We start from the raw sequence: 144,179 nt of genomic DNA on the forward strand, positions 1-144,179 counted from the left end.
ATAACCTCTTTTGAAAAAGGACATCAAGTAGATCATTATGCACCATTATATCATATTTTGCTTATTCTTCTATGACCTACCTTGGGCATCTTCCATTTCTCTCTCTTTTTTTTAATTAATTTTTTCTTCTCTCTTTCTTTTTTTTCTTTTCTTCTCTTTTTTTACTTTTCTATTTTCAACCTTTTTATATTTTTCTTGGTTTTACTTTCTTATTTTACTCTTGCATACATCTTATTCTCCTCTTTTTTTTCTTTTTTATGATGATGTAATTTTTATCTTTTTTCCATTTCTTTGTTTGGTAACACATTCATTAAATTTCCCAAAACTTTAGTTAATTAAAACAAACTCAAAGGAATTTGGATCATCCTCATCATTTATTCAAACGATAGTCAGCCCATTTGAGCCTTTCATCTAAACCCTTCTTTGACAAAACCCACAAGTTTCCAAAGATACTTGAATCAAAAGAAAAATCAAGGGGCAAAAAAAAGAGAAGACAAAAAAAAGAAAGAAAAAGCATGAAAAAAATGGCAAAAAGAACTAGGGACAAATTCACTAAAGGACCCCAACTTTGTCAAAGAGTAATACTTTTCCCTTGAACGATCAATTGGGAACAAGCTTAACATGTATTTCATTTCATAAGTCATGCATACAATCAAGAGACGAAGATAGGCCATCTATCAATCATTTCACTTTGTCTTTGATCCACTAACCAATCCTCAAAACTACTTCTTTGACTAAACCCCATGTTTCAAGAGACAAATGTCAAATGTTCGAATGCCCTTACAATAAGTCAAAAAGAGAATAAAGTCAAAAATCAGTTGGGACAGTTAAGCTAAACATCTATTTCCAATTTCATCTTAACCCCACCTCATTCTCCACCCTAATGAAAAGTCCTCTTGGATCAAGAAATATGTATGGCTCATGGCATCGAAAGACATGAAAACAATTTCTCATCCAAAGGGAATAAAAAAAAAAGGGAAAAGAAGAAGAGCCAAAAAAATGTGTTAAAGGCCCCATTTGTCAATTCAAGCATCTAAAACCTATGTCAAAAGAATATTTGAGCCTCCTATCTTTCGATTCTCAACCATGTCCTAAACCACATTTCATCTCATCTAATAAGACCTCCTCGATCTTTGAGAGATTAGCAAACTGACCTTGGGCACACCTTTTTTCGCTGACAATGACAGAATTAAGTGTAGCCCCCCAAGTGAAAAAAGAAGAGAAAAAAAAAAGAAGGTGGACCTGGAAGCACTAAACCAGGGGAAAAAGGGCGAAAAAAATAAAAAAAAAAAAGAGAGAAAAAATAAAAAGAAAAAATACATTCCAAACTTGGGGCAAGAATATCAAAGCACAAAAGTTTGATTCAACAAAGTTGTGAAGATTCAGTCTCTGCTCGAAGGGGCAACGACCTTTTGCTCAAACATTTTCCCAAAGTGAATTGCCAATTGGCATTTGACATTTCTAAGACACACATCTCTGAAACCAACAATGTTGTTGTCATCAAATCTCACACCACATTAAAGGTAAACAGGCTCTTTTGAGTGTCATTGTTTTGTCAGAAGTAACTGTCACCTTTCACCTAATCCGTTTCAACCACTTGTCATCATCTTCCCAGCTGGCATCATATGCACCCCAAATATTTCAAAATGGCCAATTATCACAGGAAAAGAATAAAAGGGTCCTCACCTGTTTACCTTGCTTTTTAAAATCATCAAGCTTGCAGATGGGAATATCATTTCCTACACTATGCCATAAAAATCATTGTTTCATCATCAAATCAGTTTTAAAGTCTCTAGTGGCATTAAAGTCCCCTGTGGCACCAAAGTCCTTCGTGGCACCAAAGTCCCTCGTAGCATCAAAGTCACTTGTGGCACCAAAGTCCCTCGTGGCATCAAAAATCCCTCGTGGCACCAAAGTCCCTCATGGCACCAAAGTCCCTCGAGGCATTAAAGTCCCTCGTGGCACCAAAGTCCCTTGTGGCATCAAAGTGCCTCATGGCATCAAAGTCCCACGTGGCAAAAAAAAATCTTGCATCATCGCATGGTGAAAAGCTCAATAGCATCATTTTTCTTTCATCTAAAGCATCCAAACATTTGTTTTCAAATCATCTAAATGTTTTCTAGAAAATTCAAAAATCATTCATTCTAATCATCCAAAAATTTTCATACAAATCTCCTTCATCATCTTCATACCTTTTGTGCAAGTTTCTTTCATCTAAATCCAAAAGTCATTAATCATCCAAATTTCTTTCATTTAAATCATCCAAATCCATCCGCCTTCGGGTATAATTGAATACCCATAAAATATCATTGAAATCTCTCGCTTTATGCGATTCACCTTTGGGCATAATCGAATATCATCGAAATCTCTCGCTATGGCATAAAAATCATTATTTGATCATCAAATCTGTTTTAAAGTCTCTAGTGGCATTAAAGTCCCTCATGGCACCAAAGTCCCTCATAGCATCAAAGTCTTTCGTAGCACCAAAGTCCCCCGTGGCACCAAAGTCCCCTGTGGCATCAAAAGTCCCTCGTGGCATCAGAAGTCCCTCGTGGCACTAAAGTCCCTCATGGCATCAAAGTCCCTCGTGGCACCAAAGTCCCTCGAGGCACTAAAGTCCTTCGTCACACCAAAGTCCCACGTGGCATCAAAAGTCCCTCGTGGCATCAAAGTCTCTTGTGGAAAAAAAAATCTTGCATCATCGCATGGTGAAAAGCTTAATAGCATCATTTTTCTTGCATCTAAAACATCCAAAAATTTGTTTTCAAATCATCCAAATGTTTTCCAGAAAATTCAAAAATCTTTCATCCCAATCATCAAAAAATTTTCGTACAAATCTCCTTCATCATCCAAAAATCTTTCATCATCTTCATAATCCTTTTGTGCAAGTTGCTTTCATCTAAATCCAAAAGTCATTAATCATCCAACTTTCTTTCATTTAAATCATCCAAATCCATCTACCTTCGGGCATAATCAAATACCCATCAAATACCATCAAAATCTCTCGCTTTATGCGATCTGCTTCTGGGCATAATCAAATACCGATCCAATATCATCGAAATCTTTTGCATTGTGTAATCCGCCTTCGGGCATAATTGAATATCATCGAAATTTCTCGCTTTGTGCAATCTGCCTTCGGGCATAATTGAATACCATCAAATATCATCAAAATCAAATACCCATAAATATCATCAAAATCTCTCGCTTTGTGCGATCAACCTTCGAACATAATCGAATACCATCAAATATCATCGAAATCTCTCGCTTTGTGTGATCTGCCTTCGGGCATAATCAAATATCCATCAAATATCATTGAAATCTCTCACTTTGTGTGGTCTTCCTGTGGGCATAATCGAATACAATCAAATATCATCAAAATCGATTACCCATCAAATATCATTGAAATTTCTCACTTTATGTAATCCGCCTTCGGGCATAATTGAACACCCATTGAATATCATCGAAATTTCTCACTTTCTGTAATCCGCCTTCGAGCATAATTGAATACCCATTGAATATCATCAAAATTTATTGCTTTGTGCGATCCGCCTTCAGGCATAATCGAATATCCATCGAATATCACCAAAATTTCTCGCTTTGTGCGATCCACCTTCGAGCATAATCGAATACCCATAAAAAATCATCAAAGTTTCTCACTTTGTTCATTTCGCCTTCAAGGATAATCAAATACCCATCCAAATTCATCAAAATCTCTCTAGCATAATCTCTTACCTATCGAAATCTATCACCTTGTGTGGCTTGCCTACGTGCAAAATCTTGGAGTTAATCAAAAGCATTCACTTGGCATAATCCAAAAAAAAAATCTCGTGTGAGATACCTTCGAGCAAATCACTCAAAGAAAAAAAAAAGAAAAAACTTTCAGTTCGATCATTCCTAAAACAATTGAAGAGTTCAGGATCTTTTGCCCCCAATGCATGGCAGTATGTCCAGAAGCATAGAGAGCTTGATAAGTTGTGACCAAACCACCTTATCCTCAAACCATCTTTTTATGAAATCTAGACCGTTACTGGGGGCATTGGGCTTACTTTAACATTGTACACTTTGCACCACATAGTTTTCGTCACCTAAATTATCGATGTTTTAATGTGCAAGTAAATCCTCTATGAAGGGATCTTATTACCTCTCAAAATGACAACCCGTGTTATAGCAATCACAGGACCTTTGTTAAGTGATTTCAGTAGCAAACATCAAAAATCAAAACCCATAAAAAAAAAAGTCAAAATCCATATTAAAATTTATTCAAATATTTTCAAAAATCAAAACCCATAAACTTCCGTCAAACATTTTAAATAACTAAATTCAAAAATCAAAACCCATAAAAACTCAAATAAAAAAATCAAAATCCAGATTAAGTTCGTAAACTTTCATTAAACATTTTAAATCCATAAGTCAAACAACTAATTCAAATCAAGAGTCAAAATCCATCAAATATTCAAATTAAATCTTAAAAATCAAAACCCATTAAAATCCAAATCAAAGGTAAAAAAACATCTAATATACAAATCAAAAGCCAAAATCCGTCAAAGGTCAAAAACAATCAAATATTCAAATCAAATAACCAATCAAAAGCCAAAATCCATCAAACATTCAAATCAAATTCAAAAATCAAAACCCATAAAAATTCAAATCAAAAGTCAAAAACCATAAAATATTTAAATCAAGTAGCTAATCAAAAGCCAAAGACCATCAAATATTTTCAAAAATCAAAACCCATAAAAATTCAAAAAAAACTATCAAATATTCAAATCAAATAGCCAATTTCAAAAATCAAACCATAAAAAAAAAATTAATCAAAAGCCAAAGTCCATAAAATATTTAAATCAAATAAAACCCGCAAAAAAATCAAATATTTTCAAAAATCAATACCCGTGAAAATTCAAAATCATTACTTGTAAAAATTTTAAATCAAAAAACCAAAATCCATATTCTATCAAACATTTGAATCAAATAGCAAATTCAAGCTTCAGCATTAATTAACAAAAACCTAAATCCATAAAGAACTTAATAATCTTTCAAATCGAAATTTATAGGCTCCCATCAAATCATCAATTCAAATGTCACAACATAAAAAGGTTAAACCCATATAAACTTACGTGGAAAGCTTTTATCAAATAACAAGTTTGAACTTCATAACAACAACTATCAGAAAACCTAAATCCTAAAAAAAAGGAGCAATCTTTCAAATCAAATGCATTCATCAAATCACAAAGTTGAACTTCAAAAAGCAAACCCATCAGATCAACGATCAAAATCAAAATACATAAATAATAAAAAAAAACTTAGCAATCACCACTACATAAATCAAAAATCAAACATCAACTAATGCTATCTATTTTTGGGATGGCACCACTATGTTTTTCTCGTGTTTGTTTGATAGTTGCAATTGCCTTTCAAGGCTTGAGATGGTACAATACCTTCCAAGCAAAGGTTTTGCACTACATTAACTTCAACCTTGATTGAAGTTCCAGCAGTGAAATCCCCTCCTCCAAACTCTTGGCCCTCACAAAAATCTCCGTGTGCTTCTTTTTCTTTGTTGTTCAGTAGCTTACTACCTCCAACAAAGAGGAGCAGCTGTTAGCACCCAATTTTTGCTCGGTCCCTTCACCCTACCTCTTTGGTACTCCCCTTTTGCACTCCAAAAACTTAAAACACAACCAAATCAACTTCAGACTTTTCAAACCCGAAAAAAAACCTCTACTTTGACACAATCCCTAGGACAAATAAGAACCTTGATCGGACATCATCCCCTAACTTAAAAAACTATAACTTAGTTACACATCAATTTTTATGACTAAACTCTAAAGATCCACCGTTCATCACAACAACTTCCTTTCTAATGGCCCCGATCTATGCGATATCCAAATTCCAACTCCTCCAAAATCAAATCCAACACATCAAGATCACTAGGAAACAATCAACTAGTAAATCCCACCACAAATCTACAATGATCAACCGCAAAAACTTCAAGATCCTATTCCGATGGCTCTAAAGGATTATCAAGATCAACCATATATTTCTTAGATCAGAAGCATCCACACAAATCTCATTAATTAGAGCCTACCATCCATCATCCCAACTTCACATGACAAATCAGACCTTGCCACTTTGTTTGGAGACCCAAAAAACCCTAGCATGTTAAATCTCACGACGAAACACCTCTGTTTGACCGTTGAAAAAGTAAGATTCCATTTTGAACCCTCTTGTTGATTGAAAAACCATATGCTAAGACCATGATCTGAACTAAATCAATTCATCTATACCTCTGATCAACGATCCATCACTTCCATTATATTCAAGATGATCAAAAGTGCCAACCCACCAAATTTCATCCCAAAATTCTCCCGTTTGACCATTCATCAAATAAAGATTTTGTTTCAGCAAATCCCATTAATCCGAACTTGTCAACCATAGATCTCAATCATCCTGACCCCATTTGTCCGATCAGACCTCACCACTGCGTTCAGAGACCCAAAAAACCACAAGACGCCAAATTTCACATCCTAATTCATTTGTTTGACCGTTAAACTAGAAAGATGTCATGTTGATACACCAGATTAAATTGCCAAATCATCTAAACCAACCTGAAGCCTTAAAAGGGTGATGGCTGATGTCAGACCCATTCTTGACCCATTAAAACACCCGTACCAATCAAACAGAGCCTAATAGGCTTAAAAAGCTTAAAATGCCAAACAGACCCCACTTAAGGCTAAGAAAAGACAAAACCACATTTAAAAGCTCTTCAAATTTACATTTTCTGCCACTAACAACCCCAAATACGAGACTGCAACATCTGTCACGCCCCAATCTCCCATTGGACTCACAAAACCCATGAAAACCACCCCCAAATAGAAGAAAATGTTTCACCAAACAGGAAATTTAACTGGGCACCTATTTCTTTGAAGAATCTTTGCTTATTTCAATGAAAGAACTCTGCTCAGTTACAAACACTGTAGCAAAGCGAATTTCAAACCCATCTCCCTCCATTTTCTCTATAAATAGAGGCCCAACTCGAGCTTGAGAGGGGGGCAGGAAAGAGAGGGAGGAAAGGAAACCTAAAAGAGGCCCTAGAAAAGAGAAGAAGAGGGGAAGAGGGCAGTTTTCTAACTTCTGTAACCCACCTGTTCTACTTGAAATCCCGAAGTCCCTAAAGCCAAGCTAAAGCCTCATCTCCTGTCTTCCAAACTTAACACCAAAAAGCTCAACTTAGTTCTGTGCCTTACTCAAGTTTCATTTGAAGTCCTTTTAGCTGTTGGAAATCTTTCGAAAAGGTATATACAAAAAGGTTAGTCTCTTTTTTAGTTTTTTTGGGTTGCTTGAGGTTCTGAAATGTTGGAGAAACTTGGCTTGCAATTCCTTCTTGATTGAGAACAGAGGTAGAGAGGCGAGGGTCTTAAGGAAATCAGTACCTAAGACCCGATAACATCACCTCAAAATCAGTCCTATGAGAAGTTGAAAGCATGTTCCTCCGGATTTAAGAAATTCTTGCAACCATTTCTATTTTTTCCTGAAAGAAGCCGAGTCTGAATAACTCTCATATCAGGCTGCTACAGCAGCTTGGAGAGAGGAGTGCCTAATACCTAAACTCAAAATCTCTTGGTTGTGTGCCTTTCCCATGGAAAACGGAGTCACTATCAAAGACTTAAATCGATTTTTCATAGTTGAAAAATGAGGGCCCATTTCCTCTAAAAAATGGGTGGCGACTCTAAATCTTTTGAGCAGGCCATGAGCTTCCCAGAGTTCACAGACAGTCTTCAAGCAAAGGCAAAAGAGATCCTTATATTGAAATCATAAAAGATACCAAAGCTTAAATCAAAAGGCATAAACTAACTACAAACTAAGAATAAAAAAACAAAGCTATTAATCAACACTACTACTCAAAAAAAGGATTTGCAAGTTATAGGGGAAAGTATCCATTTTTTGGGTACTGGCAACAAGAACGAAGGGAACGATGAATAGTTAGGGGGATCAAAGGGGTGTAATAGAGAGAGAGAGAGAGGGTGGGTGGTCGGAGTAGAGATTAGAAGGAAGAAAAACTTCCACCTCCCCTATTTGGTCGTGTATGGGCCTGATTTGAGTTCAGAAGGTTAGAGGAAAGAAGCAGGAGAATTCGCATGGATTTGGGTGATCTGGGAGAATTAGAGAGAATAGATAGGGGTTATCGTCGCCATATTGAGTGTTAAAAGGTAAGGGGCAGTGAACAGTGTAAATTATCTTGAATTGAAAACCTTAGGTTATATTTAAATGTTAGGTTGGGGAGATTTTAGTAATTTTAGGAAAGTTTAGGGGTAGTTTGGTAATTTTAGGAAATTTGGTGGTAGTTTGGTAATTTTAGGTTTAAATGGGTCAAATTGAAATTCTGGTTTAATGGTGGGGATTTGGGTTAAAAGAATTAAGGGTGGAGATGGATCTCAAATTACAAAGTGGTTTTGTGTATATGGACTAATGAGATTAGCCAAAAATGGAATCTTTTTAGATGAGTAGGCAATCATGGGTATTTTTGGCTATTTATAGAATGGAGTTTTTGAACGTTTAAAGTTGATTAGTGGGGTCAGATTAGCCCAACTGAGCCCATATTAGGCATATCTGAATGGGTTGATTCAACTAGTGTAGGATGTTGTTAGCACCCGATTTTTGCTTAGTCCATCACCTGAACCTCCAATTCACCCCCAAACACCTAATCAAACCCTTCCAACCTCTTTGAAACATCCAAAACCCCAAAAACCCAACTTTTAGCCCCAAAGCCTTTAAATCCACTGTTAAACCCACCCGATACCTATTTGATGGCCCTGATCAACCTCCATTTACACCTCAACCATTAGATCAGACATAACCATCAAACCTAGGACCTCCCAAAATACCTACCCATGAAATTTTAGATCAAGATTCCTTAATTTACCCTTTCATCAAGCAAAGATTCCATTTTGGTCGATCTCGTTAACCTAAACACTCAGAAGCCAAATTTCCTTGATCTTGATACATTTGAGCCGATCAAAACACACCATTAAAGGTTTGACAAATCAAAACACCTGCCCATAAAGTTTTAACCCTAGATTCCCCCATTTGTCCATCCATCAAACAAAGATTTTGTTATGAAATATCTTATTGACCTATATTTCTCCGATCTTGACCCCCTTCAACCAATTAGACATAATCATCAGATCCTGGACACCCCAAATACTCACCTGTGAAATCTCAGCCCAAAATACCTCTGTTCACCTTTTAATTACACCAAGATTCTATTTCAATATCATAGATTGACCAGATTCCATGTCCTTCCGATCCTTGCCCATTTGACTCAATCAAACCTTACCAATCACCTCAAACTACCCAGAAATCCTACCTTGTGAAATTTCATCCAAAATAGACCTTATTTGCCCCTCAATCACATAAAGATTTTGTTTCGAGGCCCTAGATTAACTAAATCAAACCCTTTCCAAATCTGCCCAATTCGGGACCCGTTAGGCCAATCTGATCCCATCAATCAACCCAGAATGCTTAAAAACCCTACCTTGCCAAATTTTAGCAAAAAATGCCCTCATTTATCCTTCCATCTGAAAAGATTCCGTTTTAGTCAATATTGTTAACCCATAGATACAAACCCCCCTCTGATGTCAGACACAAACCACCAATTGCCATTGTTTGTCGCTAAGACAACTTGACCAGACCACCATTTCCAACAACGAATTCAAACCCCTCCACCTCTGGTGGTGGAACTCATCTCCAATATCCTGAAATCGACCAAAATCTCCTCTATGTTCATTATTAATCTCATGATCAAGCTCTATGAAGTATGAAGAAGAATGGTGCGCACCCGTAGCAAATCTGTATTCTCGTTCCCCTGCTCCATCAATTCATTCTAAGGCCAAAATCCCAACCCAGGTAAGCTCATCACTGAGATTTGTTAGTTTGTTTAATAGTTTCGTTATGTCTGTGATATGAGAGGGAGAAGGAAAACTGACGGAGCTGGTTTTCTCAAATCAACTCCTGTAAGTTACCGGGTACCGACCTGGATCTACTATAATTGTTCTTTTTGTTTGACAATACCATGATGATGCCGAGATGGTCGTATTTTGATAATACCATGAAAATGCTAACATTTGCTAATTTGCTCTTCTGCTCTGTTGCTAAGGTAATACCTTGGTAATGCTTAGATTTGGTTGATTTGGTCTCTTGTGTTTTAAATCTAGTTAGATGACATGTTTTATAGAATTTGAATCTTGATGGTTGTCTGTCATGTTTGCCTTGTTCAAGAGTCAAGACTGAGATAATATTGTTGTTTTATTTGGCTGTTGAGAGATGTAATTTGGATGAATGAACCCAACGGCTACTAGTTTTGGATTCCATGGATTGGAACGAAGGCAAAGTAATCAAAATGATAATAGATAAATAAATAAGTAGTGTTTGATTGTCTTATGTTAGTTCATTCTTGTTTTGTCTCACTTGCTAGTGTATTTGTAGTTAATTAAAGTAGTATTTGTGCATGCTCACACTTGAATGGAATTCCCATGTTCCCCAGTTATTGGACCCGGGAGAGGGGCGCCTAACCCCTTCCCTCTCCCATCCGAGTCTTACTTGGACTGGTTTAACCGGTGCCTCAGGTTGATGGAGTCATTGTTGAACTAACATATCTTTGAAAACCATTCTCGGAGGTCCCATCACCTCAATTTTTGTAACTGATGGGTGGCGACTCCATTTCCAGCCCAAGTGGCTACTGAGCCATTTTCCTGATGCTCACAGGTGTCAAAATAGAATATTTGTGTGAAGGAGGGGAAATCAAGGGGTATTTTTGGGTGAAATTTTGTAATTATGGTCTTTAGGGTACTCAAGATTGGATGATAATGTCTGATTGGCTTGGGGGGATCAAGATCATGGAAAGTTGTGTTAATAAGAGAATTCAGAATGGAATCTTAGCTTGATTGAGGGCTAAATGGGAGAGTTTTGGATTGAAACTTTATAAGTAAATGTTTTGGTATGGGTTCAATCGTATGGCCTAATTGGTTTAGAGGTGTTCGAATGAAGGAGGAATCCTGGGTTGATGGTGTGTATGGCCTAATTTCATGTGTAGGTGCTTTAGTATATTTGGGGTTTGATGGTGGTGTTTGATCTAAGGTTCAAAGTGTAAATGGGGGTAAATTGAGGTTACCCGATTAGGATCGGGCAGGTTTAATAGTGGATTTAAGGGCTTTTGGGTTAAAATTTGAGTTCTTTTGGTTTTTTATTATTTCGGGAAGATCAAAAATATTTGATTAGGCATTTAGGGTGAATTGGGGATTCAAGCGGCGAACTAAACAAAAATTGGGTGCTAACAATTGTTTAGTTGTAATATTAGATCTTAAGATAAAATTATAAGGTGTAAATGTAATACTTAATTCATATAATTAAAATATGCAAATAGATATAGGTAGACAAAAAGAAAAAAATAAAAAAAAGTTTAATATGTATAATTTATATGAATTTAAAATTAAAAAAAAGGTTGAGTGCCACTTCCTAAACATAGTAGTAGTGGTACCATATTAGGTAGAGCTAAGCTGTGGTCCATAGGGGCATTGTTCGTCATCTTCCTTTACTTCAAGTTCATCTTTTAGTGAACTTAATTTTTATTTGCAAAATAATATTATAAATTTTCAAACATATGCAGAAATAGAAAAATTAGATATTTTAGCTTGGTGGAAAAGCATAGGAAAATAATTATCATATGTTAACTGCTATGACACATAATCTTCTAATCCCACTAGTGTCCATAATAACATTAGAATCTTGTTTTAGTGGAGGAAATAGAGTGCTAGATAAGAGGAGTTGGATGCCAAATGAAACATTGGAGATGTGTATTTGTTCAAAAGATTGTTTGAATGTATCATCATAAGAAGAGGAAAGTGAGACTCGAAGAACATTTCTTAGATTATTGTAAATTTTGAGATTTTCAATTTTCAATTTTATTTGCATCTTGTAAGTTATTAATTTGTAATTTTTTTTTTCAATTCCATTGTAATTTTTTTTTCAAATTTATTATCACATTTTTCAATTTTATTTTATTTTTTAATTCATTTTATCATTTTATATTTTTATTGAATGAATCAATTATTCATATGGAATAAAATTTTGAGATGATTTTTCCTTCAAAATTTTATTATTTTTTATAATTTTTGAGTTTTTGATTTTTTTTTTTTGTTATAAATGAGAACAAAAAAGAAGAGAGAAAATCTGAAAATGAAATAATACAGGCCGGCCCGGCCAAGGCCTGTTGACTACTGGCCCAGGCCAGCATGGGCCGTGCCAGCACGGCCTGCTACAGTGCGGGCGGTACGAAAATGCGTGGACGTGCCGGCCCACATTTCACCGGCGTTTTGACATTTACACACCAACACACACCCCTCACCTCAAGGGATTCTCTCTTTGACTTGCTGTGTCTCTTATCTGTTTTTGCTTTGACAGTATTTCTGTAATTTACTAATGTATTTTGGTCGGTTGCTGGGTTTTGATGCGATCAATGAAGTTGACCCTTTTAGTGGAGAACCAAACTGTGTTTTGGACCTCACTGATACTGGGCAATGGAGGACAGAACAGAGAGGAAACTGATTTTTTCTGTTAATGGTGAGAGATTTGAGCTCTCCTCCATTGATCCTTCTACCACTTTGCTTGAATTCTTGCGTTGTCGGACTCGTTATAAAAGTGTTAAGCTTGGTTGTGGAGAAGGTCAGTTGTTTTTCTATTTTCTTTTCTCTTACTGACCTTAAATTTTTCTTGCTTCTAGTTTTATGATGCTTCGGTTGGTTTTTGAAGTTTTGATTAGTTTGGACGGTGAACACATGTTTTTCATGCTTTATTTGTTTAGAGGATAGGTGTTTGCAGAATAGGTCCAGTTTCTCTGGTTTCTGTACCCATAAATGAGATGGGGAGGCCCTATTTTGCGTTACGCTGTATGACTTTACCTTCCCTCTTCTAATCTTACTCTTGTCTCCTCCGCCGGCCTCCGCAATTTCTTCCACCGAACAACGAAACATTCAATTCCGCTCTGTGTTGAGGCCATTTGATGGAACCTTGGTCCTAAAGTCAGGGTTTAGTGAGTGTTCTTTTGCTTGTGGCATCCAGTTGGCGCTTCTGTAGTGCAAATCATATATGCCGTGATAGGTTGCAGATGAGTGCAGTTGTAAGTGTCCGCTACATCGAGCAAAAGTTGCGTCTCACTATAGTTTCAGTGAAGTTCTTCTGAATTGTTGAAAAAGGTGCGCTTAGGCTTTGAGTAGAAAGGTAAAATGTATGGGAGAGCGGGTTTCCATGGATTTAGGAAAGCTCAATCAAAAGAAGCATGGATACACATTTTTAAATTATTGTCTTGTTCTAAATCTCTAAACAAACCTAAGAAACTAAGGTTATAAACAAAAGCATATGTTTGAAATGCCCCATAAACCTTAAGATTTAGAGCTCCATGATAGAATGAGTTAAAGAAAAATTTAAACTCATAGAAAATGTAAAGAAGCATAGACACCTTTTAAATTATTATGCTGCCTCTAAACAAAGCTAAGAAACTAAGGTTATAGACAAAAGAATATGTCCTTAAATTGTCCCATTTACCTTAAGATTTAGAGCTTCATGATAGAATGAGTTAAAGCAAAATTTAAACTCATAGAAAATGTAAATAATCTGCAAATTTAGTTACTATTTTTTTTTACTTTGTTTATGAAAGATATGCAATCCAAAACTGGATGTGTTAGGGAACAGGGGAGCCAACAAAAGGAAATAAATGTATATTCTAGAAGAGAAAGGAAGAGGCCATGTCAGCAACAACCTAACTAATTGAGCAACTAAATCAAGTTGCCAAGTTGACAGAGGCAGTCAGCAATCTATTAATTGGTTGAAGAAATTAGTCACATGTAATAAGAATCAGTACAAAAAGAGAATATGTACAGAACTGAGAATATGAGAAGAAGTCTGGATTTCTTTTTATTCTCTCTCTCTCTCTCTCATTCTTGATGGAGGTAGCTTCACCTTGAAGATGATCTTGTAACTCATTCAACTTTGAGTTTTGGGTTCAATCCCTTGTTTCCATAAAAAAGAGAATGGCAAAAAGGAAATGTGGGAAATCTTTGGTGATACTGTTCTAATGTGGTCCTTAGTTATTACACTTTTGATTGAAATTAAATATGCATGTAGTAATGCCTTTGGCTTAAAAAAGGTTTTATTTTTTTTCCTTTTTTCTGTTTTATTTTATTTTTTACTTTTTTTTGGTTCAGTTGGATGGATTTCCACCCCACCTTATGGACATGAATTATTTGAATCCAATTTTCTTTTATAGAAAATGGGTTTATATTTTAACATTTCTCTTCCTTTATGTTATATTTCATTTGGATATCTATAGTATCTACTGTAATACAGTGGCCTTTAACATTGATTGCTTCCACTGGTCTTGGGCTCTTCTCATTCCTTTTCTTTCTATTGACAAATTTATCCTCATAGTAGTTATTTGTTTAAAATTTCCATATGACAATTCCCTATTCTGTTGATCTTTTGTTCTTTGGTCTGCTAGTTTTGAATTTCATGAATGAAATTTGGAATTTCACTTCTCTTTTCAATTGGAAGATCTATTTGTTCTATTGAATGCAACTTATTGTTCATTACTTCTATGATACTAGTATCTGATTAATTTGTTATGTTTCTTGTTTCTTTTTTCAACCTTTTCTTTTGTTATTGAAGACATGGGCATATAATTTCTCAAATTCTTTTGAGATCAATTGGAGGAAACATATTGCACTATAAATTTCAGTCTGGTATTTTGCTTGCAGGTGGTTGTGGTGCTTGTGTTGTCTTGTTATCAAAGTATGATCCTGTTCTTGATCAAGTTGTGGACTTCACAGTGAGTTCATGTCTAACTCTTCTTTGCAGTTTACATGGATGCTCTATTACAACTTCAGAAGGCCTTGGAAACAGCAAGGATGGGTTCCACACAATTCATCAAAGGTTTGCTGGTTTCCATGCTTCACAATGTGGATTCTGTACTCCTGGAATGTGCATGTCCCTTTTCTCAGCTCTCCACAATTCTAAGAAGTCCCCAAGGCCAGATCCCTCTCCTGGGTTCTCTAAGCTTACAGTGTCAGAAGCGGAGAAGGCCATCGTCGGCAACCTTTGCCGGTGCACAGGTTATCGATCAATTGCTGATGCTTGCAAAAGCTTTGCAGCTGATGTTGATCTGGAGGATCTGGGTCTCAATTGCTTTTGGAGAAAAGAGGAGAACATGGATGCTAATGCTAAATTAAGTAAATTGCCCCTCTATACTCATAGTGATCAGATATGTTCCTTTCCCAAGTTTTTGAAACAGGAAATCAAATCCAAAACCCTTATTTATTCCAATGGATATTCTTGGTATAGTCCTGTTAGTGTTCAAGAACTTCAGAGTCTATTGGAAACAGATGAAGCTGAGAATGGAACCAAGGTGAAATTAGTTGTTGGAAACACAGGTGTAAGCTACTACAAAGAACCAGAGAAGTACAATATGTACGTAGATTTAACACATATCCCTGAGCTCTCTATGATAAGAAAGGACAGCAAAGGAATTGAAATTGGAGCAGCTGTTACAATCTCTAAGGTTATTCAAGTTTTGAAGGAAGAGAGAGAAGGTGGGCTTCATTCAAACAGAGAAATGATATTTAAAAAAGTTGCTGATCATATGGATAAGGTTGCATCAGAGTACATCAGAAACACAGCAAGTTTGGGTGGAAATTTGGTAATGGCACAAAAGAACCACTTTCCTTCAGATATTGCTACAATACTTCTTGCTATGGATTCAACAATAGTTATGCAGACTGGTTCAAAAAGACTAGAAATTACACTTGAGGAATTCTTGCAGGGTCCACTGTTCAATTCTAAAACTGTGCTTCTAAGTGTTAGAATCCCAAGTTGGGAATCAGAAAGAAGAGTTTCATCTGAAATAAAAACCAAGATGCTATTTGAAACCTTTCGAGCTGCGCCACGCCCACTTGGGAATGCTTTGCCATACCTCAATGCTGCTTTTCTGGCACAAGTTTCAACCTGTGAAAATTCTCATCATATTATTCTTGAAAACATTCATTTGGCTTTCGGTGCTTACGGGAGTAAACTTGCAACAAGGGTAAGGAAGGTTGAGGAATTTTTGGCTGGAAAATTGCTTAGCTACAATATTCTATTTGAGGCTATTAGCTTACTTAAAGCAACTGTGGTGCCTGAAAAGGGCACTTCCTATCCTGCTTATAGAACAAGTTTGGCTGTTGGTTTTCTATTTGATTTTCTTCATCAACTAGTAGAAGCTGATGCTGACATTCCCAGTGGTGGCCTGAATGGGTTTGTTTATGCTTTGCCTAATAAGTTCTCTGGACCTGAAAGTAGTAACTTTCATATTCGAAGACCAGCTCTGCTCTCATCTGCAAAGCAGGTGGTGGAGGTTAACAGGGAGTATCATCCTATTGGTGACCCAACTAAGAAAGCTGGGGCAGAAATCCAAGCTTCTGGTTTGTTGCACCTAATTAAGTATCTTATTTCATCACTATAATTGATTCTTTGCTTTCTTTTATTTTTCCAATCTAAATTCTTTTAGTTGAGATTATTGTGTCATATGACCAATTCTATTCACAAGCAGTAATAATGTCAAGGACTGTTGAATCACAGGAAAATGTGATCAGTGGAGTTTTGTGCAAATTCATAGGTATAATTTGGTTTTAAGCATTGTTCTACTTGATTGTCATAGAATAAAAAGAAATCTGAAATTTGTAATAGAGTTAAAGAATGGAAGAAAAGATGATCAAGATTATAGGAGAAGAATAAAAGAGAGAAAGGAGAGAAAAACACTGCAAATCCATAGGTATAATGACTTGTTAAGCTTACATACTCTACCCCTTGACACATCACTGTAAAATCTGAGTGGCAGGACCATGTAAACTTCATGTTGCAGATCACCATTTAAGAATGTTTTCTTCACATTAAGCTAATAAAATGACCAAGAGTAATGGGAAGCAAGTGACAATTACACTATATTCTTCACATGAAGCTCTTGATGTTCTCAATCACGAACAAGATCAATTACGACTCCCAGAATTAAGGTTGGGGAGATGGAATCCCCTTGTTGGGGCTTTGAGAAATATGGGGCCTTCAAGTTTCGTATGGATAAATGTTTTTGGTATTCCTTTGCATGCTTGGAGCTTTCAAACATTCAGGGCTGTTGGAGATGCATGTGGTAGTTTCAGGTTCGTTGATCCAAGAAACATTGCGTGGAAGGGTCTTTCTTCTGCACATATCTTAATTGAGGTGGAGGAAATACATCTTGTCCCAGCTTCATTGCTGCTTCATTTTGGTGGAGAACCTTTTGACTTAAGAGTTGTGGTGGAAGGGACTTACCCTGGTGGGTGGCTAGAATTTTTAGCTTTGTGGAAGGAAGAGTGGAGTGCCTTTTCTTCATCGGCTGGGATGAAGATGTCGATGGGCAGGAGGAAGTGTTTGAAGGGGAAGACTAGGGTTTTGTTTTCGCTTGGCTTTATAAGCTTTCAATGCAGGAGGGCATTGTGGAGCTGATTGAGGGTCTAGTCCTAGAGGTGCTTTTGTTTTTCCTTAGACGGCTGTAGTTTGTCTTGTCATGTATTAGGCTTTGTCTCAGTTATATTTCCTTTCTCTCGGGTGATATTTTATCGCCTTCCTCTTGTATTCTCTTTTTGTTTTTTCTAATGGAATTTTATTTTTACTTTTCAAAAGAAAAAGAGGATCCTAGTTGAGGTTAAGGACATTGTCAATGTTCTAGATAGAATGGTTCTGGAATTTGCAGGAGAACCTTATGAATTGAGAATAATAATTGAGGGGTTGATGGATCATTTAGGAAGGAGAAGGAGGAGGCTTCATTGGACAGAAGAATAGTTGCAGAAGAGGGGGCGAAAGGAGGAGTGCTGGGAGATGGAGGGTTGCCAGGCTGTAGGATAGGGGAGAAGGCAGAGAAGGAAGGGGAGTCAAGAAGTCGCTTGGAAGAAAGAGGAGGTGATGAGTTGGCATCACCTATCAGTAGGGGGGTACAGGTGGATAAAGATGGATTGAATGGCTCAAGTGAGGAAAGACAGGTGTCGGGTAGGGAGAGTGAGTTAAAGGGAGATCAAGAGTCAAGAGAGGGGATAGATAAGGGAGGAGTTGGAGAACAGGTGGTAACTGGTAATGCTAATGCTACACAAAAGTAAGGGGGGGGGTGGGGATTGAAGAAAACTGAAGAGAGGAGAGCTGAAAGTTCGGCAATGAGGGTCTGAGAATGAAAGTTTCGAACCTACACTCTCTCAACACCCTAACACTATTTTATTAAGATATATTTGAATAATTACAAGGAGGCCCTTAGTTGGGCAAGAATTTACAAAGAACTTAATATAGACAGGATGGGCCCAGAATAAGGCCCATTACAGAAAAACATAAATAACAAGAAAGAATAAACAACCTATGGGCCATTCGGCCCATCTTCTCTACACTCCCCCTCAAGCTGAGCATAGATGTCAATCATGCCAAGCTTGCTGGTATCATGCTGAAGTTTTGCCTTGGGAATGCCTTTGGTGAGAAAATCTGCCAACTGTCCTTCAGATGTGATGAAAGGAAGACACATTTCACCCGAAGAGACCCTTTCCCTAATGAAGTGTCGATCAACTTCAATATGCTTGGTTCTATCATGTTGCACTGGGTTGTGACCAATGTTGATGACAGCCTGATTATCACAGTACAACATCATTGGCTTGTCATATTCAACTCCAAGTTCTTCCATCAAAGATTTTAGCCATAGTAATTCAGAAACTCCATGTGCCATGGCCCTGTATTCTGCTTTAGCAGAAGACCAAGCAGCAACCGATTGTTTCTTGCTTCTCCAAGAAACAACATTACCAGCCACCAAGCTGCAATACCCAGAAGTAGATCTTCTGTCATCAATGTTTCCGGCCCAGTCAGCATCGGTGTAGGCTTCAAGTTTCATATGACCATGCTTGGCAAACAGAATATCCTTTCTTGGGGAGCCCTTCAAATAACATAGGATTCTCTCTGCTGCTGCCATATGAGTGTCTCGGGGAGCATGCATGAATTGGCTAATGCAACTGATTGCATATGCAATATCTGGCCGAGTCATGCATAGGTACAAAAGTTTCCCAAGAAGTCTCTGAAAGATTCCTTTGTCTTCTAACAATGTCCCTTTTGAGGCTGAGAGTTTATGACTCATATCAATAGGAGTAGCAACTGGTCTAGCACCCATCTTTCCAGTTTCAGAGAGCAAGTCAAGAACATACTTCCTTTGGGAGATAAGAATCCCATCCTTGGATCGAGCCACTTCTATGCCAAGAAAGTATCTCAATTCCCCCAAATCTTTAATCTCAAACTCTGTATGGAGAAAAGATTTTAGATCATGAATTCCTGAAACATCATTACCAGTCACTACAAAATCATCTACATACACAATGAGATATACTGCCAGAGGTCCACTCTTCTTCACAAAAAGAGTATGATCGGACTGTGTCTGCACATAACCAAAGTTAACAAGTGCTGTTCTAAATCTCTCAAACCATGCTCTAGGGGACTGTTTTAGTCCATAAAGAGATTTCTTCAGCCTGCATACCTTCCCTTTCATATCAGTTCCATACATCCCTGGAGGAAGAGACATATAAACCTCCTCATGTAATTCACCATTCAGAAATGCATTTTTCACATCCAATTGATAAAGGGGCTAGTCAAAGTGAGTAGCTAAAGATAGAAGAACCCTCACAGATGTCTTCTTGGCAATAGGTGCAAAGGTCTCTAAATAATCAATCCCATATGTCTGTGTATAGCCTTTTGCAACCAGCCTGGCCTTGTACCTTTCAATGGTGCCATCAGCTCGGTATTTGATAGTAAAGACCCACTTGCAACCAACTGGATCCTTCCCTTCAGGCAAATCCACCACTTCCCATGTGTCATTCTTGTGTAGGGCATCGATTTCAGATTATTGGTTAAACGCCATCAAGGGAAAGTTAAAAATCTGGGGTATGGAGAATAAAATGAAGTTGGGTTCTGAAAAGAAGGCCTTATTGAGCACCATTGTTGAGACTATCAGAGCTGAAGAGGTGGGTCCCTTGACTGAAGAGTTGAGATTAAAAAGGTCTATTGCAAAAATCAGATTTGACAAGATGGCTGTAGAGGAAGAGATGAAGTGGAGACAAAGAGCCAAAACTATTTGGCTAAAGGAGGGTGATAAAAATACGAAGTTCTTTCATAAAATGGCAAATGCTCGTGCAAGGATCTCTTCAATTAGCAAGCTAGTGTGGGAGGATAGGAGTGGTGAGTCTAGCTCTGAGGTTAAATCAGTAGCAACCTCTTTCTATAAAAACCTTTATAAAGAGAGGTGGGTCCATAGACCATTTCCCTCCGAGCTTCCTTTCAAGCAATTGAATGAAGAGCAGAAACTCTGGATTGAGAGACCTTTTACAGAAGAGGAAATAAAGGAAGCAGTCAAGAAGCTTGAAAGTGATAAGTCGCAGGGTCCGGATGGGCTTTCAAACCTCTTTTATTTAAAATGTTGGGATATTGTGAAGAAAGACCTGATGCAGGTGTTCTAGGCATTTCACACAAATGCATCACTTCAAAGAAGTCTGAATGCTACTTTTATCACTCTCATTCCAAAAATTGAGGGGGCTGTTAATATAAAGGATTTTAGACCTATCAGTCTCTTGCATAGTTTTTACAAAATCCTGGCTAAAGTCCTGGCAGAAAGAATGAAAGGTGTGTTAGGAAGTGTTATTTCTTGCAACCAAAGTGCTTTTGTTCCGGGTAGACAGGTGGTAGATTCAATTCTCATCGCCAATGAATTGCTGGACTCTAGAAGAAGAGAGGGGACCTTGGGTGTCGTTTGTAAACTTGATATTGAAAAAGCTTATGACCATGTTAATTGGCAATGTTTGGACCTGGTGTTGGAGAAAATGAATTTTGGGCAGTGTAGAGAACACTGATGTGGGCCCCACAGCTATGGTCCCACTGTGTTCGTAGGGTAGAATGTGTTCTAGTCATCCTAGGGTTAGCTGGTGGTCAGTTGGTTATTTTAGTTATTTATTTCAGTTTTATTTTGTTCTATTTGTTATGTAAATACTAAGGGCAGATCTGTCCTTTCCATGTAATGAGCATAACCTATAAATACTAAATAAAAGTGGCGGCGGCAGAACATTAAGATTCTATCCCTCCTTTCAACCCTTGTGTTCTATTGCTCTCTCTTCTCTTTCTCCTCTCTTCTCTATACTTTCTCTTCTATTTTCGAACCTGAAATCTATTAGGGTTCAAGGCTGATAGCAGTCTTGAACGTCTACTTGGTATCAGAGCTAGGGTTTCTCATGTGAGTCTAGTCCAGCCGACCACATGAGAACCATCTAGGGCTGGAAGCTGAGAAAGTAGAGTTCGTTGACTGATTCTTGGAAATCGCCAGAGGGTTTAGCAGCTGTTGAAGATTTGCCACGGTTGCAGAGTGTTGGTGATCAGGAAGAATCAGAGAAGGCTAGGGTTCGGGTAACCTTGGAAGGCAGCGAACAGCGTTCTCTTGTAAGTTTTTTATTTTCTGAGAGAAGTACTATTAGAGAAAGTAGAAGATCAAGACTGTAATCAGTTTTGAATCCTAATAGGTTTTAGGTTTACAAAGAAGAAAAGTGAGAGAAAGGAGAGAGAATAGAAGAGAAACAGGAGAACACAAGTGGTTGAAAGGAGGGACAGATTCTAACAGATCTGCCGCCGCCAGTTTCTTATTATTTATAGGTTATGTTTAGTACATAATGTAAAGGACACATCTGCCCTTAGTACTTACATAATAAATAAAGTAAATAAAAGCTGAAATAAATAACAACTGAATTAACAAACTGACTCAAACTAACACTACTATAACTGAAACAAATAACTACACATGCTGTCCTATGAACACAGTGGAGACCACTGCAGTGGGGCCCACATCAGTGTTCTCTACACTCCCCCTCAAGTTGGGAGTAGATATCTATCATTCCCAACTTGGATAGGTTTGTCTCTAACTTCTTCCTTGGTACAGCCTTGGTGAGGATATCCGCGAGCTGCATATTAGATGTGATGTACGGAAGACACACTTCTTGTGATGTGACCCTTTCTCGCACAAAATGTCGATCAACTTCGATATGTTTAGTTCTGTCATACTGCACTGAGTTGTGGGCTATATTAATAGCTGCCTGATTATCACAATATAGCATTAAGGGCTTTTCATAGTCAATACCCAACTCTTCAAGTAGTGACCTCAGCCATAAGATTTCAGCCACTCCATTAGCCATTGACCTGTATTCCGCTTCAGCACTGGAGCGGGAAACAACACTCTGCTTCTTACTCCTCCAAGAGACAAGGTTACCTCCCACAAGGGCACAATATCCAGAGGTAGACCTTCTGTCATCAACACTCCCAGCCCAATTGACATCTGTATAGACTTCCACCCTCATGTGATTATTGTTCTTGAGCAGTATACCCCTACCCGGGCATCTCTTCAAGTATTGCTAATATTCTCTCTACCGCAAGAAGATGAGAAGTTCTAGAGGAGTGCATGTACTGCCTAACAACACTAACTGCATAGCTGATATCCGGCCGAGTGAGGCAGAGATATAGGAGCTTTCCAACCAACCGTTGGAACATAACTTTGTCTTCAAGAGGCTCCCCGCCCTCTGCACTAATCTTGTGATTTTGTTCGATGGGTGTATCAGCCGGCTTAACACCCAACTTTCCAGTTTCTGCCAACAAATCTAGAACATATTTTCTCTGAGAGATAAAAATCCCCTGCTTGGATCTAGCAACCTCAATACCCAAAAAGTACCGTAGTGCACCAAGATCTTTCACCTCAAACTCTTGATGAAGGAGCTGTTTGAGGGACTCAATCTCATGACTGTCATTTCCTGTCACCACAATATCATCAACATATACTGCAAGTAGTGTCAGAGAGGACTCCACCCTCTTGATGAATAGTGTATGATCTGACTGGGCCTGTACATAACCAAACTTTCCAAGGGCTAATCTGAACCTATCAAACCAGGCTCTAGGTGACTGCTTCAAACCATACAATGCCTTGTTCAGTCGGCAAACCTTCTTACCTGTCTCTGTATCATAGAATCCAGGAGGCAACTGCATGTAAACCTCTTTCTGTAAGTCTCCATTCAGAAAGGCATTTTTAACATCCATCTGAAACAGGGGCCAAGAATGATTTGCTGCAAGGGATAACAGAACTCGGATGGTGGTCATCTTGGCTACTGGGGCAAAGGTCTCCAAGTAGTCTATACCATAAGTCTGAGTAAACCCCTTTGCAACCAGTCGGACTTTGTACCTTTCAATAGAGCCATCAGCATTATGCTTCACAGTGAACACCCACCGGTTTCTTTCCTTTTGGTGGGTCAACCAGTGCCCAAGTATTATTTTTCAACAGGGCATCCATTTCGACTTGCATTGCATCTTTCCATTCTGGAACTGATAAGACTTCTTGCACTGTTCTTGGAATAGGGACATCGGCAATGGAAGTGAGATAGGACCGGTAAGATGGAGACAGACGATCATAGGATAAGAACTGTGAGATGCTGTGAGCTGTAGAAGTGGTGCAATGTCGTTTCCCTTTGCGAATGGCAATAGGGAGATCAAGGTCATCCACAAGAGGGGAAGTGGCAACAGTGAGAGGTATCTCAATAGGCTCTGGATCTGGAGCCACAGAAGGAACTGGAGCTGGCCGGGACTGCCGATGACTAGGATCAACCTGCCTGCATCGCCTGTGATAGACTCTCAACTCCGGCTCCCTCTCACCACCCTTACCACTACAGCCTTCATTATCCAGTGGAATAGGTAAAGGAACAGCCCCACTCAAAACAGCCCCACTTCTACCAGCCCCACTTCCACTCTCACTGCTCTCCCCCTAAGGAAAGAAACTCAAAACAACCCCACTCTCACTGCTCTCCCCCTGAGGAGAAACCCTAGGATAATAGGATGTCTCCTCAAAGAAGGTGACATCCATGGAAACAAACCGTTTCCTGGAAACCGGATCATAGCAGCAATAACCCTTTTGAGTTTGTGCATAACCAAGGAAAATGCATTTAGAGGCCTTAGGTTCAAACTTGGAATGATGAGGCCCGAGAAGCTGAACAAAACAGGTACAACCAAAGGTTTTAAGGGGAACAATGAATAACTCCTCGTCTGGGTATAGAAGGGAAAAGGGGGTTCTCATATCAAGAACCCGGGAAGGAATTCGATTAATGAGATAAACTGCTGTGAGGATAGCATCACCCCAAAAGCGAATAAGTACATTGGAGGTAAACATAATGCTTCTAGCCACCTCCAAGATATGCCTATTCTTCCTTTCGGCAACGCCGTTCTGCTGTGGTGTATAAGGTCAAGTGCTCTGGTGAATAACTTCATGGCTAAGAAGGTAGGAGATCAATGGCTGAGCAAAGTATTACTTTGCATTATCAGATCTAAGGACTTTGATTTTGGTCCCAAACTGAGTGAGAACCATCTGATGGAAGTTTTGGGTCAGAGCAGGAACCTTATCCCGAGAACGCATAAGATAGACCCAAGAAAAACGGGTATGGTCATCAACAAACAGTAGAAAATATCTGAACCCTAACCTTCGCTGCTTCTTCCTGATTACCAACTCTCTGCAAGCCGCGACAAGTCTTCAACTGTTGCGAACCTCTCCTGGTAATCTCCAAGATTCAGCCACCGAATACTTCTTCAAAGCTTCCAGCCCTAGCTAGTCCTCATGTGGTCGGCTGGACTAGACACACATGAGAAGCCCTAGATAGGCTCTGATACCAAGTAGAAGATCAAGACTGTAATCAGTCTTGAATCCTAATAGGTTTTAGGTTTACAAAACAGAAGAAAAGTGAGAGAAAGGAGAGAGAATAGAAGAGAAACAGGAGAACACAAGTGGTTGAAAGGAGGGACAGATTCTAACAGATCTGCCACCGCCACTTTCTTATTATTTATAGGTTATGTTTAGTACATAATGGAAAGGACACATCTGCCCTTAGTACTTACATAATAAATAAAGTAAATAAAAGCTGAAATAAATAACAATTGAATTAACAAACTGACTCAAACTGACACTACTATAACTGAAACAAATAACTACACATGCTGTCCTACGAACACAGTGGGGACCACTGCAGTGGGGCCCACATCAGTGTTCTCTACAGAGAAGATAGGTTAGACCTATCTAGAAGGGCGGCCGAACCACTCTAGGGTTTTCTTCCTTCTATTATCTAGGGTTTTGTCTTAACCCTGCGACAAACCCTAATGCTGGGCCGAGCCTTGTGATCTACTTGTGAATCTCTTCTTAAGTTTTCTCCTCAACATTGATTAGTTTTAGGGTTTCATATTAACCCTACTACAAGTCTTATCTGTACGGTACTGCCTGGAATGTGCGGCTGAGAATTTTCTTTTAAGGACTGATTAAAACCCTAATTCTGCTTCAGCATATCAGATTATTCTCCAAGCTGTTGTGTTTGCTAATTGGTTTCAGATCAGACTTATACCTGTTTCATGCACATATACCATCTTTCTCCCTTGTTTTTCGGTAGCTCTAGAGGCTGTTATTTATTTTTTGTTTTAGGACTGCCGCAATCCCTATTACAAGTATTAGGAAGGTGCGGCAACCCTAGGATATCAGCCTAATACTGCTGTCACCATGTGTGACAGCCCTAGTCTTGTGGTGGTGCTTGTGGTGTTTACCCTCTACTGAACAATTTCAAGAGGGTTTGTGTGTGGTTGCTCGAGTTGTTGCATTGCTGTCATGGTGACTACTATTTCTGGGTTGTTAGTAGTGGTGTGAACATAATTTTTTTTTGTGTGGTTGCTTGAGTGTTGTGTTGTTGTAATGGTGCCTAATATTTCTGGGATGTCAGTAGTGGTGTGAACAGAAAAAAATTTGTGCTAAAAGAAGTGGCCGAATACCTCAGCCTAGTAGCTTTCATCAATGTTCTAATCTGGATGGTAGCCGAATCTGGTCAAAACATCCAGTTCTTAACCTTAATGTTAGTCTACATCAAGTTGTTGATTGTGACTAGTTGTGAGATTGTTACCAGTGTGCTTTAGTGTTGCCTTGACAACAGTATTTGGTTGGTGATTGAGAGTTCAGCCATTAGAGATAGCAGTGGAGGACATAATGGCAGCAATGGGAGATGGTTCTAGTGATCAGAAACCGAGTGTAATGATCCCCTCTGACTATTTGGGTGTGCAGATGACCTCCATTAAACTTAATGGTGAGAATTATGTGCCATGGGCCAAGTCAGTGGAAGTTTTCCTCAAGGCAAAGAGGAAAGTGAAACACCTAGAGGAAGATAAACCATGGTTTGATGACTGGGAACAAGAAGATACCCAAATCATGACATGGTTATGGAATAGTATGGAACCCAAAATAAATGCCAACTTTATGTTCTTAGATACAACTAAGGACATATGGGAACATGCCAAGAAGCTTTATTCTGGGCAGGATAATACTACAAGGGTATATCAGCTCGATTAGGAGTATTTCGATTTGCAACAAGGGAATAAAACCCTAGAAGAGTATTATGCCAGTATGAAGAACCTTAGAAATGAACTCAATGTCTATCATCCCCTCACTCTAGATGTTAAGGTTCAGCAACAACAGAGGGAACAACTAGATGTCACTAGGTTCTTAGTGGGGTCGTATGTTGAGTCCTTTTGCTTTGGTTCATTCAGATGTTTGGGGTTTGATTAAAATAGAGTCTTATAATGGTTACAAGTATGTTGTCACTTTTATTGATGATTGTTGAAGGATGACATGGATTTATTTAATGAAAGAAAGGAGTGAATTATTTTCCATTTTTCAAAAATTCCATGCTGAAATACGTACACAATTTGGTGTTCCAATCAAAGTTTTTCGTTTAGATAACGGTCGTGAATACTTCTTACTTCCTTTCAACAGTATTTAGAACAGCATGGCATCATTCATCAAACTTCATGTGCATCCACTCCTCAACAAAATGGGGTGGCCGAATGAAAGAACCATCATCTCCTTGAAACTGCTCGGTCTATTTTTCATCATATGAGTGTTCCTAAACGATTTTGGAGTGATGCTGTACTTACTGCGTGTTTCCTTATTAATCGGATGCCCTCCTTCATTCTTCATGGTCGGTCTCCCTTTTCTATTTTGTTCCCCACCTTGTCTCCCTTTCCATTAACACCCCGCATCTTTGGCTGTGTGTGCTTTGTTCACAATCTGAGTCCTGGGATAGACAAGCTGGATGCATGCTCTATTAAGTGTGTATTTCTTGGCTACTTTCGGACTCAAAAAGGGCACAAGTGTTATAATCCCATTACTCGGAAGTGCTATGTCTGTCCTGATGTCACCTTTTTTGAGTCTGTCCCCTTCTTCTCGGGACCTGAAGCATCGGTGTCTCCACCTTTTCTTCCTCTTCCTCTTCCAGTCAGTGATCCCGTTCTGGGTGTTCCAGTTGGGGTTGACCCTTCACCTCCTTCAGTGCAGATCCCTACTGAACGAACACCGATCCGACACGTGTATACTCATCGACAGACACCGGCTCCTCCTCCAGCTTCTACCTTGTCTGCAGATCCTGTTGTTGCTCTTGTCCCAGAACCTTCAGGACTTGATCTTCCCATTGCTTTACGGAAAGGTAAACGTAGTTGTACCCTTCATCCCATTTCCAATTTTGTTTCAGTCTCTCGCCTTTCCGCTTCACATCGCCAATTTGTTTCACTGGTGTCATCTATTTCTATACCTAAGAATGTCCAAGAGGTTCTTAGCTCACCTGGGTGGCGGTAGGCAATGGAGGAGGAACTCTCTGCCCTTCACCATACTCAAACGTGGGAGCTCACTACTCTTCCTCCTGGTAAGCATGTTGTGGGTTGTAAATGGGTGTATACTGTTAAATACTTGTCAGATGGTAGTGTGGAGCGTCTGAAGGCCAGACTTGTTGCTAAAGGTTATTCACAGTTGTATGGGGTGGACTATATGGAGACCTTCTCTCCAGTGGCTAAGATTGGCTCTGTCCGTGTCTTAATTTCCCTGGCAGTTATGTATGATTGGCCCTTGTTTCAACTTGACATTAAAAATGCCTTCCTTCATGGTGACCTTATGGAGGAGGTATATATGGGGCAACCACTTGGGTTTGTTTCTCAGGGGGAGGATGGTAAGGTGTGCAGATTGAAAAAGGCAATTTATGGGTTGAAACAATCGCCTCATGCTTGGTTTGGGAAGTTTAGTGAAGTGGTGAAGAATTTTGGAATGAAACAATGCCAAGTTGACCACTCGATGTTCAACTATGATTCAGAAGCCAAAAAGATTTTATTAGTGCTCTATGTGGATGATATTGTCATAACTGGTAGTGACAAATTGGGGATCGATAAACTAAAGGTACTTTCTGCAAAATCATTTTCAAACAAAAGACCTTGGGACATTGAAGTATTTTTTGGGTATAGAAATTGCTAGATCAAAACAAGGTGTAAACCTGTGCCAAAGAAAATATGTTCTTGATCTGCTGGATGAAACAGGACTGTTAGGTGCAAAACCGGCTGAAACTCCCATGGAGCCAAATGCTAAGTTGAGTAGTGATACAGGGGAAATATTTGATGATCTTGGAAGGTATAGACGGTTAGTGGGGAAGCTGAACTATTTGACTATCATGAGACCAGACATCTCCTTTGCAGTCAGTGTGGTGAGCCAATTTATGCAAAACCCTCGGATACCTCACTGGGATGCAGTTCTTAGAATTGTAAGGTACCTGAAGGGAGCTCCAGGCCGTGGGTTATTGTACAAACCAGGAGGAAGACTTGAGGTAATTGGGTATACAAATGCAGATTGGGCAAGCTCTGTGTTTGATAGAAGATCTACTACAGGTTACTGCACATTTCTTGGAGGAAATCTTGTGACATGGAAGAGTAAGAAGCAGACGGTTGTGGCAAGGAGCAGTGCTGAAGCCGAATACAGAGCCATGGCACACACTACATGTGAATTAGTATGGCTGAGGAATCTCCTACAAGAAATCGGATTCTCCATGGACAAACCTATGAAATTGTACTGTGACAATCAAGCTGCACTGCACATCTCATCTAACCCTGTTTTTCATGAGAGAACAAAGCACATAGAGATTGATTGCCACTTTGTGAGGGAGAAGGTCCTTACTGGAGAGATAAGCACAGAACATGTGGGCTTAGGTGATCAATGGGCAGATTTGTTTACAAAAGGCTTAAGCTCAGGGAGAGTGAACTATATATGTAACAAGCTGGGATTATATGATATATATTCTCCAGCTTGAAGGGGAGTGCTAGAACTAGCTGAATAAGGGTAGATTAGTCATTTTATTTAGTTAAATTATGTGCTTATGTGGCAGTTCTAATAGAGACTTCCTGTCCCATACTTAAGTGGGGGCAGTTTAGTCTTTGTACAACTAATAAGAGACTAATCTACATTATGGTCGACTGATAGGGTTTAGTTATCAGATTCGACTGTTCTTCTTCTTCCTTCTTCTTCTTCTTCTTTCTCCCTTACTCTCTACTGGTTCGAACTACTTAAACACAACTGTCAAAACACAACTTTTATTTAGTTCCATGTGGCTACACAAAGGGGGTAGTCCATCCCCTAAACCCATGACACCCCTCAACTTTGGTGAAAACAGAATTTGATCTCAAGTCTCCACTACAACCAGCTAGAGACCTTACTAACCGAACCAGTTGGTAGCTTCAAATAAAATTTCAATAATTTCAAACAGAACAACTTTGCATCTTCAAATATAATTTCAATCTCAAACAAAACAATTTTGCACATTTATTATAACAGAGTATGACATTGAACATAACAGAATTCATGTAGCTGACCCCATTTAGTTGGCTTAAGGCATAAATGATGATTATAACAACAAAATATGTTTTGGTTCAGGAAGCAAAAATATGATAACAAAGTAGTTTTTGCCATTTCAGTTATGTATATTGGGTGGAAGATTATACATACATGATGACTTTAGTTTTAAACAAGGAGGGCAAAAAAGATAAAATCTTGAAGTTATAATTGACCTTTCAAGTTGATAATTCACTATAAGTACCTTATAAAAGTAAGAGATATTGGAGCCAAGCATCTGACAGAAATGAAAAGGAAAAATCATGATAGCACCAATTATTTTTTACCTCTCTATAGAGCTTCATCAAGCTCTTGTTTGTCATCAGGAGTAATGTCTTTGGCATTCAACTGGGTTAAGCAATTCCTTATCCTAAGACCAAAAGGAAGCTATAGATAAATAGAAAGAAAACATAGTAGAACCAACATAGAAAAAAGACCTTGTGATATCCAAACCCAAGGACTATAATACAAAAGAACACACACATACACCATATGACCTTTTTCTTTTCTTCAATTGTAAAGTCAAAAGTCAAAAGTATTTAGGAGGGGGAAAACCTTCCATGCTTCTGGAGCAAAGATCTACGAATTGATTGAGTAGGATGTGCAGTAAAGACCAAATCCACCATCTGATTATTCAGTGCATCAAAAGCTTCTTTTGGGGACTTCTTTAGCTGCACAAAAAGTCTTTTCAGAGTTTCCTCAATGTCTGATTCAGTTGTTGCCGAGTTTTCATCATGAAAATCTCCCTTTTTAAGTTTGGTCCGCCGATGGTGAGCAATCTGAACCTCCTCAGCCAAATTGGCCAAGTTAAGCATGTGGGAGAATGATTTGGCAACAATAATAGAGTCCCCTGGATCTAGACTTGTTAAGACATTTTCAAGCTCTTCCAGCTTTTGAAAGTCATGCTTCCCTTCACACTTAGCAGCAAGCTCATATACCTCTTGAACCTGTAAAGTATATAATACAACTACCGTCAAACTAAATGGTTTTCTGCATGTAAAAGCACAGCAAGCTCAATGTAGCTGGTTGCATGGTGTTCACCTCAATCCTGATATCGTCCCTTAATCCCCCTATAAAACATCCCACTAGAGCGGCCTCCGGCCAGCCATGAACTCTAGTGGCCAACCGTTCAAACTCGTTCTGGTACTCCCTCACGGTCCCGGTTTGTTTCACTCTTGAGAGAGACTCATTGAAGTTATCATAGCTTGAGGGTCCGAACCTCACTTGTAAAGCTCCGGTTAGATCTAACCAAGTGGTCTGTGGGTGGGTCTTATGGTACCACTGATACCACATAATGGCTTCACCGTCCATGTGAATGGCGGCAATGGAAACCTTCTGGTCTGCTGGGGTCTCATGAAATTCAAAATAATGCTCGGCTTGGTATATCCAAGGGACAGGGTCATCACCTGAGTAGAGTGGGAAGTCTATCTTGGTGGCTTTGACAGGAAAGACTCCTCGCCTGCTCCCTCTGCCGCTGCTGGATCCTTCGACTTCTGAAGCTCTAGGTGCCGATGACAATTGTTCGAACTGCCCAACCAATGCTGAGAGTGTCTCTTTGATATCTCTCAACTCATTGGTGGTCTGCCGCACCTCCCCTTCAATCCGATCAATCCTTTCTTCTGCTGCCGTGGATCTGGTGGTTGGCATCGTCGCTAGACTCTGATACCAATTGATGAGCTTGCTTTCCTGGGCAGCTGAGAATGGGTAGAGCTGGTTCGAGGGAGCTCACCCTCCTGAAATGAACGAGAGAAAAAGAGAGAGGAACAGAGGAAGAGAGAAGAGGGAAAGAAGATGCTATTAGGTTTAATCTTGTCGTGCTCTACAAGAACTCATTACAGATATTTATAGCAAGAAATCACGTCTTCTAACAGACTAACGAACTCTGATCACTTCTCCTGACATGGACGGTGCGTGTAAACGAACCTCAGAGGAGGTGTGGTGCGCGTGATTCGTGGGGTGCACTGGATTGGGCTTCGAGTGCCATGGGCCTGGACCTCCTTTTTCGGGCTTGCTTCTACACGGGTCTTAACAGAATGTGTGAGATTCAAGGTGGGTAGAGGTGGTAGGCTGAAGTTTTGGAAAGATCCCTGGTGTCTGGATAACCCTTTAGCAGAGGCCTTTCCCCTTCTTTCTCAGTGTATTGCAAATCAAGAAGTCTCAGTGGTTGATTCATATGTCTTCTTCAACAGCACAGCACAGTGGTCAGGAACCCTCAGTTCAGAAGAGACCTGTTTGACTGGAAATTGGATGGGGTTTTGGAGCTGCTGGATCTTTTACAGGGTCAGAATATTGATACTAATAATGAGGATCAATGGAGCTGGAAATGGAGTGGGGAAGGCTGCTTCTCAGTTAAGTCCCTGACATCTAAACTCAGCAGCATTGGTTCTGCTAATTTCCTTTGTAAACAAATTTGGAATACTGTTTCTCCCTCCAAGTCTAACTTCCTTGTGTGGACTATGGTGCTGAACTAGTGCCTCTCTAAAATCAGCTTGGATAGGAGGGGTCTACAGCTCTCATCTCTCTTGTGTAGGCTTTGTGGACTTTTTCTTGAATCCACGGACCACCTGAGCATCCACTGCCCTATCTCCTCTAGAGTGTGGGAACATTTTCTCAGAGCTGCTAATATGTTGGGCCATGCCAAGTTTAGTCAAAGACCTGCTCAACTGGAAGATTGCAGGCTTGAAGAAAAAGGAGAATTAATATGGAAGACAATCCCTGCGGCTGTTCTTTGGGTAATCTGGTCAGAAAGAAACAATAGTCTTTTGCAATAAGTCAAAGAGCATTGATGAGTTACTGCAACAGGCAGTCAGCAAGCTGATTTCTTGGGTCTTTGTAACTCCTGACTTTAAGCACCTGAATGTAATCCGACTTTGTTCCCTGGCTAGTCCACCTGAATTAATGAAATCTTACCTTACCTTTCAAAAAAAAAAAATTTATTTAACAAAAACTGCCTTCCTTGTAGTATGTCTAAGAGTTAATACGGGATCTATGAATCATAAATAAATTATTAATTATTTAATAACATATTAATAAAATAATTTGATTAAAACAAACCACAGATAACTTAAAATAAATAATTAATAAAAATGTTAGTCAATAAATAATTTAATGATTAATTATTTTTTCAGAAAGTATTAATAAAATAAAATAGAAACTGATAAAGATTAAAATATTAATTAATGTTAATAATTATTTAACTAATTACTATCAAATTAATAGTTAACAATAAAATACTAAATCATAAAATATTGTTAATTAATTAAGAATTAATAACAAAATATGTAATTTAATACTTAAATAATTATTTTATATTAATAATTGAATTAAAATAAATTAATAGAAATAGTTTATCAATAAAAATAATTTAATAATTTATGAGTAATTAATATTAAAATATTAAAATTATTAATTAAGTCATTGGTATTTATAAAATATAATATTATTAATAACTTATAAAATAATAAAATGTAAAATATTAATTTATTAAAATAACTAATTAACTAATCATTGATTTTAAATAATTAACATCTAATTAATAATAAATTAATAAATAATAAAAATATTAACAAAAAATAGTTAACAATTAATTAACTAAGTAATTAATGAATAAATAAATAAGGGCTTTATTATTAATCCAATTAATGTTTTAATGAAAATAATTAAATAACAAAAATGTGAAATCATTAAAAATAAAATAAATAATTAAATCATTCATAGTAAATATTAATTAAATAAAATAAAAAAATGTTAATTCTTAATTAGTAATTAATTATATAATTATCATATTAATTAATTATAAAATTATTTCATTAAAATATAAAGAATTAATGATTAATAATAATAAAAATATTACTAATTAATCAATTAATAATTGTTACTAGGGTTGATTTTCCAACTATTTTCCCTTTTGCAACCAAACAATGGATCATGAAAAATTTCCACCCATTTTCCCTTTCCCATCCCATCCCATCCCATACTTATCCATCCTACCAAAATTATTTCATTAAAATATAAATAATTAATGATTAATTCTTAGTTGCATTTATTCATTTAATTTTTTTATTATGTTCACTCGAAAAGGGAAAAAATATTTAATTGATTGAGGCAGCACCATGCGTGTCTCTTACTTTTGAACTATGCAGGTGAGGCTGTCTATGTGGATGACATTACTTCTCCAAAAGATTGTCTTTATGGATCATTCATTTATAGCACAAGGGCTTTGGCACGTGTAAAGGATATTAAACTAAAATCAACCCCAGTACCATATGGAATTGTTGGTATTATTTCCTATAAAGATATCCCAGAGGGAGGAGAGAACATAGGAACTAGGACTATTTTTAATAGTGAACCTCTATTTGCTGATGATATTACTCAGTATGCAGGCCAACCACTTGCTCTTGTTGTAAGTAATCTGATTTTTTATTGGTGTTTGTCATGAATGTTCAATTTGATGAATTTCCTTTGTCAGCTTGTTTAACTGACGCATTTATTGAAATGCTTTTTGTAGGTTGCAGATACACAGAAGCATGCTGACATGGCAGCCAATTCTGCTGTCATTGATTATGACACAGAGGATCTAGGATCACCTATTCTATCTGTAGAAGAGGCAGTTGAAAGGTCCAGCTTTTTTGAGGTCCCTCCTTTCATTAACCCAAAACAGATAGGTGATTTCTCAAAAGGAATGATGGAAGCTGATCACAAGATTCTCTCAGCTCAGGTGTGTCTCAAACCTATCCCCCAAGTGTGAACATTTAGGCATACACATGACTAACGATGATACCTGGATATCTGTACATGGGTGTATTGTCATGTTGGATGGTTCAACTTCTAGTGTCAATATTTTGTTTGACACTTTGCTGAACCACATCCTAGCTGTATGTAGTTAACATAGACTTCTAGAAGCTAGAAAGACAAGTTCAAACTAATGAGTACTCAAACCTGAGTTAGAGGATCATAGTTTAGTGAAGCAGTAAGGGATTTCCTTTCATGTTGTGAGTTGTGAAACACACCTGCAACAATCTGAACAATCTGAATAAAGAAAAGAAAAACGGAAGAGAAGAAGAAGATTGAAGAAGATGGGAGAGAGAAAAGTAAAGGAGGAAGAAGATGGAAGAAAGGGAAGAAGGGAGAGAGAGAGAGTTCTAAACCTCTCTTCAGCCTCCAATGGTTTCTTTCTGTTCTTGTATTGTAAAAAATAAAGACAATTACATGAGTGTCCTCAGTATGGCATCCATCACCAAAGATAACAATAAAAAACAATAAAAAAAAAGAAAAAACAGACCCATAACTAAGGCCCACTACCTACTAACACGAGTTATAAATATAACTTAAAGAAAAATAAAGAAACTAAGGCCCATTCGGCCCATTCTCACCACACTCCCCCTCAAGCTAAGCATAGATGTCAAATCACTCAGTTAGAAAATCTACTAGCTGCTCTTCTAATGCAATGAAAGGAAGGCACACCTCTCTTGAAGCCACTCTTTCTCGTATAAAGTGTCTGTCTACCTCAATGTGCTTAATTCTATCATGCTGAACCGGGTTGTAAGCAATGTTAATAGCAGCTTGGTTATCACAATATAACATTAGTGGCTTGTCACATGAGACGCCCATCTCCTCAAGGAGAGATCTAAGCTATAACAACTTAGAAACCCCATGGGCTATAGCCCTATATTCTGCTTCAGCTAAAGATCTAGCAACCACTAATTGCTTTTTCCTCATCTAGGAAACAATATTCCCAACCACTATAGCACAATAGGCTGATGTGGACCTCCTATCATTAACATTACCTGCCCAATCAACATCTGTATATGCCTCTACCTTCATATGACTATGTTTAGCAAACAGTATGCCCTTTCTAGGAGTTCTCTTAAGATATCATAGTACTCTTTCTGTTGCAGCCATGTCTCTGGGAGCATACATGAACTGGCTTATTACACTTACAACATATGATATGTCCGGATGAGTCATACAAAGAGAAGTTTCCTCAACAATCTTTGAAACACTCCCTTGTTTAATAAAAGCTCTCCATCACCAGCTAAGAGTTTATGATTCACATCGATGGGGATGGAGGTAGGTTTAGCACCAAGTCTCCCAGTCCTAGTAAGAAGATCGAACACATATTTCTACTGAGAAATGAAGACACCTTTGGATCTAGCAACCTCAACGCCTAGAAAATACCGCAACTCCCCTAAGTCTTTGATCTCAAATTCAGAATTAAGGAACTTCTTAAGATTTATGTATCACTTCCAGTAAATAACAATGTCATCTACATAAACAACAATAAATGTGACCAAAGTATTTCTCCTCTCAAACCAAGCACGTGGAGATTGCTTCAAACCATAAAGTGACTTCTTCAATTTGCACACCTTGCCTTGCATCTCCTTACCATACATACTAGGGGGATGTTAGATAGTTATGCCCTTAGCTCCAATTAGATTGATGTACCTTTTGACATTTATTGTAAATGAATAAATAGATAATTGATTCATGCCATTGTTGTGTGTTTCTGTGTAATACCCTTAAACTGGACACTTATGAGACTCGTGTTAGTTTACAATCTTCACAGCCGTTGGATAGATCTGGGGAGATTTATCCTGCCAAGGCTGACACTGATGTACCGCCAAGTTGGTTGGGGTGGCTTGTCTCAGCTGCCAGGGTGAGACCTGAGGTACATTGTTATGGGCCCACGGAATAGGATCTCATCACGGGTCGGTCCACGGGGAAAACCTCTTGTTTTCCCTTGTTCCTCCCTTTTCTTGAGGAACCTATCTTGACGCCTTAATGGTGATTTGTTCAAGAGATCACCAAACTCTCCTCTGCTCTCTTTCTTGACTGAAATTTTCGATGATCTTATTCAATATTCTCAGCTCCTTAAATAGGAGATTACAAGAGATAAGAGTCCTACTTTTAGGAAGACTCCTTGCTAATTAGGAAGACTCCCTACTAATCTATCCTACTGAATTGATAAGATAAGATAAGATAAGACTCCCTTAATCCATCCTACCGAACTGATAAGATAAGACTCCCTACTAATCCATACTACTGAACTGATAAGATAAGAACACTGAATAGATAAGACTCTTACTAATCCCTACTACTGAAAGCAGATAAGGCAAGAATACTGAATAGATAAGATAGGATGAGAACACTAAATTGCTGTTGCTGAGAACACTAAATTACTGCTGCTGTTGCACTAAATTATTGCTGCTGTTGCCGGCGTCCACATCATACATGCAGTGTGGGTTTTCTTGAAACCTTGAACCGGACCAAAATTCCAGTATTGCCCTGGGCCTTGGAGATAGATGGGCAAAATTGGAATGTTACACCTGACCCCTAGACTCGATTATGGTACTACACTATGTATCGGATCGGGCTGTCTTTGATATGCCAATCAGTGAGATCCTTAGAGGGGGTCAAAACCTGGGTATGTTGGAACAATCCAAGAATTCATCTGAGTGGGTGATCATAGTGACAGGATCAACCCCTTTGTCGGAGAAAGTGAATGATCGGGGATGCACTCTCTCTGGTGGAAACCTAAACTGCTGGTAGTTTATTTCAACCGTTGAAATTTGTTTTTGCAAAATATATTTATATAGAGATATACATATATATATATATTATGGCTTCAAAATGTTTTGCAAAAGGTTTTAATTCCCGGGATCCATGTGAGTAGAGAGTGCAACACTGTTCCTTGCTACTGAGGGAGAGGTCCTCTCTTGTCGGGCAGTGTTTGATCATTATGGGTTGAGGGGTTAAGTGTAAGACCATTGAGGGTAATACTTGATGGGCTAATCTTGCATCTGCCCACAGTCCTTGGGTTTTCATAAGGTGGTTGGACCCAAGGACCATTTAGTGTAAATGTTGGGCCCATTAAGAGTCCATAGTGATAGACTCAGGGGTTCACTGTCTCCTACAGTGAATTCGGCCAAACCTTATAACAAAGGCTGAGCTGAACCCATGTGGCTGATGTGTAGATCAATGTTTGGGTTCCACGCCATACAAAGAGAGCCAACTGGGCAGCAGGTTAAGAGGTTAAGTGAGCACATAAACTTAATGGTCCTAAAGCCTAATTTCGAACTGGGTTAATTAGATTAATTAAATAGGGGCAGATTTGGGTTTGGATCAGTAGATAAGGATAAGAGGATAAGTCTTATCCACTTAAAGAGTCCAAACCCAAATAAAGATTTGGATCAGGAGACTCCTAATTTGATTAGGATTAAGCTGATCTTGAATTGCATAAGGATCCAAATAAAGATTTAGATCAGGAAACTCCTAATCAGATTAAGAGGTTGTCTCTTTAAGGCTATAAATAAGAGAGTAGGGCGAACATGAAAGACACCAGATACACCACAACAAACTGCAGAGTTATTCTCTGTTCTTGCCGCCTTTACCCAGTTCGATCTCCACTTGTGAGAGTGATCAAGAATTGTTCTTGATATTGCTTCTTGGTAGAAGAAGCAATATGAAGTCGTGCTCACCAGCCCTCTACTCCATTCTTGCTGAAGAATTCGGTTCTTGCTGAAAAGTCGTCCTGCTGATCCTGCTTCACCTCACACTGTGTCATCTTCAGTGGAAGCAGGTTTTGGTTTTCTCCTTGGGCGGAACACCTTCATTGGGAATTACTGCTACTTCGTATCAGGTATATCCCTCTCCTCCCTTTTGGTTTCAGACATGGTTCGGTTTGGTTCAAAATTGATCATTGAAATGCAGTTTTCTAAAATAGGGAATGCGATTCCTAGATGGGAGAGAGAAATTTTTGAAATTTCGCCCAACCTTCCTACAGGATTCGGCCATCCATATGATGGATCTCTCATCCCTTCAGTGGTATCAGAGCCAGGTTCAAATCTTGAACCGAATTAAACCAGATCTGGATCTGCGCAAATGGGCAGAAGGCGTTTTACTCGAATTTCTCAGTTAACGTTTTTTTTTTTTTTTTTTTTTTTTTTTTTTTTTTTCTGGGAAATCGGTTCCCAATTTTGGGCGAATGATCTGAAGTTAAATCTTTATTAATCTGATTTATATTTAGAATTGTTCTATATATTTTTCTTGGATTTTGAGCTATTCGTATAGTGGAGATCGAATTCTTTTATTGGTGCAAGAAATCTGCGCACCTGCTGATTTATTCTATTCATTCTTGGTCTGTAATTAATTTTAATTTTTTTCAATTTTAGACGGAATGTATAGGAATTCGAATCTGATGTAATATTAATAGAATAATTTGGTTTTCTATTTTTATTTCATTCGAAAACGAAACTGAAAGTGCAAAGGAGAGAATTTCGTAGATTCGGGTTTAGCGATCTGCGATTTGCAGTTTTGAAAACTGCATACTGTGAACTGATCTTTGTTTTGCAGGGTAGCAGCCTTGCGAACAACCCCCTTTTTGTTTGATTACTGATTCTTGAATGTCATCTATCAGTTGTTTAATTTCAGATCATCTTCTTGAATTGAATCTTGAATTAAACATCAAACCCTAGATCCATTCGAACCAGATTGGACCAAACTGGTTGGACTGAATCTATGGTTCGATGGGGGCTGTTCTCAGCCCTAAAATTTCCTATATGGGCCGAGGGATTGATGGTTAATTGCAAGATGCAATTCGACCCACATCTGTAAAACCCAGTTTTAATCTGTTAAAACTACTTTAGTCTAATTCAGCATAAATGCTATATGGGCTGAACTGCTCTTTGCAGTTCAACCCATATACCTACATAATATTAATTTGTAATATTATGGAATTAAATGGGCTTTATTTATGGGTTTTACAGTTATTTAATTGATTGGATCAATTATGGATTTCATACATGTGATGTGTGGATGTTTGATGTGCTACGTTTATGGGCCATAAGCACTTGGACCATGCTGATTCAATAGTGGCTCTTTCGCACACCATGGCTGAATGCACATCATTGCCATGGTGTCCATAGGATCATTGGTTGATCTCCCCGTTTGATGGGCCCCACATCATCTTCCTCCCCAAGAGGAACCGTGTGGAACCCTAGCCGTTTTAGGCCCACTTTGAATCTGGCTTTATGAAAGCCAGTGGGAGCCACTTTGGTTTGACCTAAATCAGATATAGGGGGTTTCGTTCCTTTTATTAAATATAAGTGCATGTGATAGGGAATTTCATATGATGAATTATCTAAAGGCCTTCCATCATTAGTATGAAGGTTGGTTGTATTGGTGGGTGGGGATGCACCATAAAATTGTGCTATCCAGCTAATGCAGTTGGCTGGATTGTTTCATGAGATGATAGGGGCGTCATAGACCGATGTGGGAGGGGCCTATCCTAAAATGGAACTCTCTCACGATACCTTGGCGTTCACGAACATGATGGGTGAGCACTTACTGGACAGAAAGGTTTAACCTAAAATGTCTATGAACCTTGTCTGACAGAGGCCAAAGGGAAAGCTCATAAGATGAGTGGATGATATCCTTCATAGAAGGTGGTGGGGTTTTGCAACTGAAACAATTGGCTCCATGCACCCCATGTGGTTTCCCACATTTCCAGAGATACATCTGTCTCCGTCACTGAGATTGGAGAGAATCTCAGAGATGCCTAAAATGGAAATGAAACATAGATTAAAAGCCCTTTCTATGTGATGACATGAATAAATTAGGTTGTGGATTTACAAATCTGCCTTGCCTTTACCAAAAATGGTAAACGGAAACTTCACCAAATTGTTGGATGATAACAAACTTAAGGGCCTTAATTATGTTGACTAGTTCTGAAACCTTATGCTGGTTCCGACGTCCGAAAAATTGGACAAAATTGCTAAGAACCCTGCTTCGGATCGTTCGGGTGACAAGGCTTCTAAGGCCCGAAGAAGAGAGTATCAAGAATGGGAAGAGAAAAACTCTCTTGCCCGATGTTATATTATAGCCTCTTTAGACAATCCGATACAGCGATAATTCGATAAGATCGAAGTGTCGAAAGATATATTGGATAGTCTGAAGACTATGTATGAAGAGCAGAACTGTTCTACTCGACAAACGTCTTAAAATTGTTTATGACCGCACAGATGACCGAGAACCAACAGGTTTATGACCATTGTGTAAAGATGATGGGTTATATTAATGAACTGGAGGCTCTCGGGTCGGGGCTAGATCATGATACCAAAATTGATGCTGTCATCAATTCCTTACCTCCGTCCTTCAATCAGTTTATCATGAATTACAACATGAATAAGCTAAACGTTAGCCTTCAGGAACTCAGCAATATGTTGCAAAGGGCTGAAAAACTGATTAAGAAGGTTAAGCCGATAGCCATGCTTGTTGAAGGTGGCAAATCGGGCAAGAAAAAGAGGAAGGCTAAAAGGAAGGCTTAGAAGAAGGGTAGCAAAACTAAAAAGCAGAAGAAAGATAAGGCATCGAATGCCTATCAGTTCTGCAAATAGACTGGCCACTGGAAGAGGAATTGTCCTCAATATCTGGAGACTAAGAAACAAGGTAATTTCGGATCTTTTATCATAAGAGACTAATTTGTTGGTCACTTCTGCTTCCTGGTGTATTGACTCCGGGGCTTCAACTTATGCGTGTAACTCACTGCAGGGATAAGCAGAAGTTTGAGTGACGGAGAAGTGACGCTCTACTTGGGGACTTCTGCAACAGTTGTAGTTACAGCCATAGGAACTGTAGAACTAGTTTTCAGAGAAGGAACAATTGTACTTAATAATTGTCTTTTCGTACCTAATTAAGAAGAAATTTGATTTCTGTCTCAAAATTGTGCATGGATGGTTATTCTATCTTATTTAGTAATGTGATTACTATTAAACGGAATAACAAATTCCTTGCATATGGAGAACTTGAGAACGGTCTCTATGTTCTCCATCCTTTTCTGGAAACAAACATTACCGAAACTACGTCGGAAATAATCCCCAAGAAGTGGACTCGTGATACAGTTAGTCCCACGTGCATGTGGCATTACCGACTTTGCCACATTAACATAGATCGTATCACAAGGTTGGTAAATGATGGTCCTTTGAATTTTTTAACCGTAAAAGATCTTCCAACCTGTGAACATTGCCTTTAGGGTAAGATGACGAAACGACCATTTACGGGAAAGCTTAAAAGATCTACAAGCACACTTGACTTTATACATACTGGTTATGTTAGGACACGTAACCAACACGTTTATTTTATAACCTTTACTGATGATTACTCATGGTATGGTTACGTGACATAAGTCTGAATCATTTGAAAAGTTCAAAGAGTTTAGACAAGAAGTCGAGAAACAGTTAGGGCGAGAAATTAAGACCCTTCGATCAGATCGAGGCGGCGGGTATCTCTTTGACGAATTCAGTGACTACTTAAAGGACAATGGGATAGTATCACAATTAGCTCCTCCTGCTACACCACAATCAAACGATGTGTCAGAAAGGAGAAATCGAACTCTATTAGGTATGGTTCGATCACTTCTCGTCCACTCAGATTTACCCACATCCTTTTGGGATTTCGCATTAGAGACTGCGATTTACGTGATGAACCGGGTTCCAACCAAATCCGTTCCAAGAACTCCATATGAGCTATAGACCGGTAAGAAACCAAGTGTGAGACACTTGAAAATTTGGGGTTGTCTAACACATGTTAAAAGAACTAATGCTGACAAATTGAAATCCAAGACCAGTCGTTGCCTATTTATAGGTTACCCCAAAGGCTCTGTAGGTTACTTGTTCTATGATCCAAAAGAGCAAAAGGTGTTTCGCAATCGAAATGCCCACTTCCTAGAGGAAGATTACATCTTGGATAATCATTATCAGGAAGTTGTTCTTGATGAGGAGAGCCCAGGAATAGTGGGAGATGTCCCACCAGCTCCAGAAAATATCCAACCTAGAAGATCTACTAGGGTTTCCAGGCCTCCAGTCCATTACGGCTATGACCAAGAAAGTTACTTGGTGGAAGCTATGACCAGTGAGGAGGATCCCATGACTTATTCTGAAGCTATGTTGGACATAGATTCCTTGAAGTGGGTAGATGCCATGAGAGATGAGATGGACTCAATTGAGACCAACGGAGTCTGGACTCTAGTAGATCCGCCCTGTGGGGTAAAGGCAATTGGTTGCAAATGGATCTATAAGATCAAGAAGGGCTCCGATGGTAAAGTTGAGACCTACAAGGCTCATCTTGTGACGAAAGGGTACACTCAGAAAGAGGGAATCGGTTATGAGGAAACCTTTTTGCCTATGGCCATGCTTAAATCCATTAGGATCCTGCTAGCTGTAACAGCGTGCCATGACTACGAGATTTGGCAAATGGATGTCAAAACCGCGTTCCTGAATGGAGATCTTACTGAAGATATCTATATGCAGCAACTGCAAGGTTTTATAGCTGCAGGTCAGGAACACACGGTATGTAAACTCAACCGATCCATATATGGACTTAAGCAAGTTTCTAGGATTTGGAGCAAACGGTTTGTCTCTACCGTCAAACAGTTTGACTTTGAGCGAAATCCGGATTAACCCTGTGTTTACAGGAAGACTAGTGGGGATAATGTTACGTTCTTGGTTCTGTATGTAGATGACATTCTACTTATTGGGAATGATGTAGGAAAGTTAGCTACGGTGAAAGTGTGGCTTTCACAACAATTCTCCATGAAAGATCTTGGAGAAGCCTCCTACATATTGGGTTTTCGACTTTATAGAGATAGATCGAAGAGGATAATAGGCTTGTTCCAGTCTGCTTACATTGACAAGATTGTCAAAAGATATAGTATGGAGAACTCCAAGAAAGGAAATGTTTCTTTCAGACACGGGGTCATTCTCTCCAAGGGTATGTCTCCTAAGACTCCCGAAGAGATTGAGGGCATGAAAGAGATTCCTTATGCCTCAGTCGTAGGGAGCATCATGTATGCCATGCTGTACACTCGTCTTGACATTTCTCAGGCAGTGAGTGTGGTAAGTAGATACCAATCTAACCCAAGGCAGGAGCATTGGATCGCTGTGAAAAACATATTAAAATACCTTCGAAGGACAAAAGAGTTTTGTCTGGTATTCGATGGTAGTTCACTACAGATCCAGGGGTATACTGATGCCGATTTCCAGTTAGATCCAGATGATAGAAAGTCTACATTTGGTTATATCTTCACGATAGGATCGTGTGTTGTTAGCTGGAAAACAGCAAACAGGGGTCCACTACAGATTCCACAACCAAGACCGAAAACATTGCCGCAAGTGAAGCTGCCAAGGAAGCCGTTTGTATGAAGAAGTTCATTCAGGAATTAGGAGTAGTTCCATCCAACACATCACCCATTCCATTGTTGTGTGACAACACTGGAGCCATTGCTCAGGCTAAGGAGCCACAAGCCCACTTGAAGTCGAAGCACATCGAGAGGAAGTACCATGTACTGCTGGAGATAGTTGGAAGAGGGGACGTCCTGATTCAGAAGGTAGCATCAGCATAAAATGTAGCAGACCCATTAACTAAGCCACTAACACAGAAAGTTTTTGAGAAACACGCGGAAAGCATGGGACTCCAGCTTATACCAGATTGCCCTAAGTGCAAGTGGGAGCTGTTAGACAGTTATGTGATGTGGACGCGTTTATTGGGAGGAAATACCACCGCCGGTAGCACCAGTGATCTGGTGTTCTCATCCTATCCAGTTCGACAACAACAGTATTCTTATCTCATCTTATCAGTCCAGTCTTATCTTATCTAATTACAGTTCTTATCTTATCTTATCAGTTCAGTAGGATAGATTAAGGAAGTCTTATCTTATCTTATTAGTTCAGTCTTATCTTATCAGTTTAATAGGATAGAGTAGTAGATTAGCAAGGAGTCTTCCTAAAAGTAGGATTCTACCTCTTATAATCTTCTATTTAAGGAGCTGATATTATTCAATAAAGGTATCGAAAATTTCAGTAAAGAAAGAGAGCAAAGGAGAGTTGGTGATCTCTTGAACAAATCACCTTCAGGGCGGCAAGATAGGTTCGTCAAGAAAAGGGAGGAACAAGGGAAAATAGGAGGTTTTCCCCGTGGACCGACCCGTGATGAGATCCTATTCTCGGGCCCTTAACAACTTGGTATCAGAGCAAGGCGTCATGGGTGATCTGGAGCAGTTGCCGTCCAGGGTCCATGAAATAGAGCACCGGCTCGAGGAGACCAACGCGGAGGTGCGCGAAATCAAGGACGATGTCCGGGAGTTACGACGCCTGATGGAGTTATTTCTTTCTAACAAGGAGAGGAACCCAGGAGGGGCGACAACCACTAACGGCCGCCGATCAGCCACGACAGAGTCATCCGGCGAACAGCAGATCGTCACCCAGGGAGCCGCGGTCATTCCCAAATACAGCAGGTTGGAATTCCCTTCGTACAACGGCACCGGGGATCCCTTGGGGTGGTTGTACCGATGTGAGCAGTTCTTCCGCAACCAACGGACAGACGACCGAGACAAGGTAAGCCTAGCCGCCTTTCACCTGACAGAGGAGGCGCAACTCTGGTTCTATCGATTGGAACAGGAGGAACCCGGTCTCAGTTGGACCCAGTTCAAATCCTACTGCCTTCTCAGATTTGGGCCCCCATTGACAAGCAACCCCTTAGGCGAACTGATCAACCTTAAACAAACGGGAACGGTGGCTGAATATTAGCGCCAGTTTCAGACCCTCCTTGCCAGAGCATCATCAGTACGTCCCGACCAGCAGGTAGACATGTTCACCGTAGGGTTAGCAGAATCCCTGAGGGTGGATGTGGAGATGCAGAATCCCCCCAACCTGGCTACGGCCATGAATCTAGTCCGCGCGTTTGAACGCAAGCTGCAACTTAGCCGCGGGACCTTCAGTATTGGACGGCCACCGACATCATGGGTACCCCCGAAAACACCCGGACTAACCCCGTCCTCTGCAGCCAGCCGAGAACAAAAGTCTCACACGAGCAGCGTTTCCAGATCGGCATCAAGTGTAGGAAGCAGTGTAGTGGCTCCCCCCATTAAGCGCTTGTCCAGGGCCGAGATGGCGGGCGAGGGGATAGTGTTTCAACTGCGACGATCTCTATTCGGCGGGACACAGGTGCAAGAGACTTTTCTGCCTCCTGGTGGATGAGCAAGAGGAAGACGAGGAGGAACCCTCAGCGTTCGAGCCCGAGATTTCTCTCCACGCAATCATCGGGATAAAAACCTCTCAGACCATGCAGTTGCAGGCACGGGTAGCAGGAAGACCGGTACGGATACTTGTTGACTCAGGAAGCACACACAACTTCGTAAGTGAGCAAGCTGCCCTTCAGTTGGAACTGCCAATGGAATTCAGGCCACAACTGCAGGTAGCCGTCGCAAACGGCGAAAGGGTTCACAACCCGGGAATCTGTAAGGACGTCATAATACAGGTCGAATCTGAATCATTCTCTGCTGATTTATTTGTGCTATCTTTGGATGGATTTGATATTGTTCTTGGGGTTAAATGGTTGATCACCCTAGGCCCAATTTTATGGGATTTCAGCGCCCTAACAATGACATCCCGCTTGAATGGAAAGCAAGTCTCTTGGCAGGGTAACAGGGTAAAGGCAAGAAAACCACAGGTTCATGCGCTTCAGGAAGAAACTATGCATACGGCGACTATGGAAGGGCTCCTCGCCGATTTTTCAGATGTGTTCCAAGACCCCAAGGGACTTCCTTCTACCCGAGCGTGCGATCATTGAATCCCTCTGGTCGCGGGTTCAAAACCAGTCGTCATCCGACCTTATCGCTACCCTCATCTGCAGAAGGACGAGATAGAAAAGCAATGTGCTGAAATGATGAAACAGGGTATCATACGCCCTAGCCGTTCTCCCTTCTCCTCGCTGGTACTGTTGGTAGCAAAACGGGATGGAACTTGGAGGTTTTGTGTTGACTACATAGAGCTCAATAATCGGACGGTCAAAGATAAATTTCCCATTCCCATCGTGGACGAGCTGTTGGACAAACTTCATGGTGCCCAGTATTTCTCAAAATTAGACCTCAGGTCCGAGTACTTCCAGGTCCGAATGGCTCCCCAAGACGTCGAGAAAACTGCCTTCAGAACTCACCACGACCACTTTGAGTTTTTAGTTATGCCATTCAGTCTCACAAATGCCCCATCCACATTCCAGTCCCTAATGAATGAGGTATTCCAATCCCATCTACGCAAATTTGTTTTAGTGTTCTTTGACGACATTCTAGTTTACAGTAAATCATGGGTAGAACATGTGCATCATCTGCGGACCGTTTTTGAGCTCCTGCACCAACACTAGCTCTTCCTTAAACGGTCCAAGTGCTCTTTTGGGGAGCGTTAGGTTCTTTACTTGGGACACGTCATCAACGGGCAAGGTGTAACGGTGGACAGTTCCAAAATTCAAGCTATCAAGGAATGGCCCAAGCCCCCATCCGCCAAGGCTCTACGCGGGTTCCTGGGCCTGACAGGTTACTACTGCAAATTTGTGCAGAATTATGGCCTGTTGGCTGCCCCGTTAACCAACCTACTAAAGAGGAATGCTTTTCGTTGGGACGACGCAGCCAATGCAACTTTTGCAAATCTAAGAGATGCCCTCTCCTCCACCCTAGTTCTGCAATTACCGAACTTCGATCTCGAGTTTACAGTCGAGTGCGATGCATCCGGAATAGGGATTGGGGCTGTATTACAACAACAAGGGCATCCGATTGCCTTCTTCAGCCGTAAACTGGCCGACCGACACTTAAAACTACCAGCCTATGAGCGCGAACTGATTGGGCTAGCCAGAGCCGTCCAACACTGGAGACCGTACTTGTGGGGGAGGTCATTCGTCGTCAAAACCGATCACTACAGCCTCAAGTACTTGTTGGAGTAGCGACTTACCAGTTCTCCTCAACAACATTGGATTAGCAAACTACTTGGTTTTGATTTCCGGGTAGACTACAAGGCGGGATCCTTGAATCGGGTCGCTGATGCGTTATCTAGGCGTGATGAGGACACTATGCTTCTGTGTGGAATTCCCAGCCTCGCATCACCCTGTTAGACATCAAGAAGGTGATGCCGCAATCACCAGAATGGACGACCCTTGTTCAGAAAATTCAGTCCGGAGCCACCGACTCCAATTGGTCCCTTCATGACGGGTTGGTACTGTATAAAGGTCGAGTACATCTTCCACCGGATTCCTCTTTAATCCCTTCCATCATCTCCAGTATTCATAACTCCACCCTCGAAGGCATTCAGAAGACGCTGCATTGCGTCCAAGCTGATTTCCATTGGCAAGGTATGAAGGCTTCTATTAGGGACTTTATCCAAAATTGCTCCACGTGTCAACAGCACAAATGGGAAAACCTGCACTCGGCTGGCCTCCTTCAGCCCCTATCGATTCCAACACAAATCTGGGCTGATATCTCCATGGATTTCATCGAGGGACTACCCAAGGTAGGCGGGAAAGCAGTTCTGTACGTGGTGGTGGATCGCTTCTCGAAATATGCCCATTTCATCCCTCTGTCACACCCGTACAACGCCACTTCAGTCATCCACGTTTTCTTTACGCATGTTTTCCGTTTACATGGGCTACCGGAATCTATTGTCAGCGACAGGGACCCAGTTTTCACTAGTGCCTTCTGGAAGGAACTGTTTCGACTACATTGCACCACCTTAGCTTTTTCCTCCGCGTATCATCCTCCGTCCAACGGACAAACGGAGGTAGTGAACCGCACGATCGAGATGTATCTTCGTTGTTTTGTTGGAGATCAACCGCGACGGTGGGTGGATTGGCTTCCTTGGGCCGAATACTGTTACAACACTGCCTATCATTCTCCCTCGGCATGACTCCATTTCGCGTCGTCTAAGGCTGGGACCCTCCTCGCTTGTTATCCTATGTACCCGGTTCTACTCGTTTGGAGGAGATTGATCGATCTCTACAAGAGCGCGATGCCCTTCTAGTTGACGTATCTCTTCGCTTACAACAGGCACAGCTCCGCATGAAGCAGACCTATGACCAACACCATTGAGAATTGTCATTCGAACCGGGACAGTTTGTTTGGTTGAAGCTTCAGCCCTACCGGCAACGCTCCTTGAGTCGCAGGGCTGCCCCTAAATTAGCCCCTAAATTTTATGGGCCCTTCAAAGTTTTGCGACGGATTGGTACGGTTGCATACCAGCTGGAACTGCCAGAGCACAATCGGATCCATGATGTTTTCCACATCTCCTTGCTCAAACCATTTAAGGGTGTTCCTCAGGACAAAGTTCCCCCCTTGCCACCCTTGAAAGAAGGCAAACTCGTTCCCCAACCTCGGGCCCTTGTTCGCTCCAGAATCAATCGAGGTATTCGGGAAGTTCTGGTGGAATGGGACAGCCTACCGTCAGCCGAAGCCACCTGGATCCCCTTGACTGAGTTCCAAGACACATATCCCGAGTTCGAGCTTGAGGACAAGCTCGTAGTCTAGGAGGGGAGTAATGATGTGGACGCGTTTATTGGGAGGAAAGACCACCGCCGGCAGCAGCAGCAGTGATATGGTGTTCTCATCCTATCCAGTTCGGCAGCAACAGTATTCTTATCTCATCTTATCAGTCCAGTCTTATCTTATCTAATTACAGTTCTTATCTTATCTTATCAGTTCAGTAGGATAGATTAAGGAAGTCTTATCTTATCTTATTAGTTCAGTCTTATCTTATCAGTTTAATAGGATAGAGTAGTAGATTAGCAAGGAGTCTTCGTAAAAGTAGGATTCTACCTCTTGTAATCTTCTATTTAAGGAGCTGATATTATTCAATAAAGGTATCGAAAATTTCAGTAAAGAAAGAGAGCAAAGGAGAGTTGGTGATGTCTTGAACAAATCACCTTCAGGGCGGCAAGATAGGTTCGTCAAGAAAAGGGAGGTCCTATTCTCGGGCCCTTAACATTATGCCCTTAGCTCCAATCAGATTGATGTACCTTTTGAAATTTATTGTAAATGAATAAAGTACATAATTGATTAATGTCATTGTGGTGTGTTTCTGTGTAATACCCTTAAACTGGACACTTGTGAGACTCGTGTTAGTTTAGAATCTTTACAGCCGTTGGATAGATCTGGGGAGATTTATGCTGCTAAGGCTGACATTGATGTACCGCCAAATTGGTTGGGGTGGCTTGTCTCAGCTGCCAGGGTGAGACTTGAGGTACATACAGTGTGGGTTTTCTTGAAACCCTGAACCGGACCAAATATTCAGTATTGCCCTGGACCTTGGAGATAGATGGGCAAAACTGGAATGTTACACCTGACCCCTAGACTTGATTAGCAGATAAGGATAAGAGGATAAGTCTTAACCAGTTAAAGAGTCCAGATCCAAATAACTCCTAATTTGATTAGGATTAAGCTGATCTTGAACTGCAGATAAGATAAGGGATTATCCTTATCACTTAAAGAGTCCAGATCCAAATAAAGATTTAGATCAAGAAACTCCTAATCAGATTAGGTGGTTGTTTGTTTAAGGCTATAAATAAGAGAGTAGGGCGGACATGAAAGACACCAGATACACCACAACAAACTGTAGAGTTTTTCCCTGTTCTTGCCACCCCTACCCAGTTCGACCTCCACTTGTGAGAGTGATCAAGAATTGTTCTTGATATTGCTTCTTGGTAGAAGAAGCAATTTGAAGTCGTGCTCACTAGCCCTCTACTCCATTCTTGCTAAAGAATTCTGTTCTTGCTGAAGAGTCGTCCTGCTGATCTTGCTTCACCTCACACTATGTCATCTTCAGTGGAAGCAGGTTTTGGTTTTCTATTTGGGTGTGAACACCTTCATTGGGAGTTACTGCTATTTCGTATCAAGTATATCCCTCTCTTCCCTTTTGGTTTCAGATTTGGTCCGGTTTGATTCAAAATTGATCATTGAAAATGCAGTTTTCTAAAATAGGGAATGCGATTCCTAGATGGGAGAGAGAGAAATTTTTGAAATTTCGCCCAACCTTCCTACAGGGTTCGGCCATCCATATGATGGATCTCTCATACCTTCAGGAGGGACAAATATACTTCTTCATTGAGGTCACCATCTGGGAATGCAATCTCAACATCAAATTGATAAAGGGGCCCATCATTGCTTATTGCCAAAGATAAAAGAACCCTTATAGATGTGTCTTATATCTCTCAATCTATCTCATACACCTAGGTTTATTCCTTGGCAACTAGACGTGTCTTATATCTCTCATTCGACCCATCAACATGATACTTGATAGGGTAAGTGCATTTACACCCAACAGGTTCATTCCCAACTGCCAAATCAACAATTTCCCGGGTATTCTTTTTATAAATTGCTTTTATTTCATTCCTCATAGCATCCTTCCATTCTGGTTTGGCTAGGGCTTCGGTCACTGACTTAGGAATGGGTTGAGAGGAAATAGAAGCTAGAAAGGAATAGTAGGATGGAGATAACAGGTTGTAAGAAAGATGTTTGGAAATACAATGAGTTGTACATTTCCGCTTACCTTTTCTCACAACAATGGGAAGGTCATGATTTGGAAGCGGGGGTGTTGGTGGTAGAGATGTTGGACCTGTCCTCTCTTTAGTGGTTAGAAGCGCTTGAGGCTCAACTAGAGATGTAGTCATGTAGGAACAACTTGTGTCTACCTTAGTCTTTGCTGTTGGTACAACCTCTGGAGAATAGGATGAGTGGTTAAATAGTAGGTCTAGTAGTAGGAGGAGGAGGAACAAGAGGAGATCTAGAAGGAGAGGAATCCTCTACGGGAGTGGGAGTAACTGTGGAAGGCTCAACATAGGACTTAATCAGAGCCGACAAAGGAAGGGACGAAGAAAACTATTCAGGAGGACTCTCCACATTAGAAGGATGATTATAAAAGGGAACTGATTCTACAAAGGTGACATCCATGGAAACAAACCGGGAGCCATTAATGGGATTAAAACAATAGTACCCTTTCTGTGTGGAGGCATAACCAAGAAAGATACACTTCCGAGCCTTGGGTTCAAACTTATGTCTCTTGGAGCTGGGAATGTGGACATAAGAGATGCAACCAAAGACACACAGAGGAATGGAGAAGACCTCAACACCGGGAAATAGGACACCAAAAGGAGACTTTAACCCAAGACTCAGGAAGGCATATGGTTAATAAGATAAGTGGCTGCTAAAACTGCATCCCCCCAAAATTTCATAGGAACATGGGTAGAAAAAAGAATACTCCTTGCAATTTCCACAATATGTCTATTTTTCCTCTCCACTACATTTTATTGTGGAGTACATGCACAAGAACTTTGATGAACAACCCCAAATTTTTCAAGATAAGAAGTAAGGTCCTTCTCAAAATATTCCTTAGCATTGTTTGATCAGAATATTTTGATGCGAGTATCAAACTGAGTGAGGATATATTCGTGAAATTGTTGCACAAATTTAGGCACTTCAGCATGAGAGCGCATAATGTAGATCCAGGTATATCGTGAAAAATCATCAATAAACAAGATGAAATATTTATAGCCACCCATACAAGGTAAATGGCAAGGCCCCCACACATCAGAGTGATTAATATTACAAGGAATAGTCGATCTTTGACTGCTTTCAGGATAAGTGTTCTTACAATGCTTTGAAAACTCAAAACTCACAATGTAGACTCGACAAACTTATTCCTTTAAAGAATTCTGGAAACAACTGATTCAATGAAGAAAAAGATAATTAACCCAAATGATAATGACATAACATAAAACGGCTTGTGGAAACTATAACAAAAGCAGTTCTTCGAGGTTGTACTTGGCTTTGCTCAGGCATGTCTAACAGATATATCCCATTCACCTTATGGCCACTCGCAATCACCTTTTGAGATTTCATGTCCTGAAAAACACAATACAAAGGATAAAAGGTCACACCGCAATTCGGGGATTTAGTTAAATTACTAACTGAAAGCAAAATGGTATCATAATTTTCAAGGCGCCAAGGTGAGACTCAGCAATAGGGGGACGCCTTGTCGCCTAGTTGCCTAGGTGATGGTTTTTTTAAGCAAAAACTACATATCCTAGAGTAGTTTCCTAGGTTCCATAACCATCTTTGATTAATAACTATCCATAATTTTCATAACAAAATTATAAACTTCATGTTTAAGTCTAGAAAATCAACATATTTATGAGAAGAAAAAGAAGAAAGAAAAGAAGAAGAAATGCATTGATTAGACAAAATTTTAAGTTCCTCCCTTACGTATTGGTTCATATTTTGAAGTTTTTGTGGTTTCAATATAGAAGTTAGCAATGTTTGTGTTGATTAAACCCTCACAAATAAGAAAATAATAAAAAGAAATTAGTTTATTAACACAAAAAATGAATATTTTTGTTTAATAATGTCTATTTTATAATTATAATCTCAAAAAAAAAACAATATAAAAGTATTTTATAAGACAATATACAAACTACTTGGTGACTGGGCGAGGCAAGCCTCTAACGGCGCCTTGTTGCCTAGGCATTGCCTTGACAACTATGATTGGTATTAAGTTTAGGCACATGGAGAACAAATGATAAGGTTAGGGCATGTGATGTTTTGATGTTTCCCTTTCCTGTGATAGGGGCAAGAGAGCCATCAACAAAGGATTTTTTTTCTCGGTCAGAAAGGAGCTAGTAATAGGTGAACAAGTGTGAAACAATAGTCATGTGGTCAGAGGCACCAGAATCAATTATTCAATGGATTTTATGAGCACTTGAGATAAGAGCATGATTTATAGTGGCACGAATACCTGGGTGCGCATATGCAAAGGAATGAACTGTCTTTGATGAAGTAGATGTTGTAAACTCCAAATGACTGATTATTCAGCCATACTTCTCATATTCAGCCCTGACAGTTGCAAGTTGCTCTCCCATTAACTTCTCACCATTCTGCCCCTGTTCACTCTATGAGGAGGTGGCTACATTTGCATTTCCACCTTTTCCACTCTCAATCATTTTTCTATTATTTTCTTTCTTGAGTTTAGCAGGTATAAGCTCTAGGTGCAACTTCCAATAGGTGTCTTTAGTATGTTTTTCTTTCAGTACTCATAGATAACATCTTTCTTTCCAGTGTTGACCTTCAACTTCATCCCGACATTAGCATAGCGATCAACCTGTGGCTCTACAAATTGAACCTGTCTTCTTCTCTTCTCACTGCTCACCATAGAATAAGCCAAAACATTCTGCCTCAAAATATCATACTCCAGATTGAGTATAGTGAGGAACTGAAAGACCCGATTTCTCTCTGCCAACTTCCTGTGTGTTTTTGCGTCCTTTATACAACCCTAAACAACAATCTCCATCAAATCAATCTCCTACTGAAGAGATATCAGCATGGAAAGTAGACGACTAAGGGAATCCTCCCTGTCTTAGAATATTTACATAATTCTTTAATTTGTAGGCCCGGGCAACATTCAGCTTTTGGGAATATCTCCATGACACTATCCCACACTTCGTTTGCAGTTTCCATCCGCAAGTGATTTAAAAGGCGCACCTCAAGCACGCCTAGGCGCACCTCAAGCACGCCTAGGCGCACAAGCGAGGTGCATTTTAGGGTAGGCGCCTCGCCCAGGTCCTAAGCGTAGCCCTTTCAAAAGCCGCACGCCTGGTGCTTCAGCCCAGGCTTGCACCTTTTCAAAATTTGACGCTTTTTTTTTTCTTTTTTTGAACCTAGCGGCTGGGTCGGGGGCTCCACCCCTGACTTCCGTGCCACGCCTCCCGAGGCAAGCCCAAACAAGTCCATGTTAGGGTCTTAAATTCTTAGTTCTCACACAAAAAATAATGATTTTATAATTTTAATTAATGTTGTTCATTCATTCATCCTAATAAAATATCTTCTTAGAAAGGAATTAAAATTATAAAATCATTATTTTTTGTGTGAAAACTAAGAATTTAAGACCCTAACATGGACTTGTTTGGGCTTGCCTCGAGGGGCATGACACAAAGGCGGATCGTAGAATCAGGAATGTAATATGTTTTACATCACATTAGCTACTTGAAGTAATGCAATTGAGGAAAAAAAGAGATTGTGGGTTTTACATGTTTGAAAATGTTTTATATGTTTGATTTTATTTTTAAATTCTCATATGAATATGCTTTACATGTTATGTTTATGTATTTTAATTTTGGATAATAGGTTTTTAAAATTATTTATTTTAAAATTTAAGTTTATATTTTTTATTAATATTATGTTTAATATTTTTTTTTGATTTTTTGGCATTTTTTTATTTTTCTGACATTTAGTTTATTTTTTATGATTTTTTTATTTTTTATTTTTGCACCTTGCTTCAAAAAGGTGTGTGCCTCACCTTGTGCTTTTTTGCGCCTTGCGCTTTTAAAATACCTAGTACTGACTGTTATGTGGCTGTATAGAGTTCACTAACCAACCCAATACTGTGTAGTTTTCTTGCATCCACCTTTCATAGGTAGGGTCGTCCTCCTCCAGTTTCTTATTGTCCTGGTAATGTACCTCCATTTCCCTCTACTACACATCTATTTTAATTGACTGATACCAGGTTAAATAATTGGTTCCATCCAACTTCATAGTGGTCACTATCCCTAACGGAGTCTCCACAAGCCCCCCATATCTAAGCCTAGAATTTGTGGCATATTTGGCTTCTCCTCTAGTTTGATCCATCGAGTGAACGAATGCAAACGAAAATCAAATTAAGGTTTTACTAGGCTAGATTTGCTATTTCAAGCAAAGAACTGCTCTTTAATCACCCAAAACTAGGGTTTCATAAGACCCGACAGGATGTGAGGAGAGAAAGTTCAACTGCTCCTACCAGAGGTTTCAAAACTCTGTCCAACACAAACCACCTTAATAGAAATCAAAGAGCTCCCCTTTGATCCCTAAGTGCTAGCTTCAAAGTGTCTCTAGGACCTGTAACAAGATTTCTCTAGTTATCTAGGGTTTTTGGGAAAAAGCTCCAAGAACCTGCCTTGGGCTTCAACTAAGGATGAAAGTCTCCACAAAACCTCTCCAAAAACCCTCCTAACTGGGCTAGATAAGCTATTAATTGATCAGCCAACCAGTTCTCATTGTGTATGGGCTAAGAAAGGAGAAAGATATTGAAGGTGAGAACCCGTTCTGATACCAAGTTGTGAAACACACTTGCAACAATCTGAATAAAGAAAAACCAAACAAAAGAGAAGAAGAAGATTGGAGATAGAAAAGTAAAGGAGGAAGAAGATGGAAGAAAGGGAAGAACAAGAGAGAGAGTTTTAGACCTCTTCCCAATGATCTCTTTTATTCTTTTGTTGTAAAAAATAAAGACAATTACATGAGTGCCCTTAGTAGGGCGTCCATCACTAAAGACAACAATAAAAAGCAATAAAAAAAAAAAAAAATAGGCCCATAACTAAGGCCCACCACCTACTAAAACAAGTTATATGAAAGAATGGTAGGATCCATCGTATGGACGCCAAAAAGGTTGCGGAATGGGTGGGCGAATTTCAAAAATTTCCTACCTTCCAACTGGGAATCGTATTCCCTGATTTTAGAATCAAGATTCAAGGATCCTACTTGAACCAAACCAGACCAGATCTGAACCAAGAACAAAGGGAAGGGTTATACCTGATACAGAGAATCAAGATCTCCCAACGTCGGTGTTCACGCCCAAAGAAAGATCCAAGATCAGCTCTCGCTGAAGATGACACAACGATGGTGGGGCAGAACCAACAGTGTACGTCCCACGTACCGAACTCTTCACAAGAATCTGTTGGAGGCTTAGAGCACCGAACCAAACCAGTCTTTCAGCAAAGACTGATATCAAGAACAAGCTTCTTGATCCTCCCTTCAAAGGAGTTCGAACCAAGCAGTAAGGTGGCGGCGTCTGGAGGAGTTCCTAAGGCTAAAAGTGGCGTGGATGCAGATTTGAGCTTAGGGAAAGTGAGATCCTTTCTCAGATTGCAGAAGATGTAACTGCAAAACCCTAGGTCGAATTCTTGTAATTCTAGATTAGGGTTTCCTCCTTTCTTAGTGATTAAGAAACCTCCTAATCCCATTAGGAGTTATCCCAATCCAAATCTGTATTTGGATAGGGGATAATCTTAATCCTATCTGTAGATTAGATCAGCCCACTCCTGATCTTATCAGGAGGTTAATCTTAATCCTATCTACAGATTCGCCCCCTTAAGTGAGTGATCATATCAACCTAGGTCGAAATGGGCTTTTAGGCCCAATAAGAAAACAATGCTCAATAAGTTTCCAAACTGCTGCCCAGTTGGGCTTCTTTGTATGGCGTGGGACCCAAGCATTGATCTACACATCAGCCACATAGGTTCGGCCCAGCCTTTATTACAAGGCCTAGCCGAATTCACTAGCCGAATTCACTGGAAAGCCCAGTGAACCCCTTGAGCCCATCACATGGACTCTATGGGCCCAACACTTACACTAAGTGGTCCCTGGGCCAAGCCATCTTATAAAACCCAGGGACTGTGGGCAGATGCAAGATTAGCCCATCAAGTATTACCCTAAATGGCCTTACACTTAACCTCTCAGCCCATAATGATCAAGCACTGCCCAACAAGAGAGGGCCTCTCCCTCGGCTGCAAGGAACAGTGCTGCACTCTCTACTCACATGGATCCCGGGAATTAAAACCATTTGCAAACATTTTGAAACCGTATATAAGTATATATCATATATATATATATAAATTTGCAAAAATAAATTCCAACGATTGAAATCAATTGCCGGCAGTTTGGTTTCCATCAGAGAGAGTGCATCCCCGATCATTACCTTTGTCTGACAAGGGGCTGATCCTGTCACTATGATCACGCACTCAGATGAATTCTCAGACTGTCCCAGCATACCCAGGTTTTGACCCCCGCTAAGGATCTCACTGATTGGCATATCAAAGACAGACCAATCCGACACCTAGTGTAGTATCATAATCGAGTCTAGGGGTCAGGTGTAACTTTTCAGTTTTGCCCATCAATCTCCAAGGTGCAGGGCAATACTGTAAATCTGGTCCGGTTCAAGGATTCAATTAATCCTACACTGCGTGTGCCTTGGGTCTTACCTTGGCGGCTGAGGCAAGCCATCCCAACATTTGGCAGCACACCAGTGTCAGCCTTGGCAGGATAAATCTCCCCAGACTTATCCAACGGCTGTGAACATTTAAAACTAACACGAGCCTCATTAAGTGTCCAGTTTTAGGGTCTTACACAGAAGCATACCACACAACATGAATCAAACATGTACTTTATTTATTTACACTAAATATCAAAAGTACATCAAAACTGATTGGAGCTAAGGGCATACAAAACTGTCTAACATTATAAACATAACTTAAAGAAAAATAAAGAAATTAAGACCCATTCGGCCCATTCTCACTACATTGTGAAAGCAAATTCACTAGGTTATTTTCTTTTTCATTGGGTCTTCTTGATTTAGTGGATTTCTTTGTGTTTTTCTCCCAATTTAACCCCTTAAATCAAGAATCAAATGGTTTATTTGATGCAATGACTTTCTTGAGTAATAGAGCAACCCTTTCTACACCTTGTTTGGCAATTTTATAAGATGTGTTCATCAGATTCTTTGTAATTGTGACTTCCAGATCAAACTTGGGTCTCAATACTATTTCTACATGGAGACACAAACTGCACTTGCTGTACCAGATGAAGATAATTGCATGGTGGTTTATAGTTCAACTCAGTGTCCTGAGAATGCCCAGATTGTAATTGCAAGATGTCTTGGTGTTCCTAACCATAATATCCAAGTGATTACAAGAAGGGTTGGAGGAGGTTTTGGTGGAAAGGCCATAAGGGCAATACCTGTGAGTATTTTTTTTAAATTTTAAAACTGAAATTTTTTTAAAGAAATACTTATTTCTTCTTGTGTTTTGTTCATACTTTTAATTTCCTTATTAAAATTGTACTTTTAATTATAAAAGTAACTAAATTGAAATGATATAGAACTTCCCCAAGTGATCCACTAATAAACCAAAATGTCTGGTTAATGTGATCACCTGTTTCACTGAGCCATAATTTCTGCTAAATGGTTTTTTAACCAATCTTCATAGCTTGGAATTGATAGGATATGCTTAAAAAAACGAAAAAGAAAAAAGGAAAAGAAAAAAGATATTGTCATGTGGATACTCTAGTTAAATACATGTGCCTGTCACTTGTACCTATGCTATTAAGAGAGTCTTGATTTATTGTTCCTCTGGTTTACTAGTAGGCCCTTTAATCAATATGTTCTATATATAAGTAAGGATGAATTCCACATCAGATTTCCTACTCTCCCTATCCCCTCAAAATGTCCTCCTTTTTCTGAGCTTTCAGATAAATAAAATAATGTAAAGTCACTTTGATTGTCCATTGTCTTCTCTCATAATGAAACACAACTTCTACTTGTCTGGTACAGAAACAATATTTCAAAAAACAAATCAGAAATTAATGATTGAAGAGAAAGTAACTTCTTTTCATGCAAACATATCTGCATGATGTTATCCAAGATGGAAGGGAGATGGAAGGAGCTTCATACTGGCAACAAAATGGAGGGAGGTTACAAAAGAGAAGAAAAGATTGCTGTTCGAAGAATCTGGTGGAGGTTCAGCTTTGATGATCAGGGGCTTGGCGAATAGGTGAGGTGAGCCTCCAAGAGCGCCTTGTTGCCTAGGCGTCACCTTGACAACCATGCATCCTAATTCAAGAATCCAAGGTTCTGAGGAGTTCTAGGTTGTCTTAGGCTGCATTGTCTGCTATGCTTTGTTAGGATGACCATTTATCCATTGGCTTCACTTAGTTCCTTCAACATTTCATTAGTGTGTCAAGGGTGTGCACAAGGGGAAATAGGTGCAAATCCTAGGAACTAAGGCCCCTTTTGTGTCCTCAGGTTCACACTTGCACAATGTAGTCTATTCAGTGATTTAAAAGGCGCATCTTAGGTGCACCCAGGCATATAGGTGAGGCACATTTTAGGATATGCGCCTTGCCTAGGTCCTAGGTGCAGCACTTTCAAAAGGCGTGTGCCTGGTGCGCCTTGCACTTTAGCCCAAGTTTGTGCCTTTTGAAAATCTGTGCGTTTTTCTCTTTTTTTTTTGTGTTTAGCAGCCCCCAGACCCCTGGCCAAGCCCCTCGAGGCAAGCCCAAACAAGTCCAGACCAGGGTCTTTAATTCTTAATCTCTGTAAAAAAAGGTTTTATAACTTTGTCTTTTAAAAACATCTTTTATTAGGATGAATGAATGAGCAACATTAGCAAATATGGGGTTGCTGAGTGCAAGAATAGACACTTATAGGGAATGGGGTTGCTAAATGCAAAAATAGACACTTATTAGAGATAGCTCGAGCTCTACTATTTCAGCACAAGATGCCCAAGAACTATTGGTCTCAAGCAAACCTTATAGCCTCATATATGATAAATCGGGTGCTATCTAGGGTGTTGGGCATGAAAACACATTTTTTGTGCTTTGTCCTACTCTTGATGATTTCCCCTTCCTCTGAGAGTCTTTGGTTGCGTATGTTTCATCCATGTCAAGGATCCCATGATTTTATTGTTACTTTGTTTTATTTTTTTGTCACACTATACATGGATGCACACGGCCATCACAATGACTCCTATGTAATCTGATTTTTTCTTGTCTTTCCCTTCTAAACAATTCACACAGAATAGTGTAAATCATTACAGTTACATTGATGGTAAATGTGCTTTGAGTCATGGAGGAAAGACTTGCTGTGAGGATTGTTGTTGTTTGGTCTATAAATATTTTTTTGGGTATTCAGGATATGCATATATTGGTCTCTGGAATGAATAGTTGTTGTCAATTCAGCCACTTTTTGATTTTTTTTGTATAATTCTCGTGGTTATTATTTATTGGTGTTATTACACCTACATTTATACCCTATATTCTGGAATGTTGTTGGTATAGGTGTAAAATGGGCTGGACCGCCCATGGGTCAGCCTGGCTTGGCACAACATGGGCCTATATATATTGATAGAATTCAGGTATAGTGTTCTTATAACTCCAAATAATAATAAGAAGAAGAACCTATAGAAATAGTAGGGAGAAGAGAAGAAAAGAGAAGAGAAGAGAAGAAGAGAAAACTGTTCTGGTCGAACTAGAGAAGAAAGAATCAACTCTCTAGTCGGTTATTTATACCTTTCCAAACAAACCAGAATTACTCTTATGCCCTCACTTAAGTGAGTGACACATCATCTTGAAGGGATGAGAGATCCATCATATGGATGGCCGAACCCTGTAGGAAGGTTGGGCGAAATTTCAAAAATTTCTCTCTCCTATGTGGGAATCGCATTCTCTATTTTAGAAAACTGCATTTTCAAGGATCAATCTTGCACCTAAACCAGACCAGATCTGAAACCAAAAGGGAGTGGAGGGATATATCTAATACGAAGTAGTAATAACCTCCAATGAAGGTGTTCACGCCCAAGTTAAGATCCAAAGACTGATTCCACCAAAGATGACACGGTGCAGGATGAAGCAGAATCAGCAAGAATCTGATGGAGGGCTAGTGAGCACGATTTCAGATTACCTTTTCTGCCAAAAGGTAATATCAAGAACCCTTTTTGATCGCTCCCACAGGTGGAGATCGAACTGGTATGGCGGCAAGAGCAGGAGAGAAGGAGACAGTGCAGTCAAATTGTGTTATCTCTCTCTGGAATTCAGCAGTCAGTCAGATGATTTCTGTTGTGTCCTGAGGGTTCGCCTTGCTCTCCTATTTATAGCCTTAAAGAGAGGTTCTCCTAATCCCATTAGGAGTTTCCTAATCCAAATCTTGTATTTGGATCTGGACTCTCTTTAAGAGATAAGGGTAATCCCTTATCTTATTTGTAGATAAATATCAGCCCTCCTAATCTAATTAGGAGTTTCCTGATCCAAATCTTTATTTGGATCTGGACTCTCTGAGTGGATAGGGATAATCCCTTATCCTATCTGCTGATTTAAATCCCAGAACCGCCAATTTGAATTGGGCTTTAGGCCCATTAAGTTTATCTGCTCACTTACCCTCCAAACTGCTGCCCAGTTGGATATCCTTGTATGGTGTGGGACCCAAACATTGATCTACACATCAGCCACATGGGTTCAGCCTAGCCTCTATTACAAGGCCTGGACGAATTCACTGTAGGGGATAGTGAACCCCTGAGTCCATCACCATGGGCTCTTAATGGGCCCAACATTTACACTAAATGGTCATTGGGTCAAGCCACCTTATAAAAACCTAAGGACTATGGGCAGATGCAAGATTAGCCCATCAGGTATTACCTTCAATGGTCTTACACTTAACCTCTCAGCACATAATGATCAAATACTACCCAACAAGAGAGGACCTCTCCCTCGGCTACAAGGTACAATGCTATACTCTCTACTCACATGGATCCCGAGAATTAAAACCTTTTGCAAACATTTCGAAACCATAATATATATATATATATATATTTATATATCTATATAAATATATTTTGCAAAACAAATTTCAACGGTTGAAATCGACTGTCGGCAGTTTTGGTTTCCATCAGAGAGAGTGCATCCCCGATCATTCACTTTGTTCGACAAATGGGCTGATCCTGTCACTATAATCACCCACTCAGATGAATTCTCGGACTGTCCCAACATACCCAGGTTTTGACCCCCTCTAAGGATCTCACTGATTGGCATATCAAAGACAGCCCAATCCGACACCTAGTGTAGTATCATAATCGAGTCTAGGGGTCAGGTGTAACATTTCAGTTTTGCCCATCTATCTCCAAGGTTCAGGGCAATACTGGAGTTTTGGTCTGGTTTAGGGTTTCATGAAAACCTACACTGCATGTACCTCAGGTCTCACCCTGGTAGCTAAGGCAGGCCACCCTAACCCACTTGGCGGCACATCAGTGTCAGCCTTGGCAGGATAAATCTCTCCAGATCTATCCAACGGCTGTGAAGATTCTAAACTAACACGAGTCTCATATGTGTCCTGTTTAAGGGTATTACACTGAAACACACCATAATAACATGAATCAAATATGTACTTTAGTCATTTACATTAAATGTCATAATGTACATCATTCTGATTGGAGCTAAGGGCATACACTGTCTAACACATCTAACTTAAGATCTACTTGTAATTACATTTAACATATAACTTAATGTAAATTGCCTATACTACCCCTCTATAACCGACTTTTAACACTCCCCCTCAAGTTGGTGAGTATGTGTCATATAGTCCCAGCTTGTTACATATGTTGTCCACTCTTCCCCGACTCAACCCTTTGGTAAACAAATCTGCCATTGATTTCCTATGTTCACATATGTTGTACTTCTCCATTAAGCACCTTCTCACGTGCAAAGTGGCAATCAACTTCTATATGCTTTGTTCTTTCATGAAACACTGGATTAGAGGAGATATGAACTGTAGCTTGATTATCACAATATACCAATATACCTTCTAGGATCTTCAAACTCCTCACCTGCATCACTACTCAACTTGACATTTGGTTCCATGGGTGTTTCAGCTGGTCTGGCACCTAACAACCCTATCTCCTATAGCAGATCAAGAACATATTTCCTCTGGCACAGATTAATACCATTCTTGGACCTCACTACTTCTATCCCTAAGTATCTTAATTTGCCAAGATCCTTTGTTTGGAAGTGATCATGCAAGTAAGTCTTCAACCTGTCAATCCCTGATCTATCACTGCCAATGATAACAATATCATCTACATATACCACCAATAAGATCTTCCCAGCACTGGTGGACTCATAGCTGAATACAGAATGGTCAACCTAACATTGTTTCATGCCAAATTTCTTCACCACTTCATTGAATCTGCCAAACCATGCATGGGGGGATTGTTTAAGCCCATAAATAGCCTTCTTAAGTCTACATACCTTATCACCCTCCCCCTAGGCAACAAACCCTGGTGGTTGCTCCATGTACACTTCCTCAAGGAGATCACCATGTAAAAAGGTGTTCTTGATGTCAAGCTGAAACAAGGGCCAATCATACATAGCAGCAAGGGAGATCAGAACACGAACGGAGCCAATTTTGGCAACATGGGAGGTTTGTGTAATCGATACCATACAATTGTGAATAACCTTTGGCAACTAACTAAGCTTTCAACTGCTCAACATTCCCATTAGGCAAATATTTAACAGTGTACACCCACTTACAGCCTACAACATGCTTACCAAGCGGAAGAGTGGTGAGGTCCCACGTATGAGTACGAGTCAGGGCTGGGAGTTCTTCCTCCATTGCTTGGTGCCACCCTAGAGAAGTGAGAGCTTCCTAGACATCCTTGGGAACAAAGACAGAGGATAACATAGAAACAAACTGGCGATGGGAAGCCGAAAGGTGAGATACAGAAACATAATTGGAAATGGAGTGAGAGTGCAATTGAGTTTACCTTTCCGCAAAGCAATAGGAAGATCAAGGTCAGAAACAGGGGGTGGGGTTGGAGTGGGAACAACTGCCGGATCTGTCGACGGTGACAAAGCTGGGGGAGGAACTGGTACCTGACTATGTGTATACACTTGCCGGATGGGTGGTCGTTCAGCAGGAAGTTGCACTGGAGGCAAAGACTTGGTCACAATTGGAACAAGAGGAACGGGGTCCTCAACAGGAACTAGAAGAGGAGGTGATGGACGAGAAGAAACATCTAACCCGGAGAAAAAAGGAAGACTCAAAGAACGTAACATCAGGACACACAAAAAAACGCCGGGAACTTGGGTTATAACACTTATACCCTTTTTGAGTCCTGGAATAGCCAAGGAAGATACACTTAGCGGATCGAGCATCTAACTTGTCAATTTCAGGCCCAAGATTATGAACAAAACACACACACCCAAATACCCTAGGAGTAAGAGGAAAAGGAGACAAAGTAGGAAACAAAACGGAGAATGGAGAATGACCTTCAAGGATAGACATTGGCATGCAATTAATAAGGAAGCAAGATTGAAGCACAACATCACTCCAAAAGTGTTTGGGAACATTCATATGATGCAAGAGGAAGCGAGCAGTTTCCAAAAGGTGACGGTTCTTTCTCTCAGCCACCCCATTTTGTTGAGGGGTGTAGGTACACGAGGTTTGATGGATAATGCCATGTTGTTCCAAATATTCTTGAAATAGTGTGTAAAAATACTCGTGGCCATTATCAGAACGACGAAATTTAATGTGTACACCAAATTGATTGCGAATCTCAACATAAAATTTTTGGAAGATAGAAAACAATTCACTCATTTCTTTCATAAGGTAAAGCCATGTCATCCTTGAATAATCATTAACAAAAATTACAAAGTACTTGTAACCATTATAAGACTACTCTGTTTGGACCTCAGATGTCCGAATGGACTAAAGAAAAAGGACTCGACATACGACTATCAACTCTAGGATTAAAGGGAACACGATGATGTTTCCCAAATTGACACGACTCACAATTCAAAGTAGAGAGACGACTCAACGTGGGAACAGGTAACTGGAGAGCTTTAAGAGATGGATGACTAAGTTTGCAGTGCCACTGAAGAGGAGAAAGAGATGTCTGAAGGGCTGTTGTCGAACCACCTCCATCAAGATAATACAGTCCACCAGCTTCATGCCCTCCACCAATCTTCATTCCCGTCTTGAGATTTTGAAACACACAAGAAGGGTAAAAAGTGATAGAGCAATTAACATACTTGGTCAATTTACTAACAGACATCAGGTTAAAGGGAAACTTGGGAACATATAAAACTGAGGATAGGGATAATGAGTCTGTGTCAACATTACCAACACCACATATGGAAGATGTAGAACGATTGACAAGAGTAACAGATTGTGATGTAGAGGATGGAGAAAGGGATGAAAACACACCTGGAGTCCCAGTCATATGAACGGAAGCTCCAGAATCTATAATCCAATGGGAGGGTTTGGATGCCAGACAAGCCATACCTGAGTGTGCAAGGTAGCCGTATTCTGCTAAGACATACCCTAAATGAACCGCTCATACTCATCCCGTGAAACACTCATCATCTCCTTTCTGGAGGCATCTGTAGATGTAAAAGGTATCTGATCAGTTTACTGAGATTCCTATCTCGAACCACCACCAGTTACGGCTGCATGATTTTCCCAGGTCAAAGGTGGGCCATGTAGATCGTAACAGAAGTTGATAGTATGTCCCTCCATACCACAATGTGTACCCCTCCTCTAACCATTACTACGTCCTCTACCACGGGTTCCTCCTGAGTCTTGACCTCCAACACGACCACCACCATGACTTTACATGCCACCACCACCACGACCATACATGGGTCCACCACCACTACCACGACCAGTCTGACCTTCCAGAGCTCCTCCTCTAACTCCACGGTCTCTCCCTCTCGTTACTACAAATGCAGACCTATCTGATATAGTGGAGTTCTTTGTGGGTCCAATTGAGATCCTCCGGAGACGAGCAAACACTTCCTCAAGAAAGGGAAGAGTAGACCCACCTAGTATCTGTGCTCTTACCGGTTCATTTTCAGATTTCAACCCTACTAAAAATCTGGTCACATCCAACTGCTCTCTCTGTTGTTGCTAAATTTTGATTTCAGGTGTAAGAGGATGATGCACAATCAACTCATTTCGCAGATTTCTCATACTAGCATAATAGTCCTCAAGACTCTGATTCCCTTGTTACAAATTGAAATACTTTTGGTACAGTTGGTAAACCCTAGTAGTGTTGTGTTATCCAGAATAAAGCTTCTTTGCCTGATCCCAAACCTCCTTGGCTGTATCTAAAAACATGAAGTTCACGCTGATTGTGGGTTCCATACTATTCCATAGCCATATCATAATTTGCGCATCCTCTTGCTCCCACTCATCATATCCTTGAGAATCAGTTGAGGGTTTATCTTCCCTCACATGCTTCATGTGGTAAAATAAAGAGGAAGAGAAGAAGAAATAAAGAGGGAGAGAAGAAGAAAAACTTCTGTATTGATAATGTGTTGATAAAACATGTTGAGCATTCAACTTAAATAAGAAAAGATAGGAGAGACAAACTCCTAGAATCTCTCTCAATTAGGGATTGATCAAATCTTTCCCTTAGTCCTAGGATATGACTTTCCTAATTTTATTCAAATCTAATCTTTCCTAAATTTATTCAAATTTGTAATCAATCAAATTAAATCTTTCTAAATTTGCAGCAAATCATATCTTTCTTAATTTGCCGCAAATCCTATCTTGCCGACACTTCACTTTCTTCTTAGCTTTCAGAAAAACTTCAACAGATTTAGCCCAAGGCACATAATTCTCACCATTCAGTTTGATAGATGTCATTTGCAGATTCAGATAATCAGAAGGGACCATCACCCTAGACTTGCATTCACTGCTGTCTCCCATGACTGCACAAGGAAAAAGGAAAGAAATTCTACCACTAGTTTGTCACTCCACTTCACTAATTAGTCACCACACTACACATCGACTAATTATTACTAGGGTACCTACTACCATAGGTTTCAGCAACAACACTCACTGTTGTTCACCACTTTCAGCAACAACACCACTGCTGTCTTCCACTTTCAGCACCATAAACCATCACAATACACCTCATGAACAGGGAATTTGTCACTCCACTTCACTAATTAGTCACCACACATGAACGACTGATTATTACTAGGGTACCTACTATCATAGGTTTCAGCAACAACACTTACCGTTGTTTACCACTTTCAGCAACAACACCACTGTGAATAGGTCTCAGTTACACTGTCCCATATCTCCTTAGCCGAAGACATCCAGAGATAGTGCTGGCTTATATGAGGTTGCATAGAGTTGACTAACCATCCTATAACAGTATAGTTCTCTTGCATCCATCTTTCAAATTCAGGGTCTGCCTCTTCGGGTTTCACCTTGCTGCCTGTGAGATACCCGAGTTTTCCTCTACTACAAACATAGATTTTTATGGACTGTGCCCAAGCAAGATAGTTCGTCCCATCTAGCTTAATTGTGGTAACACCCGTCAAAACGGAATCTATTGGAGCAGGTCCAGAAGCTGGCACCTGCTTGAACTCACTTCCATATGTCTCCATTAATCAAACGGAAATCAAAGAACAGAAAATTTTGACTATGTGAACTTACTTGAAGTCAACTTGGGTGCTTGAAAAGCTAGGGTTTTGCTCCGTCCAGCAGATGGGCGGGAGAGAGAAGACACAGCCGCACCTACCAGAGTAACCCAAACTCTTCCAAACCTGAACCGCCCTCCTTTAGCAGTCACAAGACACCTTCCAAGCACAAAGCGCCACACCTAAGCTTCACCTTTCCTGGTAACTCGAAAATCTCTAGTCGGCTAGGGTTTCGGGCAGCAGCAAGACAGCATCGCTTCTTGGCAAAAACTGGCTAGAACTAAACTCTCCAAACCCTTCTACCAACCAGGCAAGTGATTCTCTATACTATAGAGAACCTATCTCTCTATACACTCTCTTGATTTTAGAGTGTACAGGAACAAAAGAAAAAAGAAGAAAGAGGAACTGAACCCGCTCTGATACCAAGATGAGAATCGGTCCTCTAATATCAGGTTTAAAATCAGTGATTAACAGTACAAATCAGATCTGAATGATAGTGCAAGAGCTGTGTATGTCGAAGAGAAGAGGTAAGAGAAGAAGAAGTCGAATTAGTCTTCCTTCTCCTCTAACCCTATTTTTTATTAATCTCTAAAACAAATTGATGATGACAAGTATACCCTTAAGTGGGCGGCCAACTTGGCAGTTACATAAAGAAAATAAAATAAGAACAAATAACAGGCCCATTAAGTGAGGCCCATCAACATAAAATAAAAGATAAAATAAAGGATATCACATAAGAGGCTGTTAGGGCCCATTCGGCCCAGTCTCTTTACAGTACTAATCTTGTGATTCTGTTCAATGGGTGTATCAGCTGGCTTAACACCTAACTTTCCAGTTTCCGCCAACAGATCTAGAACATATTTTCTCTAAGAGATAAAGATCCCCTATTTAGATCTAGCAACCTCAATACCCAAAAAATACTGTAGTGTACCAAGGTCTTTCACCTCAAACTCTTGATGAAGGAGCTGTTTGAGGGACTCAATCTCAGCACTATCATTTCCTGTCACTACAATATCATCCACATATACAGCAAGCAGGGTCAGAGAGGAGTCCACCCTCTTAATGAACAGTGTATGATCTGACTGGGCCTGTACATAACCGAACTTTCCAAGGGCTAATCTGTATCTATCAAACCAGGCTCTAGGTGACTGCTTCAAACCATACAATGCCTTGTTCAGTCGGCAAACCTTCTTACCTGTCTCTGTATCATAGAATCCAGGAGGCAAGTGCATGTAGACCTCTTCTTGTAAGTCTCCATTCAGAAAAGCATTTCTAACATCCATCTGGAACAAGGGCCAAGAATGATTTGCTGCAAGGGATAACAGAACTCGGATGGTGGTCATTTTGGCTACTGGGGCAAAGGTCTCCAAGTAGTCTATACCATAAGTCTGGGTGAACCCCTTTGCAATCAGCCGGGCTTTGTACCTTTCAATGGAGCCATCAGCATTATGCTTCACAGTGAATACCCATCTACATCCAACCGGTTTCTTTCCTTTGGGTAGGTCAACCAGTGCCCAAGTATTATTTTTCAACAGGGCATCCATTTCGACTTGCATTGCATCTTTCCACTCTGGAACTGATAAGGCTTCTTGCACTGTTCTTGGAATAGGGACATTGGCAATGGAAGTGAGATAGGACCGGTAAGAGGGAGATAGGCGATCATAGGATAAAAACTGTGAAATGCAGTGAGCTGTAGATGTGGTGCAATGCCGTTTCCCTTTGTGGATGGCAATAGGGAGATCAAGGTCATCCACAGGAGGGGAAGTGGCAACAGTGGAAGGTGTCTCAGTGGGCTCTGGGACTGTAATACCAGGATCTGGAGCCTTAGAAGGAACTGGAGCTGGCCTAGACTGCCGATGACTAGGATCAACCTGCCTGCATCGCCTGTGATAGACTCTCAACTCCTGATCCCTCTGACCACCCTCACCACTACAGCCTTCATCACCCAGTGGAATAGGTAAAAAAACAGCCCCACTCCCACTGCGCTCCCCTTGAGGAAAGAGACTCAAAATCCCACTCTCACTGCGCTCCCCCTGAGGAAAGAGACTCAAAATCCCACTCTCACTGCTCTCCCCCTGAGGAGAAACCCTAGGATAATAGGGTGTCTCCTCAAAGAAGGTGACATCCATGGAGACAAACTTTTTCCCTGAAACAGGATCATAGCAGCAATAACCCTTTTGAGTTTGTGCATAACCGAGGAAAATGCATTTGGAGGCCTTAGGTTCAAACTTGGAATGATGGGGCTCGAGAAGCTGAACAAAACAGGTACAACCAAAGGTTTTAAGGGGAACGGTGAACAACTCCTCGTCTGGGTATAGAAGGGAAAAAGGGGTTTTCATATCAAGAACCCGGGAAGGAACCCGATTAATGAGATATACTGCCGTGAGGATAGCATCACCCTAGAAGCGAATAGGTACATTGGAGGTAAACATAATGCTTCTAGCCACCTCCAAGATGTGCCTGTTCTTCCTTTCTGCAACCCCGTTCTGCTGCGGTGTATGAGGGCAAGTGCTCTGGTGAATTACTCCATGGCTAAGGAGGTAGTAGGTCAATGGTTTAGCAAAGTATTCCTTTGCATTATCAGATCTAAGAACTTTGATTTTGGCCCCAAACTGAGTGAGAATCATCTGATGGAAGTTTTGGGTCAGAGCAGGAACCTCATCCCGAGAACGCATAAGATAAACCCAAGAAAACCGGGTATGGTCATCAACAAACAATAGAAAATATCTGTACCCACCCATAGAAGAGATGTGATATGGCCCCCAAACATCAGTATGCACAATACCAAAAGAATAATTACTCCTTTTATGACTCAAAGAATAAGAAGTTCTACAATGTTTGGCAAACTCACAACTCTCACACCTCAACTTTGACAACTCAACAGACTCAAATAAAGCAGGAAACAAACTCTTCAAGGACCGGAAAGACAAATGACCTAATCGATTATGCCAAAGCATAACCGGACTCACAAACTGAGAAACAAAGGACTTCTTATCCACTGGCTCTTCCCGACGAGAACTCTCTCCAAGCAGATAGATCCCATTCGTCTCACGGCCAGTCCCACCTTCCTCGTCTCCAACTCCTGAAAAACACATTGGTCAGGGAAAAAGGTTACTGAACAGTTCATATGTTTGGTAATACTACTGATTGAAAGCAGGTTAGTATCAAGCTTAGGAACATGCAAGACAGAAGATAAAGAGATAGTATCCGATAACTTGATGTCACCCTTGCCCGAAATGGGAACAAGAGAGCCATCAGCAATGGATACTCTATCTCTGCCGGAGGACAAGTGATAAGTAGTGAACAATGATGGCAAGCTAGTCATATGGTCGGATGCACCTGAATCTATTACCCAACAGCGTTCAGTATTACCTGGAGCTGAAGCATGGTAAGCTGAGGCTCGAGTACCTGAATGTGCAAATGCAGATGTGGCAGGAGCTGATGGTGACTGAGATGGCTGAGCTGAACTCCCAACTTCCTTTTCCAACTGTATGAGGGCAGCCCGAACCGCGGCTAAGGTCTCTAGGGATGTGCCTTTTGTGCCTGATGAGGATGCTGAATCAGTGTTCACAGCCACATGAGCATTACCCTTCTTATTTCTTAGTTTTGTTGGGACCAAAAGAGGATGTAGCTTCCAACTTCCTTCTTCCTGCCCCTTTCTGGATCACCCCCTCACTTAGGTTTAACAACTGTCAGGGTTGGGGAAGGGGGGTGAGGTTGCATCATGACTTTCCTCCTGGTCTCTTCACTATGCACCAAGGAGTATGCTTGAGAGAGGGTCACACTATCTCTGGTCAGTATCTGTTGCCGCACAATGTCATATTCTGAATTCAGGCCAGCCAGAAACTCAAACACCCTATTTGTCTCGACTTGCTTTCTGTGAGTCTGTGCATCTTTGGGACTCTTTCACTCAAGGATCTCTAGATAGTCAATCTCATGCCACAAGGATTTCAAGGTAGAGAAGTAGACAGAAACTGGCTTCTCTCCTTGTTTAAGACTGTTTGCCTCACACTTCAGTTCATAGGCTCTGGCAACATTAAGGGGTTGGGAATAGGTTTCTTTCACAACATCCCATATATCCTTGGCTGTCTTTGCCCACAAGTAATTTCGGCTGATATGTGGCTACATAGAATTACACAGCCATGCCATAACCAAATAGTTCTCTTGAACCCACTTGGTGTACATTGGGTCCTCCTTGGAAGGTTCTTTCACATCTCCCAAGAGGTAACCCAGTTTTCCCCTTCCCCCAATAGCCATCATGGCTGATTGGGCCCATTCCAAGTAATTTGACCCATCAAATCTCACAGTTGTAATCTGAAACCCAATTTCAGATACACTACCATAACTGCTGTTCCCAAAACTACTTTCTCCCTGATTTTTAAACTCCATCTTTGGTCAAGAATCAGTAGCTACAAACTGTTAAGAGTCATTACACCAGAAAACAACACTTGGACAGTCGATCACAATCAGAAAATAGTATAGAATCAATGCAGGTCTGATCTGAAGCCAATCTGTAATCACGGTATATGCATGAACTAGTGCAGGTCTGATCTGAAACCAATCGGCAATCACAGTATATGCATGAAACCAGTTCAAATCTGATATGAAATCAATCGGCAATCATAGTACCAAGCAGTCCGTACAAGTTTTATCCCCTAGAAGAGCTCGAAGCCAAAAATAGGTCTGAAACCAGCTTAGAGAGCAATCTGAGATGCTGGAGCAGAATTAGGGTTTTAATCGTAGGTCTGAAATAAGTGCTCAGCCGCACTTTCCAAGCAGTCCGTACAGTTAGGACCTGTCGTAGGGTCAATGTGAAACCCTAAAACTGATCACTTCCAAGAAGATAAAGAGGGTTCGACCCAACAGTCAAACCCTAGATTAGAGAGAAAAACCCTAAAGCAGTTTGACCTCTCCTTCTTGATAGGTCCAACCTATCTCGACTAATAGCAGTCTCTGGAAACTAAATAAAACTTACTCAAAGAATGCTGTTCGCTGCCTTCCAGGGTTGCCTAAACCCTAGCCTTCGCTGCTTCTTCCTGATTACCAAAACTCTGCAAGCCGTGGCAAGTCCTCAACAGCTGCGAAACTCTCCTGGTAATCTCCAAGAATCAGCCGACGAATACTGCTTCATAAGCTTCCAACCCTAGCTGGTTCTCATGTGGTCGGCTGGACTAGACACACATGAGAAGCCCTAGATAGGCTCTGATACCAAGTAGAAGATCAAGACTGCAATTAGCCTTGAACCCTAATAGATTTTAGGTTAAGAAAAGTAGAAGAAAAGTGAGAGGAAGGAGAAAAGAGAGAAGAGGAATAGGAGAACACAAAGGTTTGAAAGAAGGGACAAATTCTAACACACCTGCTGCCACCACTCTCTTAGTATTTATAGGTTATGTTCAGTACATAGAGAAAAGGACAGATCTGCCCTTAGTACTCACATGACAAATAAAGTAAATAAAAACTGAAATAACAAACTGACCCCAACTGACACTACCATGACTGAAACAAATAATTACACATACTGTCCTACGAACACAGTGGGGACCACAGCCGTGGGGCTCACATCAGTGTTCTCTACACCTATTAATTTACATCTGAATAAATCCTATACATTTCGTCAAAAAAAATTATTTACAGACCGAATTGAATAGAATAATACAGCAGGGTGCGCAGATTCTTGGTGCCAAAATAGATTTTGATTTCCACCATACAAACAACCCAAAATTCAAGAAATAAAGATAGAACAATTCTGTAATTATTGCAGATAAATAAAGAATTAAATTTTTTAGACCATACGCCCAAAAACTGGGAACCAATTCCCAAAAACACTGCAAACTGTGCAAATCGGGTAGAACCGATTCTGCCCATTTGCGTAGGTTCAAATCAGGTTTGATTTGGTTCAAGATTAAACCTGGCTGTGATACCACTAAAGGAATGAGAGATCCGTCATATGGATGGCCTAACCATGCATGGTGGTTGGGTGAGATTTCAAAAATTTTCTTTCTCCCATTCGCGAATTGTATTCCCATAATTTAGAAAAGCTGCATTTTTCAAGGTTCGTTCTTGAAACAAAACCGAACCAGATCTGAAACCAAAAGGAAGTAAGTAGGGATATACCTGATACGGAATAACAATAACTCCCAATGTAGGTGTTCACGCCCAAAGAGGTGACCAAAACCCGCCTCCACTGAAGATGACACAGCTTATGGTGAGGCAGGATCAGTAAGGTGGTTCTTCAGCAAGAACCCTAATTCTTCAGCAAGAATCACACAAGGGGTTGGTGAGCACGACTTTAGATTGTTTCTTCTAGCAAGAAACAATATCAAGAACTATTCTTGATCAGATCCAAAAGTGGAAATCGAACTGGGTAGGGGCAGCAAGAACTGGAGGAGAATTCTACAGATTGCTGAGTGTATAAAACTGGTGAATTCACCCCCTATTTATAGTTTTCTTTGGATCAACTTCCTAATCCAATTAGGAAGGAGTTTCTTGATCCAAATCTGATATTTGGATCTGGACTCTTAAGTGGATAAGACATATCTTATCCTCTTGCTGATCCTAATTAGCTTATAAACCAAATTTGCCCCATTTAATTAAGTCACTTAAGCCCAGTTTGAAATGGGCTTTAGGCCCATTAAGTCATATAACTCATCCCTTTTATATGCTGGTTAGTTTGGCTCTCTTTGTATGGCGTGGGACCCTAGCATTGATCTCCACAAAAGCCATATGGGTTCAGCCCAGCCTCTGTTACAAGGCCTAGCCGAATTCACTGCTGAAGGCAATGAACCCTTGAGCCCATCAGTATGGGCTCTTAGCAGGCCCAACATTTACACTAAATGGTCCCTGGGTCCAACTACCTTATGAAGGCCCAAGGACTATGGACTTATGTGAGATTAGCCCATCAGGCATAAACCCTAGATGGTCTTAAACTTAACCTCTCAGCCCGTAATGATCAAACACTGCCCGACAAGAGAAGACCTCTCCCTTGTCTGCAAGGTACAGTGTTGCACTCTCTACTCACTTGGATCCGGGGAATTAAAACCTTTGGCAAACATTTTGTGAAACCATAATATATATATATATATATATATATATATGTATATATCCATATAAATATATTTTGCAAAACAAATCTCAACAAGTTTGAAATCAACTACCGGCACTTTAGGTTTCCATCAGAGAGAGTGCATTCTCCGATCATTCACTTTGTCCGACAAAGGGGCTGATTTTGTCACTATGATCACCCACTCAGGTGAATTCTCAGACTGCCCCAACATACTCAGGTTTTGACCCCCGCTAAGGATCTCACTGATTGGCATATCAAAGACAGCCCAATCCAACACCTAGTGAAGTACCATAATCGAGTCTAAGGCTCATGTGTAACTTTCCAGTTTTGCCCATCTGTCTCCAATGTCCAGGGCATAACTGGAAAATGGTCCGGTTCAGAGTTTCAATCAAACCCACACTACATGTGCTTTGGGTCTTACCCTGGCAGCTGAGACAAGCCACCCCAACCTTCTTGGCAGTACACTAGTGTTAGCCTTGGATATACCTCCCCAGGTTTATCCATCGGCTGTGAAGATTCTAAACTAACACGAGTCTCATAAGTGTCCAATTTAAGGGTATTACACAGGAACACACCATAATAACATGAATCAATTATGCACTTTATTCATTTACAATAAATGTCAATAACATCAATCTGATTGGAGCTAAGGGTTGTCTAACACCCTCTACAGCCGACTCTAACATATATAAAAGAAAATTCTTGTCCGGCCCCTCTCTTCACTTTTGTGCTGTACTGGCATGGCATGCTAAAGTGTAGGCAGCACAACCAAAGTGGGCTGTGCTGGCCCGGGTTACGCCTAAAGCTGTTGGTCCATTGCCATTATGGTCATCCTACTACCTAATGATTGCCTTGGATTTACTGTATGGCCTACTACTATTTTAGTTCTGGAATATATGCCAACAAGTGGATGTGCACATCCTGATTCCTTCTGAAGCTTCCCATGAATTTGTTTGTGTTTATCCTGCATCTTTTATTACTTTGCAGTATTTGATAGATGCCCTTATCTTATTTCTTAATTCTTTTTTTTTTCTTGAAATCTGTATACTTTTTCTCTATTATTTTTGCTCCAAAGCTTTTTTCTTTATTTTATACTTTATGGTATGCTTATGGTATTTGAATTCCATATGACTATCAAGTATCAGATAGAGAGAATTATGGGGCAAAAAAAAAAAAAAAAAGAATAGAAAAAAGTAGCACTTACGAATCACTTTGTGATGTTTAGGTTGCTGCTGCATGTGCACTTGCTGCACACAAGTTACGATGTCCTGTCCGAATTTACCTCAACCGCAAGACTGATATGATAATGGCAGGAGGACGACATCCTATGAAAATAAACTACAGTGTGGGATTCAAATCCAATGGGAAGATCACAGCCCTACACCTTGATATATTAATTAATGCTGGTATATCTGAAGATATCAGCCCAGTCATGCCACACAACATGTTGGGAGCATTGAAGAAGTATAATTGGGGAACTTTGTCTTTTGATATAAAGGTCTGTAAGACAAACCACTCAAGTAAGTCAGCAATGCGGGCTCCTGGTGAGGTACAAGCATCATTTATTGCTGAGGCTGTGATTGAGCATGTGGCATCTTTTCTTTCCATGGATGTCAATACTGTCAGGAACAAGAATGTTCACACATTTGAGAGCCTCAAGTTATTCTATGAAAATAGTGCTGGGGAGAGTTTTGAGTACAATTTGATTTCAGTTTTGGATAAATTGACTGCATCTTCAAATTTCCACCGAAGGGATGCAGAAATAAGGCAGTTCAATAGTTGCAGCAAATGGAAGAAAAGGGGAATTTCACTAGTTCCAATTGTGCATGAAGTGACAACGAGGCCAACCCCAGGGAAAGTAAGCATTCTCCCTGATGGGTCAGTAGTTGTTGAAGTTGGAGGGATTGAACTGGGCCAGGGGCTCTGGACAAAGGTGAAGCAGATGGCTGCATTTGCTCTCAGTTTAGTACATTGTGATGGAAGCAGAGACCTCTTGGATAGGGTGCGTGTTATCCAGGCAGACACCTTGAGCTTAGTGCAAGGGGGCTTTACTTCTGGGAGCACCACGTCAGAGACAAGCTGTGAAGCAGTTCGCCTTTGCTGCAATGTGTTGGTAGAAAGATTAATCCCTCTCAAGGAAAGGTTACAGAAGCAGATGGGAACAGTTTCGTGGGATATGTTAATTCTCCAGGTAATTTTGCATTTGAAATTGTTTTTCTGGATATTCTCATGTCTTGATGAACATGAAAAAGGTGTTAATCTATGTTACCAATGCACACATTCAGGGTAATCTGTTAGCATGATTTGGTTGGCTCAACCTAGGGCATCAAATGATTTCAATCATTTAATTCATGCATTTGATGGCCAAGTTATCTGTTATCTCATGTAAGTGGGATCCACTTACAACCTTGATTTGTGCAATTGTGCTGAATGCTTACAGTCATCTGATATAGTAAGGGGGGTGTACCAACAACCTTATGATTAACATATCAAAACAAGTTTCTGCCTTTCTCTCCTTTTGAGGGCTGCTAGTTTGTAATTTCTTCAATGACTGGTATTCATAAGAACTTGTTTTGATCATAAGGAAATATTACCTAAACCTGAATTACAAGGCAGCACAAACTATGCTAGTCCAAAAATATTAAATGTGGCATTGTGATTGCCATTTGTCATATCCAGATGTTGATATGTTAATCATAAGAACAAAAATTTCTACGATTATGCATGACCATAGTTTTCAAGGTGCCAAGGCGAGGCTGGGTGACTGGGGGCGCCTTGTTGCCTAGTCGCCTAGGCGATGGATTTTTTTAATGTTAAAAACATAGATCCTAGGGTAGTTCCCTAGGTACCATATCCATATTTCTTTAATAATTATTCATGATTTTCATAAGAAAAGTATAAATTTCATATTAAAGTATAGAAAATCAACATATTCATGAGAAGAAAAGGAAGAAGGAAAATAAAATTCGAAAAATATAGGGGCTGAACCCTTATTTTTGTTATAGGAAAGGAAGAAAATAAAAAGTATTGGTCATAGTAGTAGTAGAAGAAGAATATATGGAAGAGGAAAATGTGCTGATTAGATAAAATTTTAAGTTCTTCCTTACTTATTGGTTCAGGTTTTTAAGTCTTTGAGGGTTCAATACAGCATTTAGCAATGTTTGTGTTGATTAAACCCTAATAAATAAGAAAATAATAAAAAGAAATTAGTATATAAACACACAAAATGATTATTTTAGTTTAATAATGTCTATTTTATAATTATAATCTCAAAAAAGAATGAATAAAAAAGCATTTTATAGTAGGAAGTGGAAAACTTCCTGGCAATTAGGCAAGGCGAAACTCAAAGGGCGCCTTGTCGCCTAGGCGCCGCCTTGACAACTATGTGCACGACATAAAAATTGTAGTATTCCACAAAATGACAGGAAAAATCACTAGAATAATTACTCCCTTAAAGAAGATTCTATAGAGCTTAAATCAGAAATCAAATGCCAAGAAAGATTCAAAATGACAATCATAACAAAGACGGGGACCAAATCGTGTTCTAAAAGTTTCCAAAAACCGACAAATCGTGGACTGAAACTGAACAGAGCAGTCATCAAGCCTCAATAGAGAAACAAAGAAAAACCACAGTATATTCCTGATAATGTCTTTACCAATCAAATTAACTAGATTTGGAGAATTAAAACTTACATGATTTCTAAATTTCCATGATTAAAAATGATAATTCCAGCCCCACTTGAAAGACTCCATATTATTTTAGTTTACCCCTAAAGATTAGTATGCCAAAACATAGTTCAGAAGGTCAAGAATTCCCTTGCCATCAACCAGCCTTAGACTAATTTACATTCACTTAAAACATATTTACAGGATTACAGCTTAGATACCCTTGACAGGGACTAAATAGTAAATAGAAATGAAAATAAATTGCTTATTAACAATTGTGCTACTATGTGACACATTACACTTACATGGTATGTAACATTACCCTTCATCTGTATTTCCTTCAAATTATTATATTGTAAGACATAATCATTCATAAAATTAAATTTTAGTTGGGGTAAATTGCTGAAACCTTGAAATTTCTGACAGTTGCTGAAACTTCCCCTGCTTTTTCCTAATAGCAGTCAACTCCCTTGAAGTTTCTGACTCCATTGCATATACACCTCTGTAATGTTGATCTTAAAATCATAACAGAAGATACTGATGTCACGCTCCAATGTTTTAAGATGTCAAGGTTGCCCTTAATTGATAAGATAGAGTTTTTTCTGACAAAAATACCCCCAACACAAAGGATCCATTCAGCGGAAGTTGCTGTTCACCGTCTACGTCTCACCTGGACATTGGACCAGATTCACTGCTCCTCTAAACTCTTCTCCTCTCTCTCTCTCTCTCTCTCCCCCTTTCTTTCCCCCACCTCTCCGTTTTCTTCACTCCTATTCATTGTCCCCAATCTCTCTGTCTATCTATCTCTACCTCTCTTTTCTTCTTTTTTGGCTGAAGTCACTAATACCAATAGGGATAGAACAGGCTTTGCTTGGATTAAAAAGTTAATTTATTAATAATTTCCAGTTTACCACCCAGAGACTGGATTTCCTTTTTCTCTTAAATGGAACCACTGAAATCTTTCAAGATCCCTAAAGCTCATTTTGGGCTTAGGGTATCTTCTTTTTTTATCCTTTTCTTGGTGTTTGCTTCTTACGGTGACCATACTAGATTCCACCACCAGCTCTCTTATGGTTATACTAAATAAAATTCTTTCCCTTGAGAAGCCAAGCTGATGTGCCCACTTCCTCCCATGGAAAATGGGAAAAAGGAAAACTTGTGCTTTAGAATTCAGGGAAAGAAGAGATGAATAGGGACAAGTATGATTGAAACCAACCAATTCAGGTTCTATCAATACACATTTCTGCAACTCAAAATCCAGAATGTCATAGCCTAGTCTTCTCGGTTTTTTTTTTCCTATAACCATCAAATGAATGACTAATTTACTCTTCTCAGGATAGAGAATATTGAAAGAATGGGAGGAAATAAAATTAAAAAACTGAAATAAGAAATATCTTTATGGGCTTTTACAGACATAGATCAACAAAGGAAAACTCCACTATGTCTTGGTCCTTCTGCATTGTCTTCTCCTCCAACCACAAGTAGCTGTTCAACCCACTTCTCGTCCTAAACATGATGACAACATATATAGAGTACAGCTTGAGGAACATCCCACATCATATAAACCAGCAACTCATCAACAAAGATGGTCTGGGGGGAAAAGTACGGTCCGAACAGGATAGTATTGTATCTCTCTAACCTGTCGATCCAAGTATACATTAAGATTTAAACTAATGTAAAATTACAAAGATACCCCTGTTTACATAAGGGGAGAATAGGAGACTGAATAAAGACCAAAAGGGCCCTTACATAATAGACTTTAACAGTCCCCCTCATTCTGGAGCATATACATCCTAAAGCTCCAGCTTGTAATAAATATAATCCATCCTTGTTTGATTCAAACTCTTGGTGAATAGGGGAGGTTTCAGCAATAAGTAGGGCAAGTTTCAGCAACTGTGAAACTTCAGGGGAGGTTTCAGCAATTTACCCTTTAGTTATTATGCAATTTTCTTATCTAAATTTTTATGGGAGCATTTTATAATTTGTTTTTAATTTTTGAAAGCAACATTAAGTAAACATTTCTACCAATAAAAAGGAAAAGGAAGTTGGCTTCCATATATTGGCCTTTGATATTTTATACATTTGATTTGCGCCAAAAAATGGATTAAAGATCAATAACAAAATTTTCCTCAATATATTATTCTGAAATATAGGTGCCATTACATGGTCTAATGGTAAAATCTTTGACTGGCATGCATTTGATTTGTGTGAAACAAATGCCAAATCTTAGCACCATATCCAGTCTACTGCTCCCAAGACCTCAGATAGCTAGAACTGACATTGGGTAATGACCGTTTATATTGTTCTGAAATATTCAAGAAATCCTGTTCAATTATCTATAGAAGGCTTAATTTTCTCATAATGTTTTGACTTCTTTGCAATATGTTACTTTAAATTTCACAGATACGTTTCTGCAGTCATGTAATTATGAAAATTCTTTTGAAAGATGGCTTAAAAGCTGTTTCAGTGATTTCTCTTTTGGAAAATTTCAAGAAAATTTCATTTTATGGACACACTAGTCTTTCTCTTATATGATCTTTTTATTTTGAATTTCTAGGCAAATCTTCAAGCTGTTAATTTATCTGCAAGTTCTTACTATGTCCCTGAATTTGCATCAATGAAGTATCTAAATTATGGTGCTGCAGTAAGTGAGGTGAGTTAATTGGTTCATTTCTTGTTTCCATTTAGGAATTAACTTGCACCTGTTAATAAGATGGTGAACTTGATAATATTATCTAGTTCTGCCATACAGAAGAAAAATAAGCTATTGTATGTGCCCAGTGAATTTCATGGGAGAAAAATAAAGTGCAACCTATAAAACTTCATTTCTTTCTAACCATAGTTTTCAAGGTGCCAAGATGAGGAGGCTAGGCGACAGGGGGACACCTGGTCGCCTAGTCACCTAGGTGGGCGCCTAGGCGATGGATTTTTTTATGTTGAAAACATAGATCCTAGGGTAGTTCCCTAGGTACCATAACCATATTTCATTAATAATTATTCATAATTTTCATAAGAAAAGTATACGTTCATATTAAAGTATAGAAAATCAACATATTGATGAGAAGAAAAAGAAGAAGGAAAATAAAATTCAAAATATATAGGGACTGAACCCTTATTTTTGTTATAGGAAAAGAAGAAAAGAAAAAGTATTAGTAGTAGTAGTAGTAGTAGTAGATGTTGATTAAACCTTAATCTCAAAAAAGAATGAATAAAAATGTATTTTATAGTAGGAAGTAAAAAACTGCTTGGCGATTAGGCGAGGCAAGCCTCAAAGGGCACCTTGTTGCCTAGGCGCCCGCCTAGGCGTTGCCTTGACAACTATGTTTCTAAAGAAGAAGTAGATGAAGAAGAAGAAGTAGATGTTGATTAAACCCTAATCTCAAAAAAGAATGAATAAACAAGTATTTTATAGTAGGAAGTAAAAAACTGCTTGGCGATTAGGCGAGGCAAGCCTCAAAGGGCGCCTTGTCGCCTAGGTGCCTGCCTAGGCGTTGCCTTGACAACTATGTTTCTAACGTAAAGATACTTTAGAAAACAGGTTTCAGAGACTCCTTTGTCAATGTTGAAGCATGGAAAACTAAAATTAACATGAAAAAAAAGATAGAACACAAAGATTTAATATGGGTGTGGTAGTCTACATCCCACGAAAGAAAAAGGAAATTATGCACTATGAGGTTAAGAAATAAATTCAGCTCAATGTTTGACATGAAAATTTGAATTTCTATATTTTCAAAGCCGAGCAGCTCTTAAGTTGTTAATTTCAGCAATCTCACATCAGGAGTTATTATGTAAGTTGAGAGATTTCAGCAGTAGAAGAAGGGAGAAGAAGAAGGAAGAGAAGGAATGAGAAGAAGGGGTTCTGAATAGTCCCCAATCTCTTTTATAGTTTATGATATAATGGCAAAGGCTGCCCCTCATAAGGCAGCAATAGTGATAACTATGATAAATTGATAAGTGGGCCTTCCCATATGGAAAACCCATAACACAAACAAAGAAAGAGAACAAAACAGCCCACTTTTCACTCTTTTCTATGCTCTCCCTCAAGCTGAGCATAGATGTCAATCATGGTCGGACTGCACTACCACTGTTCTTTTTTTTTTTGATGAATTACTGTGCTACCACTGTTGGAGAGCTTCTATTAGCAAGCTCCCTTCTTCCTTGTGCTTGTGGTGCCTTCCAAAGCCCCTAAACCTTCCAAATTAGCTCACGTTCAAACCTAGACAAGATCACAGAACCTGGACTGATCATACAGATCTTTTCTTTTATTATTCATTAATCTCAACTATTTTCAGATTAGATCACAGAATCAAACTGCTTAGCGAGTGTGAAGAAGAAAATGATTATAACAGAACACCTTTCGAAAGTTAACATCGTAGGTCTTGGTCGAAATAGGATCACCAATTAAAAATGCAGTCTGGCACCAAAATATGGAGTCCAAACTGGGTTCCTAAGCTGTTCACACTGTAGATATGAACATGAGCCCTGGATGATCTCAAAGAGCACAAGAGATGACAAGGAATCTACAGCCCCTTTCCCAGGTACTTAACAGAGAGAAACTTCTAGAAGATCAGAATCTTCTTATCAAGCTTCCATATATCAGCAGATCTGAGTATTGAGTATTTCAGCCCCTTAAACAGATGATAAATCCCATGAAAAATATGTAAGATACTTTAAAATCTACTCTTCATTGAATAGTAGAACAAGCCCTCTTCATCCTTGCACAAATGTGAACCCTTGAGTATCCTTGCTATCGATGAAGACTGTTAGAGGTGAGTACCAGCAAACAGATATTGATAACTGAAAATTTGAGGGAGAGAGAGAGAGAGTAGTTTGTTAAAGTCTAGCACCAGGGTCATTTCTATCTCTTCCTTATTTTTAATCTATTTGGTGTATATAACTTGTGGAGGGCATTTTTATAATTTCTATTCTTATTATAAGTCCAACACTTGGTCGACAAGAGGGAAAAGTTCAGTTTTTGAATCTTCTCTCTTGATTAACTCTTTTCTCTTACTTTTCTTCTTCTTCTTCTCCTCTCTAGCTTCAACTTTGACTGAACTAATTTCCTCTCCTTTTTCTTCTTCTACACATTTTTGTCTTTTCTTTTTAGTTTACATATGGTAAGCTGTAGATTCGCAGTTACTGTTCGCACTCTGTTTTTTGCATCCTAAGAATAGAGGACACTCTCTATTCACTACAGAAAGGAAAATGGCACTAAAAGGACTGGTTGTCCTTTAGAAAAGGAGGCTTTAATGCCTCCAGTGGTGACTGTTATGTCGTTTTGTGTGGTTTTCTTTCATCATTGTCGTAGCCCTAAGAGGGACATTTATGGTGGATGACTGATGTGGCGGGTTTGTGACAGTGTTTGGTGTGTGGAAAATATGTGTTGTGGTGTGGTGACAGTATAAATGAGTGAAGTGGTTGGTGCTCCAAGTAGGTGATTGTGTGGCTTCTTGCCTTGTTCCTGTGTTTAAATCTAGTGTAGCAAGTTGGTGCTCTCTTTCTTTTGTGGGTGATTGTAATTTTCTTTGCTTGCTGGTTGTGTTCTTTCTCTATGGCTTCTTCTACTAGTAGCTCTAAATTGATTGTGGTAGTGCAAACAGATATAATGAATACTCAGTTGACCATTGTAAAGCCTAATGGCATGAGCTATGTACCATGGCCAAATCTATGGAAATTTCCTTGATTGTACGGGGCAAACTGAAATATATCTGGGAAGACCAACCAAAGAGTGGGTCTAAAGGGTAATGAATTGGTGCAAGAAAATGCCCAAATTATGATTTCATTGTGGAATGGCATGAAAACCCATGTAAGTGTTAATCTTATGTTTCTAGATACTGCAAAGGAAATCTAGAGCATGCTATGCTACTGTATTTAGGATAGGACAATGTAACAAGAATTTATCAATTACACCAAGATTACTTTACCCTTCAATATGGAGATAAGAGTGTGGAGGAATACTATGCTACCTTGAAGAGCCTGAGAAATGAACTAAATGTTTATCAACCCCTTTTCTGCAGATCTAAAGGTTCAACAAGAATAGAGGGAACGATTGGATGTTGCTAGATTTCTATTAGGGTTTAGATATGAATTTGAGCCAATAGGAGCTCAAATATTGGGGAGTAGTAACCTTCCTTCACTTTCTAAGGTATTCTCTCGCATAAGGAGAGAATCCATCCCACATAGTGAGCATACTACCATTCCAAAGAGATCAGCACTGGCTGTTACCCAAGGTGGTGCTGGTTGTTGAGGTGTTCATGGAAGAAGTGTGACTAGAGGAACTAGTCATGCTGTGGGCAGAGAAGAAAGAGGTAGTGGAAAACATAGTAGTGGAGTGGTCAAGTCCGAGAGTGTTCCCATTGTGCTCGTGCAGGCCACACAATTAACTTTTGTTATGACTTTCATGGCCCTCCCTTTTCTTGGGCTAATCTTGCCTTGATAGAGGATGGCACATGCAACAATGTTCCCGCTGATGAATCACCTGCTTCAAGAGTTAGTAAGGATAACAAGTTGGTTTCCATCACCTATAAGGAGTATGAGAGATTTCTCCTATCCTCTTCCAGGACTACTGGTCTACTGCTACTTTTGCTCATTCAAGTACTTCTTGTCTTGCTTCTAGTTCACAAACTACACCTTATGTAATTGATTCTGGAGCTTAAGATCACATGACTGGAATTTCAAACTTGTTTATGTCTTTGTCCCCTCCTTCCACTTTGCACACTATAATCTTAGCTTATGGAACTTCCTCTTCTATTACAAGTGTTGGTAATGTGTCTCTTACTTCTGAGCTCCATTTAAATTCTGTGTTTTATGTACCTAAATTTCCATTCGGTCTTTTATCTATAAGTTGACTCAATCTCTTAATTGTTTTGTAACCTATCCCTCTTATTGTTCTGTAACCTTCTATCTGGATGGTAATGGTCTACAAAGGGCTCTTCATTCATCTCTCACTTCTCATCAGTGGCATTGTCGTTTGGATCACCCATCTCTTTGTACTTTGAAGTTGTTGGTCCCTAGTCTAGAGTTAGTTACTTAATTAGATTGTGAATCATGTCAGCTTAGTAAACATCACAGAGTTCATTTTGTTTCTAGAGAAGATAAAAGAGTCATGTGTCCTTTTGCAATTGTTCATTCAGATGTTTAGGTTCCCAGTTGCATATCATCATACAATGGTTTTAGATATTTTGTAGCGTTTATTGGTGATCTTTCAAGAATGACATGGATCTATTTATTGAAGGATCATTCAGAGTTTTTCTATTTTTTTCTTTTTCCATGCTGAAATAAGAAATAAATTTGTTGTATGTATTAAAGTTTTTCGTTCTAATAATGCAAAAGAGTATTTTCACAGCAGCTTTTAGTCTTTTCTTTAACACTCGATGTGATTATACATCAGTCTTCGTGTACGTATACACTTCAACAAAGTGGTGTACCAGAATGAAGGAACTGTCATGTTATAGAAGCTTCTCATGCTTTATTGATCTAGATGTCTATTTCTAAGATCTATTGGAGTGGTGTTGTTCTCACCTCTTGTTTCCTTATAAACCGCATGTGTTGTTCCCATCCGGTTCACCATTTTCTCTTCCTCAAGTTTTTGGGTGTATTTTGTTTTGTAACCTATCCCTCTTATTGTTCTGTAACCTTCTATCTGGATGGTAATGGTCTATGAAGGGCTCTTCATTCATCTCACTTCTCATCAGTGGCATTGTCGTTTGGATCACCCATCTCTTTGTACTTTGAAGTTGTTGGTCCCTAGTCTAGAGTTAGTTACTTAATTAGATTGTGAATCATGTCAGCTTAGTAAACATCACAGAGTTCATTTTGTTTCTAGAGAAGATAAAAGAGTCATGTGTCCTTTTGCAATTGTTCATTCAGATGTTTAGGTTCCCAGTTGCATATCATCATACAATGGTTTTAGATATTTTGTAGTGTTTATTGGTGATCATTCAAGAATGACATGGATCTATTTATTGAAGGATCATTCAGAGTTTTTCTATTTTTTTCTCTTTCCATGCTGAAATAAGAAATATATGTATTAAAGTTTTTCGTTCTAATAAAGCAAAAGAGTATTTTCACAGCAGCTTTTAGTCTTTTCTTTAACACTCGATGTGATTATACATCAGTCTTCATGTACTTATACACTTCAACAAAGTGGTGCACCAGAATGAAAGAACTGTCATGTTATAGAAGCTTCTCATGCCTTATTGATCTAGATGTCTATTTCTAAGATCTATTGGAGTGGTGTTGTTCTCACCTCTTGTTTCCTTATAAACCGCATGTGTTGTTCCCATCCGGTTCACCATTTTCTCTTCCTCAAGTTTTTGGGTGTGTTTGTTTTGTCCACAAGTTAGGTTCTGACCATGACAAACTCAATTCTTGAGCTATTAGGTGTGTGTTTCTTGCCTATTCTTGTACTCAAAAAGGGTATAAATGCTATAGTCCAGTCCTTCACAAGGCTTTTGTTGTTCTGGATATTACCTTCTTTTGAGAATCTACCCTACTATTTTGGACGGGAACCCTCGCCTTCTATTCCTCTTCCTTTTAGTTTGAGTTATGTTTTATTCCACTTCCAACCATCAAGGAGCCTCTTTGACCATCGATTCATAGAGTGTATTCTAGACGAGATTGAGAGCCTGCATCAGTTTCTGTACTATCTCCAACTCCGGCTTCCAATCCCTTGTCATTGTCTTCACCATTGCTAGATCCCCCATAGTTAGACCTTGATCTTCCCATTGCTTTTCGTTAGGATAAGTGTACTTGCACTTATCATCCTATTTTATGTTATGTTTCCTTGGCTCATTTATCCCCTACCCATTAGAAATCTGTCTCTGTCTCCTATCTTCTGTTTTCATTCCTCGTTCTGTCTAGGAAGCTCTTGCCTCCTTTGACTAGAAGCAAGTGATGGATGAATAATTTCATGCTTTTTAATCCAACCATATTTCGCCTGAATTACTTCTTGGGTATTAAAGTTGCTTGTTCAAAGTGGGGAATCTCTTTGTCACAAAGGAATTATGTTTTAGATTTGTTGGATGAGACTGGGCTATTAGGTGTCAAATCAATTGAGACACCCAGGGATCCCAATGTAAAGATGACTGATAGTCAAGGGGAATTGTTCAGTGACCCTGGAAGGTATAGGAGGCTAGTTTTCAGGCTTATTTGCCTCGCTATTACCCGTTCTGATCTCTTTCAGTGTAGGTGTTCTGAGCCAAGTTTTGTAGAATCCCACAACTACTCATTGGGAAGGTGTGGTTAGAGTGTTGAAATACCTAATGGTGCTCCTAGTCGTGGTCGATTGTATAAGGAAGGGGGGTGGAAGGGTATTTAGATGTAGATTGGGCAGGATCTTTAATGGACAGGAAGTCTACCACTAGTTATTGTACCTTCCTATATGGGAATCTAGTCAAATGGAAAAGCAAAAAATAGAGTGTAGTTGCTAGAAGTAGTGCTAAATCTGAGTACAGGGCAGTGACACACACACCACTTGTGAATTAATTTGGTTAAAGCATCTCTTACAAGAGATTGACATTCTTGCTAGCAAGCCAATCAAGCTCTTTTGTGATAATCAAATTGCCATTCACATTGTTTCCAATCCAGTTTTCCCTAAGAAGATTAAACACATTGAAGTTGATTGTCATTTTGTGGAGATGTTGTCACACCATATGTGAGATTAGAAGATAACTAGCTGACTTATTCACCAAGAGTACAAGTTCCAGGATGGTTATATTTGTAACAAGCTGGAGCTTTATGAGATATGTGCTCCATCTTGAGGGGGAGTGCTAAAGTCTAGCACCAAGGGTATTTCTGTCTCTTTGTTATTTCTAATCTATTTGGTGTATGTAACTTATGGATGACATTTTTGTAATTCCCATTCTTATTAGAAGTCTAATACACTTTTTTTCTCTATCAGCCCTATAAGGGCTTTCATGTAGTCCTTTTGGCCCATAAGGGTTTTCTTGTAAATTCTACAAGCTCATATGGGCTTTCTTGTAAATATTTTTAATATTATAAAGGCTCTTTGGGGAGTGGGTGTCGAATTCATTCTTGACACCCCTGAAATCTGGTGTTAGACTTTCTATTGTTCATCTTGTTGACATGGTATCAGAGCAGGTTCTCTGTACCAGCTCTTAGCATATGATTTCTATTCAAGATTGAAGGTTAATCTTGAGTTCCACATCTGGTTTGAAGTTCTGTAGTCTGTTTTGATCAGTCAACATCATACCCTGTTCTGTTCTAGATCTCCGCACAAACAACTTTTGGGTTTTTGTTGGTTATCTTGTCTGAAGCATCAGACCTGCATAAAACTTTCGATTTAGTGTCACCCAGAGGAGTATTACTGATATCTCCTTACCTGGTCTGGTTCGAATCTGTCTGGAAAGAGTTCTGAGTTCTTCTACTGGTGTTTCTTCTGGAAAAGACACCCAACAGGTTAGTTCATCATCTCCTACTCTCAATTGGCTGTTACAATCACTGTGTAGCCCTAGATTTGGTGTCACCCTAGGGTTTTCTTTCTGTATTTCCATCAGCTCAGATATCAGACTGCTTGGTTGAGAGTTTTGAACCCTTCTTGGATTTGACAATCCTGAAATTTACTATTTCTGGGCTGTCAACTTTAAGTCCTCTGCTTCCGGAGGTGTTTATGGTATTGCTTTTGTTGAGCAAGAGCAAGAGAAGAGAGGAGAGGAGAAGAGAGAAGAGAGGTGAGTCGAGTGACTAAAAGCCCTCCAGAACTTAGGGGCGAATGAAAGAAATTATTATTTATACTAATCCAGTCGAACAATATAAACAGAAGAGAAATTACAACAGTATTCTTGTGGTACTAAACCTGAATACACAAACAACTGTCAACACTCCCCCTCAAGTTGGAGCATAGATATCAATCATGCCCAACTTGTCACAAAGATCATGATGTCTGGAAAGGTTTAAACCCTTTGTAAAGATGTCTGCAAGCTGGTTCTCAGAAGTGACATAGGGGGTACACACTTCGCCTGTGATAACTTTCTCTCTGATAAAATGCTTGTCAACTTCGATGTGCTTTGTTCTATCATGTAGCACCGGATTGGCAGCAATGCTTATAGCTGCTTTGTTATCACAAAATAGAGTTATAGGTTTGGCCACTGGGAAACCCAACTCCCCCAACAAATTCTTTATCCACATGCCTTCAGCAACCCCGTGGGCCATAGCACGATATTCAGCTTCAGCAATGGATCTAGCCACCACATTTTGCTTTTTACTCCTCCATGTAACAAGGTTCCCCCCTATAAAGGTGCAGTAGCCACTGGTAGACTTTCTGTCACTTTGGGATCCAGCCCAATCTGCATCTGTATAAACTTCAACTTTCAAATGTCCGTGCTTTTGAAATAACAAACCACTACCCGGATACATCTTTAGATATCGGAGGATTCTCTTTGCTGCTTCAAGATGGGAAGACCTAGGAGCATGCATGAACTGACTGAGGACACCAACAGCATATGCAATGTCTGGGCGAGTCATAGAAAGGTATAACAATCTCCCTACAAGCCTCTGAAACTGTTTCACATCCTTGAGAGGTTCACCACAACTGTCACCTAATTTATGGTTGGGGTCAATTGGAGAGTCAACTGGCCTCACCCCCATCTTCCCAGTGTCTTGAAGTAAATCTAGGACATATTTCCTTTGAGAAATGAAGATACCCTTCTTTGATCGGGCGACTTCAATTCCAAGGAAGTATCTGGCAGGTCCTAGATCCTTCACTTCAAACTGAGTGGCAAGAAAAAATTTCAATCTCTGAATTTCATCATCTCAATCACCAGTAACAATTATGTCATCCACATATACAATTAGAGCAGCAATTTTACCTTCTCCTCTTTTCACAAACAGTGTGTGATCTGATTGACATTGCCTGTATCCTTTCTACTGAACTGCCACATGGAATCTGCTGAACCAAGCTCTTGGTGATTGTTTCAGCCCGTATAAGGACTTCTTCAACTTGCACACTTTTTGTTCATTGCCTTGAGCTAGAAAACCAGGAGGTTGAATCATGTACACTTCCTCTTCGAGGTCACCATTCAAGAATGCATTCTTGATGTCAAGCTGGTGTAAAACCCAATCCAGATTAGCCGCAAGAGAGAAAAGGACTCTAATGGAATTCATCTTGGCAACGGGGGCAAAAGTTTCTGCATAATCAACTCCATACACTTGAGTAAATCCCTTTGCCACTAAGCGAGTTTTATACCTTTCCACTGTTCCATCAACCTTATGCTTGACTGTGAACACCCATTTACATCCAACTGGAACCTTTCCCTTAGGAAGATCAACAAGTTCCCATGTGCCATTTTTGTGAAGGGCATTAATTTCTTCCCTCATGGCATTTGTCCACTCAAGAACTGAAAGAGCTTCTGCCACATTCTTAGGGATAGGGACACTGTCAATAGAGGTAAGGAAAGCACGGAATGAGGGTGAAATGTTCTCATAGGAGACAAAGTTGGAAATGGGATGTTTAGTGGTGCACAATCTAACACCATTCCTGTGAGCAATAGGGCGGTCAAGATCATTAGCAGTAGAGGAATCATTTTCAATAGATTCAAGGACATCATTGGGAGCCAAAATATCTGAGTGAGTATGATCCTCCCCCGAGGAGTCTGGTGGCACTGGAGGAATAGCTTTTGGATTCTCTACAGCTCTTGTATTTGGTTGGCCTTTGCGACAACGAGAAAAAACACGAAAAGGCAGAGGGTCAGGGAGAGAGGGAAGTTGAACCAGTTTCTCCTCATGCCTACACTCCTTCTGAGGAGAAACAGGATAGAAAGGCTCATCTTCAAAGAAAGAAACATCCATGGAGACATAGAATTTACGAGAAACATGATCAAAACAACGGTATCCCTTTTGAGTGAAGGAGTAACCAAGAAATATACAAGGGATAGCACGAGAATCCAATTTCCCACGGGTGGGAGACAGATTTTGGACAAAACACCGGCAACCAAAGACACGAGGAGGAATAGAAAGAAGAGGAGCCTTAGGGAAGAGAAGTTGATGTGGGGCTTTGTACTCTAACCGACGAGAGGGCATACGGTTTATAAGGTAAGTGGAACAAAGAATAGCTTCAAGCCAAAACCGTTTGGGAACATTCATATGAAGAAGTAAACCCCGAGCCACTTCAAGGAGATGTCAGTTCTTCCGTTCGGCCACACCATTTTGTTGTGGTGTGCGGGCACAAGAGCTACGGTGAAGGGAACCATGCGAAGCAAAAAACTCCGTGAGGTCACTATGAAAAAATTCTTTTGCATTGTCTGATTGAAAAATTTGGATTTCAGTTTGAAATTGAGTGAAGATCATTCGCTGGAAATTTTGAATGATTTTTGGTACTTCTTCCCTAGTTCGCATCGGGTATACCCAAGTATATCTAGAATAATCATCAATGAGGGTAATGAAATACTTGTAGCCACTCTCAGGTGGTAAAGTAACAAGGCCCCATACATCAGAATGAACAATGTGAAACGGAGATTCAGATTTACTATTTCTTTGAAGAAAATGAGTTCTACAATGCTTACTTAACTGACACGTTTGACAAGAAAAATCAGAAACAGACATTGACTTAAACAGTTCTGGGAATACAACTTTCAAAGACTCAAAAGACAAATGACCAAGACGACAATGCCATAAATAGACCTTTTTCTTACAGGACTGACTCATAGACTGACTCATAGACTCTGTAACATGAAGACCAACCTTATTCTCTAGCATGTAAAGTCCATCAGGCATACGACCCCTACCAATCGTCCTCCCCGAGGCTAGATCCTGAATCACACAATGGGAAGGGAAAAAAGTCACTGAGCAATTCAAGGAATTAGTAACACTACTAACAGAGAACAAATTAATGGAAAATTTTGGAACATGAAGGACATCAGAAAGGGTAAGACCAAGAGGAAGAGAGAGAGTTCCTTGACCAGCTATGGAAGAGTATGATCCATCGGCTAGTCTCGCCTTGTCTCTTCCAGAAAGAGGGTGATAGGTTTGAAAGTAAGAGGACGTACCAGTCATATGTTTTGATGCTCTAGAATCAATGATCCATGGAGAGTCAGGGGTGTGAGAAGCAACATGGAAAGCAGTGGTAGGGTTACCTGACGTAGATGCAAATGAGGTTGAGGGAGGAGCATCCATCTGACGAATTACTCTACCATAGAGCTCTAAATGGTCACGAAAGGAATTCATAATGTCCTCCCTCGGGTCAGGTCCAATGAGATGTGCCTGAGTCACAGTAGAAATGGGGGACTGATTCTCCGAGTAGCCATTGTTGGCCATGTGATGTTTCTTTGTACTTTGCTGTCCGTACTTCTTATTCACCTCTGAACCTTGCTTCTTAGTCAGATCTTGAGCCCATTTTGGTTTCCCATGAAGATCCCAACAGGTATCTTTGGTGTGTCAGGGTTTCTGGCAATGAGTGCACCACAATTTTTCCTTATCTTCTGTTTTTTTCTGGAGATCTCCTTTCCGGGAAGAAGATCCCACACCAGTAGAGACACCCCCTTTTGCAACCAACACAACAGCATCCCCACCAGGGCTGTTCATCAAATTTCTCCTGCTTTCTTCAGACTATACAAGAGCATAGACTTCCTGAACAGATGGGAGATCCTTAGAGCTGAGAATCTGAACCCTGATAGATTCATACATAGGATTCAGACCATGTAAAAATGCAAACACCCTTTGCTGGGAGACAAGCTGCTTGTACTTCTTAGCATCCTCATCACACTTCCAATCCACACTCTGGTAGTGATCCAACTCCTTCCATACAGATGTTAAGTCAGAGTAATAAACCGATAAACACCTCTCCCCTTGTCTACAAGTAGAAGATGTTGCCTGCAGTTGATAAATTTTGGCATAGTGTCGCAATTCTGAATATGTAGACTTTGCTTGTTCCCAGATTTCATTTGCAGTTTCAGCCCACATGAAATTCTTCCTTATTTGAGGTTGCATGGAAACCAAGAGCCAGGACATAACAATATTGTTCTCCTGATTCCATCTATCATATTCAGCACTCCCAGAGGATGGTTCTTTTATCCTCCCATTAATATAGCCTATCTTCCCCCTTGCAGTGATGTATAATTTGATCCCTCTTGACCACTCCAGGTAATTTAAACCATCAAGAGGGACAACAGCCATAGGAAAGGATAGGTCACCCCCACCCATTCCATTCAGCATTGAGGAAACTCCAGATGTGGCTGAATCTTCACTGCCCATGATATCAGAAATGAAACAGCAACCAAAAGAGTACATCCGTACAAGGCTATTGCAGAAATAGGTCCTTCTGACCTCCGGTTTCACTGAGAGCAAAAAAACAGAACACTGCTGTTGCAGTACAAGGACAGGTCCTTCTGACCTACAGTTTCACTGAGAACAAAAAAGCAGAACACTGCTGTTGCAGTACAAGAACAGGTCCTTCTGACCTACAGTTTCACTGAGAACAAACAAAAAACTGAACACTGCTGTTGCAGTACTGAAACAGGTCTGAATGACCTAATTAGTAGGCCTGATAGCTAACCAGTCGAGGAGATCAACAGGGTAGCCGAACAGTCAATCAAAAAGATTAATATTGAGTAGACAATCAATCGGCTGAACAGACAATCAACAGTCCACAATACAAATAAAAAAAAAGGTTGAATACAGTTACTGTGTTAAGGAATACAGTCACTTAACAGTAGGGCAGCCGAACAGTTCATCAAACAATAGGCAGCCGAACAGTTCATCAAACAATAGGCAGCCAAACAGACAAGGATGATAGTACCTTGTTTAATTTCAGATGATAGTCTCCCTGTAAACCGGAACTCCTTCTACGATCCTCAAACAATAGGCAGCCGAACAGAAGATGACCAGTACTTCTTTTAGTTTCAGATGATAGCCTTTCTGAAGACAGAACACCCTCTACAAACCTCAAACAATAGTCTCTCTACAGTCGAGCAGACAAGAGGTGCAACTTCTGGGCTGGAAGATGAAAAGACTCTGTAACTTCTGGGTCGAACTGATTTCACCAGATTAGGAGTTCGATTGGAGACAGCATTGGATGCAACAGCAGTTTGCTTGACACCACCTCAGGCCTGGACGACTTGCTCTGATACCATGTTGAGCAAGAGCAAGAGAAGAGAGGAGAGAAGAGAGAAGAGAGGTGAGTCGAGTGACTGAAAGCCCTCCAGAACTTAGGGGGCGAATGAAAGAAATTATTATTTATACTAGTCCAGTTGAACAATATAAACAGAAGAGAAATTACAACAGTACCCTTGTGGTACTAAACCTGAATACACAAACAACTGTCAACAGCTTTGAAACTCTTGGACCTAATTTGTATGCTGGGTTATTTCTCTAATCTTCTGAATTGAAGTGTGCCACTGGCAAACCTATATTTTCTGTTATTACTGTGTTTGGACTGTTATTTCTTGCTGAAATGGCCTCCGATAGAGTAGATGTCGTTCTGGTGAAGCTCAATGGAGCAAACTATGGGATGTGGAAATTTCATTTTGATTTTTATGTCGAATGAAAGAGATTGGATGGGTATTTAAATTGGGATGTTGTTAAACAAGCTGAAACAGATACTAAAGCTTTCCAATAATGGAAGTTGGATAATGGCAAACATGTCTCTTCGATTCTAAGTTCTATAGAATCCCACATTGCTGTTCCTATGAGGAGGATGAAGACTGCTTCTGAAGAAAGTGTATCTGCAATCTAATATGTCAGGGCAATATCAAATTGAATCAGAAATTTTTGCATACTCTCAAAGAGATGGAAAGATTCAAGATTATTACTCAGGTTTTCTTGACTTGTGGGCTGAATATGAGCTTGTTATTATTGAACCTTCTGACCTGGCAGAATGTGTGAAATACTTTCAGAAACACTTTGAAAAGAGAGAAGAAAATCAGTTCCTAATGAGGTTCAGACCTGAATATGATAGTGCCATCCTAGGGGAAGACATACCCTAATCCCTCAGATACAATCCACCAATATGTTAACAAGCCAGTCTCAAGACTAGAAGTGCAATAGCCAAACATTATCTTGAACAGTATCCAGATTTTCTGTTGAGATTACGTTGTTATTCAAAAAATGGTCAAATTTTTCTTTAGCATGTACTTCCTCTATTTATTATCAGCATATCATCTGTCAGACTGTTAAACCAGTCATAATGACACCAAGTCACAACTTCTCCAGCTGGTATAATAGCATTAGCATGATGTTATTCAACTTCCTAGTCATTTAAACTTTCTTCTGAAACTATTCATCACTAAACTCACCTTTTACATGTGTTTATTGACTGATGACACCATGTTTTATATACTCCCTTGACTCCTCTAAGGTATCTTTTCTGGTTTTTTTATAACTTTGATAGTGTTCTATTTTATAATTGAAGCTACTAGCTAATAATAGTCTGCACTTATTTTATCTCTTAGCTATTTCACCAGGTAATATAGTTGATTTTCTGGGTGCCATGTCAATAATTCTTCCTTTGTTTAGATTGCATAGAATACTCATACCAAAGCCGTGAACAACACAGGTGGAGGTAGATCTTCTAACTGGAGGAACCACAATTTTACGAACTGATATTATTTATGACTGTGGACAAAGCCTGAACCCCGCTGTGGATCTAGGACAGGTTGGTTTAAATGCAATCTTATTTGCAACTGTACCATCACTTTTTTAGTTCGTATTCTAGTTTTCCTATTTTGAATTCTTACCCTTTGGAAGTTTATGCTCTTTTGTTTGCTTATACATTTGTCCATGACCATATGCCATAGCATGTCCAAATAGCCTATATCAAATGAAAGCTCAATTGACAGATCACAGTTATGAAACTCTTGCCAGAAGTGAAACTAACAATTGTTTTGGTCCTGCTAAACCTTTTATGTGAAGAATTAACCTGATTGGATGATTTGTACCATTCAACTACTGTTTTAGTGGCCAGACCAATCTGATTGGTCGGTCATATGTGTTGGAAAATTAGTATCAGAAGAGTTGATTGAATCTCAAGTACCCATGAAACTTAATCTCTGATGAGATAAAGTACCAAGACTATGTGGTCCAAAAGGCCTGTAGAATGGTTAAGATTATGTTATTGGGTTTCCTTTGTTCTAGAAGGTTGATCAGGTAAAAGACATTGAATGGGTGCTCTTAAATGCTAAAACTAATATATTGGGCCTCACATTCAAAAAATATCTTTGCACAGATTGAAGGTGCTTTTGTTCAAGGAATTGGCTTTTTCATGCTGGAAGAGTACCTGAGCAACTCAGATGGGCTGGTGGTATCAGATGGTACATGGACATACAAGATTCCCACCATAGACACAATCCCAAAACAATTCAATGTTGAGATCCTAAATAGTGGACATCATCAAAAACGTGTTCTGTCCTCCAAAGGTAGATTCTAAACAATGATTAGATGCTCTTTGATTAACTTATCTATCTGTTAATTATAAGATTTCAATGAAGATCAACTCTAATGGACAGTTAAACTTGTTCATTAGTTAATTAGCTACCTATTCCCCTTGTTTTCCACTTAATTTTATTGGACTTAGTTCAATGGCGAAAATTAGTGGAATGAGTCGTCTTAGACGGAAAGAAGCTGGGGGACCAGGGTTGGGGGGTGGGGGGAAGATTCTTGTAGGGATTGGTGTGTTGTTGGTCTTTCCTTCCATGAATAACAAGTGAGAATTGAAGGAATCCGGATGGACAAATAGAGGTCATCAAGAACTTAAACTATAACCTACAACTAGCAATGCCAAATGAAAAAGTAATTCCCATTCATATAAGTTATCCAATTTCCATTCAATGGTTCAATATAAAATATCCAATCAAGTAAGTTAATTGGTTGGTTATTATCATGGTTTGTTATTTTGATACGAATGGACGTTTTTTTTTATTTTTGGTATTTAACTAAGATATTTGGAAAATCTAAAAAATCAGGAAGTTTTCTAGAAACATGAAATTAGTTAATAAATCTCAAAGGAATCATTAGAAGAAATATAATTGCACATTTGAGGCTTAAAAACCATAGAAAAGAACCATATAAATCAAATAGGAGAAAATTAACAGACTTCTAAAGGTCTCTCTCTCTCTCTCTCTCTCTCTCTCTGTCTCTCTCTCTTTTATCCATCTCTTTATTAAATATGTTGATACCGATCTCTTTATTAAATATGTCAATCACTTGCCATTTTGAATGTTGTCTTTTTTGTTACTATATATTTTGATTAGATTGACAATACCCCTTTTTAGTTACATGCATTCTTCTTTTGAACCATGGTGACTTAGTAAGTGAATAATATGAAAATAGTAAGCCAATTATTCCAATCCCCAGTTCTCCATTGGTTCTTTTAGGAAAATACTTTAAAAATTGTGACAATTTTAATGAAATATAGAAAAGCTTTTAACAATATTCTAAAATTTTAAATCATAAATATATAGTCTGGCAATGAAATTTGAAATATCATCAACATCGTAGAGAAGAGGAGGATTCATGAACACTTCTTCCTGTAAATCCCCATTAAGAAATGCATTCTTAATGTGGGATCTAAGCTTGCTAATAACTTGGAAGCCATCATTTCATCAATATGTCTATTATGTTTCTTTGTATCACTCATGCTGTCCCAATTAATCACTAGTTGATGATCAAACTCCTTTGGAAGCCCTTCAAGTGTAGAAAATCCATGCTATCCTCTTGCTTCAAGGCAACTAAATCTTGGGTTGACTGGTAGATATGTGCATTATTTTTTCTGTCCATATGCATTTGAGATCTTCTCTCAAATCCTTAAGGCTGTAGGGAGATGTTGGACTGTTGTAGAGATCTTCAGTCATTGAAAATAGTAGCCATGACATTATGGCTGTGTTTTCTCTACACCATACCATGTATTCAGATTAATCCTCCTTTGGCTCCTTGATTTTTCCATTCATATACCCTAACAATCCACATGCAGTGATAAATAACTTGTCTAAAATAAACCATTCCCTCTAGTTGTAATAGTCCAACTAGAGCTGTTGGATGTACACGTTTGGTTTGGCTGTATATAATTTACCCAACTGAACGCACATCCTCAGATTGTCAGTTAGTCAATACGATTACCTATATTCTATTGATTTTAATTAAATGAATAAACTGTCACTGGCAGCTGTAACTCAAAATCCCTACTGCAGTACAGAAATTAGAACTTTTAACTTTTGAGCTTTAGAATCCATCAACAGAGGCTAAAGGCTAGAGTCTAAAAAGTAAAAAGGACAAGATTTAACTTCTGTACCATACATCTAATGCCGCTAACGATAAGACGTTTCCATTGCATGGTTTAAAGTATTGATACGGTACACCCTGTATTATATCTTTTGAAAACGATATGCTTGGAAACGCCTGTTTCCATGTGTTTCGAAACCCCAACTTTTTTAATAAAAAAACTTGTTTTTAGCTTCTCAAAAACCAAAATTTGAAAAAAAAAACTAAAAAAAGAAGAGTTTCGGGCATTTCTAAGTACCGATATGATACTGCCGATACGCATATCATATCGATACTTTGAACCTTGTTCCATTGCTAGTTCCTTTAATAGGTAAGTTACCAGACATCATTTAAATTTGTTACCTTAAAGGCGGATCTGTTCAGTTTTTGAACACTTAAAAACTGAATACCGATCCAACTGTTTGGGTTATATTTTTTTTTGAACCGAAACTGACCATTAACATTTAAAACCAACCAAATCGGTTTGAGTTTGGTCAGTTTGATTCATTTCATGAACAGCCCTACGTCCAACTTCACATTAGTGATTTGAAGGCCAGCCAGGTTAGGTCTATCAAGGATAGTGGATTCTCAGTTGGTCTATTGTCTCTTGAAGTATCTTCTCCAGTTCTGGAAGACATCTTACTCTCTTACACCCAAAACTCACAGCTGTTCAACCCTTGGAAAACAACTCAGCCTAAATGCCAATAGAACAGACTTATAGAGGAGTTTCTCTTACGCAACAGAACTTCAATAGATGATCACCTGAACTTTTCTCCTCAGTACAGCGCTCTCTACTAGTCGGCTGACTACAAGCTCTAATATGAACCCTAGTAGGGCATAGAACAACTGGCCGAGCTTCTTGGTTTCTGCACAAAGGTAGAACCCTGAAACTGATTTCTAGCTGTGTATGATCAGTTCTAGGGTTGCTTAAGAATAACCTTTAATAAGAAAAATAAAAAAGTTCAAGAACAAGATAGAAGAGATTGGGACAGGTTCTTCTGTGTGTTTTATTGCTCTGATTACCATAAACAATGAACACGAACCCAAAGAAGAAAAGAAAACTTGGAAAAGAAAGAGGAATGGAAGAATGGGTGGAAGATCAGCTCTATATTAGTATTTATATCAACGATCTAATTAGAGTCCAAAAGCCACAACTACCCCTCATTAGGCGATAACAAGAAATAAAGAAGATCATGGTCCCAAAACTTATGACCATTAAGAATAATAAAGAAAAATGAACGAAAGTACAGAACAGCCCAGCCCATACACTTTTAAGATGCTCTAAATGTAAAAGTTAGCCATTTCTCAGGGGTCCATTTGGTTTGTGGGAATAGGGTTCTGGAATCAGATCCAACCGTTTGGTTGGGCAGAAATAGAATCCAATTCCCATTCCTGGTGGAATTGCATTACCCCATTTAAAGGAATGGTCATTCTCTCCCCCTCCCCTGGGAATGAGAATCCCATTCCAGCTGATTTTGATTCCGATTCCAATTTCTGTCTGAACTAAGCAGGTAGGGGGAAGGGGAATAGACCATTCTGATTCTGATTCCAACGGATTCCAATTCTGATTCCAAATCCAATTCTCTATCAGAATGATGTATGATGTAGATCATTTCTTAGTGTTGTTTAATTGTGATTAATAGTGATTGCGTCTGTTGTGCAGCTTCTGGAGAGCCTCCTCTACTTCTAGCAGTTTCTGTTCACTGTGCAACAAGATCAGCAATAAGAGAAGCCCGGAAAGAGCTTTTCTCTTTGCACAAGTTAGAAGGATCTCATTCTATGTTTCAGCTTGATGTCCCCGCAACCATGCCTGTTGTCAAGGAGCTATGTGGGCTTGACAACGTGGAGAGATATCTAGAGAACTTGCTTTCTCATCAGTAAATTAGCTTGTTGTGTGTGTTTACTTGGAATATAGGACAATAGCCCATAGATTGCAACTTTGTCCTTGTGGCATACTATGGCATATGGTCATGAATTAACAAATATATACGCCGAGTATCTTATCATCCTCCCAAATTGACTACATATTGGTAATCCCCCGAAACAGAAAAGCTTTTAATGTAAAAAGAGTGACAAATACAAGGCTTTGTTGTCAACCTTGGCAAAACCAGTGTTTTCTGATTTGCCGGACTCTGAGAATCCATTGATTCTTGAAGGACAATTCAGTGTGACATTTTTTTTGTCCTTGCTTATTCAAATAAATGAACAGAGAAATGTACACAATGAATGTTATTTTCCCTATAAAATATTATCAAGTAATTAACAAAGATAATCATTTGAACTCTTATAGGTTTATAATGTAAAAATTCAACCAGATATATACTATTGTAAGAGTTCATACCTTCCTATATACGTCAATGCAAAGCCCTTGTTTTTCTTGGTTTTGTCAAGAAACATACGTTGGGACATACAACAGATTAGTTTTTGAAAAATTTCTTAAGTGAACAGGAACAAGATTTAAGTGTTGAGAGGATAAGGCATAAGATTGTGGAATGTGGCTGGGTGTCATTCCACCCGAATCAAGGTGTTTCGAGGTTATATGGCATCTATGTGTATTTCTGAGATTTATATTGGCTTTCCAAGTGCATTTTAATTTTTCTAGCATTTAACGTTTTTTTTAAAGTGTACTAGTAGGGGCCTGTGTGATGCATAGGATTTGTTAAAACAATTTCAGGCAAAAGAGGGGTGTAAATTGGGTGGACCCAATCTAAGCCCGATCCAATTCAACCAAAGCTTTTGCACAGGTTGGGCTTTGAGTTTTTAAACTTCAAGCAGAGCAAGTAAAAAAATTCAGGCCCAAAGTAAATTCGGACTAGGCTTAGCTTGAGGCGTAGTTGGGTACTGACGGGATGCAATTTAAGAAAATATTTAAAAATGAAAATGTTAAATACATTCTACAAATTGCTTGCTAATGGGGGAATACAAAAAATACATATTGTTGGGAACAAGGAATTTATGAGAGCTAGTTATGGGATGACGGCATAGATTGTGATGGGAATGAACCTGGCATGCATAATAGGCATAGTTAAGGGCTATGAGGAGTCCCATGGAGAATGTACCTGGAGAATGTGACCTGTAGAGCAATAGACCAACAACTGTTGTCAGTGCATCATTCAGGCTGATTGGCACGTCCCCTAAGAATGCAGCTCTATCAGAGTGGAAAAATACCGACCTTCATTCCTAGTTGTGTAGCCAATATGTATGTGATAATTCTCAACTATGGATCCATATCGAAAGTTCTTTTGGATCAGAATTTAGGTTCAAATAATAGTTTTCATAAAAAAAAAATCAAATTATAGTAGTAGTACCTACGTTAATGATGGTGGGCAATATTATCCATGAGCCCCATGAAAACCACAAATTGGAAACCATATATAGTGGGCTTCTGAAAGTTAAGTTTTTGCAATCATGTATTCATTGGGGATGTTGGGCCTTCAGAGTAGATTTGTTCTTGGGCCAAGCCAGGTTTGGGTTGGGCTTGGCCTCTTTATAAGCAAAAATGGGTAGGCCCAAGGCCCAAGGCCCAAGCCTGACCGATCCTATATAAATCCCAAGCCCAAGCTCAAAGCCCGAACTTGTCGGGCTTATAAGGAAAAACCCAGATCTGCAGACTTAAATATTCGTCCAAGCCCGTCAAAATGGGTTGGATTGGGCAGTCCATCGGGCTACTCAGCCCATGAACAGGTCTACATCAGCGCATCCAGACCCATCATAGGATCTTGGATTCAGATGGTCCAATTAGATAGATCAAAAGTGCAAAAAATCAACATCCTCTCAAGATCATATTACTTGTGCCCATTTATGGTGGAAATCTTATACTACACTTCGTTTAATTTTGTTTTTATATATGATAAAACAAACCTTTTCATTTAAAAGGGGTAAATATATAGTTGAAATATTTCAACCCAATAAAATACTTTAAATTCTTCCAAATTCATTGCAGAAAAAAACAAAGAGAGAAGAAAAGTCATTGTACCTAAAAAAACTGATAACCAATCAACTGGTAATGGGCCTAATGGCATTAATTTGATTTCACTTTGGTTTAAAGTTTTTGAAGTGCCATACCTTTCCGAAACCAAAAAAGTATTTGGCAATTTTTGATGCTTTACTAATATTTAACTACCAGTAACTAAAAATAATTTTTTATAGTCAAAGATAATTTGTAGTAATTTTTTTGTTAATTTCTTAGAAAATAAAAAATTACTGGTAAATGACAAAGCCTGTTTTATTTTAACATAGATTTAGATGTATTATCTTATAATGACTGATAATTTCAGGTAAATTATACACAATTTCTGGTAATTATTTGTAATTACAAATAATTTCTGCCTACATTTGGTAATTTCTAGTACTTTATTTTTGGTTATCTTCTATTCTTCTTTGATATCAAATTTAAGGTAATTTTTTTTTGTCATTTTAAAACATTATAGTAATCACAATAATTTATCATTAAGTAATAAATAGAAAAGAACCAACAAAATAATAATTTCTGGGTATTTTAAAAAATTACTACTACTTTCTAGCAAATTTTAATAAATACTATTTGTAAGTACATGTAGTTCCCCATAGCCAAGATTATGATGAAGGAACCAAAGGAAAACCATACCGAGAAACCCCAATCAAGTATCCTTGTAACAGCACAGAGAGCTATCTAGGACAAAATGCCTTTTAAGACCCACAATCAGTAAGGAACATCGCCCCAAACTTGCGATGGACATAAAACAACATCGCTAGTCTGAGATGAACTCAATGTACTAGCAGTACCTTGTGGTGAGTACGAAATGACAGCCTATGCTAGAACGAATGATGGGTAGGCCTTGAAACTAGCAACACCTGCCTATGGGTCATTAGTGTCCCTCTTGGTCACAGAATGCTATAATAAGGTGCCTTGAAGAAGATCGAATAGACATTCGAGCATGCTAGCCAAACTTAGATCTTGTTCGTGACACGTGGCTGGTGGGAAATCCATTAGGAGAAAGGAAACTATGTCCCTGAAGGATCTTGCTGGACATGTGGCAAAACCGCCCCCCCCCCCCCCCCAATGGTTCTCCCATAGTAGTTGACATAAGAACAAAGATCCCCTTTTTCTAATAGGAAATGTCTCCTTTTAGATCATTTTCCTTATAGCCTCAGGATCCTCTCTACAATAAGGGAATAGAGAACGATCTCCGGGGATCATCATCATTATCATTATCATCCAAGAACTCCTAGACCTCCTCAGAGACTAAAACATACCCACAACTTTGATTCCCAAACCTCCTCAAGGAGACTATCCTGTACTACCTTAACAAATAGTTTGTGGCCATGATCTGCTTGTATTTAATTTGCCTTTGTAGGCACTTCTCTTGCACTTCTTCCACTACATCATCTAGTCCATTTCGTCCATTTTGAATTGATTACCCATTATGTAAGCTACCCTGGCTGAGACTATTTTGATTTCTATAGGTAAGATTGCTTCCTATCCATGAACTAATGAATAAGAGGTCACTTGGGTTCCTTTTCTGATGAAAAGCAAGAATGCCCAATCTACTACGCCAACAAAACACTTAAACCAATAAAAAAGAATTACTCACGCATGGAACAACAATGCTTGGCACTAGTATTTGTAATACAAAAATTTTGACACTACATCCTAGGGCAAAAAGTGATCCTAGTAGTAAGAAATGATCATGTTACTTCATAGACTGACCACCCTTGTGTAGTAGAATAGTGAAATGGATGATGTAGCTCAGTAAATACAGTATTGAATACACTCATCCAACAACCATTAAATGCCAAGCCGTAGAAGACCTATTAGCAGCCTTCCCCACCGGTGATGAGTTCCATATTTTTGAAGAAATCCCTAGAGAACTTCCCCTCATCGCAGCGGTAGAAGATGTTGAATGGAAGCTAACATTTGACGATAGTAGCACCAACTCATCTACAAGGGTAGGGGTGACACTAACTTCCCCAATAGTGAAAACCATGGCCTACTCCTTTAAGCTTCAATTCCCCTGTTCTCACAATATTGTAGAGTATGAAGCACTTATGTTAGGGCTGGTCATTGCAAAAGACTCCAAAGCATAAAAGGCAAAGGTGATAGGAGATTCTAAACTTATGGTCGTTTAGATGGGAGGAGAAACCACTGTCAAAGAACTAACTATACTTCCATACTGAACCCTGATTTAGAGCCTCACTAAGGACCTAGAAATAACCTATGAGCACTGAAAGAGAGTAAAAAACAAGTATGTTGATGCATTTTCCACCCTAGGATTCAAAATTCAGCCAAGTGAGGAACCCATCAGCCTGACCATCAAAATGCAAGGTCAAACCTCGACAGAAAGATTGATTCATTGGGTAAAGACAAAAGACCAAGTATTAGGAGACTAGAGGTTATCTACGATACAAAAGTTACAAAACCCAACTGTCAGCACCCGGATTTTTCTCGATCCTTTGTTTGACCTACAACTCACCCTCGAACACTGATCAAACCATTCCGATCCTTCTAGGACCCAAAAGAACTTGTCTCAACCCCCAAATCCTTAAAATCCATTATTGATCTCACCTAATACCCCTTCTTTCAAAATTCCCAAAAACACCCCTTGACCAAATTACTAAGATATCCTTAACTAAATTACCAAAATACCCCTTCTTCCAAATTTCCAAAATCACCCCTCGTACCAAATTCCTAAAATGCCCTTCATGCCAAATTACTAAATTAACCCTCATGCCAAATACCTAAAACTACCCTCTTAACCCCCAAAATATCCACCATTCCAAATTGCCAAGATCCCCCTTCTCCAAATTACCAAAATACCCCTAGACCAAACTTCCAAAATATTCCCCATTTCAAATTAGCAAAATACCCCATGACCAAATTACCAAAATGCCCCCTTTTTCCAAATTACCAAAATATCCCTTCTTGCAATTTTCCAAAGCTCACCCTAACCAAATGACCAAAATACCCTTCATTCCCTAAATCCCTAGAATACCCTTTAACCAAAATTACCAATTTACCCAAATACCCCTTCAAACCCTAGGTTACGAAATTACCTTTTAATCTCTAATTTACTAAGTTGCCCTTTTATCCTAAATTACCAATTTACCCCCAAGCCTTAAATTACAAATTTACCCCTTTTGACCCAAATTTTAAAATTAGCCTATCTCTCCAAACCCCAACTTGCTAAAACCCCCCTTCCATCTTGAGAGTTAGCAAAACCTCCCCCTCCCTCCTATTATAAATTGGAGGCTCCATTTCCAAGAAAAGAGGTCGGTGGAGAAAGGGAGGAAGGACCCAAAATTAGCTAGTGAGAGGAAATTGGAGGTCGGATGAGAGAAAATTTGAGAGGGGGGATGGATGTGAGAAAGTCTAAGAGAGAGAGGGTTTGACAAGGAAAGTAGGAGAAAATCTAAGAGAGAGAGGGTTTGGCAAGGAAAGCAGGAGAAAGTCTAAGAGAGAAAGAGAGGAGCAACGATTTAGAGAACACAATGATCACCATCTCCACTCCCGTGCTATCATACCAAGCTTCCTTCTGATGAACTTCGACCTCAAATTGATTTTCGGTTGAAGCCTTAACTTGTCATTGCCCTGCACTCGACGTGCTCCCACTACCTCTACCAAGCTAGAGCTTTCATAACAACAATCCCAAAGATCTATTTCATCAAAGTCGACCAAACCAAAGCATTCGAGTTCATTAATTCAGCAATTCCCAACATAAGCATCGTTAACCTATACTAAGGCTACAAGAGGTAAAACCGATTATCTCATACTCCTATGCCTTTTTCGAAATGAATTTAGAAATTTAGATGTAATTCTTTCTTTTATTTTCTCTCGTTTTCTACTTTGTTTAGTCTTTGATCTTACTACTGAGTTCGAATTTGAGAATCATCATGTTCTCCTATGTTAGAGAGGTAAATGGGAATTTTCTCCACTCTTAAGACTAACCGATTAAGTTCGAAGGTGGGGGTCTTAGATAGTGTATGCCCTTAGATCTAATCTGATTGATGTACTTGATGACATTTATTATAAATGAATACAAGTGCATAATTGATTCATGTGATTTGGTGTGTTTCTGTTAATACCCTTAAACTAGACACTTATGAGATTCATGTTAGTTTAGAATCTTCACAGCCGTTGGATAGATCTAGGGAGATTTATCTTGGCAAGGCTAACACTGATGTGCTGCCAAGTTGGTTGGGGTGGCTTGTCTCAGCTGCTAGGGTGAGACTTGAGGTACATGTAGTGTGGTTTTGCTTGAAACCCTGAACTGGACCAAATTCTAATATTGCCCTGGACCTTGAAGATAGATGGACAAAACTAGAATGTTACACCTGACCCCTAGACTCGATTATGGTACTACACTAGGAGTCAGATTGGGTTCTCTTTGATATGCCGATCAGTAAGATCCTTAGAGGGGGTCAAAACCTGAGTATGTTGGGACAGTCCGAAAATTCACCTGAGTGGGTGATTACAGTGACAAGATCAGCCCCTTTGTCGGACAAAGTGAATGATCGGGGAATGCACTCTCTCTAATGGAAACCTAAACTGTCGGTAGTGGATTTCAAATGTGTTTGAAATTTGTTTTGCAAAATATATTTATATGTTATAGTTTCACAAAGTGTTTGCAAAATGTTTTAATTCCCGGGATCCATGTTAGTAGAGAGTGCGACATTATACATTGCAGCCGAGGGAGAGGTCCTCTCTTTTCGGGCAATGATTGATCATTAAGGGCTTGGAGGTTAAGTGTAAGACCATTGAGGGTTATACCTAATTGACTAATCTTGCATCTACCCACAGTCCTTGGGCCTTCATAAGATGATTGGACCTAAGGACCATTTAGTGTAAATGTTGGGACCATTAAGAACCCATTGTGATAGATTCATGGGTTTACTGTGTCCTACAGTGAATTCGACTAGGCCTTGTAACAAAGGCTGGGTTGAACCCATGTGGCTGATGTGTAGATCAATGCTAAGGTCCCACGCCATACAAAGAGAGCCAAGTTAGCCAGTATATTAAAGGGTAGGTGAGCTATGTGACTTAATGGGCCTAAAGCCCATTTTGAAATAGGCTTAAGTCAGTTAATTAAAAGGGGGTGAAATTTGATTTATAACCTTATCAAGATTAGATGAAGGATAAGGTAAGTCTTATCCATTTAAGAGTCCAGATCCAAATGTCAGATTTGGATCAAGAAACTCTCTCCTAATTGGATTAGGAGGCTGATCCAAAGAAGGCTATAAATAGGGGCAAATTTCTCAGTTAAAACACACTCAACAACCTGTAGAATTCTCCCCAGTTCTTGCCGCCCCTACCCAGTTCAATTTCAACCTGTGGAGCTGATCAAGAAAGGTTCTTGATATTGTTTCTTGCTAGAAGAACAATCTGAAGTCATGCTCATCAGGCCTTGTTCGATTCCTCTTGACGAATTTAGGTTCTTGCTGAAGAACCATCTTGCTGATCCTGCCTCACCATACATTGTGTCATCTTTAGTGGAGGCGGGTTTTGGTCATCTCTTTGGGCGTGAACACCTACGTTGGGAGTTGTTGTTACTTCGTATTTGGTATATCTCTTCCTTCTCTTTTGGTTGTATATTTGGTCCAGTTTTGTTTCATGAACGAACCTTGAAAATGCAGTTTTCTAAATCAGGGAATACGATTCCTGAATGGGAGAAAGAAAATTTTTGAAATTTCGCCCAACCACCATGCATGGTTTGGCCATCCATATGATGGATCTCTCATTCCTTCAGGGGTATCAGAGCTAGGTTCACATTCTTGAACCAAAATCAAACCTGATTTGAACCTACGCAAATAGGCAGACTTGGTTCTACCTGATTTGCACAAATTAGGGTTTTTCTCTGATAATTCGGTTCTTAGTTATAGGTGAATGATCTGAAATTAATTTTTTATTTATCTGCAATAATTATAAAATTGTTCTATATTTATTTCTTGAATTATGGGATGTTTGTATGGTGGAGATTGAAATCTTTTATTGGTGCTAAGAATTTGTGCATCCTACTGTTTCATTCTATTCAATTCAGTTTGTAAATAATTTTTTTAGACGAAATGTATGGGATTTATTCTGATGTAGATTAATAGAGAAATTAGGTTTTTCTATTTTTTTCTTTGGAAGAGAAGTTGGTTCTCATGGAGGAGAAGAAGACATTTGCGCAGATACAAGATCTGCAATTTGTAATTTGCAGATTTTCAGAAATTGTGACTAACCTCTTTCTTACAGGTTTACAACCACACGAACAACCCACTGTTATGTTTGATTGCTGATTATTGATTGTCTTTTATCATCCATGATTAATTTTGGACCATCCTTTTAAATTGAATCTTGAATTAGACACCAAACCCTAAACCCATTCGACCCAGATTGGACCAAACTGGTTGGACCAAATCTGTCGCTCAATAGGGACTATTCATAGCCCTAAAATTTTTATATGCGCCAAGGGTTTGATGGCTGATTTCAAGATGCAATTTGGCCCAACCTGTAAAACCCAGTATTTTGTAGTTTGGCCCATGTACCTAGATAATGTTATATGATAATGTTATGAGCTCTAATGGGCTGATACTAATTTAACCTAACTATTTTAGGGTTTTATAGATGATTAAATTGATTGGATCAATTGTGGTTTTATTTCATGCATATGATGTATGATGTGTGATGTGCTACATACATGGGCCATATGCACTTGGCCCATGTTAATTTGATAGTGGCTCTTTTGCACACCATGGTTGAATGCACTTCATTGCCATGATGTCCTTAAGATCATTGGATGATCTCCCTTCTTGATGGGCTCCACTTCAACTTTCTCCCCAAGAGAAACCATGCGGAACCCTAGCCGTTTAGGGCCCATCTGAATATGACTTTAAGAAAGTCAGTGGGAACCACTTTGGTTTAGCCTAAATAAGAACTAGGGCATAATTATTCGTTCACTCCAACAAAATATAAGTGCATGTGATAGGGAGATTCATATGATGAACTCTCTAAAGGCCTTCCATCATTAGCATGAAGATGGGTCCTTCAATAACGAGGAGATGCACCATAAAATTGGGATATCCATTTGTTGTTGGATCTGTTGGATTATTTCATAAGATGATAGGGGCATCATAAACCGATGTAGGAGGGGCCTATCCTAAAATGGAAGACTCTCTCATGGTACCTTGGTGTTCACGAATATGATGAGTAAGCACTTATTGGACAGAAAGGTTTAACCTAAAATGGCAATGAACCTTGTCTGACAGAGGGCAAAAGGAACGCTCATAAGATGAGTGGATATGATCCTTCACAGAAGGTGGTGGGGTTATGCAGCTAAAACTGAAAGAATGGTAGGATCCATCTAATGGACGCCATAAAGGTTGCGGAATGGGTGGGGCGAATTTCAAAAATTTCCTACCTTCTCCCAACTGGGAATCATATTCCCTGAATTTAGAATACAATATTCAAGGATCTACTTGAACCCTAATCAAACCAGATCTGTACCAAAAGATAAATGGGAGGATTATACCTGATCCGGAGAAGCAGTATCTCCCAAAGTTGGTGTTCACGCCCAAAGAATGCTCCAAGATCTGTCCCTGCTGAAGATGACACAGCTGTGGATGGAACAGAACCAGCCGGGTGCGTCCTACACACTGGATCCTTCACAAGAATCCCCTGGATGTACTAAACACTGAATTCTTTCAGTCTTTCTTGCAAGACTGATGTCAAGAACTGGTTTCTTGACTTTCTTTTCTGCAAAGATCAAATCTTGCAACAATGCAGATGGCGGCGGCAGGAGGAGATTTCCAGAAACGAAAAGGCTGAACTGTTTTCTTTTCTGGAGAGAATGAGATCTAATCTCAATTCGCAGGAACCCTTCTTGCTTACCAGAACCTCTTGGATCGAAATTTGATTTCCCTCTCTTGGTTCATTCGAAAATCTCCTCTCTTTTCTTCTTGATTAAGAAATCTCCTAATTAGGAGTTATCCCAATCCAAATCAGTATTTGGATAGGGGATAATCTTAATCCCTTTCCCAGATAGAGTTAGCTTACTCCTGATCTTATCAGGAGGTTACCAGATTCAAATCTGATTTGAATTTGGTCTCTAAGAGTGGATAAGGCTAAGAGCCCAATCCTTTTTGCTAACTTCAATCTCAAATTCGCCCCATTGATGGGTGATCATATCAGCCCACTTCGAAATGGGCTTTTGGCCCATTAAGTATTCAGTGTTTAATTAGTTTCCAATCTGCTGCCCAGTTGGGCTTCTTTGTATGGCGTGGGACCCAAGCATTGATCTACACACCAGCCACATGGGTTCGGCCCAGCCTTTAATACAAGGCCCAGCCAAATTCACTGAAAATCTCAATGAACCCCTTGAGTCCATCGTATGAACCCTATGGGCCCAACACTTACATTAAGTGGTCTCTGGGCCAAGCCATCTTATAAAAACCCAGGGACTGTGGGCAGGTGCAAGATTAGCCCATCAGGTATTATCCTAAATGGTCTTACACTTAACCTCTCAGCCCTTAATGATCAAGCACTGCCCGACAAGAGAGGACCTCTCCCTCGGCTGCAAGGAACAGTGCCGCACTCTCCTCTCACATGGATCCCGGGAATTAAAACCATTTGCAAGCATTTTTAAACCGTACATATATATGTAAATATATTAATTTTGCAAAAACAAAATTCCAACGATTGAAATCAACTGCCGGCAGTTTGGTTTCCATCAGAGAGAGTGCATTCCCGATCATTACCCTTTGTCCGACAAAGTGGCTGATTCTGTCACTATGACCACCCACTCAGATGAATTCTCAAACTGCCCCAACATACCCAGGTTTTGATCCCCACTAAGGATCTCACTGATTGGCATATCAAAGGCAGCCTGATCCAGCACCTAGTGAAGTGTCATAATCGAGTCTAGGGGTCAGGTGTAACTTTCCAGTTTTGCCCATCTATCTCCAAGGTCCAGGGCAAGACTGGAAATCTGGTCCGGTTCAAGGATTCAAGTAATCCCATGCTGTATGTGCCTCGGGTCTTACCCTGATGGCTGAGACAGGCCATCCCAACACTTGGTGGCACACCAGTATCAGCCTTGGTAGGATAAATCTCCCCAGACTTATCCAACGGCTGTGAACATTTAAAACTAACATGAGTCTCTACAAATGTCCAGTTTTAGGGTTTTACACAGAATTAAACCAAACAACATGAATCAAACATGCACTTTATTTATTTCCACTAAATAACAAAAGTACATCAAAATGATTGAAGCTAAGGGCATACAAAACTGTCTAACAAAAACAGTTGGCTCCATGCACTATATGTGATTCCCCACATTTCCAGAGACATATTTCACAATCTCCATCACTAAGATAGGAGGGAAATCTTAGAGATGAACAAATGGAAATAGAATATAGATTAAAAGCCAATCTATGTAGTAAACATGAATCAATTTAGGTTGTGGACTAATAATCTGCCTTGCCTTTTATCAGAAATGGCAAATGGACAATTCACCAAGTTGTTGGATGATAGTAAACTTAAGGGCACAAATTATACTGACTGGTTCCGTAACTTTATGTTGCTGTTAGCATCTGAGAAATTGGACAAGGTTGCTAAGAACCCTGCTTCGGATTGTCCGGGTGATGGGGCTTTTGAGGCATGTAGGAGAGAGTATCAAGAATGGGAAGAGAAGACCTCTCTTGCCCGGTGCTACATCATAACCTCCCTCGACAATCCGATACTGAGACAATTTGATCAGATCGAAGTGTCCAAGGATATCTTGGATAGTCTAAGGATGACGTATGAAGAGTAGAATCATTCTACTCGGCAAAAGGTCTTAAAGCTGTTTACGAACGTTAAAATGACAAAGAGCCAAATGGTTCATGACAATTGTCTTAAGATGATGGATTACATTAATGAACTGGAGGCACTCAGGTCAGGGCTAAATCATGTCACCAAAGTTGATGCCATCCTAAACTCTTTGCCTCCCTCCTTCAATCAGTTTATCATGAATTACAACATGAATAAGCTAAATGTTAGCCTTCAAGAACTCATCAATATGTTGCAAAGGGCTGAAGAACTGATTAAGAAGGACAAACCAATAGCCATGCTTGTTGAAAGTGGCAATTCGGGTGAGAAGAAGAGGAGGGCAAAGAAAAAGCCTCAGAAAAAGGTTAGCAAGCCTAAAAAGAAAGAGAAAGACAAGACATCGGATGCCTGTCACTTTTGCAAGCAGACCCGACCATTGGAAGAGGAACTGTCCTCAGTTTCTGGAGACTAAAAAGCAAGGTAATTTTGAATCTTTTATCATAGATACCAATTTGTTGGTCACTTCTGCTTCCTGGTGTATTGACTTCGAGGCTTCAACTCATGCATATAACACATTGCAAGGGTTCAAGACAAGCAGAAGACTGAGTGGCAGAGAAGTAACACTCTACTTGGGGACTTCTATAACAGTTGCAACTACAGGTATAGGAATTGTAGAACTAGTTTAAAGAAAAGGAACAATTGTACTTTAAGATTGTCTTTTGGTTCCTAATTTAAGAAGAAATTTGATTTTTATCTCAAAATTGTGTTTGGATGGTTATTCTATCTTATTTAATATGGTTTTTTCTGTCTTATTTAGTAATGTAATTACTATTAAACGGAATAACAAATTCCTCGCATACGGAGAACTTGAAATGGTCTTTATGTTGTCCATCATTCTCTAGAAACAAACATAACTGAAACTATGTTGGAAGTAATCCCCAAGAAGAGAACTCATGATACAGTTAATCCCACTTGCCTGTGGCATTACTGACTTGGCTACATTAATATAGATTGTATCACAAGGTTGGTAAATGATAGTCCTTTGGATTTTCTAATTGTAAGAGATCTTCCAACTTGTGAGCCTTGCCTTCAGGGTAAGATGATGAAGCGGCCATTTACGGGAAAGCCTGAAACATCTATAGGCACGCTTGACCTTTTACATACTGATGTATGTGGTCCCCTGAATGTTAGGACATGTAACCAGCACGTTTATTTCATAACATTTACCGATGATTATTCATGGTATGGTTATGTGTACCGAATGAAACATAAGTCTGAATGAGGAGAGCCCAGGGGTAGTGGGATATGTCCCATAAGCTTTAGAAAATAACCAACCTAGAAGGTCTACCCGGGTTTCTAGGCCTCCAGATCGTTACGGCTATGACCAAGAAAGTTACTTGGTGAAAGCCATGACTAGTGAGGAGGATCCCGTGACTTATACAGAAGCTATGTTGGACATAGATTCCTTGAAGTCGGTAGATGCCATGAGAGCTGAGATGGACTCAATGGATACCAATGGAGTCTGAACTCTAGTAGATCCACCCCCTAGGGTAAAAGAAATTGGTTGTAAATGGATCTATAAGAGGAAGAAGGGTCTCAATGGTAAGGTTGAGACCTACAAGGCTCATTTCATGGTTAAAGGGTACACTCCGAAAGAGGGAATCGACTATGAGGAAACCTTTTCGCCAGTGACCATGCTTAAATCCATTAGGATCCTACTAGTAGTAGCAGCATAACATGACTGCGAGATTTGGCAAATGGATATCAAAACCGCGTTTCTGAATGGAGATCTTACTGAAGATATCTACATGTAGCAATCGCAAGGATTCATTGCTGCAGGTCAGGAACACATGGTATGTAAACTTACTCGAGCCATATATGGACTTAAGCAAGCTTCTTGGAGCTGGAACATCTGGTTTGACTCTATCGTCATACAATTTGACTTTGAGCAAAATCCAGAAGAGCCTTGTGTTTATAGGAAGACCAGTGGGGATAAAGTTACAATTTTGGTTCTGTATGTAGATGACATTCTACTCATTGGGAATGATGTATGAATGTTAACTATGGTGAAAGTGTGGCTTTCGCAACAATTCTCCATGAAAGATCTTGGAGAAGCCTCTTACATCTTGGGACTTCGACTCTATAGAGGTAGATTGAAGAGGATAATAGACTTATCCCAGTACATTAACAAGATTGTCAAAAGATATAGTATGGAGAACTTCAAGAAAGGAAATGTTCCTTTTAGGCATAGAGTCCCTCTCTCCAAGGGTATGTCTCCCGAGACTCCCGAAGAGATTGAGGGCATGAAAGAGATTCCCTATGCCTCAATCGTAGGGAGCATCAAGTATGCCATGCTGCTGTGCACTCGGCCTAACATTGCTCAGGCAGTGAGTGTGGTAAGTAGGTTTTAATCTAACCTAGGTCTGGAGCATTAGACATCTATGAAAACATACTGAGATGCCTTCGAAGGTCAAAAGGAGTTTTGTCTGGTATTTGATGGTAGTTCACTACAAATCATCGGGTATACTGATATCGACTGCTAGCCATACCCAGATGGTAGAATGTCTACATCTGGTTACATCTTTACGATGGGGTCCTGTGTAGTAAAACTAACAGATTCCACAACCCAAGCTGAGTACATTGTAGTAAGTGAGGCTGCCTAATGAATGAAGGTGTTCATTCTAGAATTTGGAATTCAACACATCATCCATTCCATTGTTGTGTGACAACACTAGATCTACGGGAGATTAATGTTAAAAGGTAGCATCAACGGAGAATGTGGAAGACCCATTGACTAGGACACTAACACAGAAAGTGTTTGAGAAACACGTGGAAAGTATGAGACTCTGGCTTGTACCTGATTGGACCTAAGTGCATGTGGGAGTTGTTAGAGAGTGTATTCCCTTAGCTCCAATCAGATTGATGTACTTGATGACATTTATTATAAATGAATAAAAGTGCATAATCGATTCATGTGATTTGGTGTGTTTTTGTGTAATACCCTTAAACTGGACACTTATGAGACTCGTGTTAGTTTAGAATCTTCACAACTGTTGGATAGATTTGGGGAGATTTATCCTACGAAGGCTAACACTGATGTGCTACCAAGTTGGTTGGAGTGGCTTATCTCAACTGCCAAGGTGAGACTTGAGGTAAATGCAGTGTGGGTTTGCTTAAAACCCTGAACTAGACCAAATTCCAATATTGTCCTAGACCTTGGAGATAGTTGGGCAAAACTAGAATATTACACCTGACCCCTAGACTCGATTATGGTACTGCACTAGGTGTCAGATTGAGCTGTCTTTGATGTGCCAATCAGTGAGATCCTTAGAAGGGATCAAAACCTGGGTATGTTGGGACAGTCCGAGAATTCACCTAAGTGGGTGATCATAGTGACAGGATTAGCCCCTTTGTCGAACAAAGTGAATGATCGGGGAATGCACTCTCTCTAATGGAAACGTAAATTCTCGGTAGTGGATTTCAAATGTGTTTGAAATTTGTTTTGCAAAATATATTTATGTAGAGATATATTTATATGTTATGGTTTCACAAAATGTTTGCAAAAGGTTTTAATTCCCGGGATCCATGTGAGTAGAGAGTGCAACGTTGTACCTTGCAGCCGAGGGAGAGGTCCTCTCTTGTCAGGCAATGATTGATCATTAAGGGTTGAGAGGTTAAGTGTTGGGCCATTGAGGGTTATACCTGATGAATTAATCTTGCATCTGCCCATAGTCCTTGGGCCTTCATACGATGGCTGGACCCAAGGACCATTTAGTGTAAATGTTGGGCCCATTAAGAGTCCATGGTGATAGACTTAGGGGTTCACTGTGTCCTACAATAAATTCGGCCAGGCCTTATAACAAATGCTAGGCTGAACCCATGTGGTTGATGTGTAGATCAATGCTAGGGTCCCACGCTGTACAAAGAGAGACAAGTTATTCAGCATATTAAAGGGTAGGTTAGCTATGTGACTTAATGGACCTAAAGTCCATTGCGAACTGGGCTTAAGTCAATTATTTAAAAGGGAGCGAAATCTGATTTATAACCTTATCAAGATTAGCTGAAGGATAAGATAAGTATTATCCATTTAAGAGTCCATATCGAAATATCATATTTGGATCAAGAAACTCTCTCCTAATTGGATTAGGAGGTTGATTCAATGAAGGCTATAAATAGGGGCGAATTCCTTAGTTAAAACACACTTAGCAACCTGTAGAATTCTTCCCAGTTCTTGCCACCCCTACCCAATTCGATTTCGACCGGTGGAGCTGATCAAGAAAGGTTCTTGATATTGTTTCTTGCTAAAAGAAATAATCTGAAGTCGTGCTCACCAACCCTTGTTCGGTTCTTACTAAAGAATTCAAGTTCTTGCTGAAGAACCTGTTAGACAGTTTTGTATGCCCTTAGCTTCAATCAGAATGATGTAATTTATGAGTTTATTGTAAATGAATAAAAGTGCATATTTGAATCATGTTCCCTTGGTATGTTTCTACGTAATACCCTTAAACTGGACACTTAATGAGACTCGTGTTAGTTTAGAATGTTCACAGCCAGTGGGTCGGTCTGGGGAGACCTATCCTAACGAGGCTGACACTGTGGTGCCACCAAGTCGGTTGGGGTGGCTTGTGTCAGCTGCCAGGGTGAGACCCTAGGCACATACAGTGTAGGATTAATTGAATCTATGAACTGGACCAGATATCTAGTGTTGCCTTGGATCTTGGAGATTGATGGGAAAAACTGGAAAGTTACACCCGACCCCTAGACTCGATTATGGTACTGCACTAGGTGTCGAATCAGGCAGTCTTTGATGTACCAATTAGTGAGATCCTTAGCGGGGGTCAAAACCTGGGTATGTTGGGACAGTCCGAGAATTCATCTGAGTGGGTGATCATAGTGACAGGATCAGCCCCTTTGTCGGACAAAGGTAATGATCGGGGATGCACTCTCACTGATGGAAACCAAGACTGCCGGCAGCCGATTTCAACCGTTGAGATTTGTTTTGCAAAGTATATTTTATATGAGATATAAAAGTATATATATATTATGGTTTCTCAAATGTTTGCAAGAAGGTTTTAATTCCCGGGATCCATATAAGTGGAGAGTACAACACTATTCCTTGCAGCCGAGGGAGAGGTCCTCTCTTGTCGGGTAGTGTGTGATCATTATGGGCTGAGAGGTTAAGTATTCGGCCAGGCCTTGTAACAAAGGCTGGGCCGAACCCATGTGGCTGATGTGTAGATCAATGCTTGGGTCCCAGACCATACAAGGAAGCCCAACTGGGCAGTAGTTAGGAAGGTTAAGTGAGCACATAAGCTTAATGGGGCTAAAGCCCATTTCGAACTGGGCTATTCATTTAGTTAATTAAAGGGGCGAATTCTGAGATGGATTAAAAGATAGGATAGGGTATTCACCCTATCCACTCAGAGAGTCCAGATCCGAATGTGATTCAGATTTAGAAACCTCCTAATGAGATTAGGAGAAAGCTAATCTAATCTGCAGATAAGATAAGGGTTTATCCCTATCACCTAAAGAGAAGTCTTATCCAAATATGATTTGGATAAGCTGCTCCTGATTGGATTAGGAGCTGATCTTTTAGGTTAACAAAAGAAGGGGGCAGCAGCTTAAGAGACAGACATCAGATTTTCTTTAGTGCTGAAATCAAGAAGAGAGAATTCTGCACCCTGCGAATATTCTCTTGCCACCTCCTTATTCTTGCCGCCCTGTTTGCCAGTTCGATCTCCAGTTGTGGGAGAAGTCAAGATTGGATCTTGACATCAGTTCTTTGAGAAAGGATTGAAAGGAAGCTGTGCTCACGTACCATTCTACTGATTCTTGCGAAGGACAGAGTTCTTGGGGAAGAACACTACTGATTCTGCTCCATCTTGCACTGTGCCATCTTCAGTGGGAGCAGTCTTTGGATCCTTCCTTGGGCGTGAACACCTTCGTTGGGAGATATTATTTCTCCGTATCAGGTATAATTCTCTCCTACTCCTTTTGGTTCAGATCTGGTTCAGTTTAAGGTTCAAGAATGATCCTTGAAAATATGATTTTCTAAATAGGGAATGCGATTCCCAGTTTGAAGGGAGAGAAAAATTTTTGAAATTTGCCCCTTATTCCGCAATCTTTGGGAGTCCATGGGATGGATCTCTCATCCCTTCAGTGGTATCAGAGCCATGGTTCAAATCTTGAACCATCTTGTTTCATATCTGAACCTGCGCAAATGGGCAGAAGGTGTTCTACCTGATTTGCGCAGATATGGGTTTTGGGAAATCTGTTCCCAAAATTAATGGACGAATAATCTGAAATTAATTTTACATAAATCTGATTATTATTTAGAATTGTTCTTTATGATTTTCTTGATTTATGGGCTGTTCATACAAAAGGAGATCGAATTCTTGGTTTGCGCAGGGAACCTGCGATTTTGCAGTTCTTGAATTATTTTGGTCTGTAAATAATTTTTTTTTATTTTCTAGACTCAATGTATAGGTATTCGACCTGATGTAATTATTAATAGAAATAGTATTTCTATTTATTTTATTTTGGATCAAAGATGGCGGCGCAGAAAAGGAGATTTCACAGAAAAGGAGATTTCGCAGAGAAGGAGATTTCGCAGATGGGAGAATCACTATCTGCGATTTGCAGTTTGTGAAACTGCATTCTGTGATCTATCCTCTGTTTTGCAGGATGGATTGTGCGAACAGCCCTGATTGACTGATTCTTGTTTTTCTTTCATCAGTATTTAATTTCAGATTATTTTCTTGAATTAAAGATTTAATTAAAGATCAAGCCCTAGACCCATTCGGACCAAGATTGATTCAAATTGTTTGAACCGAATCTAGGGTTTAATCAAGGCTGAAAGTCAGCCCTAATTTTCCCTCTAATGGGCCTAAGGATTGGAGTTTAAGGAAATGGTTAATTCGGCCCAACCTGTAAAGGCCCAGTTTTAAAAAGATTAAAACTGCTAAAAGCCCACTTGACATTTAAATCTATATGGGTTGAACCATTCGGCCTATATACCTAGATAATATTAATGGTTAATATTATGGATTTAAAATGGGCTTCAAATGGGCCTTACAGATGATTAATTGATTGGATCAGTTTATCCCTGCATGTGATGTATGGATGTGTGATGTGCTACGTACATGGGCCATAAGTATTTGGCCCATGCTCAATCGACAGTGGCTCTTGCGCACACCCTGGCTGAATGCACATCATTGCCATGGTGTCCCTTTTGGTCATCGAATGACCTCCCTCAATGGTGAGCCCCACACCTCATCGAGAGGTTACATGCGGAACCCTAGCCGATTTAGGCTTACCAAAATCTGACTTTATGAAAGTCAGTGGGAGCCACTTTGGTTTGACCTAGATCAAACTAGGGCGTAATTAACTGTTCCCTCCAGCTAATATGAGTGCATGTGATAGGGAGATTCATATGATGAACTCTCTAAAGGCCTTCCATCATTAGCATGAGGATGGGTCCTTCAGTAATGAGGAAACGCACCAGAAAATGGGCTATCCATTTGCTGTTGGGCTTGTCTGAGTGTTTCATAAGATGATAGGGGCATCATAGACCGATGTGGGAGAGGCTTCACTAGAAAATGAAAAGTCTCTCACGGTACCTTGGCGTTCACGAATATGATGGGTAAGCACTCACTGGACAGAAAGGTTTACTTGAAAACGGCTCTGAACCTTGTTTGACAGAGGCCAAAGGGAAAACTCATATGATGAGTGGATATGATCCTTCACAGAAAGGTGGTGGGGTTATGCAGCTGAAACAGTTGGCTCCATGCACCCTATGTGATTTCCCACATTTCCAGAGACAACCCGTAGTCTTCGTCACTGAGAAAGGAGGGAAATCTCAGAGATGAATAAATGGAAATGGATCGTAGATTAAAATCCATATCTATGAAATGAACATGAATCAAATTAGGTTGTGGACTGATGTTTGCTCTTTTATCAGAAAATGGCAAACGGATCATTTGCAAAACTGCTTGATGACAACAAGTTGAAGGGTCCAAACTATGCTGACCGGTACAGGAAGCTTACGATGGTCCTAGCTTCTGAAAAGCTGGACAAAGTGGCAAAGAATCCTGCCCCGGAGTGTCCGGGTGATAGGGCTTCTGAGGCCCGAAGGAGAGACTATCAAGAATGGGAGGAGAAAAACTCCCTTGCCCGGTGTTACATCATTGCCTCCTTAACAACCCGATACAGAGGCAGTTTGATCAGATCGAGCTTGCCAAAGACATATTGGACAGTCTCAGGACAATGTATGAAGAGCAGAATCGTTCTACTCGGCAAAAGGCCTTGAAACAGTTCATGACCACAAATGTCCAAGGGCCAACAAGTTCATGACCATTGTCTTCGGATGATGGGATACATCAACGAACTGGAGGCTCTTGGATCCGGTCTGGACCTTGCAACCCAGATAGATGCTATCCTTAATTCTTTGTCTCCTTCCTTTAATGCGTTCATCATGAACTATAACATGAACAAGCTGAATGTCAGCTTGCAAAAGCTCAGCAATATGTTGCAAAGAGCTGAAGAACTGATTAGAAAGGATGAGCCTGTAGCCATGCTCGTTGAAGCTAGCAAGACAGGCAAGAGAAAGAGGAAGGCAAAGATGCCTCAGAAGAAAGCCACTAAGGGAAAGAAGCAGAAGAAAGACAAAGCATCGGCTGCCTGTCACTTCTGCAAGAAGACCGGCCACTGGAAAAGGAATTGTCCTGCCTACCTGGAATCCAAGAAAGGTAACTTCAAAACTTGTGTTATAGAAACCAATTTATTGGTAGCTTCTGCGTCCTGGTGTATTGACTCCGGGGCTTCAACTCATGCGTGTAACTCACTGCAGGGGTTCAAAGTAAGCAGAAGGCTGAGTGAAGGAGAAGTCACACTCTACTTGGGGACTAATGCAACTGTTGCAGCCGCGGCCATAGGAACCGTGGAGTTATTTTTTAGAGAAGGAATAATTGTACCGAAAGATTGTCTTTATGTACAAAATTTAAGGAGAAATTTGATTTCTGTTTCAAAACTGTGTGCAGATGGTTATTCTGTCTTCTTTAATAATACGATTACTATTAAAAGAAACAACAGATTCATTGCATACAGAGAACTAGAGAACGCTACATCATTCTCAAGAAACTAACATAACCAAAACTACGTCGACTGAAATCCCCAAGAAGAGAACACGTGATATAGTTAATCCCACGTGTCTGTGGCATTACCGACTTGGCCACATCGATGTTGACCGAATCACAAGGTTGGTAAAGGATGGTCATTTGGATTTTCTAACTGTAGAAGATCTTCCCACTTGTGAGCCTTGCCTACAAGGCAAGATGACGAAACGGCCATTTAACGGTAAGCCTGAAAGATGTACAGGCACACTTGACCTAATACATACTGATGTATGTGGTCCCCTGAGTGTTAGGACACGAAATCAACACGTGTATTTCATCACCTTCACAGATGATTTTTCACGATATGGTTACGTGTACCTAATGAGACACAAGTCTGAATCCTTTGAAAAGTTCAAAGAGTTTAGACAAGAGGTCGAGAAACAGTTAGGGAGAGAAATTAAAGCCCTTCGATCAGATCGAGGTGGCGAGTATCTCTCTGACGAATTCAGGGACTACTTAAAGGACAATGGGATAGTATCGCAATTAGCTCCTCCTGCTACACCACAGCTTAACGGTGTTTCAGAGAGGAGGATTATGACCTTATTGGATATGGTCCGGTCGCTTCTCATACACTCAGAGTTACCCACATCCTTTTGGGGTTATGCATTAGAGACTGTGATTTATGTGCTGAATCAGGTTTTGACCAAATCGGTTCCGAATACTCCATATGAACTTTGGACCGGAAAGAAACCAAGTGTCAGACACTTTAATATTTGGGGTTGTCCAGCACACGTTAAAAGAACGAGTGCAGACAAGTTGGAATCGAAGACCAGCCGTTGCCTATTTGTAGGCTACCCAAAAGGCTCTTTAGGTTACCTATTCTATGACCCAAGTGATCAGAAAGTGTTCTGCAGTCAAAATGCGCAATTCTTGGAAACCGATTATATCTTGGACACCCATCGTTAGGAAGTTGTTCTTGATGAGGAGAGCTCAGGAGCAGTGGGAGATGTCCCACAAGTTCCTGGTAGTGACCAACCTAGAAGATCCACTCAAGTATCCAGGCCACCAGTCCGTTATGGTTATGACCAGGATAGTTACCTGGTGGAAACCTTGACTAGTGAGGAGGATCCCGTGACTTACGCGGAGGCTATGTTGGACATAGATTCTCAGAAGTGGGTGGAGGCCATGAGAGCAGAGATGGACTCAATGGAGACCAATGAAGTCTGGACTCTAGTAGATCCGCCCTCTAGGGTAAAAGCAATCGGTTGCAAATGGATTTACAAGAGGAAGAAGGGCCCCGATGGTAAGGTTGAGACCTTCAAAGCTCGTCTGGTGGCGAAAGGGTACACTCAGAAAGAGGGCATCGATTATGAGGAAACCTTTTCGCTTGTGGCCATGCTTAAATCCATTAGGATCCTGTTAGCTATAGCAGCATACAATGATTATGAGATTTGGCAAATGGATGTCAAAACTGCATTCCTGAATGGAGATCTTACTGAAGATATCTATATGCAGCAGCTGCAAGGCTTCATTGCTGCAGGACAGGAAAACATGGTATGTAAACTTAATAGATCCATTTATGGACTTAAGCAAGCTTCTAGAAGTTGGAACATCCGTTTTCTCTCTGCTGTCAAATCGTTTGACTTCTAGTAGAATCCGGATGAACCCTGTGTCTACAGGAAGTACAGTGGGGATAAGGTTACCTTCTTGGTTTTGTATGTTGATGACATTCTACTCATTGGGAATGATGTAGGAATGTTAACTACGGTGAAGGTATGGTTATCATAGCAATTCTCCATGAAAGATCTTGGAGAAGCCTCCTATATACTGGGTCTTCGACTCTATAGAGATAGATCGAAGCGGATAATAGGATTATCCCAATCTGCTTACGTTGACAAAATAGTCAAGAGATACAACATGGAAAACTCCAAGAAAGGAAATGTTCCTTTCAAGCACGGAGTCACTCTCTCCAAGAAGATGTCTCCCAAGACTTCTGAGGAGATTGATGGCATGAAAGACGTTCCCTATGCCTCAGCCGTAGGGAGCATCATGTATGCCATGCTGTGCACCCGTCCTGACATAGCTCAAGCAGTGAGTGTAGTAAGCAGATTTCAGGCCAACCCAGGGCAGGAGCATTGGACTACTATGAAAAACATACTTAAGTACCTTCGAAGGACAAAAGAGTTTTGTCTAGTATTCGACGGTAGCTCACTACAGATTCAAGGGTATACAGATGCCGATTTCCATTCAGACCTAGATGATAGAAAGTCTAAATCTGGATATGTTTTCACGATAGGATCGTATGCTGTTTGCTAGAAAAGTAGCAAAGAGGGGTCCACTGTAGATTCCACGACCGAGGTCGAGTACATTGCCGCAAGTGAGGCTACCAAAGAAGCCGTGTGGATGAAGAAGTTTGTTCACGAGTTGGGAGTAGTTCCGTCCAGCACATCACCCATCCCATTGTTGTGTGACAACAATGGAGCCATTGCTCAGGCTAAGGAGCCACGAGCCCACTCGAGGTCGAAGCACATTGAGAGGAAGTACCACGTACTGCGGGAGATTGTTGGTAGAGGGGACGTCCTGATTCAGAAGGTAGCGTCAGCGGAAAATGTAGCAGACCCATTGACAAAGTCACTATCACAGAAAGTGTTTGAGAAACACGTGGAAAGCATGGGACTTCGGCTAGTACCTGATTGGACCTAAGTGCAAGTGGGAGCTGTTAGACAGTTTTGTATGCCCTTAGCTTCAATCAGAATGATGTACTTTATGAGTTTATTGTAAATGAATAAAAGTGCATATTTGATTCATGTTCCCTTGGTATGTTTCTGTGTAATACCCTTAAACTGGACACTTAATGAGACTCGTATTAGTTTAGAATGTTCACAGCCAGTGGGTCGGCCTGGGGAGACCTATCCTAACAAGGCTGACACTGTGGTGCCACCAAGTCGGTTGGGGTGGCCTGTCTCAGCTGCCAGGGTGAGACCCTAGGCACAAACAGTGTAGGATTAATTGAATCTATGAACTAGACCAGATTTCCAGTATTGCTCTGGACCTTGGAGATTGATGGGCAAAACTAGAAAATTACACCTGACCCCTAGACTCGATTATGGTACTGCACTAGGTGTCGGATCGGGCTGTCTTTGATGTACCAATCAGTGAGATCCTTAGCGGGGGTCAAAACCTGTGTATGTTGGGATAGTCTGAGAATTCATCTGAGTGGGTGATCATAGTGACAGGATCAGCCCCTTTGTCGGACAAAGGTAATGATCGGGGATGCACTCTCACTGATGGAAACCAAGACTGCCAACAGCCGATTTCAACCATTGAGATTTGTTTTGCAAAGTATATTTTATATGAGATATAAAAGTATATATATATTATGGTTACTCAAATGGGCCCATAGAGCCCATTCGATGGGTTTCAGGGGGTGCACTATCTTTAACAGTGTATTCGGCTAGTCCTTGTAACAAAGGCTGGGCCAAACCCATGTGGCTGATGTGTAGATCAATGCTTGGGTCCCACGCCATACAAGGAAGCCCAACTGGGCAGCAGTTAGGAAGGTTAAGTGAGCACATAAGCTTAATGGGCCTAAAGCCCATTTTGAACTGGGCTATTCATTTAGTTAATTAAAGGGGCGAATTCTGAGATGGATTAGTAGATAGGATAGGGTCTTCACCCTATCCACTCAGAGAGTCCAGATCTGAATGTGATTTAGATTTAGAAACCTCCTAATGAAATTAGGAGAAAGCTAATCTAATCTGCAAATAAGATAAGGGTTTATCCCTATCACCTAAAGAGAAGTCTTATCCAAATATGATTTGGATAAGCTACTCCTTATTGGATTAGGAGTTAATCTTTTAGGTTAACAAAAGAAGGGGCAACAGCCTAAGAGATAGACATCAGATTTTCTTTAGTGCTGAAATCAAGAAGAGAGAATTCTGCACCCTGCGAATACTCTCTTGCCGCCTCCCTGTTCTTGCCGCCCTGTTTGCCAGTTCGATCTCCGGTTGTGGGAGAAGTCAAGATTGGATCTTGACATCAGTTCTTTGAGAAATGATTGAAAGGAAGCTGTGCTCACGTACCATTCTACTGATTCTTGCGAAGGACAGAGTTCTTGGGGAAGAACACTACTGATTTTGCTCCATCTTGCACTATGCCATCTTCAGTGGGAGCAGTCTTTGGATCCTTCCTTGGGCGTGAACACCTTCGTTGGGAGATATTATTTCTCCGTATCAGGTATAATTCTCTCCTACTCCTTTTGGTTCAGATCTGGTTCAGTTTAAGGTTCAAGAATGATCCTTGAAAATATGATTTTCTAAATAGGGAATGCGATTCCTAATTGAAGGGAGAGAAAAATTTTTGAAATTCGCCCCTTATTCCGCAATCTTTGGGCGTCCATGGGATGAATCTCTCATCCCTTTAGAACCATCCTACTAATCTTGCCTCACCATACATTGTGTCATCTTTAGTGGAGGCGGGTTTTGGTATTCTCTTTTGGTGTGAACACCTACGTTGGGAGTTACTGTTACTTCGTATCAGGTATATCCCTTCTTTCCCTTTTGGTTTCAGATATAGTCTTGTTTTATTTCAAGAATGAACCTTGAAAATGCAGTTTTCTAAATCAGGGAATGCAATTCCCGGATGGGGGAAGGAAAATTTTTGAAATTTTGCCAAACCACCATGCATGGTTCGTCCATCCATATGATGGATCTCCCATTCATTCAGGGGGTTCTATTAGAAAAGGGGTGAGAAATTACCTTTTTGCTCAGGCCCTTACATCCAAAAGGGGGTTGGTCTGGAGGGAAGGAGGGAAGCTTCCACGTCCTTTCAAGCTATTGGGACATCTAGGATTCTCATATTGAATTTAAGCAGAAGTGGGGAATTTGGTATTCGCACTAACAAGAGAGAGGGGTGCCTAACCTCTTCCCTCTCTCTTTCTCAACTTACCTTGAATAGCCTTGTCTTGGCCGGATGGTATGGAGTCACTATCAATTCCGAAATGTTTTACCAAATTTAATTCCAATAGACTCATCACTCCCTATTATCTATTTTGATGGGTAGCGACTCCAGCTAATCAGCCATGAAGTGAGCTGCCGATATTTTTCTGACGTTCACACCAACCTCCACTATACAAGACAATAAAGTCCTACTGTGATATCAATTGGTGCAAGGAGTTTTGTATCACAAAATGGCGGATGGAGTAAGAGCCTGATGTCTAGGACCTAAGGAGGTAGCACTGGTGCTTGGAGAAACCCATATGCCTATTGTGGTGACATAACAATGACCCTGTATAGGAGGTTACAACGCTTAGGCTATTACTGACCCGAGATGAAAAATGATGCAACCAAGCTAAAGAATGACTACGAAATGTGTATCCTAGAAACAAACAAACAAGAATGCCTTATAGTAGGATTAACAAATTGGAGAGATGCCTACATCACATACCTAAGAGAAGGTTCTACCTACATGATGAGTTGTTGTACAAAAAGTCTTATGCTGGGCAACCCCTGCGATGCATCGTAGGAGATGAAATAGAAGAAGTCCTAGATACAACCCATAGTTTTGAGCCAGTCATGCATCAGGGGCGTATAGACTTATATAACCACATCCTTTAGCTTGGCTTTTATTGGTCAACCATGTTAGACGACACACAAAAACATGTGCACAGATGCCACACCTACCAAATACATGGTCAATTAATACACCGGCCAGAAAATGAACTCCACCCAGTCATAGAACCTTGGCCCTTCCACACATGGGGAGTAGATCTCATCAGAAAAAATATAACCCCCGTCCAAAGGATATTGTTTCATCATATCAGCCAATGATTATTTCACCAAGTGTGTTGAGGCAATCCCTCTCCATAGAATAGTCATAGAGAATGTAGCCAACTTTTTGAGATAACACATAGTCTATCACTTTGGCGTTCTAATGAGGATCCTCATGGACAATGGACTGTCTATCAAGAACCAAAAAGTCCAAGACCTGCTAGGCCAATATGGTGCACGACTAGGAACATCCACCACTTACTACCTATAGGGGAATGGACAAGCCAAGGCAACCAATAAGACCTTGTTAAGGATGCTAGGCAAGATGGTATTTGACAACCAAAGAGATTAGGCCGACAGGCTTTCCAACACATTCTAGGCATATAGGACATTGATCAGAAAAGGAACCCAAGCGACCCCTTATTCATTAGTTTATGGACAGGAAGCAGTCTTACCTATAGAAATCCAAATAGTCTCAGCCAGGGTAGCCTACGTAATGGGTAAACAATTCAAAATGGATGAAATGGACCAGATGATGTAGTGGATAAAGTGCAAGAGAAGTGCCTACATAGGAAAATTAAGTACAAGCAAATAATGGCCTCAGACTATTTGTTAAGTCTTTAACAAGATGGTTAAACCCAGAAAATTCAACGAGGGAGACAAAGTACTCAAGGTGGTTCTACACCTAAGGCAAGGTAAATCAGCTGCAAAGTTCACACCTAATTGGATCAGACCTTATGTCATAAAGGAAGCCCATCTAGCTGGATACTATGTATTATGGGATCCTCAAACAAACGAACAAGACAAAACAATGAATTGGCATGAGCTAAAAATGTACAATGAGTGATAGTATACTGCTATTTGTTAATAAATAATCATTTTCTTTTATGTGCATATTGTTACTTGTACAATGAGTGATAGTATACTACTATTTGTTAATAAAAATTAATTTTCTTTTATGTATTTGTAACTATTACTAACATGTTCTCTCACATCTGCTTACATAATGTTCATTCCAAATCCTTGGCAACCCCAAATGTTCATTGTAATTCCCGGGAAACTCTAGGAGGCCCTGGCAACCCCAGGCGTTCATTGCAAATCCCTAGCATTCCTATGAGCTTATCCCTAATCCTTAGTAACCCAGGCACTCATCGCAAATCCTTGGAAACCCCATAGCTTAACCCAAATCCCTAGCAACCATAGGAAGCCTTGGCAACGCCAAGAGCTCATCACAAATCCCTAGCAACCCCAAGTGTCCATTGCAATTCCTTGACAATCCCAAGCGCTCATTGCAAATCCCTAGCAACTTCAAGAGCTTATCACAAATCCCTAGCATCCCCAGGAGCTTATCAGAAATCCTTAGAAACCCCAGAAGTTTATCTCAAATTCATGGTAACCCTAAGAGCTCATCACAAATCCCTGGCAATCCCAAGAGTTCATCACAATTCCCTAGCAACCCTAAGTGGCCCTGGCAACTCCAAGAACTCATCAGAATTCCCTAGTAACCCTAAGTGGCCCTGTCAACCCCAGTTACTCATTACAATTCTTTGACAACCCCAAGTGCTCAATGCAATTTCCTAGCAACCCTATGAGGCCCTAGCAACTCCAGGCACTCGTCGCAATTCTCTAACAACCCCAGGAAGCCCTGGCAACCCTAGGCGCTGATTGTAGTTCCCTATCAACCCCAAGAGGCCTTGTTAGCCCCATGCGCTCATCGTAGACTCCTAGCAACCCCAGGAACTCATTTCAATTCTCTAGCAACTCCAGGAGCCCATCACAACCCTGGCAGCCCAAGCGCATGTACAATACACACAAATTTCCAAGTTCTATCAATCAGCAATAACACGACGCTAAGACGCAATTGTGGATGCATTCGAATAAGCAAAAAGTTACAACAACCCCTTTCTATACATATACAACAACATGACATGACCGCGGCTTTCAGTACACCAAAACAAACAGTGCAACGCCCATATCATTAAATATTTCCAACCTACAACTAAAATGTTTACAAATTAGAAGAAGTACACAACGATCTGTCAGTCGTAGTTTGTACCACTCATTCCACATTTCAGAGATAACATCGAGCTTTGCCCTTTGTTCCTATATTTGGATAAGCTTTGCACGCTCCTGCAATTGCAATAACCATTTTTGGTGTCGTGCCATCTCCTCAAGAAGACTCGCTATCGCATCCTTGCTCCTTGCGACAGCAGCATCAACAAACTTCAGCCGCTTACGAACTTCAGCATCCTCTTCGAGAGACAAAGGCCCATGATCCTTGTAACCAGCTTTCCAGAACACGTGGGCCATCCAGACAAACTGCTCCCTAACATGCTCCATGTTAAACCCCATCACAGAAAACGAGGTACAAGTCTTTAGTTACTCCTGCTTAGTATCAGTCCCACTAGGCCGATCTTGATCACTCACAGGGGCCAGCACATTGACACGATTAGCGTCACTCGCCATTACCTCCTCTTCCCTAGCCCCAAGCTGGAGACGACTCAACTCGTCAACTAGGTGCCTAATGATAGGCGACACAGTGGCATTAGTAGGTGGACGCAGAAGGCAAGCCTATGTTGGATTTAATCTCATAAGAGACTAAATCCAATGGGTTTGATTGGTCAATTACATGAGAAAGTGCACTTGCACACTTGATTGGAAAATTATCTTTTCTCTTACAAAAAACCAGTTTTGAACTTGTCCCACATTGGAAAATTATAAGCTTTGTTTTCAGTATTTCAATGGGAGCTGATTTACACTCCTTAGAAATAGTAGAGGAGAGTATGGGGGTTTGATACCGCTCAACGCGCATACTTTTTAAATAGTCACAATGTTTGAAATTGTGTCGACGACACATATTGAATGCCTTATCTACAACTTCTACAAGGAATTTACATCTCCAAAAGAAATCTGGAAGGCCTTGGAATTCAAATACAAGGTGTAAGAAGTAGGTACGAATAAGTATCTTATTGCAGAATACTTTGACTTCACCATGAATGACCATAAACCCATATTGGAGCAAGTTCATGAACTATAGGTGATAGTCAACAAAATTCGATCCCTTGACATCATCCTTCCTGAATCTTTCCAAGTGAGAGCAATCATTGCCAAACTTCCACCCTCTTGGAAGGATTACAGGAAGAACTTTCTGCACAAGGCTAAAGAACTTACCTTGGAGCAAATTCAGCAACACCTTCGTATTGAAGAAGAGTCTCGAATTAGAGACAGTAGGGATAAGACCCTGGCCGATATACTAAACTCTAAGGTCAATTTTGTGGAAAATGGATCGAATAAGACTAATCCTGTATTACTAGTAAAGAATAAGGATGGAAACTTCAAGAAGAGCAACAATAAGAAAGGATCCTGCTATGTTTGTCGAAAGAAAGGGCATTATGCCCGAGTCTGCCGACATCGGAAAGGCGGAACCAAGTCTGCAAACATGGTAGAAGACAATCTAGTGGCCATGATTACTGAAGTCTATTAGACAGTTTTGTATGCCCTTAGCTCCAGTTAGTTTTGATGTACTTTTGACATTTAGTGTAAATGAATAAAGTGCTTATTTGATTCATGTTGTGTGGTATGTTTCTGGGTAAGACACTTAAACTGGTCACTTAATGATACTCGTGTTAGTTTAGAATGTTCACAGCCGTTGGGTAAGTCTGGGGAGATTTATCCTACCAAGGCTGACACTGGTGTGCTGCCAAATGTTGGGGTGGCCTGTCTCAACTACCAGGGTGAGACCCACGACACATGCAGTGTAGGATTACTTGAATCTTTGAACGGGACCAGATTTCCAGTATTGCCCTGGACATTGGAGATTGATGGGCAAAACTGGAAAGTTACACCTGACCCCTAGACTCGATTATGATACTGCACTAGGTGTCGGATTGGGCTATCTTTGATATGCCAATCAATGAGATCCTTAGCGGGGGTCAAAACCTGGGTATGTTGGGACAATCTGAGAATTCATCTGAGTGGGTGATCATAGTGACAGGATTAGCCCCTTTGTCAGACAAAGTTAATGATCGGGAATGCACTCTCTCTGATGGAAACCAAACTGCCGGTAGTTGATTTCAATTGTTGGAATTTTGTTTTGCAAAATTTATATATATAACATATATATGTACGGTTTCAAATTGTTTGCAAATGGTTTTAATTCACAGGATCCATGTGAGTGGAGAGTGCAACACTATTCCTTGCAGCCAAGGGAGAGGTCCTCTCTTGTTGGGCAGTGTTTAATCATTATGGGCTGAGAGGTTGAGTGTAAGGCCATTTAGGGTTATACTTGATGGGCTAATCTTGCATCTGCCCACAGTCACTGTGCTTTTATAAGATGGCTTGGCCCAGAGACCACTTAGTGTAAGTGTTGGTCCCACAGAGTCCATGTGATGGGCTCAAGGGGTTCATTGGGCTTTCTAGTGAATTCGGCTAGGCCTTGTAACAAAGGCTGGACCGAACTCATGTGGCTGATGTGTAGATCAATGATTGGGTCCCACACCATACAAAGAAGCCCAACTAGGTAGCAGTTTGGAAGCCTATTGGGCACTTAATACATATTGGGCCTAAAGCCCATTTCGAACTGGGCTGATTTGATCAGTCACTTAAAGGGACGGATCTGAGTTTAGGTCAAGCCAAAAGGATTGGGTCTTAACCCTATCCACTCATGGAGACCAAATTCAAATTAGGATTTAAATCTGGTAACCTCCTAATAAGATCAGGAGTGGGCTGATCTAATCTGCAGAGGATTAAGAAGACTCCTTATCCAAATACAGATTTGGATTAGGATAGCTCCTAATGGGATTAGGAGGTTTCTTAATCACTAAGAAAGAAAGAGGAGAAACCTTAACTCGAATTACAAGAATTTGACCCTAAGGATTTCGCAGTTTAGACTGCATTCTTGAGATAGGATCTCAGAAACCCTAGAGAAGAGAAAAGTAGTTTGCCATCTTATTCTCTAGCCTTCTCCTCCAGCAACCACCGCCATCTACTGCTAGTTCGAGTTCTTTGTGAGGGAAGATCAAGAAAATTTCTTGATTGTGTGTGGTGCTCACTGCTTCCATCGAGTTCTTCAGAAGAACCTGTTTCGTGGGACGAACACTGCTGTTTCTGTTCCATCATCACTGTGTCATCTTCAGTGGGAGCAGTTCTTGGGATTTTCTTTGGGCGTGAACACCGACGTTGGGAGATTCTGCTTCTCCGGATTAGGTATATCCCTTCCCTTCTCTTTTGGTTCAGATCTGGTTTGGTTTTGATTCAAGATAAATCCTAGAAAATTCAGGGAATATGATTCCCAGTTGGAAGAATGGCAAGAAATTTTTGAAATTCGCCCACCCATTCCGCAACCTTTTTGGCATCCATATGATGGATCTTACCATTCTTACAAAGTCAACATGACAGAATCGTCTTCTGGATGGTGGTTTGATTCAGGAGCCATAATCTATGTTTGCAAGGACAAGTCCTTGTTCAAGACATATGAAGAAGTGACTGATGGCCAGGAGGTACAGAGGGGAAACCAAACATGTGCCAAAGTTGCTGGAAGAGGGAGCGTAGAGTTGAACTTCACCTCCGGAAAGACACTGACTCTCCTAAATGTTCTCTATGTTCCTAACATTAGAAAGAACTTAGTCTCAGTAAATCTTGTCTGTAAGAGGGGATTCAAAGTTGTCTTTGAATCCGACAAACTAATCCTATCCAAGAATGGGATGTTTGTTGGAAAGGGATATGGTTGTAATGGTAAGTTCAAATTAAGTATTAATGAAGAAAAAGTTTCTGCTTATATTGTTGATTCTTTCTCTTTATGGCATGATAGATTAGCACACTTGAATTTTAAATCCATAAAGAACATGAACAAATTTGGTATAATTGCTTACAGTAATGAATCAACTGAAAAATGTGTAATATGTGTAAAATCTAAAATGGCTAAGAAACCTTTCCCTAGTGTTGAGAGAAATTCTCAACTTCTAGAACTAATTCATTCTGACATCTGTGAACTCAATGACTTTTCTAGGTACACCTATGTCTACCTTATGAGAACTAAGGATGAAGCCTTTGACATGTTTAAACTGTATAATACTGAAGGCAATTGGGAGAGTTCTTGGGTATCTCAAGAAAACCTTGGAACTTGGCTTGTTTTACTATAATTATCCAGCTGTACTAGAACAGTACACTAATGCAAGTTGGATTATCGGTAATGGAGATAACAAGTCAACCTCTGGATGGATTTTCGTCCTTCATGGGGGTGCGATCTCTTGGGCATCCAAGAGACAAACTTGTATATCTCACTCGACCATGGAATCCGAATTCATAGCCTTAGCGGCTGCTGGAAAAGAGGCTGAATGGATTAGGAATTTATTATTGGATATAAAACTTTGGCCTAGTCCTATGCCTCCAATTTCCATTTACTGTGATAGTGAGGCAATTCTGTCAAGAGCCTACAGTGGTACCTACAATGGTAAGTCCAGACATATAAGTCTGAGACATGAATTTGTTAGGCAACTGATTCAAGATGGAATCATCACTATAACCTATGTGAGGTCAAATAAAAACTTGGCTAATCCTCTTACCAAGGGTTTGGCCAGAGAATTGGTAAGAATGACAACCAAAGAGATGGGATTAAAACCCTTTACTTAGTCACCTGTAATGGTAACCCAACTTGAACTGAAAAACCATCAGTATTGGGTTTAATGGGTAACAACAAGTTACAGCAATGTGACTGTTAGCACTGACATTGAGAAATTTCCCATCACAACATAAACAGTGTTATCCATTATGATGAGAGGTTGAGTTAAACTCTTAATGAAGTTCTGAAATGTGTCAAATAACGGAACACATAGTGGAACTTCACCTATGTGAACATAGAAGTGGTGCCATTTCTCATGAGAGTTTGGGTTTGCTCTCGGGATTGCTCATGAAACCAGGAAAGACGCACATGGCCATAACAGTGCTGAGCAAAACTTGAAACTCTTGTAGAGACTGGACATTTTTGTGTGTATAGGTGTCTCCGGTTTGTCTTGAGTGTAATTGGTTCAAGGTCTTACCACTAATAACTTTGACAAGGCTCTGAGATATCTATACTAATAAGAGGTTTAAGTTGATAAACACCTTTGGTATGCATAACTGTGTCATAGTAGTTTGGATTAAGAGAGAACTATGTAATTGATCAATCAATGTGGGGGATTGTTGGATTTTAATCTCATAAGAGACTAAATCCAATGGGTTTGATTAGTCAATTACATGAGAAATTGCACCTGCACACTTGATTGAAAAATTAGTTTTTCTCTCACAAAAACCCAGTTTTGAACTTATCCCACATTGGAAAGTTATAAGCTTTGTTTTCAGTATTTCAATGGGAGCTGATTTACACTCCTTAGAAATAGTAGAGGAGAGTATGGGGGTTTGATACCACGCAACGTGCGCGCACGTGTGTGTGCACGTGTGTGCGGTGCAATGAGGCGCACTTTGCTCGCACTTTGCTTGCACCCGCGTGGCTCGCGTAGGGCGGTTTTGGTTTTGGTGCATTGCTGACCGTTCATCACCATTGATGAGATCAACGGTCACGATTCGATCGGGTGTGATCAAGAGGCACAATTCAAAGTTAACAGTCATTAACTGTTAACTACTTTTTAAATAGTCACAATGTTTGAAATTGTAACTATTCAAGGTGCCTTTTCTAAACCAGCACCTACCTTTTCTTCATACTTCTTCATAAACTATTTAAGGAGCATGAATCAAACTCCAAAAACACACAATTTCGAAATTTACTTTCTCTCTCTCTCTCTCAGTCCAGTCTGATACAGTCTCATAGAAGGTTTCTTTGGAGATTCTTCAACTTTACTAGTTGCAGATTCTCGCCCAAGGCTCTGTTGTATCCTGGGAATGGATTTGCCTGTAACCCAACAGCAAACTCAGTGAAACTGAGTGGGGGCAAATAACGTTCTAAAGACAGTGTCTTCAGATGTGCCTCAGAGCTTCTCCTCCAAAGTTACAGTGACCCCATTCTTCCAACAGCCTACACACAAGATAGGATCAATATGGTAACCCAAGAACAACAGTTATACAAATACCTAAGTCGGTCAACTTACCTCCTCATGGATGATGTTCCGATCAGGAAAGCGAGGACATATAAACCCTGGTTGCTCGTGAAGATCTCCTCCTTCAACCTTTCTTAAAATAAACATCCACAACAACAAGTTCATCCATTAGCACAGGAATATAATATAACTAGAAAGAATCATCCACAAAGTTTAAACATTACCAAATCAAGTTCCCTAGTGAAGGGATGAGAGATCCATCGTATGGACGCCCAAAGATTGCGGAATAAGGGGCGAATTTCAAAATTTTTCTCTCCCTTCAACTGGGAACCGCATTCCCTATTTTAGAAAATCATATTTTCAATGATCATTCTTGAACCATAAACTGAACCAAAAGGAGTAGGAGAGGATTATACCTGATACGGAGAAATAGTATCTCCCAACGAAGGTGTTCACGCCCAAGGGAGGATCGAAATACTGCTCCCACTGAAGATGGCGCAATGCAGGATGGAGCAGAATCAGCAGTGTTCTTCTCCAAGAACTCTATCCTTCGCAAGAATCAGCAGGATGGCATGTGAGCACAGGTTCCTATCAATTCTTTCTCAAAGAACTGATGTCAAGATCGAATCTTGACTTCTCCCACAACTGGAGATCGAACTGGCAAACAGGGCGGCAAGAAAGAATTCTGCAGGGTTGCTTAATTCTTTCTTCTCTATGATTTCAGCATTGAAGAGGATCTGATTGTGTGTCTTCTAAAGGCTGCCGCCCCCTCCTTCTTTTGTTAACCTAAAAGATCAGCTCCTAATCCAATTAGGAGCTGCTTATCCAAATCATATTTGGATCAGCCTTCTCTTTAGGTGATAAGGATAAACCCTTATCTTAACTGCAGATTGGATTAGCTTTCTCCTAATCTCATTAGGAGGTTTCTAGATCTGAATCACATTCAAATATGGACTCTCTGAGTGAATAGGGTCAAGACCCTATCCTATCTGCTAATCCATCTCAGAATTTGCCCCATAATTAAGTAATTAAATAGCCCTGTTTGAAATGGGCTTTAAGCCCATTAAGCTTATGTGCTCACTTAACCTTCCTAACTGCTGCCAAGTTGGGTTTCCTTTTATGGCGTGGGACCCAAAGATTGATCTACACATCAGCCACATGGGTTCGGCCCAGCCTTTGTTACAAGGCCTGGCCGAATACACTGTTATGGGCAGTGCATGCCTTGAAACCCATCTTATGGGCTCTATGGGCCCAACACTTACCCTAAGTGGTCCCTGGGCCAAGCCACCTTGTAACACCCAGGGACTGTGGGCAGATGCAAGATTAGCCCATTAGGTATTATCCTCAATGGTCTTACACTTAACCTCTCAGCCCATAATGAGCATACACTGCCCGACAAGAGAGGACCTCTCCCTCGGCTGCAAGGAACAGTGTTGCACTCTCTACTTATATGGATCCTGGGAATTAAAACCTTTTGCAAACCTTTTAGAAACCATAATATATATACTTTTATATCTCATATAAAATATAATTTGCAAAACAAATCTCAACGGTTGAAATCGGCTGCCGGCAGTCTTGGTTTCCATCAGTGAGAGTGCATCCCCGATCATTACCTTTGTCCGACATAGGGGCCGATCCTGTCACTATGATCACCCACTCAGATGAATTCTCAGACTGTCCCAACATACCCAGGTTTTGACCCCCGCTAAGGATCTCACTGATTGGTACATCAAAGACAGCCCAATCCGGCACCTAGTGCTGTATCATAATCGAGTCTAGGGGTCGGATGTAACTTTCCAGTTTTGCCCATCAATCTCCGAGGTCCGAGGTCCAGTTTTGCCCATTAATCCTACACTGTATGTGCCTAGGGTCTCACCCTGGTAACTGAGACAGGCCACCCCAACCGACTTGGTGGCACCACAGTGTCAGCCTTGTCCGGATAGGTCTCCCCAGACCGACCCACTGGCTGTGAACATTCTAAACTAACACGAGTCTCTTTAAGTGTCCAGTTTAAGGGTATTACATAGAAACATACCAAGGGAACATGAATCAAATATGCACTTTTATTCATTTACAATAAACTCATAAAGTACATCATTTTGATTGAAACTAAGGGCATACTTTCCATGTGTTTCATTTACAATAAACTCATAAAGTACATGTCTAACAGCTCCCACTTGCACTTAGGTCCAATCAAGTACTAGCCCGAGTCCTAGACTTTCCATGTGTTTCATAAACACTTTCAGTGTCAGTGGCTTAGTCAATGGGTTTACCACATTTTCCGCTGATGCTACCTCTTAACATCATCCTCCCGTAAATCTAGTGTTGTCATACAACAGTGGTATGGGTGATGTGTTGAATTCCAAATTCAAGAATGAACACCTTCATTCATAAGGCAGCCTCACTTATGGTAATGCACTCGGCTTGGGTTGTGGACTGTTAATTTGCTACTCAGGACCCCTGTTTGCTGTCATTTAGAAAACAGCACACGATCCTATCGTGAAAAGATATCCAGATGTAGACTTTCTATCATCTGGATCCGATTGGAAATCAGCATCTGTATACCCTTGGAATTGTAGTGAGCTACCGTCGAATACTAGACAAAACTCTTTTGTCCTTTGAAGGTACTTAAGTATGTTTTTCACAGCAGTCCAGTGCTCCTGCCCTGGGTTGGCCTGAAATCTGCTTACTACACTCACTGCCTGAGCTATGTCAGGATGAGTGCACAGCATGACATACATGATGCTCCCTACGGCAGAGGCATAGGGAAGGTCTTTCATGCCATCAATCTCCTTAGAAGTCTTGGGAGACAACTTCTTGGAGAGAGTGACTCTGTGCCTGAAAGGAACTTTTCCTTTCTTGGAGTTTTCCATGCTGTATCTTTTGACTATTTTGTCAATGTAAGCAGATTGGGATAATCCTATTATCCGCTTTGATCTATCTCTATAGAGTCGAAGACTGAGTATATAGGATGCTTCTCCAAGATCTTTCATGGAGAATTGCTATGAAAGCCATACTTTCACTGTAGATAGCATTCCTACATCATTCCCATTGAGTAGAATGTCATCCACATACAGAACCAAGAAGGTAACCTTATCTCCACTATACTTCCTGTAGACACAGGGTTCATCCGGATTCTGCTCGAAGTCAAATGATTTGACAGTAGAGTCAAAACGGATGTTCCAACTTCTAGAAGCTTGCTTAAGTTCATAAATGGATCTATTAAGTTTACATACCATGTTTTCCTGACCTGCAGAAATGAAGCCTTGTGGCTACTACATGTAGATATCTTCAGTAAGATCTCCATTCAGGAATGCAGTTTTGACATCCATTTGCCAAATCACATAATCATGGTATACTGCTACAGCTAGCAGGATCCTAATGGATTTAAGCATGGCCACAGGCGAAAAGGTTTCCGCATAATCGAGGCCCTCTTTCTGAGTGTACCCTTTCGCCACCAGACGAGCTTTGAAGGTCTCAACCCTACCATCGGGGCCCTTCTTCCTCTTGTAAATCCATTTGCAACCGATTGCTTTTACCCCGGAGGGCAGATCTACTAGAGTCCAAACTCCATTGGTCTCCATTGAGTCCATCTCTGCTCTCATGGCCTCCACCCACTTCTGGGAATCTATGTCCAACATAGCTTCCGCGTAAGTTACGGGATCCTCCTCACTAGTCAAGGTTTCCACCAGGTAACTATCCTGGTCATAACCATAATGGACTGGTGGCCTGGATACCCAAGTGGATCTTCTAGGTTGGTCACCACCTGGAACTTGTGGGACATCTCCCACTGCTCCTGAGCTCTCCTCATCAAGAATAACTTCCTAACGATGGGTGTCCAGGATATAGTCGGTTTCCAAGAATTGCGCATTTTAACTGGAGAACACTTTCTGCTCACTTGGGTCATAGAATAGATAACCTACAGAGCCTTTTGGGTAGCCTTTTGGGCAACGACTGGTCTTGGATTCCAACTTGTCTGCACTCGTTCTTTTAACGTGTGCTGGACAACCCCAAATCTTCAAGTGTCTGACACTTGGATTCTTTCCGGTCCAAAGTTCATATGAAATTTTCGGAACCGATTTGGTTGGAACCCAATTCAGCACATAAATCGCAGTCTCTAATGCATAACCCCAAAAGGATGTGGGTAACTCTGAGTGTATGAGAAGCGACCGGACCATATCCAATAAGGTCCTATTCCTCCTCTCTGAAACACCGTTAAGTTGTGGTGTAGCAGGAGGAGCTAACTGTGATACTATCCCATTGTCCTTTAAGTAGTCATTGAATTCGTCAGAGAGATATTTGCCACCTCGATCTGATCGAAGGGCTTTAATTTCTCTCCCTAACTGTTTCTCGACCTCTTGTCTGAACTCTTTGAACTTTTCAAAGGATTCAGACTTGTGTCTCATTAGGTACATGTAACCATATCGTGAAAAATCATCTGTGAAGGTGATGAAATACATTTGTTGATTCCGTGTCCTAACACTTAGGGGACCACATACATCAGTATGTATTAGGTCAAGAGTGCCTGTACATCTTTCAGGCTTACCGTTAAATGACCGTTTCGTCATCTTGCCTTGTAGGCAAGGCTCACAGGTGGGAAGATCTTCTACAGTTAGAAAATCCAAAGGACCATCATTTACCAACCTTGGGATTCGGTCAACACCGATGTGGCCAAGTCGGTAATAACACAGACACGTGGGATTAACTGTATCACGGGCTCTCTTCTTGGGGATTTCAGCCGACGTAGTTTCGGTTATGTTAGTTTCTAGAGAAGGATGTAGAACATAGAGACCGTTCTCCAGTTCCCCGTATGCGATGAATCTGTTGTTTCTTTTAATAGTAATCATATTACTAAAGAAGACAGAATAACCATCTGCACACAGTTTTGAGACAGAAAACAAATTTCTCCTTAAATTTTGTACATAAAGACAATCTCTCAGTACAATAGTTCCTTCTCTAAAAAGTAACTCCACGGTTCCTATGGCCGCGGCTGCAACAGTTGCAATAGTCCCAAAGTAGAGTGTGACTTCTCCTTCACTCAGCCTTCTGCTTACTTTGAACCCCTGCAGTGAGTTATATGCATGAGTTGAAGCCCCAGAGTCAATACACCAGGACGTAGAAGCTACCAATAAATTAGTTTCTATAACACAAGTTTCGAAATTACCTTTCTTGGATTCCAGGTAGGGAGGACTGTTCCTTTTCCAGTGGCTAGTCTTCTTGCAGAAGTGACAAGCATCCGATGCTTTGTCTTCCTTCTGCTTCTTGCCCTTAGTGGCTTTCTTCTGAGGCTTCTTTGCCTTCCTCTTTCCCTTGCCTGTCTTACCAGCTTCAACAAGCATAGCTACAGGCTCATCCTTTCTAATTAGTTCTTCAGCTCTTTGCAACATATTGCTGAGCTCTTGCAAGCTGACATTCAGCTTGTTCATGTTATAGTTCATGATGAACGGATTGAAGGAAGGAGTCAAAGAATTAAGGATAGCATCTATCTATGTCGCAAGGTCCAGCCCGGATCCAAGAGCCTCCAGTTCATTGATATATCCCATCATCCGAAGACAATGGTCGTGAACTTGTTGGCCCTTGGTCATTTGTGCAGTCATGAACTATTTCAAGACCTTTTGTCGAGTAGAACGATTCTGCTCTTCATACATCGTCCTGAGACTGTCCAATATGTCCTTGGCAAGTTCGATCTGATCGAACTGAAGGAATGGTAGGATCCATCTAATGGACACCAAAAAGGTTGCGGAATGGGTGGCCGAATTTCAAAAATTTCCTACCTTCCTCCAATTGGGAATCGTATTCCCTAAATTTAGAATACCATATTCAAGGATCTTATTTGAACCATAATCGAACCAGATCTGAACCACAAGGTAAAAGGGAGGATTATACCTGATCCGGAGAAGCAGTATCTCCCAAAGTTGGTGTTCACGCCCAAAGAAGAAACCAAGATCCGCTCCTGCTGAAGATGACACAGTTGTGGATGGAACGGAACCAGTAGGGTGCGTCCTACACACTGGACCCTTCGCAAGAATCCTCTGGAAACTCTGAACACCGGATCTTCTTCAGTCTTTCTTGCAAGACTGATGTCAAGAACTGATTTCTTGACTTCCTAATTAGGAGTTATCCCAATCCAAATCTGTATTTGGATAGGGGATTATCTTAATCCTATCTGCAGATTAAGTTAGTTTACTCCTGATCTTATCAGGAGGTTACCAGATTCAAATCTAATTTGAATTTGGTCTCCTGGAGTGGATAAGATTAAAGGCCCAATCCTTTTACTAACATTAATCTCAGATTCGCCCCATAGATGGGTGATCATATCAGCCTAGCTCGAAATGGGCTTTTGGCCCATTAGATGTTCAGTGTTTAACTAGTTTCTAATATGCTGCCCAGTTGGGCTTCTTTGTATGGCATGGGACCCAAGCATTGATCTACACACCAGCCACATGGGTTCGGCCCAGCCTTTAATACAAGGCCCGGCCGAATTCACTGAAAGACTCAGTAAACCCCTGAGCCCATCATATGGACCCTATGGGCCCAACACTTACATTAAGTGGTCCCTGGGCCAAGCCATCTTATAAAAACCCAGGGACTGGGGGCAGGTGCAAGATTAGCCCATCAGGTACTACCCTAAATGGTCTTACACTTAACCTCTCAGCCCTTAATGATCAAGCACTGCCCGACAAGAGAGGACCTCTCCCTCGGCTGCAAGGAACAGTGCCGCACTCTCCACTCACATGGATCCTGGGAATTAAAACCATTTACAAACAATTCGAAACGGTACATATATATATATATATATATATATATATAAATATATTAATTTTGCAAAACAAAATTCCAACGATTGAAATCAACTGCCGGCAGTTTAGTTTCCATCAGAGAGAGTGCATTCCCGATCATTACCCTTTGTCCGACAAAGGGGCTGATCCTGTCACTATGATCACCCACTCAGATGAATTCTCAAACTATCCCAACATACCCAGGTTTTGATCCCCATCTAAGGATCTCACTGATTGGCATATCAAAGATAGCCCGATCCGACACCTAGTGAAATGTCATAATCGAGTATAGGGGTCAGGTGTAACTTTCCAATTTTGTCCATCTGTCTCCAAGGTCCAGGGCAATACTGAAAATCTGGTCCAGTTCAAGGATTCAAGTAATCCCATACTACATGTGCCTTGGGTCTTACCCTGGTGGCTGTGACAGGCCATCCCAACATTTGGTGGCACACCAGTATCAGCCTTGGTAGGATAAATCTCCCCAGAGTTATCCAACGGCTGTGAATATTTAAAACTAACACGAGTCTCTATAAGTGTCCAGTTTTAGGGTCTTACACAGAATTAAACAAAACAACATGAATCAAACATGCACTTTATTTATTTCCACTAAATAACAAAAGTACATCAAATCGGATTGAAGCTAAGGGCATACAAAACTGTCTAACACGAACCACTTGCACTTAGGTCCAATCTAGTTCAAGCCGGAGTCCCATACTTTCGACGTGTTTCTCAAACACCTTCTGTGTCAGTGGATTAGTCAATGGGTCTGCCACATTATCCATTGATGCTACCTTCTGAATTAGGACGTCCCCTCTACCAACGATCTCCCGCAGTACATGGTACTTTCTCTCGATGTGCTTTGACCTCGAGTGAGCCCGAGGCTCTTTAGCCTCGGCGATCGCTCCATTGTTGTCATACAACAATGGGATGGGTGATGTAATGGATGGAATCGCTCCCAATTCGTGTATGAATTTCTTCATCCACACGGCTTCTTTGGTAGCTTCACTTGTGGCAATGTACTCAGCCACGGTTGTGGAGTCTGCAGTGGACCCCTGTTTGCTGCTTTTCCAGCAAACAGCACACGATCCTATCGTGAAAACATACCCAGATGTAGACTTTCTATCATCTGGATTCGACTGGAAATCGGCATCAGTATACCCTAGAACTTGTAGTGAACTACCATCGAATACCAGACAAAACTCTTTTGTCCTTCGAAGGTATTTGAGTATGTTCTTCACAGCAGTCCAATGCTCCTGCCTTGGGTTTGCCTGGAATCTGCTTACCACACTCACCGCCTGAGCAATGTCCGGGCGAGTGCACAGCATGGCATACATGATGCTCCCTGCGGCTGAGGCATAGGGAACGTCTCTCATGCTCTCAATCTTCTCAGAAGTCTTGGGAGACATCTTCTTGGAGAGAGTGGCTCCGTGCCTGAAAGGAACGTTTCCTTTCTTGGAGTTTTCCATGCTGTATCTTTTGACAATTTTGTCAATATAAGCAGCTTGGGATAATCCAATTATTCGCTTCGATCTATCTCTATAGAGTCGAAGACCCAGTATGTATGAAGCTTCTCCAAGATCTTTCATGGAGAGCTGCTGTGATAGCCATACCTTGACCGAAGTCAACATTCCTACATCATTCCCAATGAGTAGGATATCGTCCACGTACAACACCAAAAAGGTTATCTTATCCCCACTGGATTTCCTGTAAACACAGGGCTCATCCGGATTTTGCTCAAAGTCAAACGTTTTGACTGCAGAATCAAATCGAATGTTCCAACTTCTAGAAGCTTGCTTAAGTCCATAAATGGATCTATTAAGTTTACATACCATGTGTTCCTGACCAGCAACAATGAAGCCTTGCAGCTGCTACATGTAGATATCTTCACTAAGATCTCCATTCAGGAACGCGGTTTTGACATCCATTTGCCAAATCTCGTAGTCATGCTACGCTGCTACAGCTAGCAGGATCCTAATGGATTTAAGCATGGCCACGGGTGAAAAGGTTTCCTCATAATCGATACCTTCTTTCTGAGTATACCCTTTCGCCACCAAACGAGCTTTGTA

At 40.2% G+C, this 144,179-nt stretch overlaps 1 protein-coding gene across 7 annotated transcripts; it reads left to right on the forward strand.

The window, feature by feature from the left end:
• Positions 1-9,700: 9,700 nt before the first annotated feature.
• Positions 9,701-100,877, forward strand: LOC104590647 (abscisic-aldehyde oxidase-like). 7 transcript variants are annotated; one of them, XM_088889828.1, is made up of 10 exons: positions 9,701-9,900; positions 14,802-16,499; positions 34,009-34,268; positions 34,374-34,583; positions 58,271-58,489; positions 76,016-76,981; positions 81,014-81,109; positions 95,963-96,061; positions 96,632-96,821; positions 100,325-100,877. In XM_088889828.1, exons 2-10 carry the CDS (start codon positions 15,023-15,025, stop codon positions 100,540-100,542), a joined length of 3,735 nt encoding a protein of 1,244 aa, XP_088745954.1. In that variant the 5' UTR covers positions 9,701-9,900; positions 14,802-15,022; the 3' UTR covers positions 100,543-100,877. The 7 variants fall into 7 exon arrangements, with proteins under 7 accessions (XP_088745954.1, XP_019052095.1, XP_019052094.1 ...); XM_010249365.3 differs by lacking the exon at positions 9,701-9,900 and adding an exon at positions 12,382-12,714; XM_088889830.1 differs by lacking the exon at positions 9,701-9,900 and adding an exon at positions 12,575-12,714 and having other exon boundaries at positions 14,902-16,499.
• Positions 100,878-144,179: the final 43,302 nt, after the last annotated feature.

This window comes from Nelumbo nucifera, chromosome 6 (assembly GCF_055504915.1).
Source record: "Nelumbo nucifera cultivar China Antique chromosome 6, China Antique-T2T, whole genome shotgun sequence".
NCBI lineage: Eukaryota > Viridiplantae > Streptophyta > Magnoliopsida > Proteales > Nelumbonaceae > Nelumbo > Nelumbo nucifera.

Excerpts from the sequence above, each read along its gene's own strand:
- LOC104590647 (XM_010249365.3), top strand. The coding sequence starts at position 12,570 with ATGGAGGACAGAACAGAGAGGAAACTGATTTTTTCTGTTAATGGTGAG. Across the intron at positions 34,584-58,270 it reads ACAAGATTCTCTCAGCTCAG|ATCAAACTTGGGTCTCAATA; the intron begins GTGTGTCTCAAA and ends TGTGACTTCCAG. Across the intron at positions 58,490-76,015 it reads AGGCCATAAGGGCAATACCT|GTTGCTGCTGCATGTGCACT; the intron begins GTGAGTATTTTT and ends TGTGATGTTTAG.